The sequence below is a fragment of the Mustela nivalis genome (assembly GCF_964662115.1).
Source record: "Mustela nivalis genome assembly, chromosome: 2".
NCBI lineage: Eukaryota > Metazoa > Chordata > Mammalia > Carnivora > Mustelidae > Mustela > Mustela nivalis.
Window position 1 is genome coordinate 132235989 of NC_139021.1, and position 121896 is coordinate 132357884.

Below are 121896 nucleotides of genomic sequence, written 5' to 3' on the forward strand. Positions count from 1 at the left end.
GGGGGCGGGCCTACCCCCCCCCGCCGGGGTCACAACTTTCCTAGGCCAAGTGGATATCTGTTGAGCCCAGAGGAAGAGCTGTCCCCCAGTTGGAACTGCCTCATTCGTGCCTGGGCCATTGATAAGTGAAAGGTTGGGACCATCCGTCCCCATCCCCAGCCACGAAAGGCTCCCATTTCTATTGTCAGTGATAGAGAGGCAGCGGCCGGGCCAGCCCCTCCACCCAGCCCTGTGCGCTCCCTCTGTGGTACTCTCCCAGAGGGAGGTGTGAGGGACAGCCGTGACCGGCACTGGAGTCAGCCTGGTGGTCTTTCTGCCCAACCCAGTGGCGGACAGGACCAGAGATTTAGATACACAGAGGCCCTGATCTGCTGGTAGGGCTGTATGCTCTGAGAAGACAGGTTCCTGTGTCACCTGATGGCTCGTGGTGAGAGCCCGTCTCAGACAGAACAGCTCCCAAGGTAGGGAGCCCCCTGCCTGTGGGAGAGTTGGAGAACAGGCTGGAAAGAGTCTTCAGTGGGTTCCATTCATTCATTTATCTGTTACCCCTCTAATCACTCATCCAGCATCTATCTTTCTTTCTTTCTTTCAAGATTTTATTTATTTATCTGAGAGAAAGAGAAAGACAGAGAAATAGAGCACAAGCAGGTGGAGGGTCAGAGGGAGAAGGAGAAGCAAACTCCCCATTGACCAGGGAGCCGGATGACATGGGACTTGATTCCAGGACCCTGGGACCATGACCCGAGCTGAAGGCAGGTGCTCAATCGACTGAGCCACCCTGCTGCCCCTCATCCAATATTTTTCAAGCAGCAAACTTATGCCAGGGACTGGACTACTGATTCCACTCTGACTAAGATAGAAGTGGCCCTTGGCCTGACAGTGGGTTGTGAGCTCGACTGGGAAACCAGGGAAAGCTTCCTGGAGGAAGCTGTCTTAGAAACTGAGGCCTGAAGGCTGAGGAGGACTTAGAGTGGTGGAGAAAAGTTGCAGAAAGAGGAGGCGACATCCGGGAAGAGCAAGAGAGACTGTGACCAGCAGAGGAGCCAGTAGGCTCGGTGAGGCAGGATTTGGTGAGGTGCAGAGCTGAGTGCAAGGTCAGCACGTGGGTCACATTAGGGTGTCTGAGCATTATCCCAGAAGCCACAAGAAACCAGTAAGAGTTTTAAGCAATGACATAGTCAGTTGTGTGTCTTAGCTGATTTCTCCAGAAGTAAAGCTTGAGACAGGGGTTCACAAGCAGGTAGTTTTTGTGGGGGTTGATTCCAGAAAACACCAGTAGGGGCATGAGGGAATGAGACCAGAAAGGAGGCCAGCCAAGAGAGCACGTGTGGTCAAGGAAGTCACACCTATGGGCAGGCGAACCTCACCCTGCTGGGGAACCCTGGGTGTCAGGGTTGAATATGTCTGTTCGAGTTATTCCCCTGACGGGAGGGACCTGGAGGGTTTATGCGCCACCCGCCTCCCTTCGGCTATTGGGTGAAGGTGGTCCGGGATGGGTGGGGCATGGACACTAGGGCCTGGCTCTCCTGGCTTCCCGTGGGAGCAGGCAGAGCAGGCCTAGCTCAGGCCCCCGGGCAGTGATGTGGGGGCCGGCTCGGAGTGGGCCAAGGGAAGGTGGGCTGGAGAAGCACAGAGAAGCAGACAGGTGCCCAGGGATCCAAGAAGAGCCCACGGTAAGACATGTCTGGGAGATGTTGCTGTTCCAGGGAGGCTGTGGTTATGAGCAGAAGGGGACAGATTTGGGGTACGGAAATGGCCGGCTTGGACAGATGCAGGGGAATCAGGAGCACTGTGGAGAGCATGCAGAGCTCCCCGAAAGCTACAAGGATCTCTGTGCTCCCCAGAGGGCTCTCCCCGCTCCCACACTGCCTGTTCTTCAGCAGGCCCCCCTCTGCAGCCTCTGGGACAGCAGGGCCACACCCCAGGGATCGCTCAGTGTGTTTGAAGGCAGATGAAGGTGCGTGAAAAGGAACTGTGCAGTGCTGGCGCCAGGTCTGAGGGGAGAGCATTTGGACCTAGGACAGTGGATGAGAGAAAGGCAATGCAGCCGAGACTCCCCCATCCTGAATGTCCGCCCCCCCACCTTATTCCCGGGGGAGGCTGCCAGAGGGCAGGTGCTTATAACCATCTGGTGTATAGCAGGTGCTTATAACCATCTGTTCAAGGATGGAAGCTGTGAATGGTCCCAGTCATTCTGTGCTCCGTGCACCTGGGAAAGGGGGGTGGGCTGCTGGGGATAAGTGAGCAGTGCTTCTAAGGACAGATGGGGGTGGGAGGTGGTTGGGAAAGGGGACAGAGTGTTGACGTAGGGAGGGAGATGGTGGGACAGTGTCATCAAGCCAGGGTTTTTATTTGCCAGAAAGAGAAGGCAAGTCTGGATCAAATCAGTCGAAAGAGAATGTAGCTCTAACCAGGGACCAATTGGAGGGGCCATACTGGCACCCAGCTCCCTCCAGGCTGAGCTGGGGTCACTCTGAGGTACCAGTACTGTGTTCTTTGCTGGCTCTGGGGACCCCCCCCCCCATGGCGACTTGCTGAATGGCGGGCCACTGTCCCTTCCCTGTCTCACTCGTCCTCTCCCCTGATGGGCTTTCTGGGATTGCCTCTCACATAGATCACCTGCCCTTGAAACTTGGCTTCACCTCTGCTCTGAAACAGACCCCATACTGGGGGCAGGTGCCTCCCGTGGATAGAGCCCGGCACATGTCCTTTCCTAGTCTCAGGGAAGGGCGGGGAAGCAAGAGTCGGGGCATTTTCAGCTGCTGGGGTGGGGGTGGGGGATGGGGGTGTGTGGCTCTGCTTTCCACTGGGACCCAGGTGGTGTTGTCATGGGACCCCATCGTTCCTTTGGGGCTGTTATAACAAAATACCACAGACTGGGTGGCTTACACACTGGAGAAATACATTCCTCTCAGTTTTGGAGGCAGGAAGTCCCAGGTCAAGGTGTCGGTGGATTCAGGGGCCTGTTTTCTATCTGTAGAGCGCACCTTCCCGTGGGTCCTCCTGTGGTGGAAGGGGCCTGGGATCTGTCTGGGGCCTCTTGCATGACGGCGCTAATCCCGCTCACGTGCCCTCCCACAGCACCCCCTCCTGAGGTGATCGCCTTGGGGCTTATGATTCCTTCCTGTGAATTTTGAGGGGACACAAACATCCAGGCCATATCAGAAACCAATGGCGTATACAAATTGTAATAGTTTGGGGAAGGGTTGTTTATAAAGGGCCTGTGTGCAAAGGTGTGTGTGGGGCTATGGAGAAACACAGGGGGGACACAGTAACTCGGGATCAGTACAGTGAAGCTGCTACCGTCCACGGGTCTGAAGGGGTGAGAGAGGGGGCAGTTGCAGGGGTGAGAGACAGGCCGAGGCCCCCTGGGGAGGAGTGGTGACCCAGCTAGACATGGCCACCTCACTGAGAGACCAGAGGGGAGCAAATGCTCTATCTCTGAAACTGTCTCCCATCTCCTGCCCATCTCCTGCCCCCTGACAGAGGGGGGCAGACAGGTCAGCCTCCCAGGCCGGAGCAGGGTGAAGATGGAACCCGAAGAGGGTCACTGGAGGTGATCTTGCCCAGGAGGGAGCTCCCCGAGCAAACAAGGGGCCTCCGGCTGACAGCCTTCCAATGTCTGTGTGGGGTGGAAGGGAAAATGTCACACTGGTTCTCAACTTCGGGCTGAGGGCGAGCTGCCCCCAGCAGCTTCGGCCCATTCCTCCTCCTCCTTGACCATCCCACGCCTTTTCATCCAAGGGCCCTTTTCTCTAGCATCCTGTTGGTCTCTCCAGCTCCAGGGCTTAGAGTGGCGTGTTCAGGACTCAGAGACCTGGCTCTGCCAGAAACTTCTGCAACCACAGTTACATCCTCTGGGTCCCGGCTTCCCTAGGTGGAGCACCAGGTGGGGTAGCAAGATGACCTTTCAGTACCTTTTATGGAGCACTGACCTTCTAGAAAGCCTTGTGGCCCCCCTCCAAACAGTACCGAGAAGGGAGAAAAATGAAGAGTATCCTTTTGAGGAAGCCAAGGCCCAGGGAACAAGACGGTTGCTGGAGGTCACTGATTGTGTGGGCCCTTAAACAAGGCTCCCCTCTTTGGTCAGAGTGGCCCCCTGAGCCAGGCCTGCTTTCCCAGAGGAGTATGGCCCACACCCATGTTTATTTTCAATTAGTGTAGCAGCCAGTGTGACCTTTCAAGAATTTTCTTGTGCTCGTGTTTGTGCGCGTGGCTGTGAAGGGAAAGGTGTAAGAACATTGGTTTCAACTGGCCTTTTAGGGCCAGCCAGTCCCTCCTGTCCCCCCCTCCCACCTTGGGGATTTGGGGTCAGTAATATGACTCCTGGGCTTTGAGAGTATGGGTCCACACAAACCTCCAAGGCCTTAATTTGCAGGGCCTTTCAAAGGGAGTCAGGAATCCAGGCCAGCAACTCTGAGCCCCTCTGACTTGGCAACCCGGCACCAATCCTGCCAGTTGGAGGAGGCTGCTTGGATCTTGCCGCCTGCCCCGTGGGCCTGTGTCCCAAACATACGAAACAAGGACCATTTCATTTGACCACAGAACCCAAAGCCAGGAAGCCTCAGACACCCCCTTGTTGGAGCCACTGACTTCCCTCCTCCCACTGTGGGGGACAGGGGAGAGCCCTTCAGCCAGTCACATGGGTTTTGTTGAAATGACAGCTTCCCAGATGGCTGTGGATCAATCAATTATGGCCTGTGCACACCTTCTCTTTGACTTGTACATAGGTTTATTTTTATAAAGTGAACTGCCTTGCCAACAATTAGAGAAGTTAATTTGGGGTTTCTAGCTACTTCCAGAAATTCTGAGCCCCACCAGCCCTCCTGCCTGGGAATGCTTGGCAGAGGCAGAGCTGCAGCCCTCGCTCCTCCCCATCTAGGTAAATCATGCGCCCTTCAGCTCCCCATAGTCCTCATCATTCCTTGTGGCCGCACGGCTGGGAGCTGAAAGTCTGTTTGTTGCCTTTGGTTCCTGCGTTGGTGCTGCTGGGTTTTGAATCAAGAGTTACAAGGGAAGTAAAATATTTTGGGTCCCCATGTTTCCAACGAAAGTAGAAAGCCAATTTGTTGATTCCTGGCCCGCTCCGGGATGAGTCGCAGGTCCTACTGGGTAGGGTTGCTGATACAGATGTCGGTCTCTAGGGCTGCGTTTGGTCCCGGCCCTCTCCCCGGCCACAACCACCACCATGACGGTCACCATGCACATGTATCAGTCCTCTGTCAGGCTGGGCACCCATGAGGCCGATCCAGATGGTCCCTGATTTGGCTGAGGGGCAAAGCTGGGCAAAGAAGAGAGAGCAGGCAGAGCAGCTGGGACAGGCAGGGTTGGACCCAATGGGGTGAAGAAGTCCCCGTGCTGGTAAAGGCTGCAAGGAAAGCCGCTTGTTTCCAGGGCTCGAGAGTATCAGAGAGCTGCAGCAGTTTGGACAGCAGACCCAGGGCTGGCCTATAAATTCAGCTACTTCATTGAAAAAAGAAAAAAAAAGTAAGTCTCAGTTTTCCATCTGTCTAATGGGGATATGAGGATAGGCCCTGGGTGCCTCTGTGAGAACCCCATTCATTCCGGGTTCCCTAGTCCTCTTGAGCAAGGCCCACCGTGCTTACCACACTGGCCCGCTCCGGTTCCCCGGAGGTGCCCCCAGAAGGCCGTGGGGGGCGTACTGCAGGCAGGTGGCCCCCTCCAGGTGAGGCAAGCATTTGGCATGGTAGGAGAAACTCAGGTGGCCGTGGTTCAGGTTGCACTTCACCTTGTGTGAACCAGACTGCGTTTTCTGGTCACAGGTGCCGAGGAGGTCGTCATCCCAGCCATAGTCTTCGTCCCACACCTGCACCCTCAGGGGCCCTCCGGTAGACAGGATCACGTCCCCGAAGTCCAGCCGCACTGCCCACTTGGGGTGGTTGCTGTTCCACACCGTGCTGGTTCTCAGCTCCTGGTTTCCAAAGAAGACCTTCAGGTAGGCGTCCGTGGCTGTGATGTAGTCTCCCCACAGGCCTGCCGCCTGGAAGTTCATCACCTCCAAGTGGGCCAGGCCCCTCTGACGGGGACAGCAGTCCTGGTTGACGACTGCTGAACTGTGGCACACACACTGGCATGGGTTGTGGGGACTCTTGTACTGCCCCGGGGGGCAGGGCCTGCCGCAGTCCTTCCACCGGGCCTTGTCCATCACGTACTTGCTCACGGCCTGCCTCAGCGCCTCCCGCCGCGGGTCCCGGCTCTCCACCAGCACGTGCAGAGGCTCCAAGGTGTAGTCCACCAGGCCGGGCCTGTCCAGCAGGGAGTTCATCCAGGCGGAGAACTGCTCCGGCTTGGCCCCGTCCCCAAACAGCAGGTCGCTCACCGTGGTGTGGTGACCGCCGACTATCTGGGAAGAGCGTTCCCGGTAGGACTGGTGGAAGGAGGACTCCATCTTGTGCTGCTTCTTCTTCTCCTCACACGCCTTGAATTTTGAGGAAAGTCTGGCTTGGCTGTTGATGCTGACCTGGGCCTCGACGTTCAGGCAGTCCTCTACCTCCTTGGCCGTGAGCCCGTTCAGGGCCAGCTCACAGGTGCGCAGGGCAGTGAGGGCCGAGACCCGGCCGCCGAGCTCCATGGACCGGATGAAGTGGGTGCCGTAGTTGGAGATGAGCCTGACGTACTCGGCCTCCGTAGAGGTGTTGAAGTCGGGGGGCAGGTCGCTGAGGGCCTTCTGGAAGTTGGGGTGGAGTGGGGGAGAGTGTACCACGTGAAAACTGAAAGGGGAGAGAAACATCAGGTGGGCCAGCCGTGGTTGGTTTTCCCCATTCAGCCCATCCCTCAGGGTTGACCAAGGTCACATGTAAGTGATAGAGAACTTGAACCCAGGTGGCCTGGCTCCAAGCCCAAAGCTCTGACCTGTTGGGGAAACCCATTCTGTCTGTTGCTTCTTGGTGAACTAACCATGATGAATTTCTGCTTTTCCTTTGCAAAGTATTTTTTCTTCCTCCCTCCCTCCTTCCTTCCCTCCTCTCTCTCTCTTTCTTTCTTTCTTTTAAAGATTTTATTTATTTATTTGACACAGAGAGAGAGACAGTGAGAGAGGGAACACAAGCAGGGGGAATAGGAGAGGGAGAAGCAGGCTTTCTACTTAGCCGTGACCCTGATGCAGGGCTCGATCAGAAGGCAGACACTTAATGACTGGGCCACCCAGGGACCCCTCCTTTTTATTTTCTAATGATAAAATTGATGATATGGTATAGATAGTGACTGTCTCGCTTTGGAACCCAGTCCCGTGGTCTTGTCTGTCTGTCCCCTAGATTGGGCTCCTGACAGCTCTGGTCACAAGGCAGGAAGCGCCCTGTCTCACTGTCGGGATGTCAGGGTGGGTGACTTGGGTGGAGACCATGTGTTTCTGGGGTGTGGGACCCAGGTCCCTGAGGAGAGGGGTGTGGCTGCTGCTGTCTAGCCCTTAGCCCTAATTCCCAGCACAGAGCCTGCTACATGATGGACATGATCGTGGTCGGATGTGTGAATGAGGCCCAGTGATGGGAAGTCTCCTGCTCACAGGACAGGGGGCTGGGCACTCAGTAGATCGACATGGCACCATGTTGGGGTTCTTAGCACAGCCTTGCTCATTTCTCCTTCACCTATTCTCTCCTGGGGCTCTTCCTTTTAAGGGGCCCCGGGGAGGAGGCCTGAGGGCACCATATCACCCAGACTGAGAGAACCAGGGTTGTGTATCCTCCTGGTGGACTTAGCCTCCAAGTCCCCGCACTGCCATCTCAGCGCTCCTGACCATGCCAAGTTTCCCAGCCCTTTTTCCCAGCTCCTCCACTCCGACCCGCGGTGCTCACCTGTAGAAGCGACACTCCACCAAGTCAGTGCTGAAGCTGAACTGATCCTGGTGGGTTTTTTGGGCAGCGAAGTTGGCCATCTTGGAGTGTGAGCCAGCCATGGTCACATGTACCTGGGCGCTGGGTTTGGGAGACACATCCAGTCCCACCTGCCAGTCGTTGCGGATGTGGCTGGCGGCCTCCCTGGCCACGCCCTCAGTGGAGGTGGCCTTGGCCCTGACCACTTGGCGCTGGCAGCCTGAGCCCTGGGCGCGCCAGTGGGTCAGTGCCAGGGGCAGACGCTGGAGGGCGCCTGCCTGCAGGGCGTTCTGGCAGAGGGTGCAGGTGCGGTCCGGCCGCAGGTAGCTCTCTACGTCCACAGGGAAGGAGCCCGAGCGCTGGAGGCTGGTCACATCCACGCCCTCCCCCGCTAGTGCTGCGCCAGGCACGAACTCTTGGTTGTGCCGGCACTCATTGCGGGTGCCTGTGCGGCAGGGGGCTGGGGTGGGCGTGGGCAGCAGCAGCAGGAGGAGGCCCAGGAGGAACAGGTGGGCACCCATGGAGCTGCGGAGGCACAGGAGCGTTTGGACTCTGGAAGCTGTGGGCAGAGGTACAGAGGATGAACCATTGTGGCATACGGAATAGAGAGGCAATGAGATGTGCCGTCAGTCTCTGAAAGAGAGGCAGTGGCCTTTACAAATCCGGCCCATCCCCCCACCTGTACAAATGGGCTCAAGGATGGGAAGTCACTCGCCCAGGGGCACAGAGCCAGGAGGAGCCCCTTGTTAGGATTTTACTATTTGTTTTTTGTTTGTTTATTTGTTTATTTTTACTTATTTTACTTATTTTTAAAAAGATTTTATTTATTTATTTGACAGAGAGAAAAACAGCGAGAGAGGGAACACAAGCAGGGGGAGTGGGAGAGGGAGAAGCAGGCTTCCCGCTGAGCAAGGAGCCCAGTGCAGGGCTTGATCCCAGGACCTTGGGATCATGACCTGAGCTGAAGGCAGATGCTTAATGACTGAGTCACCAGGTGCCCCTAAGATTTCATTATTTAAGGCCTAATGGGGATCCAGACTGATGGCTTTGAACCCAGGGCCATGGCTGCTACTGGTGGGGAAGGGGCTCTGCATACAGAAGAGGAGACAGAGTGTGCATAGAGCAAATTTGGGGAGGGGGTCTGGGACTCTAGAGAAGCCTGGATTCTAGGGAATTATCATTTTGGGCCTCAGAACAAGCCAGGCTTTTCCCACTCCACCTCTCTCATTCTGTGTCTGTCTGCCTGTCTCCCGTGAAGCCCTTAACAGAATTGGGAAAGAAATAACATACTGCCCTTATGGTCCCCTACCTTCCCTTTGGGCCCACTCTCTGAGCCTCATGGGAGAACAGCCCGCATTCCAAACTCGAAGCTTCGCACTTGCCTCTGCCCTTACACCCTGCGTGGGGAGGGCTTTATGGGCCCAGCACGCTTCCGCTGCGCGACTCTGCTTGGGGAGGGCTTTAGATCCCTTCTCCAGATTTCCCATGCCCACACCTGCTCTGCCATCCTCTGCCGTGCTCTGCAGAATTCCAGCAGTGCCATGAGCTACCTGTTGCCTACTGTTGGGCAGCCATGGGCTAGAAATTTCTTTACTATTTTGAGGTGGCTTCAAAACAGGGACCTGTTTAGAATCTGGAGTATCCACCTCTCCACCTATCCGAAGTGGACTTCTTGGAAGCTTGTCCTTTCCAGCATATGCCAGCGACCACAGCCTCTCTGGAGAAAAGCCCGTGGGTCCTCCTACTCGGGAGGCCAGCACAGCTGATAACATTAAGCCACAGAGCTCCATCTCTATCCTGGGCCTCGTTAGGCTCCCTGAGCTCCCAAGGAGCCCACTTCCAGTTTTCTTTTCTTTCTTTCTTTTTTTTTTAAAGATTTATTTATTTGACAGAGAGAAATCACAAGTAGACAGAGAGGCAGCCAGAGAGAGAGAGAGAGAAGCAGGCTCCCTGCTGAGCAGAGAGCCCGATGCGGGACTCGATCCCAGGACCCTGAGATCATGACCTGAGCCGAAGGCAGCGGCTTAACCCACTGAGCTACCCAGGCGCCCCCACTTCCAGTTTTCTTAAAGCTTTCCCTGTCAGCATCTGAAGGGGTCTTACAGACAATATCCTATAAGGTTTCCTCTTTCACTGTGAGGACGTTGAGGCGCAGAGCGGGCATGAGGCCACCCAGTGAGTCAGTGACAGAGCATTCTCACAGGTCACAGCACTTCCTGTTCCATCAGGCTCTTCCCTGGATGGAGCAGCCCCGCTCCCAGGCCTTCCTGTCCCCACCCGGGGGCTCACAGCATCCCCGACGCCCGCCTTCCCCCCTACCTGGAGTCTTGTGCGCAGACGCTCTACACAGACATTCTCTCCCCACAGGAGACGCTCCTGAAATGGTGCTGTCAGCCCCCAGCAGGCTCACCACACAGCTCATCATCCCGGCCACCGTTCACAGCACTTCTGCTTCCTGTCCCGCCCCTCCAGCTGTGGTCATGGGTCCCCTCGGCTCTCCCCCTCCCACCAGCACCCATCCTGTCCTCACCTCCTCATCCGGGCCTTCTGACAGCCCTCCAGGAAGCAAAGCTGTGAGGGCCAGCGTCTCATCCCCCAGCAGAGGTGAGACAGGCTGACAGGTGAGGCTTGGTGTGGAGCACACCCAGGGGCCTGGGGACTTTGGGATTCGACTCTGGGGTTGAGGAGCAGGCCAGCAAGGGGAATCCCCCTGCTTCTGATCTACAGCGTCACGTGTTTGAGACCTAAGAGGGGGCACAGCATAGGAGCTCACCACAGGGGCTCTGACTGTGTGACCTGGCAAGCTTCTTTAGCCTCTCTGGGCCTCAGTTTCCTCAGTTAAAAAGGGGGATAATAATAGTTGGACCCTACAGGTTGTGAAGAATGGGAGAGTCACTATGTGTGAAGTGCTTAGAGCAGTGTCTGGTTCTCAGCACATGTGAACTCCCTTGACCATTAACCCCGCCTCCCCAGGCAGTGGGGAGAAATCACCCTCCTGGCCCTCTCCCTATCCACACCTGCTTCCCAACCTGGTCCAGACTCTAGATCCCAAACGACATACCCCAGGACACACTTACCTGTTCCCCCTTTTGTGAGGAGAACCAGCAGCCACACTGGTCCCCAGCCCCTCCCCAACCCTGGCCTGAGGTTGCAGCCACGGAGTGGGTGGGTGGACAAAGTGGGAGAGAGATGTGGGTGGGACCAGAGGCCTAGGGTCTTCATCCTTTGTCTTACCTGAGGTCAGGGTGGGGTGAGGTTTCCATGGGTTGAGTGACTCATGGGGTGACTTCTGGGGGCCAAAATCACACTGGTTTGAGGTGAGGACAGCTGGGTAAGTGGGGGGCTGTTTTCAAGAGTTCACACTCCAACTGGTGTACGTGACGGGAACAAATAGCCACAGGCCCCAGACCACGTGTGACACCATGGGGTGGCTCATCCCTTGAGTCTGTGTCCCCCCCGTGAGGGCCTTGCTGTTATGGGAACAGGGGCTTAGGCTGCCTTCTGGGAAGCTGGATGCAATCTCCTCCCTGCGGTGCCCCCCCCGCCCCCCACTTCTATATGTCTGTGCCTAGTTTTGTCACATGGGCATAAACAAGGGTTGGGTCATTGGATGGTAGCATGATGATGTATATTAAGATCTTTGGAACTTTCCAGAGACTGTTACCAGGTAAGTGCTCTGTGTGCATTTGTATTTCTGGAGTGGCATTCAGAGAAATCTGTTTCATTTTTACAAGATTTACAAGGGAACCCAATTAAAATAGGTCGATACATCTCGACACCAGCTTTTCGAAATGAAATTCAGTTTAAACCGGGAGGAAAAGGCCCTACATGTCCAATAGTGTTGGTACCATCGCATGAATAAAATTATGTCTCTGCGTTTAAGGAGAGGGAAGGGACACGTCGTGTTCCTTCAGGAACAGAAAACATATTTAGAATCTAGTCTGATTCAAAACGTATCTGTTGAATGCCCATGTTACTGCTGCTGTCACCTTTAAACATAAAAATCATCTGTAAATAACTAAAAGGAGAAAAGAGGTCAGGTGGCTGAGGCTGTGAGTTTAGTTCTGGAGGAAGGGACAGGTGAGGGAGAGGGAACAGGCTGTAGACTCAGCTTGTGGGAAACTTACTGAGTTTGAGCCATTCCAGGCTAGTTTGCTTATTCCTAACATCCAAAAGAGGACTTTGGGTCTTCTAACAGTCCTTGGATTCTTTTTTTTTTTTTTTTAAAGATTTATTTATTTATTTATTTGACAGACAGAGATCACAAGTAGGCAGAGAGACAGGCGGAAGCAGGTTCCCTGCTGAGCAGAAAACCTGACGTGGGGCTCGATCCCAGGACTCTGGGATCATGACCTGAGCCAAAGGCAGAGGCTTTAACCCACTAAGCCACCCAGGCACCCCAGTCCTTGGATTCCTGAGGAAATGTGCATTTAACACTTTCCAAGTGTCATGTGAAGTTTCTACCGTCCAAGGGATCCTGGGGGTGGGGGTGTGACCCATTAAAGAGGGAGGATGACATCGAGGTCTACGACCACCTTTTTTGACCCTTGTGCCTGTGACAGCTGTTCTCTCCGGGTGACATTTAGCACTTCAGAAGAGAGTTAAACACACCTTTTCGTCTGAGATGTAAGTTTTCACAGTGTGTTCAATTGCCAGACGCCCCCTACATGGTTTATGAGTAGTCACTTTGTTGAAATAGAACTCACATATAATTCACGTATTGGAAGCATACAATTCAGGGGCGCCTGGGTGGCTCCGTCAGTTAAGCATCTGCCTTAGGCTCAGGTCAGGATCCTAGGGTCCTGGGATGGAGACCCTCATTGGGCTCCCTGCTCAGTGGGAGTCTGCTTCTTCCTCGGCCTCTCCCTCTGCTTGTAGTGTCTCTCTAGCTCACTCTCTCTCTCAAAAAAATTAGAGTGTACAGTTCAGTGGTTTTTAGTAAATTCACAGAGTTGCGTACCCACCACCATGATCAATTTTCAAATGTGTTCACTCTGAAAAAGAAAGCCCATATCCATCAATGGTCACTGTTCTTTTCACTAGACACTGATCTACTTTCTGACTCTATGGATGGAAGACAGAAAGTGGAGGACATTTCGTATCAATGGAGTCATGCAAGAGGTGACCTATGTGGCTGGCTTATTTCATGTAACATCATATTTTCAAGGTTTATCCAAGTTGTACCCTGTACCAGTCCTTTGTTCCTTTTCCTGGCTGGAGCACAGTCCCTTGTATGGAGTCACCACATTTTATTCATTCATTCATTGTGGCCATTGAGTTGTTTCCACTTTGGGGCTATTAAGAGTAATGCTGCTATGAACATTTGTGTACAAGTTTTTGTGTGGACCTGGGTTTTCATTTCTTTTGGATATATATCTAATCGTGGAATTGCTGGGTCATAGGGTAACTCTACACTTAACTTTCCAGGAATTGTTTTCCTATTGGGTAGCACCATTTTACTTTCCCACCAGCAGTGTAGGAGGGTTCTAACTTCTTCACATTGTTGCTATTGGATGTTTTAATTACAGCCATTCTCATGGATGTGAAGTGGTATCTCAGGGTGGTTTTGATTTGGATTTCCCCACTGGCTAAGGATGGTGAGCTTCTTCTCATTTGCTTATAGGTCATTTGTGTATGTTCCTTGGAGAAATGTCAGTTCAAGTCCTTTGCCAATTTTTGAATTGGGTTATTTGTCTTTTTGTTGTTGATTTGTAATAGTTCTTTATATATTTTGGATTTGATAGATATCAAATGACTTACAAACATTTTCTCCTATTCTGGGTTATCTTTTCACTTCTTTTTTTTTTTTTTAGATTTTTATTTATTTATTTGAGAGAGGGACAGTGAGAGAGAGAGCATGAGAGGGGGAAGGTCAGAGGGAGCGGCAGACTCCCCGTGGAGCTGGGAGCCTAATGAGGGACTTGATCCCAAAATCTTGGGATCATGACCTGAGCTAAAGGCAGTTGCTTAACCAACTGAGCCACCCAGGTGCCCATGTTTTCACTTCTTAAGGTTGTCCTTGGAAGCCCAAAACGTTTTAAACTTTAATGTAGTCCAAATTATTTGTTTGTCACTTTGTTGCTTATATATATTTTAATGTCATACTTGAGAGGTCTTTGCTTAACCCAAGATCATGAAGATTTACTCCTGTACTTTCTTCTAAGAGTCTCCTGGTTCTATCTCTTACATTTAGGTATGCTTCACCTAGAGTTAATTTTTGTGTTCGAAAGGGGTTCAACTTCATTCTTTGGCATGTGGATATGGTTTTGATGTCTTTTTTTCCCAAGGTTACTACGTATTTACCCTTGACAGAAAAGCTCCAAGGATACTCCACGCAGTACCCATGAAGAAACTCTGGGTCTTGATTTCATCTACTTACATAAACTCTCCCTACTCTACATGCTACACACCTGAACCATAATCAGAGAGGTGCTTCAACAAAACAGACCTGTAGATTGCAATTGTGTCTATTTTGAAAATACCTAAGACAGTCACAGTAGCATTCCTTTTATCCTGTGATTTTTCTTGGTTCCCTCTTCCTTTGGGGTTCTTCACAGGAAGACCCAGGGAGTCTTTCCGCTTTTTCCATTCTATGGGACACCGGCACCCAGTTTTTATACTCAGATTTTTAACACTGAGCCTATATCTTCAGCAGTGATGGCTCTATTCGGATTTTCTGGCTTTTCTTTTTTTCTGGTATCAGTTTTGGCAAGTTACATTTTTCTAGGAAAATTTCCAATCTGTTTGAAATTTCACTGTTGCGGCCATGAAGTTATGTATAGCAGTCTCTCTTTCTCTCTCTCCTGCTCTTAAAAAAATATCTTTCTGAATCCATTAGCAATGCCCTCTTTTGATCACAGGTTTTTAATCATTATTTCTCTCTCTTTTTTTTAAAGATCAGTCTTACTAAAGATTTTTCTATTTTTAATTTTTTTTCAAAGAACATGTTCTTGGCTTTATTAATCCTTTCTACTGAATTATTATTTCCTATTTGATCAATTTCATTCTTACCTTTTCATTTCCTTCCCTTTTCCCATATTCTTTGGGCTCCTATTTTACTTCTACTAACTTTTTATTTTTATTTTTTTTAATTTTTAAATTTTTAAAAAAGATTTTATTTATTTGTTTGACAGACAGATCACAAGTAGGAAGAGAGGCAGGCAGAGAGAGAGGAGGAAGCAGGTCCCTGCTGAGCAGAGAGCCCTATGTGGGGCTTGATCCCAGGACCTTGGGATCAAGACAGAGGCTTTAACCCACTGAGCCACCCAGGCACCCCTCTACTAACTTTTTAATAAAAGATTTTATTTATCTATTTTAGAGAGAGCGTGAGCAGGGGAAGGGGCAGGGGGAGAGAAAGTCTAATGCAGACTCCATGTTGAGCATGGAGGCCCACACAGGGCTCGATCCCAAGACCGTGAGATCATGACCTGAACGGAAGCCAAGGGCCACCCAGGTGCCCCTTGCTAACTTGTTAAATTAAGCGCTTAGCTCGTTAATTTTCATTTCCCTTCCTTTTTTTTTTTTTTTTTTAAGATTTTATTTATTTATTTATTTGTCAAAGAGAGAGAGAGAGAGTGCGCGCATGCACAAGCGAGCACAGGCAGAGGGAGAAGCAGGCTCCCTGCCGAGCAAGGAGCCTGATGTAGGACTCGATCCCAGGATGCTGGGGTCATGACCTGAGCTGAAGGCAGCCGTTTAACGAACCGAGGCACCCAGGTGTCCCTCCCTTCCTTTTTGACGTAAACACAAGGCTCTACATTGCCCTAAATATCTTTTAAACTGCCTCTCTATCGTTTTGGTAGGAAGTCTTTCTTTATTACTCCCTGGCTTCTTAACACTTCCCAAATGTCCTGATCATTTTTTCTTTAACATGTGAATTATTTAAAAGGATACTTTCTACATTTTCAAGAAAATGGGGTTTTAAATACCATCACTTGGCTAGTGATTTCTGATATAGTCACACTGTAGCAGGACATGTCTGGATGAAAGCCATTCTTCGATGCTAGTTGAAATTTTCTCTGTGGTTTACTAAATGGTTTCATAAATGTTCCTGTGTACGGGAGAAGAATACTTGTTGACTGATTTTTTTTTTTTTTTTTGGATGCAAGGTACTGTGTTCAAACCTATAGTCTTGAGATATATTAACTACTAAGGAAATCATGTTAAAGTCTCACACTGGGAAGACAGATTGTTCAAGACCTATAGATTTTCTCCTGCAATGACAATTCTGTCAACTTTGGCTTTGTATGTTTAAGGCTATTTTATTAAACAAGTTTAGCATCACTTTGTCTTCCGGGTGAATCAAATTCTTTAAATCTTCCCAAAGGATGCTTCTCCCCACAAAGATCAGTTTAGTCTGATATTAACCCCACAAAGATCAATTTGGTCTGATATTAATAGAGCTATTCCAATTTTATTTTTTAATATAATTATTTTTGATTGTGGTAAAATACATATAATGTGAGGTTTACCATCTAGACCATTGTCAGTCTGCCAACCTTGTTTTGATTAGTCCTCACGGGAGATCTTCCATCTTCCTTTTAAATTCCCTTTGTTTTTATGTTACAGGTGGGTCTCTGTTAAACATAGTGCATTGAGTTTTGTGATGTCTCCCAGTCTGGGTAGCTGACAGTGTATCCCCGCATTAGGTCCATTTACATTTACTGTTCTGTGAGAGTTTATTTCTACTGGGATGTGTGTGATCAGTTTCCTGCTGCCTTCTCCTCTCTTTTCCTGCCTTTTTCTTCTAAGATTTTATCTATGTATTGAGAGAGAGCACGCAAAAGCAGGGGGGAGTGGCAGAGGGAGAGGGCGAAGCAGGCTCCCTGCTGAACGGGGGGACCCAGGCGGGGCTTGATCCCAGGACTCTGGGATCATGACCTGAGCTGAAGGCAGACGTTGAACCAACTGAGCCACCCAGGCGCCCCTTCTCCTGACTTCTTTTAGATTGATCAAACTTTTAAAAAGTCACATTCTTTTCTCTGTGCTGGTTGACTCTGAGAGCCTTTCTGATTCTTCAGTGGTTGCCCATGAAAATGCTACCATGCGTTTGTAGCAAGGTCGAAGTTTTCTCGTCGTTCTCCCTTCTAGGGATTTTGTGACCTTAGAATGCCGTCCTCTAAAATCACCCTTTCTCATCCTCAGGGGTATTGTCATCTGGGACTTTTGTTCGCTCTTCCTTTTCCTGTATGGACTTAGTCACGGGTGCCATCTCTGGATGCTGTCAACATTTACTTATATTTATTCACACATTTGTCAATTTCTTTGCTCCTTAGTCTTTGATCTCCGAGCTTCCTGAGATTTTTTTTTTTCCTTTAAAAGTGCTACGCACTAGAAGTGCCTCTGGCAGCACCCGCTCTCAGTTTCTGTTTGCTTGAAACGTCTTTATTGGTTTTGAATCATAATTTTAGCGAGTTGACACTTTGAAGTCCCTGATGGTTGACACCTCTCGGCATTTTGAGGTCATTTTGCTGTTCCTGGCTTTCGTTGTGGTTGTTGTTTACCTGTTATTCTGTGTAGTGAATTCATCTATGGGGGGGGAGGCAGAGGAAGGACTGTTTCTAAGATCTTCTCATTTTTTATTTTTTGAAAGCTTACTACACAGTATAGATCTAGATATGACTTTCTTCTTAATTTATCCTCTTTGGGGTTTGTTCTTCCTGAATCTGAGGACTCACATCTTTCCTCATTCTGGGAAGCATCTTTCTAGATGCATATCCCGTCGCCTTGGCTCTCTCTAGTTTTGCCTTGTGGTCCGCCCAGCAGGAATGCCCAGCAGGAATGCAACAAGACCCCCTCACCCTCTCCTCCTTGTCTGTTACACTCTTTTTCTTGCTTCTTACTTTTTGTGTGTCTCTATGGTGTGCTCCTTGGTTTTTCTCCACTTCTTTGTTCCAATTCCTTAATGCTTGTTTTCTCTGTGTTGAATCTGTGATTTAATCCATCCATGGAGTTTTTATTTTTTATTGTTTATTATTATTTTTTTAAAGATTTTATTTATTTATTTGAGAGAGAGACAGTGAGAGAGAGCATGAGCGAGGAGAAGGTCAGAGAGTGAAGCAGACCCCCCATGGAGCTGGGAGCCTGATGCGCGACTCGATCGCGGGACTCCGGGATCATGACCTGAGCCGAAGGCAGTCGTCCAACCAACTGAGCCACGCAGGCGTCCCATCCATGGAGTTTTTAGATGAGCTCATGCATCTAACAAGATGCAAACATCCAAACAATGTAAAAATATATTTAGTAAGTAACTTCCTTCCTGGGGCATCTGGGTGGCTCAGTGGGTTAAGCTTCTGCCTTCGGCTCAGGTCATGATCTCAGGGTCCTGGGATCGAGCCCTGCCTTGGGCACTCTGCTCAGCAGGGAGCCTGCTTCCCTGCGCCCCCACCCCGCCTGTCTCTCTGCCTACTTGTGATCTTTCTCTCTGTCAAATAAATAAAGAAAATCTTAAAAAAAAAAAATAACCTCCCTCCTGCCCTCTTCCAACCTACCTCCACAGGTGCCACTTTTTTTCTTTTTCTTTTTTAGTTTCTTTGGTGTCTTCTCAGAGTTATTTCCCCCATAAAAATATAAGTAAATACTAGTAAAAATATTTTATTTTCTCCCTTCCTTATATAAAAGGAAGTATGTTCTATATCTTGCTTTGTGCTTTATTTTGTTTTAATATGGTATACCTTGGAGATCTTTCCTTATCAAAATTAGGGAGTTTCCTCATTCTCTTATTTTTTAGGTGGTTGCGTAGTACTTCTTTCTTTCTTTCTTTTTTTAAATTAACATATATTGTGTTATTTGTTTCAGGGGTACAGGTCTGTGATTCATCAGTTTCTAGTGTTTCTTTCACAGAAGAAACATAATGTATTTGACCAGTCTCCCACTGATGTCCCTTTGAGTTATTTATAGTCTTTTGCTCTTAAAAACAATGTTGCAGTTGAATAACTCATACATAAAGCATTTGCTGGATCAGGACATTATGGGTGTTCAATTTTGTTGTGCATAAGGCATATAAAAGTTCACACACACAGGGGCACTTGGGTGGCTCAGTTGGTTAAGCATCTGACTCTTGATCTCAGCTCAGGTCTTGATCTCAGGGTCATGAGTTCAAGCCCCACATTGAGCTGCATGCTGGTTGCGGAGTCTACATAAAAATATATATTCTCTCTCTCACACACACACAATTTACATATATATATATACACATATACACATATGTATCTATACATACTTTATACATACACATATATAGTGTAAATATACATGCATATCGAAGAGTGTCTCTGTCCATACACACACACAAAACATACACTCTCCATGGGGCTGGCATTCAGTTTCCACTCTACAAGCAGTTCACAAGTGAGTTGGTTTTCCCTCCATCTTACCTACAGAATGTGTGGTCTTCTAGATTCTTCTTCAGTTAATTTTGACTTACAGTGATGTATTTTTTATTCACAAGATCTCTGTTTCACTCAGTTCCACATTGGTGACTCTGTTTTCATTCTGTTCTCAATTCTGTGATTGTATGTCATGATTAGACTCTTTAAAAAGTTTTAAAACATTCAAATACACTTATTGAAAATTTTACATCTAGGCATGCCAATATCCAAAGACTTTGGTGCGTCTGATTTTTATTTTGTTGTATCAGTGGACTCCGCTTTCCTAGTGGATTGTATCCCTGTGTGTTTTGCCTGGAGTCTGGGCTTCGTGCTCCCGTGTGGCTGCTCCTTATCTGGGGCAATCCTGCAAAGCCTGGGCTAAGAATATTCTTCTAAAGCAGGTTTGGACTTTCTTTTTGAGACACCTCCCAGCTTTCCCCACCTACCTATTTATGTTTATTTGTTGGCGTGGCATAGTTTGTCCTAGACCAGCAGTGTAAATTTGAGCCACAAAAGTAGGGAAGGGAGGTCTGTGGGTTATTAGATTTTAAGAGAGTCTCTGTCCTTCTACTCAGATTTGCGACGGACACAAATAAATGTCTTTCTTGATTCCTTTTCCTAGTAAATAGATCTTTTTTTTTTTTTTTTCCTAGTCTACGCTTTCACTGACATTATTAGCCCATGGAGAATTTATTTAAGTTTTATGTGGGGTGATCTCAGCTCCCATTGCCCTCCCCCTTCCCCAAGACATTATTGCCTTTTCCTTCTGTGGTCATCATAACCCGGGATCTGGTTTCCCTGGGTTGGCGTGTGCCTCTGGATATCCACGGCTGGTCGGCCTGCTTTTCTCTCTAGTTCTTATTTCTTCAGTTTTTGACCTCTTGGGATAGTTCTTACTGATTTTCAATTTCATCTGTGCTTTTGGATACGTGTCATACTTAACTCAGCCTTTCTAGGTGTTTTTGCAGCAGGGTAGATTTTAGGAAGAATTATTCTCTAATATTTGATCTCACAAAATATTGTTTATTCAATAAATATTTTACTCAATAATTTTTTTTTAAAAAAATATTTTATTTATTTATTTGACAGAGAGAAATCACAAGTAGATGGAGAGGCAGGCAGAGAGAGAGGGAGGGAAGCAGGCTCTCTGCTGAGCAGAGAGCCCGATGCGGGACTTGATCCCAGGACTCTGAGATTTTGACCTGAGCCAAAGGCAGCGGCTTAACCCACTGAGCCACCCAGGCGCCCCTCATTCAATAATCTTGAATGAAATAAATGTTTATTAATCACCTACTATGTGCTAGACAAACTATTCTATTCTATTTCATTCCAAAAGATTCAGAACACTGGTAAGTATAGCAACTACCAGTAAATTCACACACCATTAGATGAAGGGGAAATTTCTTCCTGTTTTAACAAAGAAGCCTTTAACCCATGGTGGATGATGGCTATGATCCACGTGGTGGTTACATGCTGACATTAAAAAAAAAAAAAAAAAAGATTTATTTTTATTTGAGAGAGGGAGTGAAAGAGAATGCATGAGCAATTTTATATTTTATTTTATTTTATGGGGAGAAAGGCAGAGGAAGAGAATCTCAAGCAGATTCCCCACTGAGCGTGGAGCCCCATGCTGGGCTCCATCTCACAGTCCTGAGATCAATACCAGAGTCGAAAACAAAGGTTGGTCGCTTCACTGACTGTGCCACCCAGGCACCCCGACAACATTTTTATGTGAGATTGACCCTACTTAAGTGGCACTAAGAGGGCATTGGTCATACTCTTGGTTTGCAGGGTATCTCACCACATTAATCTCTATTGACTAATAGAACAAGACTCTAGATTACTAACGTACATGTTATGGAAATGAGCAGTAGGAGTCAAATCTCTTGCTTTTTAAAAATCCATTAAAATAACGAGGTTGCTATCAGGGGGAGCCTACTGTGGAAATCTCCCAGTGCCCGCATTCTGGGAAAGACATCAGGCTCCTCCCTCCTCCTGTCCCCTCTGCATTTCTCTTTCCGATGACATTACCTTCCTCTCCTTTTCTTTCTCTGCTCCATTCTTCCCTTTTACCAGGCTGCCTTCTTGGCTCACCCATCAGCTTCAACCGTCCCATCATGGCTGCTGAAAAATGCCAGCGCAGCCTTTCCAATGGCCTCCTATGGCTTACCCTCGTGACTTTGTATGGCACAGACTTTTTAGCTTACAAAGACCTCCACATGCATTGTTTTGTCTATGCCTAACAATGTTGTGATACGAGCAGAATGTTGTTACCCCTGACACACACCCCTGATTATTTTTTAAATGAAAAAAAAAAAAAAAAAAACAAAAAACAAAAAACCAGAGAACCCACAAGAAGGGGTACTTGCCCAACATTACATAGCTAACAAGGGGCAGAGCAGGGACCAAACCCTGGTTTTCTGGCTCAAGGCCAGTGCCTTCTAAGGAGCCCAGCTGTATGTGAGCTGCCTAGTAAATCCACATCCAAGTGAAATTCCAATGTCTGGAAAAATTGGGTTTCTAACTCATCAGCGAGCATTCAATTTTCTGATATTTCTATTAAAGAACAGTTGGTCTGGGATTTCTCTGTGAGAGTGGTGGCCTCAGATAATAGAGCTCAGAAAGCTGGTGTGACTTTTGTGAATGTTCTCAGCGCTGTGCCTGGCCATGTCTGGGAGTTTTGCGATGAGTTATTAGTGGCCAAGGGTTTGTGAAAACATAAACATCTCACTGAGTTCAAACCTGAATGGAAAAAAGGAAAAAAAAAATTCTGAGTAAGAGTCTGACTAATGACTTTTTGGAAGAAATTGAGCAGTGTCTGAGACTTTTCCATCTGCCTTTCAGCTAGAAAAGTTTTTTCCTAAAACCCCATGGCCCTGTACATTTACGTAGCACAATGTACAATGCACATTCACTTACTGTGGTTAACGATGAAGTCTTTGCTGAGCACCTACTGTGTGCCAGGTGCTTCTGGGAACTGATGATTTACAAAGGCATATAAGCCAGGACTCCATCCTTAATGGAGACTACAATCCATAAAGTTGTAACACCATGATCATCTTATCATCTTGGGCATCAGAAAGTCTGGTCAAAACATCTGCTTTAGCACAACCAACAATCAACCTTGGGATAAGTATCTAATCTCTTTCAACCCCTGTGTCCATATATGTAAAAAAAGGCCAATAATTTATCTACCCAATTAGGCCTATAATCAGGGTTTTGCTGTGGCGATTAAGAGGTATTATATGTGGCATCGAATGAAAAATCTAAATGTAAGTTAGGGAATTGGCATAAAATCTTAGACGAGGTTTGGGATGTGTGGCTTAGAAATGAGGAGCTGCTGTGGTCCAGAGTGGGGGCAGGGTCCAGATAACCCACACCTATAACCAGAATAGGATGCTCTGGAAGGATTGACAGGTGACTGGGATTGTGCAGAAGTTTTTCAGGGAAAGGAATAGCAAGAGCAGAGGCATGGAAGCGAGAAAGAGAGAGTGTTTAGGAGTAGGTGTGTTTAGGGGTAGGACTAGTATGTATGGTGCAAGGGGGGTAGGCATTAATAATTGTAACTACTATAAATATCCTATGTCTAATACCATCTGCCAGGCACCCTGGGGAGTGCTTTACAGTCATGATGTAAATTAGTCCTCCCAAGAGCACATGCCATGCCCCCTATGAAATGTTGAAACTCATCAGCCAAATATCTCTTCTACAACAAAGCCCTACACTGAGGGGAAATGGCTGGAAATAAACAAGACAGGGCAGAGCCAAGTAGAGAGAAGATCCAGATAGAGTAGGAGACCCCAGTTTCTGTGAACATCTGCATGTACAATGCACACATACATACACACACACACACACACACACACACACACACACACACATACACAAACACAAACACACACACACAGTAGGGGAAAGTAAAGAAGGAAACAGTTCTCAAGCTCCTCTGAAGCCCCTATCAAAAACATTTTTCAGTACAACAGAAGATGGAGCCCTAGAGTCATGAATCTTGGCCAAGAAATCCTCTCCCTTTCTCCCCACTTAAGAGTACAAGGAAGCTTATCTCACTTAAACTTGAGTAACAGAACAGGATTGCAGAGAAGGAACCCAGCTCCATTCAGAGTTCTTATAAGAAAAGAGATGAATGAGCATAATAACAGGCCATCAGATCATGATGGCCCCTAGAAAGACTTGCTCACAAAACAAATGAAAATTTTAATTTAATATTTCAAAATGAGCTAAAATAATTTTTTTAATGATGGAAGCTATGAAATCAAAGCTTAACTCAGGATTATAAAAATTCATAAATGAGGTGATTGAACAAAAAGAAGACTTGAAAAGAGATCACATATAATTAAGAAAGACAATCTTTCTTTTCTAAAAAGAAAAACCATTTCAGAAATGAAAAAATTAGAGTAAATACAAGAGTGAAAAAATAACACAAATAATATCCTAAGAGAAGTAGATGAAAAGGAGGAAAATTAAAAAGCAATAAAAATAAACTGGGAAGTGAAAAAGAAAAGATATGGGAGAAAGTGATAGATATGGAAGACAGAGAAGATCTAACCTCCATGTAAAAGAGAACCTAAAGAAGAAAACTGAAGAAGCGGGACAGAGTAATAGTGAAAAACTTTACCCTCTGTCTCTCTGTGACTGATGAAGTAAGTAGACAATAAAATCGGTATTGATAAAGAAGATTTGAACAGCACGATTGCTAAGCATGACCTATTGAGGTGTATAGAGCATTGCATCCATGTGCTAAAGAAATATATCTTCTTTTCCAGTGCACATTAAGTATTTCTCTAAATTGGCCATATAATGGGCCATAAAATAAGTCTAGAAAATGAATTCAATTTCTAAAGGTTGAAATTTTATAATCAATATTCCATGACTCAGTGGATTAAGCTAGAATCAATTCTATGAACAAAAAACAAAATTCCCAAATGTTTGGGATTTAAATTCTTTTAAAATAACCCCAAGTCAAGGAATAAATTGAAAAATACTTTCAACAGGGGCGCCTGGGTGGCTCAGTGGTTTGGGCTGCTGCCTTTGGCTCGGGTCATGATCTCAGGGTCCTGGGATCGAGCCCCGCATCGGGCTCCCTGCTCCGCAGGAAGCCTGCTTCCCTCTCTCTCTCTCTCTGCCTGCCTCTCTGCCTACTTGTGATCTCCGTCTTTCAAATAAATAAATAAAATTAAAAAAAAAAAAAAAGAAAAAAAAAAAGAAAAATACTTTCAACAGGATGATAATAATAACAGGACATACCAAAATATATGGGATGCAGTTAACACCATGCTTAGAGGAAAATTTATAGCCATAAACGCATACATCAAAACAGGAGAGAAATATTTACTATCAATAATCAAAATAACCATTTCCAGGTGTTAAAAAGGACAACAGATTAAATCCAAACAGTGTGGGAAGGAAATAATGAAGAGAAGAAATTGATGAAACTGAGAGAAAATATACAATAAGAAAACCAATAGTTCATAGCTTGGTTTTTAAAATGATAAATAAAGTTTATGAACCCTTAGAAAGACTAATATAGACAAAGAAAGGGAAAAGGCACAACTCGATGACATCAGGAATGAAAAAGTGCTATTGGTACAGAGCCTACATACATTAAAACAATCACAAGTTATTATGAATAATTGTATACCAATAAATTTGCCAATATAAATAAAATCAATACATTTCCTTAAAGTAATAGCTTACCAAAATTAACATGGAAAGAAATAAAATGTCTGAATAATCCCAAACCTAGAAAAAAATGTTTTTCCTTTTATTGTTGTTGTTGTATAAAATACTGTCTTTATATAGAAATCAACTGTTTTATTCCGGGTCAATTGTCTCCGATGTTATGCCTTCCTGAGAGAATATAAAGAATAATTTGGATTATAAATCAATTTAATGCTACATAACAGTTGTAAGTCTGTTTTTGATTTTTTTTAAAATTAAGATATACAAACCATAAAAGTCACTTTTTTGAAGTGTAAAATTTAGTAGTCTCTTCACTACTATCTTGTGTCAGAACATTTTCATTACCCTAAAAAGAAACTTCATATCCATTAACAGTCACTCCCCATTCTCTCCTCCCTTCCCTGTGCCAGTCCCTGGCAACAACTGATCCACTTTCCCTCTCTACGGGTTTGCCTATTCTGGAAATTTCATGCAAATGGAATCATATGACAAGTATATGTATTCTTGTGTGTCCTGGGACATTTAATTAGCACAGGCTTTCAAAGTTTGTCCATATAGTAACACTTATTAGTACTATAATCTTTTTATGTCTAAATAATATTCCACTGTATAGTTATACAACATTTTGTTCATTTAATTATCAGTTGATCAAAATTGTTTCCACTTTTTGACTACTATGAACAATGGAGCTATCAGCATTCCTGTACAAGAATTTTGTGTGGATCTACATTTTCACTCCTTGTGGGTGTAGAATTGCTGGGTCATATGGTAACTCCAGGTTTAACTTTTTGAGGAATTGCCCAACCATTTTCCAAAGTAGATGCACCATTTTAGATTCCCACCAACACTACATGAATGTTCCAATTTCTCTACAACCTAGTCAACATTTGTAGTCATTTGTCATTTTGGTTATACCATCCTAGTGCATGTAAAATGGCCTCTCATCGTGGTTTTGATTTGCATTTTCCTAAGGTCTAATGATGTTGAAGATCTTTTCATGTGCTTATTGGTCATTGTGTATACTTTCTTTGGAAAAATGTCTATTCAAGTACTTTGCCTCTTTAAAAAGTAAGTTATTTTTCTTATTGTTGGGTTGTAAAAGTTGTTTATATATTCTGGATAATAGACCCATTTTAGGTATATGAAAAGCACTTCTTGCAATTTAATACCCATTCATGATAAAAACTCCTAATAATCTAAAAATAGACGAGATATACACCTATCATCATACTTAATGGTGACATAGTAAAAGCTTTTCCTTGGAAAATGGGAACAAGACAAGTGTGTTTCCTTTCACCAATTTTGTTCAGCATTATATTGGAGGTTGTAGTTAGTACAGTAAGCAAGAAAAGGAAATAAAGGCATATAGTTGGAAAGAAAGAAAAAATTATCACTTTATGAAAATGATGTATTGAGTACATTGAATATTGAAAAGAATCTAATAATAAAATATTGGATTAACAATAAATTAGCAATGTCCCTGGTCTCCAAGTCAGCGTACCTGCAATGATTATAAAATAAGTTTTTAAAAAATGATTCAATTTAACATAACATCATAGTACATGAAATTCCTAGGAAAAAGTTTAATGAAGTACAAAAATCTTCAGAAATGGTACTGAGGTAAATAATGTAATGGAGGGATATACCATGTTCATGAATTAGAAGAGTGAAGGTTGTAGAGGAGTCATTGCTTCCCAGTTTGATCTATAGATAAAATGCAATTCTACAAAATTCTGTTTTAATATGGAAATTTATGGGCCAATTCTAAAATCTATATGGAAATGCAAAATGCCAAGGATAGTCAACAATATATAGAGGAAGAACAAAGCTGGAATGGAAAACTTTTACCACCAAATATAAAGTCTTACTGTAAAGCTATAGCAATGGAGTCAATAAGGTGTTGTCAGACATACAGAAAAATAGACCAATGGATAGAACAGGGTCCAGAAACAGACACACATATATGATTACCAGTTTCTGAGAAATGTGTCACTGAAATACAGTGAACGAATGTTTTTCTCAATAAATGATATATGAAATTTGAATACCCATGTAGGAAAGACATACATGTTGAATCTTACTGTACCTCATGTAAAAATAAGTTCTAGATATAGGTAGAATTAAATGAAAAAAATAGTAAAGCTTCAAAAAGACAACATAAGATATTATCTGTAAGACCTTGGTGAGGGAAAGATTTATTAAATAGGATTTAAAAAGGTTTACTAAAGGAAAAATGGATAAATTAGAGTTTATGAAAATGAAAAATTTCTGTTCATGAAGAGATATGAAGAGAGTAAAGAGCAAGAGACAGTAAAGCATTAGAAATCCTTTTTTTTTTTTTTTTTAATTTTTTAAGTAGGCTCCAAGCCCAGCATGGAGTCCAACATGGGGCTTGAATTCACAACCCTGAGATCAAGACCTGAGCTGACATCAAGAGTCAGACACTCAACCAACTGAGCCACCCAAGTGCCACAGAAGAAACCTTTTTTTTTTTTTTTAAAGATTTTATTTATTTATTTGAGAGAGAGAACAAGAGAGAGAGAGAGAGAGCGCACGCACGAGCATGAGAAGAGGGAGGGTCAGAGGGAGAAGCAGCAGACTCCCCACCAAGCAGGGAGCCTGATGCCGGACTCATCCCAGGACTCCAGGATATGACCTGAGCTGAAGGCAGTTGCTTAACCAACTGAGCCACCCAGGCACCCCGGAAGAAACTGTTTTTAATAGACAGGTCCAACAAAGGATTAAAATTCAGAATATAAATAAGCTTCTACAAATCCATAAGAGAAAGGCAGATGACCCATGGTCCAACCATTTAGATGACTATTTAGAAGTATCTTTTAAAGATTAACATACATATATCCTATGGTGAGGTAATCCTGATCCTGGGAACATACCCCGTAGAAACGATTGCTCTGTCCAACCAAAGCTGCGTACAAGAATGGTCATAGCAATGCTATTTCTAACAGTCCAGATGGAAACCACTCCAGTGTCTACTAATAATAGGATGGCTGAATGAACGGTAGTATGTGGAATTCTACACAGCAACAAAATGCAGCCAACAACCAATACAGGAAACACTGATGGGTGACTCGTGCGTGTAAAATGTTGAGTGAAGGAAACCAGACACAGCAGAATATGAACTGTATGATACTATGTATATCAAGTTTAAAATAGGGAAAACTAATCTCCCGTGGCAGAGGTCAGAATGGTGGTGATTTTATGAAGGGTTAAGGAGGGGAAAACTACAGGGGAGGGTCATCTAGGGAGCTCGCGGTGCTTTATTGCTTGGTGCGGGAAGTACTTACATGAGGTAAGGGTATATATTTCTCTCTCTTTTAAAAAAGATTTTATTTATTTATTTGACAGACAGAGATCACAAGTAGACAGAGAGGCAAGCGGGGTGGTGAGGGGGAGAAGCAGGCTCCCTACTGAGCAGAGAGCCCTATGTGGGACTTGATCCCAGAACCCTGAGATCATGACCTGAGCCAAAGGCAGAGGCTTAACCCACTGAGCCACCCAGGCGCCCCAGGGGTATATATTTCTCATATTTCTTGAGCCTGTGCTCTTCGTGCACTTTTCAGTATACATATATTACCCTTCAAAAAGAAATTTACGTTCTTTAAAGAGATTTTATATTTTAGAGATACACACTGAACATTTTGTAATTTTCCTCAGTATAATCCAGTGAGGATGGAGCATGTGTGTGTGTGTGTGTGTGTGTGTGTGTAGGGGAGTGGGGAGTGTATAAATGAAGGAGATTAGCTACAAGTTAATTATTAAAGATGGTTTATGGGTACACGAAGGTTTATTATACTCTTTGCTTTTGTATATAATTGAAAATTTTCATGCCCCAAAGTTGAAAGATAAAAGCAAAGAGCCCCAAACACCAGGGTTTGGCAAGGGACAAGACGGAGATGAAATTTTCATATCCATCCACCTTGGAGAGGAGGGGAAGTCACTGGAAGTGCCCTTTACAGAAGGACTCAGGATCCTACTGGGAGAAAGTGTTTCGAGGATGAGTTAAGTCCCTGGCACACAGGAGCTGTGGAGTTACGTACAGAAGGGATTAAAAATCAATCCTGTTCAGTAAGACAGTCAGTGAATTGCCCAGGAGTGAGAAAACTCTCTCTGAGGACCTCAGCTGCTGGGAGTCCGTGTTGTTTTAATTTCACCAACGAGCCTCTCTTCCGACTGCGCTCGCCCCAAAGTCAGCCCAGCAACCCCCATGGCTTCCGCTGCCACCCAGAGACTGATGATTCTCAGATCTCTCGTTGCCCAGGAATGCCAGGCACGGGTACTCCCTGCGTGCCGGGCGTGGGCCACTTGGTTGTCTCAGAAACTTCAAACTCACTTTCGTGACTTTGTTCCAAAGGAGCCGTTCCTCCTCCCTCCTGATCTTTTCTTCTCCATTTCAGGGGATACTTCCCGCCCACCCCCAGTCACTGGGGTCGTCTTTATGTGCTCCTCCTTCTCTTCCTAGCCTCTCCCCTGACTGCTGGGGACTGCTAGCACATTCGCCCAGCTTCTTCTCAGAGAGGCTGCCCTTTCCTAACCTGTGGCCAGCATCTTGGGCCAGACCCGCCCCATCTCTCCCATGGCCTGCCACACTGCCCCTGTCCAACCACCATCCATGCCTAAGTGATAAATGTCCAATTTGGGAAGGGCGCCAATTAGGAGCTACGCATCTAGAAGGTACAGAATCATGGGGCCCAGGGAGCTGGGAGTGAGGGGAGCTGCCTACTGTAGATATTGGGGATGAAAGGTCAGATTAAAAACTACTGTCTTGAGCATCTAACAGGGACAGACATGGCATTAAGCACTCAGTCTGCCCCTGCCAGCCATCCATCAGGCCTCTCCCTTGTGCCTGACAGCCTATAGATGTGAGACACCACCAAGTTTGTGTTGAAGTTGTACTGGTCCTGTCATGTCTTCAGGGCCTCAAGGTTGGCTGCCTTGGAGTGGGGCCAGCTATGGCCATGGTCCCATGGGCACCTGGGCTTTGTCCAGCCGGACCTGGCAATCATTATGGATGCTTGCAGCCAAATCCTGGGCCACTTCCTCACGACAGCTGGCTGTGGCCCTGGTCAGGTAATGCTGGCAGCTGGGGAGGGCCAGGGGCAGGTGCTGAAGGGCACCTTGTCGCAAGGGGTTATGGCAGAGGATGCAGGGGACATTAGGGTGCTGGAAGCACCATGTGTTCCCCCGGAAGGAGCCCAAGCACTGGTGGCTGGTCGCATCCTTGCTCTCCCCCACCAGGGAGTAGGGCAGCCTGCAGGAGGCCAATGTCTAGAAGAAGCATGGATCTGCAGAGATGGGGTGCAGGGAGGGGGGAACACTAGCTCATGGAAAGCGGAGCCTGTAAAGGGAGTGGATGGGACAGGTCCCTATAGCTTCTTCCTCTCAACCTCCCCACTGCTGACTGGGCCACATGGGCCCTCCTAGTGCACGGGGAGGTCTCCTAGACAACTGTGGATCTAGGGTGGGGTGCAGAGCAGGAGTGGAGAATGGCTCCACTGAGGCCACCCAGGGGTGCTCTGGAAGGGAATGCACCCCATCTGAAGCCAGTGGGTCTGGGTCACAAGCGTGTGGCCCACCATCCCAGTGTGCCCAGGACAGGGAATGGCAGTGCCCAAACCGGAGAAGCTGGGTCAACCAGGACAAGCTGGTGACCCCTGCCATGCACCCAGCCCACGCTTACCCTGAGCTGTGAGCAGTGGGCCGGAGCCCCTCTAGGTGCTGCTGAGCCAGCGGGCTCTGGCCCCACGGTGGCCCCTGCCCCTGGGGGGACCTGGGGTGCTCTGCTGGCTGGGTTCCAGTTCCGGACCCATGGAACCATGTCCCAGAGGTGAGCCTTTTCTCACCTCTGTAAACAGGACTGACCCCTACCTGCCCAGCAGATCATATGGGGTCATGGTGAGTGTGATAGAGTGCAGTGGGGGCCTCCATCAGACAGCTGCGCATGTTGTGGTCATCTCACTCTGGTGATGGACCCCGGAGGGACCCCAGAGAGCTGAGTCCAGCTGGTGCTCGCCGTGTCCTTCCCTGGTTGTGGCACTAAGCACTCGCTCTGCTTCCAGGCCTTTCTGACAGAAACACATGGGTGAATCATTTCATCATGGTCAGCACCCCCCCCCCCAACCCCAGGTCTCATTTGGAGCACAGAATCCGCAAAGCTCCCAGATAGGGTGTCTTCTTTTAGGATAATAACCCTAAATGCAGTCAGAAGAACAGCTGACTTTGGCTGAGTCCTTACCATGTGCCAGGCACTGAGTACATGCGCACAGAGTATGTAAGTACTCTGCTTAGAGCAATCCTCATCACAGTCCCATAAACAGCTTGGTGATTTTCCCATTTTTGTAGATAGGGAAACTGAGGATCAAAGGGGGTTAAGAAATGTTCCACAAGTCACAAGCATTGTGGACTTTTCTGAAGCCCTTCTGGGCTGTGCATTTGATGGGATGAACTGAGGACAGTGTGTGTGGAATCCCCTTGGCGAGGTGTCGACCACCCAGGGTGGAGGGTGCCAGGCGGCTGAGGTGGGAGACAAGGGGTGGAAGGAGGGAGGTGGGGCTGGTGGATCGGGCAGCCCCAGTCGGTGTGGGAGACCTGGGAGGGAGGCTGGGGGACCTGGGTCGGAACACCACAGCTTATGTTCTCTTGCTGTGGGACCTTGGCTGGTCCATCTCCACTTTCTGCCTTTAATTTTCCCTCCAGAACAATTGCTGGGGGGACCAGTAGTCACCATTCATGGTGCTGCCACTCCGTGATAGCTTAGCACTTGCCATGGATTGGTGGGTTAATCTTTACAAGATCTCTCATGAGTAGGTACCTCTAGTCTTTCAATTTTACACAGAAGGAAAGCGAGGCACTTGGGAGGTGAGGTGTCTTGCTCTGGGTCTGCAGCAACACTGGCCTTGAACCTGGGGCTGGTCTGACACTTGGGCCCAAGGCTTTAACCTCTGGGCTAAATTTAGAGCTCTGGGCTTCCTACTGGCTGGATGAGCTCTGGATTCCCGGGAATCTTCTCTATTGCTAGGGTCAAGCAGTGAAGGAAGTCTCAAGGGTAGGGGTCCTTCGGGGGTGGACACAAACAGGTCACCTAAGTCACAAGCTGGGCTCCAGGGCTCCCCTTATTACTCTGATGTCCGTTCTGCAGACTCCTTCCCTCTCTTGGACCCCGGGCAACTTGTTCCCCCACCAGCCTTCCCCTGGGTGTCTCAGACCCAGCTTTTCGCTGTTCTGCAGGGCTCAGCCAAGGGAGAAAAGGATGTAGCTCTGTGCTGCCCTTGCACCTAAGGAGGCAGGTAGCCTCCTCCTGCTCAGCTCACACGTGTGCATCATCTCCACCATATCTGTTGGGATGTGATTCTAAGCAGTCTCTGTTCGTCTCCTGAATAGCTTTGGTTCTGGACCACATTTTTGAGGACTTTTGCAAAGCAGATGGCCCTGGAAGGTATTGACTGTACCTCTCTCCAGGAGGTGTTTGCTAACACCTCCCTTAGAAAACAGGCATTTCCTAAGCGTGGGGTTCCTCAGCTGCGACACCAACCCACCGTGGGCCCAGCAGTCCCCAGGGCCCGCCTCCAACTTGGCCCTGTGAGACTTGGCATGAGGGAATGAGAGGCTTGCTCAGCCCGCCACACCATGAACAACAGAATCTTTGGTTTCTGACCCGGGCATTTCAAGTCTTTCTCCAGCAAAGAGGGTGAGCCTACAAGGAGGGCAACATCTCAGACCTTTGTGACTCTTTACGGTTCTGGTGATGAGAGTGGGTGCTAGAGATGTGGCTTTCTGGGAGAGGGAAGAGCGAGAGCCCCGTGGGGACCATGACGAGGGATACAACACCCCATGGATACTGCTCCCCTCGGTGGCGGCGGAGGGCTGAGAAGAAAGGGTCCCTCCTTGTCCTTCTTGTTACTGAGGCTGTGGAGCTGGAGGTCAGAGGGGAGCAAGCAGCCTGAGTGTCTCCTTAGCTGTCGCTCACGCTCCTGTAGCGAGGTCGAGGAGGAAGGACCGAGGAGTCCCCGGAACTGGCAGCTGATGGCTCTGGGCGGATCCAGCCTGGCCCAGGCTGCCACAGGGTTGCTCGACCCCCAAGCTCATGAGGGGCAGCAACTCCTGACATGACTCCTGGTGACCGATAAACCCATGTAGACTTGGAGCTAATCTGTGGCTTGTGTTTGGCTTTCTGGGCCATTTCCCTTCTGATAGGGGTGTCCCTTCAAAAGCCACTCCCCAGGGATCGATGGAGGGCCCAGTCTTCTGAGTCCCCCTGGCACTCAGGGCTCAGTGGTGAGCTTTGAGGTCACAGGGTCTGTCTGCCTCCTGGAAGGGCTCATCTCTTAGCTGCTGTGCTCTCTGGGCCACGGGGCTGGAGATGTACATGGACCTCTTTGGAACATTCGGTGGAGGTCAGTTGTGGCCGGGTGGGAGGAAGCTTTCTCTGGGCCAGCTGGGGTGGACTTGGGAGAGCACCCAGCTTGTAACATGCAATCTATGGCCCTTTTTTTAGCCCGCTCCGGATCTGGGTCTTCACCCTGTGCTTTAATTGCCCCATGCACTTTGCTCTCTCCACGACCTGGTCTTCCCACAGCTCTTGGCAACCCCTCTGCCCAAGGCTGGGCTCCGCTGACCTGAAGTAGCTCTTTGGTGGCTGGGAGGGATTTCTGACCTGGTTCCCACCCCACAAACCTCCCAACTTCTCAGCCCTGGCTTAGCTAATTGATCTGGAGGCCTTGCCAAAAATCACCTCCGGGAGGCCTGTAGAGCATAAATGCGGGGGCAGGTGGAGGGCCTACTGGCCTCAGCTGTCTGCAGTTATAAAAAGAACAGAAGAGCCTGTGGCGGGTGGGTGAGTAATGGTGACCGCAAGGTCTCATCGTCAGCTGTTGGGTGAGATGACGTGTTTCAAGCCTCCTTCGGTTCCCAAGGCCTGAGTGTCTCTCGAGGCTTCTGCTGTTTTTCACCTTGCAGCTTTCATGAGGAGGGGTTCAAACCATCTGAAGTATAACAGCCCTCTGCAGAGTGTGCTCATCCAGTGTGGAGGACTAAGGGAGGGGACTTCGATGTTGTGCAATTCAGCACGCTTTTATTGAGCACCTACTGTGTGCCAAGTCTTGGCAAGAGGGCACCCAAGACCTGCCCTTAAGAAAATTGATAAGAGGGGTGCCTGGGGGCTCAGTCATTAAGGGTCTACCTTCGGCTAAGGTCATGGTCCCAGGATCCTGGGATGGGGCCCCACATTGGGCTCTCTGCTCACCGGGAAGCCTGCTTCTCCTTCTCCTACTCCCCCTGCTTGTGTTCCCTCTGTTACTGTGTCTCTCTCTGTCAAATAAATAAATAAAATCTTTAAAAAAATTTGATAAGAAATGCTTCACCAAGAAGTATGTGTTATAATGGGTTTAGGGAGGAGGTGTATGCTGACAAAGGATCTGGAGAAGGAGTCATAGCTTGCCAGGAGGAGGTGGGGGAAAAGGCACCCCAGCTCAGGAAAGAGCCTGTGTGCAAAGCCCTGGGGGCTGAGTCATGGCGGGGGTTGGGGGAGCTCAGAGGCTCATCCATGTGTTTACAGTACAGGGCTAGAAGGCACTGCCCAGAGCTCCCCAGCCCATTAACAGCAGAGTCGTGACCAGACCCTAACCTCCAGATTTCCCAGCTGAGGTTTTCCTCTTGCCAGCAAATACTAGTCATCGTCCAAAGGATCACTTTCAGCCCTGGAATCAAAAGCAGGCATACCTCCAGGTCACCTGAACTGAGTTCAGAGTTTATACACAGAGAGCAGAGCTGGAGGAGGGGATGTTTTCTGGGACCTGGGAAGTGCTTTCCACAGTACCCAGTACACAGTTGGTGCTCAATAAAGGCCTCTTCCTCTTTTGGGGGACACAGAGGACAACTATTGACTCATGACGATTTTGAAGCTAGGGCATGTGAAAGCTCCGTGCTGATGGAAGGTGGGAATTCCGCAGGCAAAGTGTGGGAGCCCGTGTGCCCCCTCCACCCTGTCCCCGTTTGAAAGAGGCGGGGTCATCCTGGAAATGAGCAAATGTACCTTCACCTCCAATCTTTGAGTGGCAGACGGTGATGCCTTTCCTCGTGAATGCTCAGAGCATTCAGTTTTAAGGGCTAAGGAGGAAACAAATTGCCAATAATACTTTGGCTCCTCTGCCCCAGCTCTTAATGGACTTCCAGATATATGGCTGGACTTCTCCATCCTTGATGGGAGACAGGTATTTCTAGTCTCCTTTTCCAGATTTATTTATTTATTTAATTTTCTTTTTGGAGATTTTATTTATTTATTTGACAGAGAGAAATCACAAGTAGATGGAGAGGCAGGCAGAGAGAGAGAGAGGGAAGCAGGCTCCCTGCTGAGCAGAGAGCCCGATGCGGGACTCGATCCCAGGACCCTGAGATCCTGACCTGAGCCGAAGGCAGCGGCTTAACCCACTGAGCCACCCAGGCGCCCCTCCTTTTCCAGATTTAAAAGCCAGCTCCAAGACAAGCCACAGCCCAGAGCCATCTATTGGAGCAAAGGTGGCTTTGGGTGAAGAGGAAAAAGGTGCTACCTGGTGGTGTCATTCCAGAAGCTCAGTTTCATGATCAGAATGCCTCCCTGCTGTGACACTGAGCTCACCCGTGACACTGAGAATACAGACATACAGGAGTATTCTGTCTCCCTGAAATCTGTCAGATGTATCCAGATAGAATAATCTTTCTATTTTAGAAAGATATCCATATAGATATCTATTTTACATTGATATATAATTTAATAACTCTATAATATATAAATTTTTATTAAACATGTAATAAATTATGTAGTTTATACATCATAAGTATATACTTTATAGTATGTAATATATAATGCATACATTATACATTGTTTTTTACTTTTAATTTTTTATTTAAATGCTAATTAACATACAATGGATTATTAGGTTCAGAGGTAGAGTTCAGTGATTCGTCAGTGGTATATAACACCCAGTGCCCGTTACATCCCGTGCCCTCCTTAATGCCGTCACTGAGTTACTCCATCCCACCACCCCCTCCGCTCCAGAAACCCTGTTTGTTCATAAATTGTACATTAAAATAGAGATTATGTAATACAAAATACAAAGATATTTCTATTAAACTATATGTACATTTGACATGTTTTGAAAAGACAAAATACTATTATAAGCACCCCTTATGCTATATCCTAACGCCTTCACCCCCTGGGCTCTAATCACCCCAGTGAACAGCCATGATTGACTCATGCCTCAGTGCGAATGGGGAATCTGGTAGCATTTTCTTTCTCAAGCCTAATGCTGATCCCAGCCCCTCAAAGAAGCTTCCAGGGGTTGCTGAGAGCCTTCTGGATGGACAAGATCCCTTAACAGGGCTTTTCAGCCCCTGAGAGGTAGGATCCTGCCCCACTTTCCCCACCAGCCCTTGGGCACCTACCCCGACTGCGCAAATGTGGGTCTGGCATCGCTTCTCCCGGCCCTCACAGCACCTGTGCCTCCTCCCTTCCCAGGCACACCCCCGGTGGCTGCTGAGCTCAGGGGGTGTGCTGTAGCCTCCTCTGGATCACTGGTATTGGGCACAGTGAACAAGGAGGGGGGCTGTGCCAAGGGTTTGTTAGATGTTGACTGGGAGTTGCTCTGTTGACAGAGCAAGGAGAATCTGTGTCCTGGGGGCGTAGGGGCACCCTGACTGGTTAAAACCAGCTGAGGGAAACTCACACCACTCTGGCATTTTGCCGAGTTGGCCCATTTTGGAAGGTTGGGCTCATCATCCTTGGTTTCCGTCCTAACATTTACTCCCCTCCCTCCTTTCTGATTAGAAACCCAATTTCTTTCATCCCGTGAGCAGCCATGTGCTTCCAAGGAGGGCCTCAGGCCTCATGAGGGACTGGCTCTGGGGAATTTTGGGTATTGGGACTTGAGAGGCTACAGTGCTATAGGCAGGCTCTGGAAGCTTCTACCTGACTCCTCAAAGGGGACACCAGAAAATGCGGAATTCTGTGGGAGAAAACCCAAAAAATGGAGAGGAGAAAAAGAAAGACAAGGGAAATTGTTTAGATTCAGGGTCATCAAACCTTTTCTGTAAAGGCCAAGTAATAAATATTTTAGTCTTGGTGGCTCATACTGGCACTGTGGAAATGACTCCACTCTGCTTTGCAGCATGAGATGAAGCCAAGAAAGTGTAAACAAGTGAAGGTGGTAGACCGTGTGTACAGAAGCAGGCGGTGGGCTGGGTTTGGCCCCACGTGTCCGCCCACCCATGGTCTAGATTAAAGGAGTCTTCTGAGACACACCAGCCAAACGCATTGTGTGGACGTTGTTTGGACTCCGATTTGAACAAACCAAGTCTTCAAAACAAAACTAAAGAAAACAAATTTCTGTGACCAAGAAATTCAAATTATGAGCGGATATAAGATGACTTTAAGGAACTGTGAATAATTTTGTTAGATGGAACAAAGAAATGTCTTTTGGTTGTTGATGTTGTTTTGTTTTTTTCTTTGAAGAAGAGAGAGTCTTTATCTATCAGCTACTGATACGAAATGGGAGATGATGTCTGAGATTTGCTTTAAAATAACCCAGGATGTATGGAGGGGAGGGGCAATGATGAAGGAAGACCCATCTTGGGCTAATAATGATAGAAGTTGGGTTGTGGAAAAATGCAGAAGGTGTTGGGTGGGTAGTGGCTTCACACTACTCTGTCTTCTTTTGTGTATGTTTGAAAATTTGTGTAATAGAATTTTTAAAAAGAGGGGACAAGAAAGAACTCCCTTTTCCATTGCCTTGGTCACCATTGCATTTGGTGAACATGTGCTTTAGGCTGGCACTAATGCAGCCATTTTGTGACTAAGAGGGGACAAGCCTGAGGACTAGACTAACCACAAACATGGCAGAGTGGAAGAAGGAAAGAAATGGGTTGCTGGATACTTCTGCTGGGCTGCCAAATTAACCAGGCAGGTGGAGGCGTGTTTCAGTATTCCATTTTACATGGAGTAATACAAGAAGTCATATTTATTTATTTATTTGGTTACGTGTAACCCACCTCACTGGAGAGAGGACCAGAATGGGGAGGCCTGGCCCATCTTTGCTGCAGGATGTCACCATGATTTGAAGAAAGGCTTGTGAGCAGTAAGTCCTTGCCAAATCTCTCCGAGACCTTCTATCACAACCAAGGGACTCCCGGAAATAGGAGAGGGTCTCTGCCTTCTGCCTGCCTCTCTTGAGCCCTAGGGGGCCAATGTCAGGACCTGCACTGGACTTTGGTTTGCAATTATAAACCTACAGTTTCTGGAAAGGAAATGGCAGACACGGAATTCCTGAAGGACAGCTGGCCTTTCTGGCATCCCTCCTTACAAGGACATGAAGACCTCCTCTCCCTGAACCCCTCAACATGCAGTAACCACAACCATATAGTGTCTATATACAGGGCACAAACAGCATTGTTTCTAACTGATCTCATGGTTCAGCCGGTCTCGGGGGTGTCAGCTGTTCCATAATGTATGACAAATCACTGTGGTTAACTTAACCCGTCCGGGTCTCCTAGATACAGTCACTAGACAATTGCCAAGAAATGTGCAAAGGGAATGCTGGGGGGAGGGGCGGGGGATGGAGAAGGGTGATGTGGAGAAGGACCATGAGGCATGGTCTCTGGTTGCTCTAGATGCGTCTGGAACTCTGTGCAGACCCAGACTTCAGATATAGCTCGAGGCTAGGCTTGAGGGACTGGCCTAGGAGGTGAGCGTGGTAACCCTGAATGAGAAGCGGGTCACAGATCCTCAGTGAGCTTGTTCTCATCCTAATTTGGCCCTCGTTTATAAGGCTTTGCTTAGAATAGTGATTCTTACATTTGAGCATGGTTAGAATCTCCGAAAGGTTTGCTAAAGCCTGGTTGCTGGGCCCTGCCCCCCTGAGATTCTTGTTGAACAGGTCTGGGGCGGGGCCTGAGAATTCAAATTGATAGCAAATACCTAAGTGATACTGCTTCTGCTGGTCCACGGGACCCTGATTAAAAACTACTGACCTGGAACTTCTCAGTGGGACCATGGGTCTCAGATATCAGGAAGAAGAGCTCCAAACCTTTCTTCTTCCCTTAGGAATGAGATTAAAACCAATGATGAGTAGCCAAAGGGCCAAGGTCCTGGGCGGGAGGGACGAACGGGGTGATGCTCTAGGATCATCTGACCAGGAGCTGGGAGTCTTGGGTTGTTATCCTGGCCCTGAACCAGCCCACTGTGTGGCCTTGGGGAAGTGGCCTCGGTTTTCTGGGCCTCAGTTTACCCTGTGTAGAAAACGAGCAGAGAGCACTCTTCTGGGTCCCTCCTAGTTTTCACAACAGAAAGAGTTTTAAAAAAGAAAAAAGGCAGACAAGCTGACCCACATGACCTCTCAGGGAAGCCTATGGGCTTTGGCTTGGACCCAGGTCTTCTACTAAACTTGTCAGGAACCCCTTCCTTTCTGGAATCCCTGTAGCCCTCACTGGTGACTCTGCTTCAAGGTGGGTTTTGCCCACTTTGGCCTGTGGAGGAGTTTCTGGTGCCAGAAGTGGAGGATATTTTATTGAACACCTACTATCTCTTCTGCATCTTACTTGGTTTTCAGGCGTTCTCATTCACCTGTCGTGTCTTCCAATTGGCTGCTGACTGCACGCCGTGCCAGCTGTTTGCATTCCCCCCTCCTCTGCCGGGGTCTTGGAGAGAAGGAGCGTTGGATAAAAGCTGGAGCGCTGTCAGCAGGAGAAACATCCAAGCCATACTCTACTGGGCAAGGATCCCAAGGTAAGAGACAGGGAACCCAGAACTTGCCTTCCTAGGAGTGTCCCCAGCTGATGCCTATAGATTTTTTTGCTTTGGCCCTGTGGACCTCTAGAAATGGGGCCTGCCCCTCAGCCATTTCCTCTACCTTCCGCCCAGACTCTGAATTATGCTCTCCTGTCCTCTCTTCCTAACAAAGGCTTCCTCAGTAGAAAAGAGCTTGGACACACAATACTTGCCAACAAAAGCAACCGTTGTAGCCCCAGGGAAGGGGGTGGGGGTAGAGAACCGGGGTGAGGTTTTGCTCTCTGCTTGCCAGGACGGACTCCGGGGAAGGCCCCAGCCCATTGCTCATGAGTCAGGCTGCTGGGGTCCCTCTTGACTTCCCACGTTTAAGGCATGAAGAATGGGGTGGGGTTCAGGGAGGGGGCTAGGCGAGCTTTTGGGATGGCAAGGGGGAAAATCAGTGATCACTTTTCCGTCTCCACAGGGCCCCCACTCTTCAGCTGGGAAAACTGAGACCCCGAGAAGGGAGGTCATTTTATCCTGAGGTCATTTGGTGGATTTGTGGAGGGCCAGATGGAGACAGTTCCAGCCTGATCATCTCACAGCCTCTTCTCCAAGTTCCCACTGACACACACACACACACACACATTCTTGCTCCATCTGCCCTCACACACAAAACCACAGTCTGGCTCTTGACTTCACAGCTTTTAAAGAGCCAGAAAGAGGAGAAAAAGGAACTCTCTTTTGCCTGAACTTCATATAGATTAGTTTGGTGGTGCCATTTTCAAATAACTAGATGGTCTTGGTGTTGCTTGGAACAGAATACGCTCTGCATTTTCATAGGACCTCAGAGTTCACCTGCGAGCCCTGTGAGGCTCCTGGTTTCTTCCCTTTGACGGATGAGGTACTGCAGCCCAAAAAGAAAGAAACTTGCCCTTGGTCACACAGACTATACTTGGCAAAGCTCAGCCTAAGGTAGTCTACTGACCCCTGGTCTTGTCTCTTTTTCCGGCTCAGTACCAGACTCTGGATTCTGATCCCAGCTCTGCGGCAGACACGCTGTGTGACGGGACACTGCTTCAGCTCTCTGAACCTGCCTTCATGAATGCGCCGCCCCTGCAAAGCCTCCTCACTCTAGAAGCACTTCCTCTCAGGAGGGCCTGGGCCAAGACCTGGGGCCACAGGGAGGAGGAATCCAGCTCTCTGCCCATAGGGCAGGAGCCTATTTGGAACCTAGCAAGGGTGCAGACTGGAAGGCCTCACATAGTCATAGGCGGAAGAGTGCAGGAAGCCAAGGCCTCTCTCTCAGGGGATCCAGAGTTTCCCAAGAGAAGTCTGGTTAGGGAATTTCCACCCACAAGCTGGTCGCCTTTTAAGAAGGCCCCACAACAAAATTTCTGGCCTCAAAAGTGGAAAGATTAGGGGTCTTTATACTCTTTATACAAAGATTCTTTATTCCACAGTTCCTTAAACACACACACACACACACACAACTCCTTTCTCCAATTCCCACCTCTGGCTTGCTTGAAATACAGTTCATTCGCAAACTGTTAGGAACACCTTTATACAGTCAAGCAGCCTCTGGGCTATTTGCCCTGACACTGCAAAACCAGCAATCCACTCTCAACCCTGACTCTTGGTTTTGCCCACCTTGGCCTGTGGAGGGGGTTACTGGTGCTGGAAGTGGAGCATATTTTATTGAACACCTACTATGTGCTACAGTTCACACTCCAAGGGAGGCTCAATGCTGGGACTTCTATCAGGGCCGTCTGAGCATAAAGCCTGGGCTCTCTCTCTTCCCCTTTTCAGCCCCTTTTCTTGACTAGGATACAAGCTGCTCACTGCAACTGTGGGTACAGAGAGCTGTAATCTGCGAAATGGGTAGATCCAAGGCATCAAAGGTTAGTGTTGGGCGTCAAGGTCATGAAGAGAGAAAGGAGACACCCTCTCTTAGGGAGGAGAGGTGCTCACCGTCTCCCCACCCAAAGGTAGTTGGACATCCCTTCGACCCTGTGGCTCTGGAGAGTGGGCCCTGAGGTCAAGTTAGGGGAGCCGAGGGGACAAGGAAAGCGGCTACTCTGGGGGGAGCCCAGGCGCCTGGCTCCGCGTGGCATTTCCGATCCGGCTGGGCCGCACGCCGCTGCTCTCCCTGGCCCCGCGCTCCGCCCCGGCCGCGCAGCGCCCCCAGTCCGACCCGCGCCCGGCCCCGCCCCACCCCGCCAGCGTGCCCACCCCCGGCCCGGCCCGCCCCACCGCCCCCTTGGCCGGCTCCCGCCGCGTCCTGGAGCGTCACGGCGCGGGCGGACCGAGCGGCTCGCTGCAGTTTGGCACGGCGGGTACTGGCGCGTCGGCCGCTCCGCTCCCCCGCCGGCAGCCTCGGGCGCGTGGAGCCAGCGGTCCAGGCGGTGGCGCGGGGGGCCGGGAGCGGGCCGGCGGCGGCGGCGGCGGAGCAGGCAGAGGCCGGCTGGCCCGCGCTCGGCAGTCCGGGGCGCGCTCCAGCCTCGCCGGCAGCCGGGAGCTGGGGGCTCGGGCGCCCTCCGGCCCGCGTCCGCGCGCGGCCACATGGCTCGGCTCCGCGCGCTGCTCTCCTGCCTGCTGCCCCTACACTACGCGCTCTGCGCCGCCGCGGGCAGCCGGACCCCAGGTGCGTGCAGGTCGGGCGCGCGGGGGCGCGAAGGGTCCTGGTGCCTGGGGGCCGGAGGAGCCCGGCAGCATTCGAGTGAGTGGGAGGCGGTGCGCGCCCGGGGCTTGAGCTCATTTCTTCCCCTAGGTCCCCAGCGCTGACACGCGATGGCTCTTCTTTTCTGGCACAAGAGGCAGAGAGAGACCCTGGGAGAGGTTTTGGGAATTTGGAGTCTCTTCTTCGGGGGTGTATATTGGTCTTCGTCTCTGTATTTCGCACTGTATTTCTCTAGTTTTCATCCTCTCTCTCTCTCTCTCTCTCTCTCTCACACACACACACACACACAACACACACAATCGGTCTGTGTCTGTCCTGTGTGTCTTTTACTTTCAGTGTCTTCTCCCTCTCCAACTTGTGTGCGTGTGTCTGTCTCATCCTTATGGAATTAGGCTGGCAGGTGGTCGCCCCACCCGCCAGGGAGCACCTGGCACTCACACTCCTGCTTGGAAACACACACCCAGCCCTCTCCTCCAGCATTCTCGAGCTCTGTGCAGACACCCTCCTTCTCTCACACAGACCAGACACCCTGCACTCTCACCTGCTGTGACTCTGAACGTGGGGAAGGGGCTCTGGTCATTTCCAGACAGGCTCCCTGCTTGTCTGTGAACTGAAGTGGGTTCTCTCTAGCAGAAATCTTGGGGGTCTTAATGGGTAAAACCAGAAGAGACTTCCCCCACTGGAAGTGCCTTAGGCATGGGAGGTTTCAGGAGACCTCGTTTTCTAGGCTTCATCAGTAGTGTGAAGGGGCCCAGGGAGGCAAGAGATAGAGAACCATGTGGAAATGAAAATCCCTCCAAACTCCAGTCCTGAATCACCAAGCCTGGAAGCCAGCGAGCTGTCATTCCTGCTGGGCCTGGCTGGGCTCGGGGAGAGCTGTGCGAGGACCTCGCTGCTGGCATGCAGCCTAGAGCATGGGGCCATGACCTCACACTTAATTCAGTCCGAGTGGGCAAGTCACCCTGTGCGTCTCCTTTTATTTTTGAAGATCTATATTTACCGGGCTTGGTGCTGGGCCATGTAGAAATCTCAGCAGCCTCTGTTGACTTTAAAAAGTTTCCTTTCTAAACTTGGAAAAATATAGAACCTGTATTGCCTCCCTCCCCTCTCCAGCTCCTCCTTTCCCCCTGACACGTGCCCAGGATCCCCTGAGTTTCTAGGTGTGTTTGTTTTGCCAGCTGTGTTCAGAGAGCTTGGCGAGGAGGAGGGGCCTACCCCAGGCTGGGCGGGTGACTTCAGCACAGGGGGTGGGGGGAGTTGGGGCAGATCCTGCCATCCCTCACTTTGCCCTGGGGGCTTTCGGGGAATCTCAGCCCATTCCTAGGCAGTGCCCCAAATTGGAAGGCTCGTTGCTAGAGTGACAGACAAGACTCTGGCATCATTCTTTTCTTCTGTTAAGTTTAACAGGGCCTTGGGGACTACAGGAGCAAGTTAAGTCCGCAGAGTACTTGAACGCTGCTCAATACAAGTGCAGAGATCCAGAGGCTCAGGATGCCCTGGATGAGTCTTGGATGAACTTGGACTAAGGGGTCCCTCCAAGTGACGCTCAGGGTTGCAGTGGGATTGCCGGTCTCCCTTTACCTTTGCACAGACTACGTTTATATAACTCTGTTTGTTCCAGCAGAATTGCTTCTCTCTGGAAAGCTCCGTGACTATGGTGTGACAGTGCCATGCAGCACAGATTTTCAGGGACGCTTCCTCTCCCACGTGCTGTCTGGGCCGGCAGCAGCCTCCGCAGGGAGCACCGTAGCGGAGGGGCCCCCTGCACCGCAGTCACACTCGGGTCCCCTCCGGGTGGCCCGCAGCCTCCCGCGCCCAGAAGGAGACACCCTGCACCCTGGCCGGGCGGGGCGCCCCTCCCTCTACTTCAATGTCACGGTTTTTGGGGAGGAACTGCATCTGCGCCTGCGGCCCAACCGACGGCTGGTGGTGCCCGGAGCCTCGGTGGAGTGGCAGGAGGATTTTCGGGAGCTCTTCCGACAGCCCCTGCGGCGGGAGTGTGTCTACACTGGGGATGTCATGGGCATGCCTGGGGCCGCTGTTGCCATCAGCAACTGCGATGGATTGGTAAGGACAAGCCTTTCATCAAGCCACTTTTTGCCCTGACCCCAGGCCATCTGAGCCTGTCTGACACCGTTTCCTCCTTGGCTCTTCTATGTTTGGGACTCCTGTGGGCACAGTGTATGGTTTGGGCCGTGTCCCGGCTTCCCTGCCTTCAGAGATCTCTGCATTTGCCCCGCTGGCCGCCAGGTTGCCGCTCTAGTAGGTGTGCAAGGCCCGTTGTGGATGGTGTCTTGTTCATTCCCTCATGGTCCGTGGACACACGGGATGCCAACTTGCCTAGCTCAGACACGTGCAGGGGTGAGGAAGGCAGGCTTGGCTGGGACTGAGTCCTGGCTGGGCCACTCACCTTCTCTGTGCTGCTTTCCCTTATGCGTGAAGTGAGGCTTTATTCATAATGCACATATTTACCCTGTGTGTCCCTTGTGCCCAGCACCGTTCAGGCTCTGGGGGGTACGTCAGGGCCTGGGGCACATGTGGTCTTTACCCTCACGGAGTGGACGTAGTAGTGATGATGATGGGACCTCCCTTACCGGGCAGCATGGTTGGGGGTCAGCACCCACCTGGCATGGAGTCAAGGCTCTGGAGACATTAAGGGCTGTTAGGATTCTTACTGTTAGGTCCTCACTCATGCCCTGATGTCTTTGGTCCTAAAGTCTGTCTGCTCTTTCCCAGGGCCCTGCTCTGGAAGCTCCCTTTCTCAGGACCTATTCCCTCCTCCCAAGCTTGGAAGACCCTGCTAGTTGGCTCACTATGGCAAACGCGAAAGCCATGGGTGGTTCCTGTCTGAGGCTTGATTCGTGCTGAGGTTAAAGTCCATCCTTGGACTTGGGGGTCAGGCCTTTGTGAGCCTGTGTGGTGGGCCCAGGGCTCTGGTGGAGGTTCTTTCTGTGGCCTCTGCGTTGTCAGGTAGGAGCTGATGTGTCCCAGGAAAGGACCCCCTTGCTTTACCCTTTCACTTGAAGTGAGGGATGAGTCAGATTTGGGGGGATGGGAAAGGGGGTGTTTCTTCCCTAGCAGGGCTGGGAGCACCCCTCACTCTCCTTCCCTTGCGAAGCGTCATCCTGCAGGTTGTCACATGACTTGTGTTTGGGCTAGTGCGTCTCGATCTTTCTTTTTCATTATCAGCCCCCTTCAAGTGTCTTTTTAGCCATTTTTTCCTCCAGCTCCCCTCTTGAAATTTTAAGACCACAGATGGACTGCACATCTGTTTGTAAATTGTGTGTGTATCTGTGCTTCATATATATATATATAAAGAATACATTTTTTGCCTTCCAAAGAATGAGTTTTTGTCCACATTGGAGGTGATGGTGCCCTCCCCGCCCCACGCCGGAGAGGCATGGTCTGGGCAGTCGTTGGCTCTCAAGGTTGAGCGTATGCTGGAATCACCTTGCATGCAAGTGTTCTGTGAGTCCGACTTTAAGAAGCCCGGGTTGTGAGCACGGCTGCAGAAGGCTGAGGCCTTGTCCTGGGCGAACCTTGGCTGCCACCCACCCTGGACCAGCAGGTTTATGCAGCAGAAGCCCGTTGGCCAGAGCTGTGCTGTGGCCACAGTTTGGCTTGAAAATCCGAAGGGATGCTTGCGGTCGCCCAGGGACACAGTGTCTTTGCAAATGGAGAGACGGAACGTGCTAGAGCAGACCGGCGGCTTGACTTCATTGCACGAACCCCTACAGTCCTCAGCTGCAGAGGCTGCTGGCCATCTCAGGACTGGGACTGTGTCTCCCACTTCTTTTGCTACCCCCGTTCAAGTACCCTGGGCCCAACAGAGGTTTCAGTCGGTGATTAACACTGTTCCTGAGTAACTGTCCATGGTCTTTGCTTGCCACTGGGGCACCGCTTCTGCTGTTGGCTGTCTCTTTAGCCAGTCCCCGGCCACAGCCCAGCACAGAGTCCTCCCCAGGGCAGGGATTTCCGTGTTTCCAGCCTATTCCAGAAAGCTACCCTGTGTTGCCTAAGAGCAAGGGGCTCTTTGTAGTGACTCAGCTGAACCACCTTTGGATGCCAAGGCCACAGGGCAGCATCTCTGATAAGATTTAACTCTGCATCTATATGTGGTCTTTGGCTCTTAATTCCATCCTCCTTGGCATTACATGCCCCGAAATCATTCCTTCCAAAAAATTATGCACACATAGAATGTCTCTATGCACAAATAGAGACACATAGAATAGTAGCAGTCGGGAGTCCTTCCTGCAACCCAGACCCAGCCCAGACGAGATCCCCATGTTTGTTAACTTTGCTCATTGTGTAGCCGAGGAAACTGAGCCTCAGCGGGGAGAGCTGACGATAATGCAGACAGCTTCTGTTCGCACAGGACCAAAGAGTTGATAGAGCCCTTCAGTCGTGTGTGGTGTGTATGCGGACATTGTCATCACCCTGCTTTGCAGAGAGTCCCATCCCTGCCCTCAAGGAACTTGGGTGCCAAGCAGGAGAAACCCCTCTAGTGGTTTTAGCATTCTTTTGTTGGTTTTCTGGAGCCCAGAGGGGTGGTACTCAGTCGGTGGGAATGACTGCTCTCTTTGGTGCTGGAGAAGGTGATATCGGAACTGGGCCTTGAAGGATGAGTAGAAGTTTGCTGGGGCCAGAGGAGGGTGGGAGGGCGTTCTGGGCAGAGGGAAGAGTGAGTGATGGCACTGGATGGATCTGGGGAGGGGTTGCCAGGAGACACAGTGGGAAGGTGGGCTTTGGCCCAACCTTGAAGGAAGGCAGGATAGGAGAGAGGGCCCGCAGTGGGGATGGGGCAGCCTAGTATCTGGGAATTGGAGGCACAGGCTGTGTGACCCTGAGCAAGCTGCCTTCCTTCTCTGGGCTCCACTTGCCTCTTGGGTACATCTCCCAGGCTATAATGGGAGGGCTCAGAGCTTCTTCCAGCTTCAGCATTGGCACTTTGTGACATGGAGCAGGCCTTGCTGAAGGAGTTTGAAGCCAGAGCTCTCTAAACCTATAGTTAATGCCTCCCTCCCTAGCTGGTCCTAGGATCTGCTTTGTGCCAGATGGGGCTGCTTTGGAGGTATAGGGAGGAGAGACTCTAGCCCTGAGCTTGACCCTCATGGCCAAGCAAAACTTCCAATTGTGAGAAGGTCTTGAACAAAGACCCCTTTGTGTGGACAGACTGCAGCCATTCGGATCTTAGCTGCTCTGGTGAGAGGCACCATGTCTAAACTGGTGGCCTGACCCTCATTTCCAACTGGGCCCTGTAGTGGGGGACAGCGGGCATCACTGCCTTTCTGTCTCCCACCATCCCATAGAGTGCTATGGGATGGAAACTGGAAGCGTTCTGTGCGCTGTGGTTAATTCCTGCTAAAACTGAGGAATGAGTGCTTCCCCACACATCCCACCTGCTCTTCTGGAGAGTTTGGTGTAGTACAGTAGTGCAGAGGGGTCAGGAAAGACCTAGGAATGAGGAAGCCAGGACCTCTACCCTGGATGAGTTTGCAGGGTAACAGGGACCCAGACATAAAAGCAGACAAATGACAGTCTTGTGTGATGCAGCAGCAGAAGGACCAATTTTTGGTTAGGGAATCTAGGAAGGCTCCCTGAAGGAGGTGGCATTGGCTCAAGACTGATCGAACATTATAAAGATGAGAGACAGTGCTGGGCCTCTGGCCAGCAGAGAGAATGACTGACCCAGGGCAGGCTTGAGAATGTTTGGCAGAAGGGAAGAAGGGATATGGGAGGCCACGTTCTATCTGCAGAGAGTTTCCTCTGGGGCCAGGGGCAGCTGTCAGACCCTGGGGTCCCTGCCCGGGAACGTACCCAGGCAGCAGCTGCAACCTGATAGACCACTGTCCAGGGCCTTTTTCGGGGAACCCAGCCAGTCAATGCAATGGTTCTCCTGACACTCCTGTGACCCCTAGCCTCTGAGGGCCTCTGGGCTGGGAGGGCCTGTGTCACCTCAGGATCCCTCCAGCTAGAGGCCAAGTGCAGAACAGACCCCCTATTAGCGATTATGGCTCTGAATTCCTGGGAGGAACATGGAGGCCTGGGTTCAGAGCCAGTTTTTGGTGGGTCCAGGAGGGATTGTGGGGTATAGGAATAGGGTCAGCAGAGTGGGGGATCCTACATATCATCTAGTACCCAGACCAAAAGTACCCCCCACCCCACCACCACCACTGCCATCTCTGCCTCTCTGGTCCTGGGCCTCGCTGCCCCTGCCCGGACGAGGACTTGGTTGTACTGTTCATCCCCCCGTTTGCCTCCAGGACTCTGTGAGTCACCGGCCTGGTGTGGAAGCAAGGCACGTGTAAGCTTTGTCACCATCTGGTTCCATTTACCATCCTCTGCAGCTCATGCATATTCATTGGCTTACAGAGCAGACCCCTGGCAGGCGGTGGGAGGAGGAGTGCAGGGAGGGTGAGTCCCAGCCCTGCTTCTTGCCCCCGCCCCTCCCCGCCTGCTGTACAAATCCCAGCAGCTTCAGAGCCTCAGTCCTTCATCTGTAGAATGGGATTACAGAGGGAGAGGGGGCGGGTGCGGATGGATAGTGACAAGGTCCAGGGTTTTGGGGTTTCATTAGGCGGTGATGATGAAATGTTCCAAAACAGACCACGGTGGTGATTGCATGACTCGGTGCGTACACCAAATACCATTAAATTCTACACTTTAAATGGGGGAACTGTTTGGTATATGAATTACATTTCAATAAAGCAGTTAGAAAATATGGCTAGCCAGCAGTAAGGCCTGAGAGAGGCGGTGTTCATAATTATGGGGGACAGTCTAGGGTGGTGGAAAGTGTGGGGTCTCTTTGCTCGCGTCCAGACTAGCTGTGTGACCTTGGGTAAGTTTCTGAATTCTTCTGTGCTTAGACTCCTCATCTTTAAGGAGTGGGGGTGGGGAGGTGAAGTGGGGGTGGGGGGGGCGGGGCGGGGAGCAACCACCTGTAGGATTGTTCAGAGGATTATGTAAAAAAAAAAAAAGTGCCTTCTCTAGTATAGGCTGGAGTCTTAAAAGGGGAGCTTATTTCAGTGGTTCTTGGTAGTCACGCTTCTTACTTCTCTGTAATTGCTACTGTCACTATAGTTACTAGGAATAACGGGAAACACTGTAAATATGGTTAGAGTCCATTGTATTGCAACAATATATAGATTAGTGGGGTTCTCTGGGGCGTGTCTGAGGCTATCTCTAGTCCCTGGGGCCGGCCAAGCCCTGCCTTCCCTCTGCTTTGGCAATCTTCTCTGTCCAATCAGCCGATTGGCGCTTGCTCGAGGCGTGGAAGTGTGAGCCTCACGGCCCATCTGCGATAACCCCACATGCCCTCCAGGACAGGAATACTGAGAAGCTCAGAGGAGCACTGTGCTGACAATCCTTGGGCCCCTGGCCAGAACCCAGCCCTTGACTAGGTCCTGGGGGTGCAGGGATGAAACTCGACCCTGGCTCTCTCCCCAGAAGCCCACAGCTGAAAGAGAAGGCAGATGTGTGCCGTGGACAGTGTGAAACAAGAGAGACCGTCCTGAACTTGACCTTGTGGGAATGCAAGAAAGCAGAATGCCCTCGGTGGGTTGCCAAGGAGAGGTGCTCAAGGAGGGCTTCCCAGGGAAGAGGACATTTGGGCCACATTTTAAAGCCACGGTAGGAGTTCTCAGAGCTGAGAGGTAGCAACAGTAGGCATTCTGCAGGGAAGGAAATCTTGTGTCTTCCCAGGATTCAGGAAATGGTGAGTCATCCCAGCTCTCCATGGGAGAGGGAGAGCAGTGAAAATGTGGGCTGGAAAATCTTTGCCTCCCCTTGGAGCTTAGACTTGTCCCTCTGGCCATAGGGAGCCACAGAAGGTTTGTAAGCTAGAGTTACACTTGTGCTGGGGTAAGAGGCTGATGCAACGCTGGAGATTTGCCTGTGGCTCACTGGTGCTCCTGTCCGCACCTGTTCTTGCCCTGGGGACTGCTTCTTGCTGGCTGGGGAGTGGGCTGACCTAGCAGCTCCTTGCGAAGCCTCCTTCTCTGCCCTGCCATCCACCCCTGCCCTGGGGATGTGGAATGTGAGGCCTAGAGTTCCAGAGGGACCCTCATCCTGCCACCCAGCTGGTGTGTCTCTGCACATCGTGGTCTGTGGGTCCCCTGCCCTCTCCCCCATGTGCTGACAACCCTGGGAGGAATGGAAGGGGTCTGGCCTCATCTTCTTGCTCCCTGTGCCTCCCCAGCCTGGAGAGTGGCTTCTGCCCTGCAGACCCCCACCCCCACCCCAACTGAGCTGATGTATTCACACCTTGCTCTGCAGCCCCCCACCTTTGCTCATGCCGTTCCTACCTCCCACAGTGCCTTTCCCTTCCCTCCGCTCAGTCACCCGGTTTTTAGGAACCGGAGACTGGCTTACACCATTTATCTCAGGATGGAGCATAGGCTGGGCTCACGCAGACCAGGAGGCCGTGGAGCAGGGAGGCACAGGAGAAAGAGAGAGAGGGCCAGGTATAGTAGGGGAGGTGGGACTATGCCCTGTTTAAAGGGAGTGCGGTCTGGCTTTGTGAGACCTTTGAGTATTTGAAGGAGAAATGAGCAATAACGGTTTTTAAGCAAAGTGTTCTATTTGGTAAGATGGTGTGTGGGCCCAGCACAACAGGACAAGTAGCTAGAGGCCTCGGATCGCCAGCAGGGCAGCTCGTGAGGCAACGGGAGCATGACCCCTGCAACCGGATCACCTGGGTTGACATCCCAGCTCCGGCTTTTACGTGCTGTGTGGCCTTAGACCATTCCTGAGCCTCTCTGTGCCTTGGCGGCCTTGTCTGTGAAGTGGGGATTATGATAGAAGTCACTTAGTCAAGTTGTCCTGCATGCAAGGGGGCTATGAGCGTGGTACCCGTTAGCTGTTGGCTGTTGCTGTGGAAGGGTGTGAGCTTACGAGGTGAGTCTGCTGGGTTGGAGGGGCTGGGTGGTGGGAAAGAAAAGTCAAGAGCATCTCATTAGTCTGCTTGACAACCCCGTGCCCCAGCCCAGAGGTCTCCAGGCTTTCAGCTGGGCAGCCAGAGCCCATCCCCTTCCTGACCCCACCAGGCCTGTTAGTTTTTCTCAGGCCGCACCCTGCTCCTGGCCCAGTTTGCCTTCTCACCGGAACAGTCCCACTGGGTTCGCAAAGGGTGGGGTCTGAGCTTAGTCACTGGTGTGTCCTGAGGACGCTGGTGCCCAGCCTGCCTTGAGGTGGGTTCTTGGTGGCCGCCAGCTGAGCTGACCCCAGGAGGGAAGGTGGCGGATTCGCTCCAAGGGGGCATAAAGCTTATGTTTGCATCTCCTCAGCCTGTGAGTTGAGGAAGGACAGCGCGTCTGTCACTCTCTCCGTGGCTGACTGTCCATCTGTCCCAGGTGGGCGGTGACAGATGTGGCACATGCGCCATCATTTGTCATTTGTCCTCCTGCACCCCTGGCCGACATACCGGTCTGCTGGGGCACTCTGTCCCCCAAGCCCGTGTCCCCAGCATGTGGGCCTCACAGCCACTCCCGGGGTGGGGGCCTGAGTGGGTGTGTGAGCTGAGACCTGTCTGCTGCCCTGCTCTCCGCAGCCCCCTCCTCTTTTGTCTCCAGAGCTCATGCCCCTCCCGAGGGTACCACCTGCTTTACTGTGCGTGCTCTTCTGGGGAGAACCCTGGGTCTGCTCCTCAGAACTGAGGTCTGCAGAATGAAAGCAGGACGTGGTCTCTCGGGTGGGAGAGGGCTCTCCTCATGACGCCCCTCACCACGCCGACCACGGGTCACCACTGGGGAATTTGCCCTGCGTGGACCTCAGCCACATCTCAGGAGGCAGGCAGCCCAGGTGTTGCTGGGGAAACCGAGGGGCTGGACCAGTTACCCACGACTGTGTGACAAGCCGGCCTAGAACGGACGTACTCACAGTGACCACACGTTCTTTCTCGCTGCTCCAGTTGGCTGGGCTCCTCTTCTGCGGCTTGCTCCGGGCTCCCCTGTGGCTGCTTGCAGCTGGAGGGTGGGCTGACCTGGAAGGCCCAAGCAGACCTCATTTCCACATCCAGCGTCAGCGCTGGCCGGGCAGTGCTGCTCCCTCTACCCGGTGGGCACGACAGGCCTCCTGCACGCTGTGTTAGGGGACACTCTGGGACAGCGCGGTCACAAGCTACAGGGCCTCTCCGGGCCTAGTCTGCCAAGTTGCCTGACGTGGCTTTGGTGTGTTCTGTGGGTCAAAGTGAGCCACCAGGCCAGACTAGATTTTGCAATGGGGGGGAATGGATGCTGCCTCTGGAGGGCAGGGGCAGCAGAGTCTCACTGCAAACAGGCATGTGAACAGGGCCAGGAGGACGGCAGCCATCTTTGCAGGCGTTCTCGCATACTGTGGGCAAGTCACTTGACCCCTCTGAGCCTCAGTTTCCACATCTGTAAAGTGGGTGTCCTACCTTGTAGTTTTATTTATTAGAAATCCAGCATGCCGCCATAGTTTTCAGAATCATAAATGGTAGCTTTATCATGATCATCGATCTCCTGGGATAAATACGGAGACTGAAGCAGGATCCACAGCAGGTTTGTTTCCGGACCTCTGGTCACCCGTTCCAGTGCTCTTCCTGCCTCCCAGAAGGCCCTGTCCCATCAGGGCCTCTGTCTGTCTGAGCGGATGTGCAGGGTCTGGGTCCTGGGTAGTTTTCTTGTCTGGAAGGTGGTCTGGTCTTGCAGAATTTCACCTCCCTAGTCTCCCCATGGCTGGGCTGTGCTGTCTGCCCTGGATTAATAACTTATTTATGATATGGACTAAAAGCCAGACATCACCTCACTGCTGCTTCTCCTGAGCGGAGCCAGTGAGGGCTGGACTGGGGGCTGGTTTTACTTGCCTTCCCCGGCGTCTTCAGGCTGGCTGGTGGGAGGGCAGTCTCGGGGCCACTGAGTGTGGTGGGGGCTGTGCTTGCCTTCCCTCTGCCTCCCATGCTCCGTGGCTTAGAGGCCGGGGAGTGGGCTTTTGGAGGGGACCCAGGGCATTTGTGCCGCGGGACGTTTCCAAGCCATCTGCCAGGCCTGGCATTCTGTTTTCAGCAGGTGGGCCTAGCCCTGCCTTCAGAGCCTGCGAAACAACAACAATGACCCGGACCACAACAATAACAGTAATCTTTGCAGGCTGCCTCCGCTCTGGCAGCCGAGTTTCCTGTTAGCACAGATAATCCTTGTGTTATGAAAACCTCCAGTGAGGAGTTCAGCTCAGCCTCGTTTGCCCAGATGACCTTGACTTTAGCCCAAGTGCAGACAGCTGTGGCTGAAGGAGGCTTTCAGGGCCTCTTGGTCCCCTCTTAGTTTTCTAGATGAGGAAGCTGAGGCTCAGGGAGGGGAAAAGACTCACCCAGGATCACACAGCAACTGTCAGGACCTCTGGCTCCCTGTCCAGTGCTTCCCCACAATCCCACTCTTGGCCTCTCCTGAGTCCGTGGGCAAGGACCGAGTACATGTTGACAGTGATTCAGGTCGTCAGCCCCGTGTGGGCCAGAGATGCACCAGCCATGGCCACGGCTTTAGACCCAAATGCTAAAGCAATGGGCCCGGTGGTTGCTCTCTGGGGTGCGTCCCGGCAGTCCTTGGGCCTGGTTCCCACCGCGAGGGCAGGACGCTGAACTTCTGCATGTCCTTGTTTCCCCGAAAACTGGGAGGCCAACTAAGAAAACACAGTGTCACCTGCCCGATTAGCAGGATCTGAAGGCCTAATAGAACCTTCGGTGTTTCTTGGCCCTAAGTCAGTATTGCCACTGTTTTAGCCATTTTAGAAATACAGGGCAGTGGGCTGCTAGTTCGCACACTTCACTTGTCAGAGAATATCAGACAGCCTGCAGTCTCCTTTTCTTCTGCTTTCCCTAACATGACTGAGGGGTGGGTAGAACAGGCTCCTTTCAGAAAAATGTTTGATTTGAAGGTGGGAGTGTTTGTGGGGACACAGTTGGTCTGAATGCAAACCCTGTTCCCAGCGGGTTGTCTGAAGCCTTTTGTCAGCCTTTGCTTTTAAGCTGACCAAATATTTATAACTTGGATCTGTCCAGAAAATGCCCATACCCCCCAACCCCTCCCACTGCCCCCCCCCCCCCCCCCGTAGAGGTTCATTCTGCTCCTGGAGGCCAGCAGGAACTTGAACTCTGAATGAGCAACTCTAGCCCAAAGAGGCCTTGTGTTCTGTAGCCCGACAGGCCGCTGGCCTGGGTGCGTTGAAAGCTTGGTGCTTTGTCACCTCATAATTCATCGCCCCTCGTGGGGAGACTCTAGGTAAAATATGTTGTCCCCTCAGCTGTGTCGACATTGTATGGGGAGCGGGTCCCTCATGAGGGCCCATATGCCCGAGGGAGTTTGTTAAGGGGACTTGGCCCGAAGGATGCTTATTGAAGGAGGTTTGGTCTCAAAGTCGGGCCCCTGGTGTGTCTCAGTATTTGTCCTTCTGAAGCTCACATTTCGAAGAGCAATAGAGAGGAATATCCCCGGGGTGGGGACAGAGCATGGCCACGAGCCATGTCCCCCTCCGGGGACACGGAGGAAGGCATGATGATGGGGTGACATCTGAGCTGGGCTGGAGGGGCAGTCCTGGCAGAGCTCACAGCAGCCACGAAGGTATGGAGGCCCACGTGTGAGCGTGTGTGGTTCCAGGTGTGGAACAGGGCCTGTGTGGCTGCCGTGGGAGGGGAGATTTTTGTTGCCAATAATTCCCAAAGGGAAACAAATGCCTTGACAGGAAAAACAAGTTGGGGGGGGGAGGTCCAGATGCCACCCCTCTCTGGGGCGCCCATTGTGGCCTCCCTAACCGATTTCCTTGCCTCTATCCCTGCCCCGGTCTTCCATCACCACCAGCAGCCAGAGCCGTCTTGCTCAAGCCCAGCGCTCCCGTGACGCTCCTGTGGGGGGACCCAAGTAGGCTGGGGCTGTGGTCCCCCCTCCTCGTCCTCCTGGGACCCCTCCTCCCGTAGTGCTCCCCTGACTGCCCTCGTCTGGAGCCCTCCTCCTCCTCCCCTCATCTCCCTCAGGCATTTGCTCAAATGTCATCTTCTGCATAACCTCTTTCCTGGCTCCATTCCTGATTCCATTTCTCTCCTCTGCTTAAGTACCCCCCCCCCCGGCTCCTTTCATCTGGTATGCGGTGGTTTTACTGATTGCCTGTCTCACCGAGTAGAATGTGAGCTTGAGGTGAGGAAGGGGTTTGGGGCTGTGATCCCAGCATCTAGAATGGGGCCTGCTCAGTACGCAGCTCAGGAATGACAGGGGAACCGTACCAGACAGAGGTTTAGGTTAAGGGCAAATGCAGAGACGTACAGGACTCGGGTGCCTGGCGAGTGGCCCGCGCGGCTGGGGTGTGAGCACTTGCGTTGCTAGTGACTGACAGGGCTTCGCACAGACAAGGTTTGGTGACCTGTCAGAGTTCTGAGAATTCTAGAGAACATGTTCATGGTGCCAGGCATAGGTCAGGAGCAAGGGCAGTAACGTGCCCCAGCTAATCAGGCTTCCTCCCCATGGAGGGCAGTGAGGGCATGTATGGTCAGGCGCAGCTCGTGGCTGGAGCTCGACCCTGCACGGGAAACCCCATGACTGAGTTCACTCCTGCTTCCATCCTGCCATGCCTACCCGCCTTGCGTAGGGAACCTTCCCTGCCACCACCCCATCCCTCATTTATCACCCGCTGCGGCCCTGCTGTGTATCGGTCTCAGTGGTAAACATTTTACATGCGTGACCTCATTGTGGGGAGCATGGCTGAAAACCAGGTCGGCGTCCCTCTGGGCCAGGGTGTTGTCAGATGGACCAGAGGGGAGGTCTGGCTGGGACAAGTGAGCTGAGGGGGGCTGGCCCTCAGCTCTTGGCAGGGGTGTACTGGCTCACCTCTTCCGGGAGCCACCCTGCGGTCAGCTGCCTTGCTTCTGAGCTGTGGGGCTCCGACTGCAGGGTCCTCAGTGCAGGGAGGCCCTCCTCGGCTCAGGGCCTGGCAGCCACACTCCCTCCTGACAGCTCTCCCACTGCTTCCTGTCTTCTTGTCCCAAAGCTGCTGCCACCGCCAGGACACAGGGCCAAGCAAGGGGCGGCCAGGTAGAGCTCCCAGCCCGAGCTTGGTGTGCTATGGTAGTGATGGGGGGACACTTTGGAGCCACATGGCTTCTGGGCACAGGGAATGGAAAGTGGGGGTGGCTACCAGCCTGGCAAGGGTTGCCTTGAACTCTGGCTGGGCTCCAGGGTGGGGGTTTGCTGCAGATGGGGACTCTGAGCACCTGTAGCTGTGAGGCCCTGTCCTGTCCCTGGGTCGGGACATCTACTGCTGGGGCTGGGGGCAGTGTCTTAAAAAGTGACACTGTTCCTTTAAGAATATTTACCAAGCTTTTGAAGGCCTAAGCAACTGCTGTCCACGGTGCCAGAGGACAGAATCAATCATCACCTTCGTCATCATCACAGAGGCCCTGCTACTAATTTTCTCACCCTCCTCACTGTGGACTCCCCAGCTTGGGTGGCCATGACATCATTGGCTTGCCACTGGCCACCCAGCAGATCACAGCCTCCCCCCCACCAGCTCAGGGCAAACTTGGTGAATTATCCTTCACTCCCAGTCACCCCTGGAGGGAAGGAGCTGGTTAGGTTCTCAGACCAGATAGATGCCATGTGGACCGCCCTTGGTCAGGCTCAGCCCAGGGACAGGCTCACGACCTGAGGCGTGCAGTAATGCAGCTGCCCTCACCCCCTGCCCAGCCCCCCTCTCGTTCACAGCCTGTTCTCATTGTCCTCCCCTTCCCTCTCTGTCTTGCCCATTTCCTGCATTACGGCAAATGGATTCTGGTTGGACGATGACAGTTGATAATACTCTGTGAAACTCCCATGATCCCTTAAACATTCCATTGTCTGGAAGCTTCCGGAGTCCAGATCAGTGGTTCCCAGCCCTGGCGGCACAGCACAGTCACCTGGGCAGCTCAGAGAACCTCCTGATGCCTGGGCTGCACCCGCTGAGATTTGATCTGTTGGCCTGGGGTGTGGTCTCAGCGCTGGAAATTCTGCAAATGCCCCTGGGGATTCAAATGGGCATCTGGCGGGGCTGCCCACTGCTATGTGCTTCTGGAAAAGTCTACTACTGTGTGTTTGGTGGAAAAGTCGGGGTCAGGTCGGGGGTTTTGGGAGGACCAGCCGAGAGAAGGACAGAACGGAAGAGGTTGTCCCCCCTGCCGTGGGCCACGCCTCAGAAGGACCTTGGCAAGTCGTGACTTCAGTCCATCCTGCTAGTAACCCTTTGGTTTTACATGGGGACTCTGAGGCTTGGGGAGGGCCTGACTCCCAGCTGCAGCCTCTACACCATTGGCAGGGAAGTTGGGGGACATAAATGGAGGGCTTCATGGGGTTGGTTTCCTTTTTTTAAACTGTGTTTTAAATACTTCTCATATAATGATGCCTCGTTTGTTGCAGCAGACCAACATTCCGTGCAGAACCAACGTCCCTTTTCAGATGGGCAATCATAGAAAAGTCAGAAAACACCTCAGAGTTTAAAGAGAAGGAAGTTGCTACAATTTTGCCACCCAGAGACAGGTCTCTAGCAGCTGGGTGTGTTCCAGCAACCTTGTACGTCCTTTGTCATCTTCCAAATTACCCTGCACTGGCGCAGCCACTTCTTGGGAAGGAAGTTTCCCCTCAAGGATGCTCAACCCATAGTATCTTTTTCCTCTGGTATTTCTTCCCGTGTGTGGACAGGGATCTGAGTTGGGGTAAAACCAGGTCACTGTGGGACCCAGAGTTCGAGGCTAACCATCCCATGGTTTCAGAATGCAGCTCCTGGAGCCATCTGCTCCCTTCCTGAGCCACAGGGACTCCCAGGCACACGGTGAATGAGGCAGATGATAATCCTGGCAGCCAGTGGGAACACGAGCATAGTCCTCGCTGTGCGCCTGGACCCTACTAGCCGCTCTGTGCACGTTCCTCAGCGCAAGCCCCCAGGATCGGTGCTGGTATAATCCGGAGACAGGGGGATGTGGGAGCAACTTGTCCAAGACAACAGGGCGTGAGAGTGGCAGCACCCAGGGATGCTGGGTGGCTCCCTGCATTGACCCACCACACCTACCACAGCCCTTCTCCCCCGAGAAGCATCCCGGCTGCAGATGGCCTGGGAAGCCTGTCCCCTAGCGCTTCCCAGGGTGTGGGGCCTGCAGAGATCCTGAGCTCAGCTGAAGACCTCCAGCTGGTGGAGGCGGTTGGCTTCTTGGTGTTTCTTCCGAGACCCTGACCTCTTCTGGGAGTTTTCCGGCTGTGCATGTGGGGCATGCAGGGCCGGGCACACCGGCTGAGGACGAGCCCTTCAGCTCTTACTCCGGCCTCCCAGGGCTCTTTCTTCCTGCCTGTCCCCAGAGTGGCAGCTCGGGAAGAATCAGCTTTCAGGCTTGCCTTGGCCAGGGTCCAGGCCTTGGCAGCAGAGCTCCCGCGGCCTGGAGCTCTCATAGCAGGTTTGAATTACCCAGGATCGCAGCCTCCTCGGGCCTTGGTCCCAGCCGCGCTGACTCACACTTCTGTGGCCCTGCGCGGCTCGTGTGCGAGTGTCCTTGGTGTGCATGCATGCGTGTGTGTCCGCCGGCACGCGGCTGGCGCCATCCCTTGAGTGGCCTCGCGGTGCGTGCGTGGCCCTGTGGTACGCCTGCGTGTGGTCTCTCATTTCCGTAAATATGCATCCTGTTTAATAGGTTTATTGAGATACAGGTCCCGCACTATAAAGTGTAAAGTGTACAGTGCAGTGAATTTTTATGATGTACATGGATTTGGGTAATTATTGCCACATTCAGTTTGAGACCGTTTTTACTATTCCAGAAAGAAGCCTTGTGCCCTTTTGTGGTCACCCTTTACCACCACCACCCCTATCCATGACCGCAGCTCTTGGCAACTGCTCATCTTTCCCTGTCTGTATCTGTCTATAGACTTTTCTCCATTCTGGATGGTTCCTATGGATGGAATCGTATACTGTGTGGCCTGTTGTGCCTGGCTTCTTTGACTCAGCAGGACGTGTTCAAGATTCATCTGTGTTTCGGCATGCATTTTTCCTTTTGTTTTTCTGTTCATCCATTCATCTGTTGGAGTGGAATTGTGGGGTCCTGTGGTCACTGTTTCCCATTTTGTGGGGCTGCTAGAGTGCTGTCCAGAGTGGCCGCATCACTGGCTGTGTCCGGTATGGAGGGGAGCAGAGACTCTGGCAGTAGCCGGCCAGAGCTAGTGAGGGGAGGGAGTTTCCCAGGTGGGGCATCCTCGAGGGCATGCGGGTGCCAGCAAGAATGTTCCAAGAGAGCCTGAGCATGGTGATGCCAGAAAGAGGGGTGCTAATTTCAGGAGCTAAGTTCTGGAGGGGGGGGGAGATGAGGAGGGGCACAGCTGGAGGAAGTTTGTAGGGTGGTGGCAGGGTAGGGAAGAGCCTGCCTGATGGTGCCTGTTTCTCTTTGAAAATAGGACAAGAAGAGCTGGGAACAGTGGTAGGAGTCTCAGCCATTGGGAGACCTGGGATGCAGACGTAGCAGGGAAATGCAGCCGCTGATTCCAAGTGAGATCAGTGGGCACTGTGTGCGTTTCTCCCTTGGTATGCAGACCTGGAGAGGGTGGTCGGGTGGGTCGAACCAGGGCAGTGGGAAGGAAGGAAAGGCATGGAGAGAGAGCTATGGGTGTTCACAGAAGTATCATGCATCTAGACTGAGAAGTCCAAGGTGGGGGGAAGGGAAGCGAGGACGTGGCAGGGGCGGGTGGTGATAGTGGAGGTATGGACAGTGATGGAGCAGTGAGGTCACGCCCTGGAGGTCTTGGTGATGCTTGGTGACAGCTGGAGCCAGAGTGCAGGGGTTGGGGGAGTAGGACGGTGGTGGAAGGGAAGTGGACACCTGCACTGGGGGCTTTTGAGTTCTGGCCGGTGATGTGGTCTAGGCCGGGGATAGAAGCAGGTTGCTGGGTTGGGGTGGGGAGTGGGGGGACTGGAGGGAAGCCATTTCAGGTTCTCTTACTGCTCCCAGCTATGTGCATCCCCCTCCCCACCCACCCCAGCATCCCCTTGCTAGGCTTCTTCCTTTCGTTTCCTACAGTGGAAGAGTTTTAAGCTGGGTTTGCTGGAAGCCTGGAACCTGAGGCAGCACAGCCAGCAGTAAAACCTTGGTAATGGAATTTCCAGAACACGTTTGGGCCCGAGAATGTGCTCTCCTTGGGAGGTGGTGGGATGGTTGGATGGGTTGGAGGCCTGCTCTGCTCCTTTATCCTCTGGGGAGGCCCTGCATGGGCCGACCTTGGAAGAAGCAGCAGGAGGGGACCTGGCTTACTCTTCACCTGGCTTCACTGGGGCTGTCATCTTGAAATAGGTCCTCCTGGGCATTCTGCAAAGGTTAGTGAATTCGAGGGCACAGCAAGGGGGCTGTGGATTACACTTTGCTAGAGAGAACGTGTATGGCTGTCCTCTCAGAGTTCCGCCACTTACCAGTGCCTGGACCCCAGGCCAAGTCCTTGCTCCCTGTCTCTGCACTTGACCTTGCACAGACGGAGCACTTTCCCTGTCTCCGCCCAGACCTTAGTACCTGCAGGGACACATATGTCAGTCTTTGAGGGTCTCTTCTAAGAGAAGTGTTGCCTTATTGTACCCTTGCCTCATAGTTTATGTGCAAATATGTGCAATGTCAGATTAAACACATTTATATATACACATATACACAGATGTCTAATTCTAAAATAACATGGCTTCAGTTACCTGCTGAAATATGTGGGACCTCATCCTGATGGTAGACAGCTACCAATGACCAGCTGAACTTGCTCAATTATGACCTGTAGCAGGAGACAAGGATAAGCCAGTGCCTGTGTCCTCCAACACCACATGACCCCGTCTCCTTCAGGTGCCCCAGACTTGCCCTCTGGACCTGGGGGCTTCCCCTGCAGGGAGGCTGGGCGGAGGCCTCTGGATGAAGACAGAGCAGAAGGCATTACCTTTGCAACTGACATGATGTCATGATGCCATATTGGAGATGTCAGACAGGTCCCCTTTGGCCACTCACCTCCCAAGAAAGGCCTCTCAGTAGCAGCCATAGGAAAGGGGTCCAGATCCTGGCTACTGGTGGCCAGGCCTATGCCTTGGAGAGTTTCTATTTGGAGAAATGGCCTGAGGGCCTGCCTAGTATGTGGCTTAGCAGGCTCCAAGCAGCGGTGTGTTGTTGCTGTCTGTGCTGCATGAAGACCCTTTCTCATGCATGTTTCCATGGAGTTACTATTTCCACGAGAAGAAGGTACCGGTGAAAACAGATAGGGTCGACCTTTATTTTCCAAAAACTTAAGTTCCCCCTTTTCTGGACATCTTATACAGAAATTTGATTTGATTTGAGTCCTTTAAAATTAGCTACCACTTTTCAGAAATATAAACATCTCGTAAATTGAGAGACGGGAGTAATTTGGCAGGGAGGCAGAGAGCCAGAATGTTGCCGTTGCCAGTCTGTCTGCCCCAAGTGGTGCCTGGTTTCCTGGCCAGGGCAGAGCAGGAGATGGTCCACCAAATCTCTTACGATGCAGATGGGGAAACTGAAGGCCATGGGGGAGGGACCTGCCCAGTCTACCCCCTGATCATGACCGAGCTGCCCACCCATCCCCTCTCTAGGACGAGGGTCTCAGAGGCTGAGGTCTGTCAAGGCCAGATGCAATGCCCCAAATGGACCAGGAACATTGCTGGCAAGTTCTGTCCTTGACCCCAGGGGTTTGGTGGGATCGATAGTCAAAGAGGTTTGAAACTTCTTTCCCAGGTTGTGTATTATAGGGCTTGGGTCTTTGCCCTCCCCAGTTAACCGGGATAGGGAAATAGGGGTTCACTAACTCTTCCCTGGGGAGAGGTTTGCGCTGTCACTTACTTACTGGGTGACTGGGCAGGTTTCTTAACCATTCCGATGGAGCCTGTTTCCTGATCTGTGAAATGGGTCTAATATTTGCATCTGTCTTCTAAGGCTGTGGTAAAGGTGAAATGAGATATGTAAACAAAGTGGCAGATACTATTGTTAGCATTAGTGATAAGAAGGCTATTTACAAAGCGTGGAGTGTAGGGAAGTGTGTTGCAGCTCAGTAAAACCTTACCAGTGTCCCTGCACTGAACAGGTTACATCTTGAAGGATGGAGTTCTGTGTTGCTGGAGGCATCCAAACAAAAGTGAAGAACTCCCCTGAGTAGGGAGGTGGTTGACGGATTGATTCAAGCTTCAGACTGGGGCACACATGGCGATCCTGAAAGGTCCATGATTGTGGGCAGAAGGGGTGAGCCGGACAGCAGTGCCTTGCAGCCCAGCCTGCTGCCGTGCGGATCATTCCAGAGCCTGCATCCCTCGTGGGAGGCCCTGAGATCTGGTGGCCACGTGGGGCAGGGGATGCCAGAATTTGAGGAGCTGCGGTAGCTGTGGCTGGAAGAGGACTGATGGCGGCCGATGCACGTGTTCAGGAGGTCCTAGAGGACGTCTCTCAGAACAGGCTGCGGTGGGGATATTGGTGGCATTTGGCTGTGTAAAGTCACAGCTGCTTTAAAAAGAGTCTCTTCAATTCAAGTGGAGAAGGTCTGATGGTTTGGTAAGAATAGTTTCTTCACACGCTGCCTGGTGTTCACAGCTGCATTCCCAGCATCTGGAGCGGTGCTGGTATACAGCAGGCACTTAATAGGTAGCTGTTGAATGAGTGAAGGAATTCGACAAATACATATTCTTTTAGAACTGCCTGTTGTTTTTCAGGCACTGTGGTGGGTGGGCTTGTCTGACTGCTTTCTAGAGCTGGCGAGGGTGGGAGGAGGGGGGAGATGACGGAGGGTGGGAGGTGGTGGAGGGGAGGGGGGGTGCGGGGAGGGCGGGAGCTTGTGCAACCCAACCCATGTCTTCACACACATCGCATTACAAGTCTCGTTGGCCCCCGTGATTATTGCCTTCATTGGGGGCTAATAACACGCTTGCCGGCCTTGGCCAAGGTTATGTTTTTAATGTTCTCATTTCCAAGGCCAACACCTGATTATTTTTACAGGCATATCTTGATGCAGGCGAAAAATTAGATTAAAAACAGGGCACACATTCCTGTGCCCTACCCTGGCTCTTTCATTGTTGGCGAACATTAGCGGCTGTCCCGGGTGTAGACGCACACATGCTTTAAATCTGAAATAATAGCCCTTTGTATGGGAGTGGGGGAACAAGCACCCTTGTGAGGCATAATTAACCTTTACCAGTAGGACTCTCCCCTCCCCCCCGTCTGCCCTGTAGGTAAAGGCAGATCTTCAGGATGGCACTTTGGGGTTGGAATTCTGCACACTCATGGGGTTCCACAGCACAGAAAAAGTGGATCCGCTCTGCTCGATATGGGCATGCCCCCCCCACCCCTTGCTCGGCATCTTCCCACCCACTTGCCCCTCCCCGCCCTCGAGGAGGGGTCTGCACGCGGGGGAGTCACACATGCGTGTGTTCCCAAATGCTCGCCTGTTGTGTGCGGTGTATTCACACTCCTTCTCTCTCCCCCTTTGCTCCTCCGGCTCGCCGCGGGCCTGGTTCAGGCGGGCCTCATCCGCACGGACAGCAGCGACTACTTCATAGAGCCCCTGGAGTGGGGGCAGCAGGAGCAGGAGGCCAGCGGGAGGACGCACGTGGTGTACCGCCGGGAGGTCCACCAGCAGGAGTGGGCTGAGCCTGGCGGGGACCTTCACAATGAAGGTAGGCACTGGGCAGGTCCCTGAGCTCCACCTCGGCCTGGACCTACGGTATTTCTAGGTCACTTTGGACCTTAACCTCTGGAGCCTTGGCCTCAGTCTTCTCATCTGTAAAGTGGGACTGGAACATGTATACTGGCAGAGAAACCCAGGGGGTTTTACAGGCTACTACAGCTGGCTGGAGTTGGGGGCCAGGTCAGTGACTCGGGTCCCCTGAACTGAGGCCCTGGAGACTCCAGAGGCCTCTGCGCAGCCCTACATTGCTTCGGAAGGTGATTTCCTGGACTTGCAGAAGGTGCAGTGGTTCCAGTTAGCTCTTTCCCCCCTTAAAAATCAGCTCAACCCTTGGGAATCAGAGGAAGGAAGGTCTTAGGGCACTCATAGGGAGAACTGCCAGGTATCAGGGCATCGGGGTCCACTTTGGGTCCAACAGACCATTTTTAAATCCTGTGTCCAACACTGTCGGCTGTGAGACCCTAACCAAGTTACTTAACATCTCTGAACCTCGTTTTCTAATCTGTAAGGTGGGGGCAACTGTGGCAGTCTCCAGCTGCGTGTATTAGTTAGTGATAGTCCATATAAAACTTGGGGCGCCTGGGTGGCTCAGTGGGTTAAGCCGCTGCCTTCGGCTCAGGTCATGATCTCAGGGTCCTGGGATCGAGTCCCATATCGGGCTCTCTGCTCAGCAGGGAGCCTGCTTCCCTCTCTTTCTCTCTGCCTGCCTCTCTACCTACTTGTGATCTCTCTCTGTCAAATAAATAAAATCTTAAAAATAAAATAAAATAAAAAATAAAACTCCTAGTGTGGGGCTTGGCATGTAGCAGGTATTTGATAATGATTTGCTCTTACTCCAGTATTGTTATTAAGGTAAGTACTGAGCAGTTAGGCGAGAGCCCCCAGGGAGCAGGGGTAGCCTTTCAGTCTGGGAATGAGCACAGGAGCCCGCACACCAGCAGCCCTTAGGACCCATGCTCGTGGGAGTGAAGCGGCGAGGCAGCGTGTGCTGGTCCCAGGCCCATGGCCAGACATGTTGTCTAACTTAGCTTTGCCATGAAGCCCCTTGGGCCAAGAGGACACGAGGAGGCCTTGGGTAGAATCTGGCCTTGAATGGACCGCACCCTCCTGCCAGGGCCCTGGTGAGAAGAAATGCTTGGAAACCAATTGTCCCCACACACAGAGGCCTCCTTTGAGGCTCCCCCTGCTGTCCCAGTGTTGCTTATAGGAGAAGCTGAGCTGGATGGTGGAGGGCTCTGCAGGCCTGGGATAAGGGGTGGGGGTCAAGGACTCGTGGAGCCTCAGGGGGTGTTGGGGGGAGCTGGGGTGGATTTCAGGGGCAGCCTGGGACAGGGCCATGCCTTCCACTGTGGCTGGGAAGAAGAACGTGTCTCCCTGGGCTCCTTTTTATCTGAGGCCAGTTCTGAACAAAAGACCATCAATATCCCTTTTGGGATAGACCCTGGGGAAGTTCTGCTCCACGGTGGTGAGCCTGGAACCAACCACATTGCTTGCCGTCACAGTCAGTGGCTAGCTAGGAAGCCACTGAGCTCACAGAGTTGGCACTCAGGCTGGGGAAGGCTGGTGGGGCTCCCCATCATTGGGGGAGCCCTGGGCCTGTGGGGGATGCCATGCTCTGGGCCCACCTGTGTCTCTCCTTAGAAAGACAAGCTGTGGTGGAGGGCTTCCTTGGAAACCTGTCGACATTCACTGTTACTTTAAGACCACTGGTGGGTCTGGGCCCAGGGAGTATATTAGCATTTCTGGGTGTACCTGTCTCTATTTATCATTCTTGATAAAGTCAAAAGGTTTCACCTCTTGTCTGTGGGTATATCTCTTAGCCCTCTGAGAAATGCCTCACAGGCCTAGGCTAGAGTTTGCTGAGTTGCCAATAAATGGGCTTTTGAGAAATCTGCCTCAGCCTGAGCTCCTTTCTCCATCTCTGTCTGCCCCCATGGCCCATGCTGCCCAAGTGTCAGCCCAGCTCAAGGGTCCCCTTTCCTGGATCACAGAGCCCTCTGGATTTCGCCTGGGACCGTCTTCTTGTCCCAGATAGGCTGGGGCGTTCCTAGAGTACAGATACTGTGTCTTCATGATCTTTCTTCCTTACATGCCTCTACCACCCCACAGGGTCTGGCTTTCCTCGAGGAAGGAGAGGAGGCATCAGAAGACCCATCGGATTGATTTTCTAGCTGAGCTATGGCCTGTGAAGGGGCCCCAGCCCCCTGGGCACCACTGTAGGAGTATCTGACATGCACCGATGAACTTGGGGACAGGGGACTCTTCCTAGCACTCAGGGTGTGGTCTTGATGGCTGCTTCCGGAAGAGCCTGCGTGTCCCCACAGACTCACCCACTCATACAGAGCACACATTCATGCGTGCACACTCACACACACTCATCTACTCATACGTAACACACTACATTTGGAGTCTGGAGGTAGAAATTCCCCTGGCCAGACTGCCACAGGGACTGCCCTGTGGACGGTGCTTGGCCTCAGGGTCTGTGTCCCAGATACAACCATGCTCCTAAGGCTGCGCTTTCCCTCCTCACCCCACAGCCCCGCTCTCATGAATTAATGACCAGTCCCCTTTGCCCCCTCCCCAGCCCCTGGGCAGCCACCTATCTACCTCCTCTCTCCATGGATTACTGTTCTGGGCGTCGTATGTAAAGGGAATCAGGCAACATGTGGCCTTTTGTGATTGGCTTCTGTCACTCAGCCTGTGCAATCCATCCATGTAGCGTGTGTCAGCCCTTCCCTGCGTGTGGCTGGTGATATTCCAATTGCATGAACAGACCACGTTTTCTTGATCTCACCATCTGTGGATGGACATTTGGGTTGTTTCTGTTTGTTGGTTATGACGATAACACCTCTACGAGCGTTCTCGTACAGGTGTTTGTGTGGACGTATGTTTTCAATTCTTTTGGGTATAGAGCTTGGAGTGGAATTGCTGCGTCCTGTGGTAACACTGTATTTAACTTCTGGGGCAACTGCCAGGCTGTTTTTCAGAGTAGCCGCACCATTTCACTCTCTCGGGGGGCTTCTTGGGTGGGCTCCTGGAAAGCTTCCCAGGGGCCCTGCTCCCCCCACCCTCCCCACTTGGAAGGTTACCTAGGTCTGGCCCAAAGAACGAGAGACGGAAGAGGGTGTGGGTGGCACCTCCCCAGGGCCTGTGGTGACGTCAGCAGGTCCTCCCCACAGCCCCTTGCTATCTTTGCTGTGAGGGAAGTCTGGGTGGGCCCTGAGAGGGTGTGACCACGGGAGAGCTGGAGCCCTGGGTTTGCTTTTGTACTGGGCTTTGGCCGTTAAGCTGCTGTGTGACCTGGGAGGCATCCGGCAGCCTCTCTGAGCCTTCCTTTGACAGACCTGACTGGGAGAACTGTCAAGGTTCCAGCTGCACATTGAACTCGCAGTTGGTAAATCTACGGGCCCTGCTCATGTGTTGTGTTGGGAGTGACTGTCGTTTAGTGTCCCCACTCCAGGGGGAGAATGCCTACCCCCTCTCCTCCCCTCCTCTCTCCTAGACATTTGTCTCTGGGCTGCTATACTCACCCTGGGCTCAGGTGCCAGGTCGAGTGAGGGCGACCACAGCCGGAGCCCCACTCTCCAGCCTGAGCGTCACTCAGTGAGCTGGTCGCATGCTTCTGCTTTCCCCATGGGCCAGTGGGCACGTTTTTCCAATGCTTTAGTCCAGTGCTTTCCTTCCTTTGCGCTTGCAGGCTGCTAACCGGAGGGAAGAGAAAGAGAAACAGTAGAGTCCCATGGTTCCCTCTGTTGTCCTGTCCTCAGATTTCAGGTCCTCAAGTGCCCGTGTCTCGGCAGAGACGCGAGTCCTGCCTCTCAGCTTCTATGGACATGGGCACCCTCACTGTGGCCGGCGTCACCCCATACTTGCTCACAGTGGATTTTGCCAGTGTCCTTCCCTCTGCTCGGGATCCTCCGTGCCCTAAACTCCAGCAGGTTTCTTTTATTCCCGGTCTGGCCCAGCTTAGATGTCCTCTCTTCCAGAAGCTTCTGTCAGTTCCCCAGTTCTGGTTTGGGTCTCCAGTGTGGCAACCTTCCCTAGTCAGTCCTCCTGTAGGCCTTGAATTTATAATACTACCTTCTGGTTCCTTCTCTGTCACCTGGGGCAGGCAGTGGGGCTCGAGGGGAGGGGACCCTGCCTTTCTCACCTACCCAGCATCCACCCACCTCCTAAATTCGGGCCCCTCCTGCAGCCACACCCCTTGATACATGCTGGGCGTGCTCTGGTGGCATTTTTCTATCCTTAGCCTCTGTTCTACTCTTTGGGAGATTCTCACATAAGTGGATATTCATAGAAATCAGTGGTACAAGAGTCAGAACTTCAGGGTAGGATGGTGGGGGAAATCATGAAATGTTAAGGCTTTGGAGCCTTCTCAAGAGACCCCAGGCTCCTATCTTGCTTCCTTAGTGTGGGGGAGGAGAAATAAATTTCCCTTTACCCTTCTAGGTTCTTGGCTGAGGCATCCTGTAATAAAAGATACACAAGAATAAAGCAAACAGAGGTTTAACTACATGGATACCTCCTGTAGACATGGGAGAGCCCCAGGGAGACTGAGTAACCCCCTAAACGGTCCAGGCCACCACCTTAACCTCTCCAGCTAAAGACAACAGAAGATGTTGGTGGGTGGAGAGGAGGAGCGGGTTATGGGACGTTACCAAGGAAAGCTCAGTAAACAAGGGGAAGGTTATGTGGATTTAGGTCATTTCCTTTCTTTATTGATAAGAGTTTCCCGAGATTTAAAGTCATCCTCCTTTTCCTGGTAGAGACAGGGAGACACACTTACAAATGGGGATTTTCCTTCTACATGAAAAGGAAAAGGCTCACTTCTACACAATTTCCAGAGCTTTCCCTGTGTCTGCTGTTGCGTAAAAATAATCCGTCTAAAATAACCCTCACACACAGAGAGGTGGTGCCCCCTTTCATTAGTTTTTCCCACAGCATCCTCAGGAACCCTTAACTTGACTGCCCCAACCAATGTTGCTCTGGTCTATTCAGACTAGGATGTAGATGACTGATACCTGCTTTGGGTGCTACCTTTCTTGGTAGTAGCCCCCATGGTGATGTTTCCAGGTCTGCTCTCTTGATTGGGACAGACCAGGACAGGCTTCTCTGGACCTCAGTATGTTGACCTGTATATTGGAGCAGTGACCAGAGAGTTGTAAGGATTGGATTGGACTCAGTTAGGCTGGGGGTTTGCAAACTAAGACCCACCACGTATTTCTGGAATTTTAGTTTTATTGGGACAGACATACTTGTCTGCTTATATATTGTTTATGGGCACTTGTATGCCAGATTGAATTGCTGAGACAGAGACGGTATGACTCACAAAGCCAGAAATACTTACTATCTGGTCCTCTACAGAAAATGTTTGACAACTCCTAGATGACATCATACAAGTTCATAATCCTAGTTAAAGAAATATTTTTGCTTTTTGCCAAAAAGGCAAAGCGGTGGTGATGACATTTTGGGTTGCTAGCAGTGACCTGGAGGGAGGGATCTGGGTGGGGAGGATACCTCAGGGGTTTTTGCATAGGCTTGCGGTAGCACCACGATTTATTCTCTTTATTGAGACGTTTCTATCCACTGCCATTTTTTTATTTTTATAGCCAGGTCCTGGGTAAGAGATCAAGGATGGTTCATCCCCACGTCACAGGATGGGAAGGGGGGGCTTGGATGGGTGAATGGGCCAGGCTAGGGCACACAGGGAGATAGCGCTGTGTGAGAACTGGGGACCTAGGCTCAGGATTCCCAGCCAGATCCCCCTTCTCTGCTGTTCATCGCCTCAAAGACGGAGCCGTGGCTTGGTGCTCGGCAAAGGGCTTGTGCCCCAGAATTCCGCCGTGTGGAAGGAACCCTCATGCTAAGCTGGCTTCCAGAGGCAGGAAGAGGGCCCACGCGATGGGGCTGGGTGGGTCGGTGGGCGGCGTCTGAGCCACAGCCACTCCCGTGGGTCTGACCTCTGTCCCTCTTCCCATCCTGGTTGGCAGCCTTCGGCCTGGGCGACCTCCCCAACCTGCTGGGCCTGGTGGGGCAGCCGCTGGGCGACGGGGAGCGGAAGCGGCGGCACGCGAAGGCGGGCAGCTACAGCATCGAGGTGCTGCTGGTGGTCGATGACTCGGTGGTGCGTTTCCACGGCAAGGAGCACGTGCAGAACTACGTCCTCACCCTCATGAACATTGTGAGTTCCCCGCATCCCGGGGTGTCGGGGTAGGGGGTGCCACCGGTCTTGGTTCTAGCAGCCCATTTCTCTCGGGCACGGTGTTTCCCGGTGGTTTTCCCAGCAGTGAGACAGGCCTGAGCAGGTGTGCTGTCCACTCCAGACCAAGGCTGGTCTCCACTGTGCACGTCTGTGCCGAGGGGTCCCTTGGCCATCAGCGCCAGCCCCTGGCAAGCTGGCATCCTGGGGACAGTGGCTTGAGGGCGGGGACACATTCAGAGCCCCAGGCAGGGGTAGTGGTGGTGGTGAGAGCAGTTCACGAGGCTTGGAGTTGCGGATGTCGCTGAGACGCCCACCTGCAGAAAATGCCCAATCCCAAGAGGGAAGGCTGGCTAGCTAGTTGTGAGTCGGCCCTGGTGTGGTGGATGGGGACGGATCCCAGGCCAGGAAGGTGGGCCTTTGATGTTCACTGAGAACAGAAAAGCTCTTTTTCAGATTTAGGTCTTTGGCTCCATTGGTAAGAGTTTCCAGAGCTTGAAACACCCCCCTTCTGGTACCGCTAGGGAGACACCCTTACAAATACAGTTCCCTTACACCTGTCAATGTCTCCTACAAAAGGGTAGCTTCCACTGGGGTTGGCAGGGCTTCTCATATGTCCGGAATTTCTTAAAAATAACCAGCTTAAAACAATCAGTATGCCAAAGAGGCATCTCTTGGGGGTGACAAAACCTTCCATCCTTCCTTGTTCTGACAGCTCTGTTGTCTGTGTGCGTATATAAGTACTCCCTTGTCTAAGCCCCTGAAGCAGGGGTCCTGAGGTGGGGGCTTTGTCTTATACTTTTTTTGATGCCCCAAGTGCACGGTGCACAGTACCAAAACTTCCACTGATCTGGAAGCCAGTGGCGTCTATGGGAGAGGCAGGGGGCCAGCATCCACTGAGAGGGAGCAGGAAGGCAGCAGATTTGTGTCTGCAACACAGGTGTAAGGAAAAGTGGGGCTAGAAATCCGATCCAATTACAAGGAGCCTCAGGGGAGAGAGGGGTGCCTGAAAGTATAGCCCCCCTCCCTGCCTCTTTGTTTAGATATTAATTCTTCCATCCCTTAAGGAACCTGTGGTTTGGGGCTCTAGGAGCAAAAGCTACCAATTGGGGCTGTTCATGAGGGAGGGGGGATAACTATGAATATGGACCACCCACCCCGGCTCTAGAGATTGCTAGCCTAACCTCAGGCACACAGCCCAGTACTAATCCCATCAGTGCGAGAGCAGGGTTAGCCGCCGGAGCCCGCAGGCAGGTGGAGAGTGGGAGTGGTAGGGTGGGGACAGGGGCCCTCAGATGCTGGGAGCCTGGGTCCTGGGTCCAGACCAAGGGCTGCAGACCCCAGGAGTGTGACACGGTGAGCCAGGCCCTATTCAGTCCCAGAGTCCTTCAGTTTGTTAAAGGATAATTTTCAGGGAAAGGTAAAATCAGGGCTCTCGTGGAGAAATAAAAGCAGCCAAGTGTTACAGGTTTTGTTTCACTACTAATCAATGAGAGGACCAGGCAAATGTGATAAAGCTTTCAAAAGAGAACTCTAAGAAGGGAAACATTTATAATCAGGCATTTTGAAATAAAGGTGCAAACAGAGAACAGAATTGGCTGTCTCCCAGGGCAGAGGACAAGACCGAATTTGTGCTCCCATGGACAAGAACTGTGCGTTGTTGTCAGGCGTCGAGCTCTCAGTCGTAAAGCAGCTTCCGTGGAATCGGGTTCAGATGAGTCTGAAAGGTGTGCTGTGGACAAGGCCATTTCCATCAAAGCGCCTGTTACAATTATTCTCCTAGTTTGAGGCCTGATCAGGGTCTCTGGTAGAGAGCCTGTCCCAGGGACGGCAGGGAGTCTGGTGGCCCGTCTGATGTACCGACTGCGTCCCTGTCCCTGGAGTTGGGAGGGCAGCAGCCTTGTTTAGGACACACCCCCGGGTGCTGGCTGTGTGACCATCCAAGTGACTGAATGGTCGAGGTCTTTGATGAATCGTATAAGGAAATACTGTTTTCTGCAGAGCAAAGTATACTTTTGGAACTGTTTTCCAAAGGCTTGCCGGGACGGAGATGGGATTCCTTCAGAAGGGTCTTGTTAAATCTCTGGGATCTGAAGATGTGTGGAGGGCGGAGGCCAGTGCATGGGAAGTGCCACCAAGGTCTTGGCGTTCCCGACGTGGAGGCCAGTCGCCTAGCAGTCCTCCTTCCCTGGCGTCCCTCCCCATGTCCTCTAACTTTATTGGGGACCTTTATTGGAGAAAAGTAAGCCTGTGTCCTGCTCAGGCTCTCTTGACCATGACTCAGCCTTGGCCAGGGAACACCTCTGCTTCGCCCTCACCGAACACTGTGCCCCTGGGGCTTGCCTTGGAGACTATTATTTCCAGAGGCTTGGTTCCACGTTCCTTCTCCTTACAGCCTACCGGAAAGTGGGTGGGGAGAGTAAATGTCTTCCAGAGGTTCCCGAAAGGCTGCTTAAGTCTGATTCTTCTGCTTACTGCTGGCTTGCCCTATGGGATGTGGAAACAGAAGGGGAAGTTGAGGCAGAGCTTCTCCACCCTGCGAGGGGCCTGTTCCTCTGGGGGAGGAAGGCTCGCCATGCAGAGGAGATGTTGTGTGTGGACCTAAAGCTGCCTCAGGGGGTCTGTGAGCGGTGGGCTCCTGACTTCCTAGCTGCAGAGTTCTGGCCACCTTTCCTCCCAAGGGACCCACAGCTCAGCCCGAGCATTGTGTGGGGAGTTTATCTGGCTGGGATGCTGGAAACACTAATTTCCTGTGGGATTTCATGAAGCCGGTAAGAAGGGTGTCCCTGTGCTGTCCGCTTGGAGCACCTGCCTGCCTGCCTGTGACCATTTCTGATTTGCGGGGCCAGGCCTGTCCTGGTAAGATCAGGGAGGGATCCTGTTCCCGGGATGTATGGTCCCTTTGTGCTAACCCTGGAGGAGGGGCCAAAGCCATCAGTGAAACCCTCCAAACCATCTGATCAGGCCCAGCTCTCAGGCTGAGCTCAGGGCATCCTGCCTCTCACTTTCCTCTTGCATTACCCTGGGGATGTGCTGTACGTATTCATGAAGCTGCAGCTGGTGGCCCAACTCCCTCCTCTCTCCTTCTGACATGCTGCATGGGCCCCTGATGGACTTCATTTGCCTGTGCCTCATTTTACCCATCCGAACCAGGCCACTTTCCTTAAAGCATCTTCAAATCTTAGGACTGGGGAACCATTTTGAGAGCTTTGAAATGGAAGGAGCAGTTGTGTACAGCAGGTAGTGAGTGCCTGGTGTATGCCTAGGATGAGGGACAGGCTCACATTCTAGAAGTTTCGGTCTGGCTGCAAAGATAAGCCTCAGCCCATGGAATGATTTGGGGGCGGTGCTGAAGGAGCTTAGAGGAGGCAGCCCTCCCTGTGGACTGCAGGAAGAGGATTTCTGGAGTGGTTTGGAGCTGAGGCTGCCTCAGGCTGGGGGTGGAGGGGTTTGGTGATATGGAGCGTGCAGGCCCGAAGAGCACACCACCGTGCACAACGGGGTTGTGGATGCAGGAATGAGGGGACAGCCATGCTGGCAGAGGTCCCCGAGGCAGTAGCTGGGCCCTGGCACAGACAGGAGTGCCGAACAGTGCCTGACAGGGGCACCAGCATAGATTTGAAGGAGGAGAGAATGGGCCCCAGAGCCAGCTGAGGCTGGGGCCCACAGGAAGACTCTGAGGACAGGGACTCTGCACTTTCTCAAATACCACAGTATCATTCCAGTACCTACCACATGTCGGGCACAGGGCTGAGAACCTCGGAGACAGGCGCCATGAATCCTTACTGTGGCCTCAGGCCAGCGGCATTCCTTTGACAGCTGTGGCTCTGAGAAGCCAAGTGACTTGGCTCAGACTAATAAGTGGCTGAGTTAGGATTCAAACCCAGATCTGTCTGATCCCGAAGTTCGTGCTTTCCCCCCACTGCTGCTGTGGTAGAACATGGCGGGGAGCAGCTCTGAGGAGGAGGCGGGGGTGGATCCCAGCCCCCCCGCCTGGGAGGTAGACGGTGCTGCCTGCCCCCCCCCCCAGATGGATCTCTGTATCTGAGTCAGGATTCTGAGGCTTCCCCCCTGGCCTGGCTTCCTCCTCTTGGCTCCTAGCCGTGGCCAGATGTGCCGGCCAGGGCCCCGGAGAGAGGCAGGCACTGTCAGGGGCCCTTTCCTTGCCTGGGGCGACACACCCAACCTCTGGGGCGAGGACTTCCTTGGACAGGGGGTTCCTCCGAGGGCAGAGCAGAGGGAAGATGAGGAGATACAGAAGCCCTTCTGTTGGTCCTCACCGAGCTGGTCTACAGCGGGATGCTTCTCGGCAGCCCACTCTGGGGGTGGCAGGCCCGTTGCCCACCATGCTTTCTACCCTGCCAGGCCAGGCTGCCACCACAGAGGTGTTGGACGTGGTTGCTGGAGAGACATTGCCTGGTGTCTCTGAGTGAGTTCCCCTGCCCTGATCTGCTTTGGGGCCCCTTCCTGAGGCTTCCCAGAGGCCCTTCTGGGAAAGTGGGGTCCAGATGGCTGTCAGACCAGGGCCTTGGTAGCCTCAGCCCGGGAGGGTGGCATTCTCTTGGCACATCATTGGGTTAAATATTCATCATAAAGGCCGGTTTGGAACACCACGGAAACACCGTTTTCGTGCCGAGAGAGCGTTGCTTTGCCAGCGCTCCTCCATTTGGGGATATGCCAGCCTCCGGAGCAGTCGCCCTCCCTGCTCACTGGAAGGACACGAATCCTCCCCCTCCCTCTCTTGTGGATTCTTTCTCTTCTCTCGTCTCTCTCTCCAAAAAGCTTTCCACTCCTTCTTCAGGGCACGCAGAGACCCCCCCCCAAAACAGAGAAAGCAAAAATCTTCCTACTTTAAGGTCATGGTTCTCCGGGGGGGCAGTGTTGCCTCCCAGGGGACGCTTGGGAGGGTTTGGAGATATTTTTTGGTTATCCCAGCGAGAGGGAATAGGAGGCGTCTGACATCCCCAAGGAGCCCCTGCTGGCTGTTTAACATCCTAAAATGCATGGGACACCCCCAGCCTGAGTGGCCCTGGGGTCCCAGGGGGCCAGCCCAGAGGTGTTAGCACCAGTTCCCACTTGCTGGCATTCGCTTTTCCAGAGTAGGCCCCACCCCGGGCAGAGAACGGTGCTTCACACAGAAGCACCAATGCTGGGGTTTTGAGTCCTAATGACCATGAGCATCCCTGATGGTGGGGAGAGCTTTGTGGTTGACAGCCTGGCATCTCAGCTGCTGGAGGGGAGGTCACACGCCTGAAATCCCCTTCCTGGGCTGGCCTGATGGACCTGTCCTCTCCTCCCAAAGCGGGAAGTGGAGGTTCTAAACCGACCAAGAGATGCCACTGATTGACCACATCCAGGTTCTAGGCGCTATCCCAGATGCTTGACGTTGGCCTCACCATCTGTTCTCTGGGGCTTCTCTGCAAGGTTGGTTTGTCTACACTTGGGTGAGAGAGACGGGCTCAGCGGGGTGAGGTCATGGGCACTTTGGGTCTTTCCAGGTCTCCATGGTGCCTCTCTTCACTCTCCAAGAGGCTGACCTGGGACAGAGAGGCTGCTGGGTTTTGTAGTTAAGAAACAGAAAAAGTGGGGTGCCTGGGTGGCTCGGTTGCTTAAGCATCTGCCTTCGGCTCAGGACATGAACTCGGGGTCCTGGGATTGAGTCCTGTGTCGGACTCTGTGCTTGGCATGGCATCTGCTTCCGGATTGTCTCTCCCTCTACCCCTCCCCCTGCTCACATGCACTCACTCCCTCTCTCTCTAAAATAAATAAATTAAAAAAAAAGTACTACCTATTAAACTCTGATAAAGATGTTTCCTTATCGCTTAGAATGTTTATTTGCACATTTTGGAAGAGCCCTTTTAACTTGATCGAGACTTAGGTGTTTATCACGTATTACTTGTGTACACACATAGACGTGACATGTGGGAGAGTAAGGTGTTCCCTTCGCTTCCCCTGGTTGGATCATTCCTTGTCCAAATCCCTTTCCGCACGGAGCCATCCAAGTGTGTGCTTCCCCGCACAGCATCTCCCCGTGCCATCTGGAGTGTTGGCAAGGCTGCAGGCGCGCCCCACACTTTGGGATTTTCTCCAAGCCGGAACCTGTTCCAAACCCCTGTTTGAAATGGGGATGCCTTCTTGATTTTACTAGAAGGTGGCAATGGAGGTTTTCAGTCAACCAGGACCCCTATTCCTTCCTCAAATCGCCCCTAAATGGTCCACTGCCGGCAATGGCAAGGGGTCACGGTGTCCAGGGAAGCCCCCGGGAACAACATGGGTTTCTTGCTCATGGGGGCAGTGCCAACACGGTCTAAGTGCCTCTGACCCGCCGTGATGGGGAATGGGGGAAGAAGAGCGTCTGAGACACGTGCGGTGGACAGAGTTGCTGCATCCTCTCTTGTTGGAAGGGTCGGGACTGGGGGATGGAGGGCCGGTCCTGGGGCCTGAGACTGAGGAAAGGGCGGGACAGGTGACTGTGGCCAGCCTGTCTTCCCAGCAGGGCTGCGCCCACTCCGTTCGGGTTCACAGCCATAAGTGACCCAGGAAGGCATGTGAGCAGAGGCTGGACGTGAATTCTGACGGCAGCGGCTGTGCTCGTGTGGGCTCCGCCGTCGCTACAGGCCTGCTCTTCTCTGGTCAGAGGGGGGTAACGGGCCATGCTCCTTGGAGCTCCTGCGAGGAATGGCTGACCCTTAGAACCGGAGTGGAGAGTGTCCAAGATGAGCACCCCATAGTCCCAGAAAGGAAGTGCTCAGCAAACACCACCCAGACACCCCAGAACTGACAGCGGGGGTGTGTTAAAGAGACACAGGAGCCAACCGAGAGAGCTCCCGAGGGCCAAAGCTGGGACAATTGGTGCAACAAAATCAATAATGTAGCATTGAATTATAACCCACAGCATGAAATCCATATTTGCGGGTCCATACTGAAATCCATATTTGCGGGTCCATACTGATAAAAGACAGAATAAATAGACAGATGGGAGGAGAAGAATTCCAAGTAATGGGTGGAGATACTCTGTCCCCAGGAAGGTGGATTTGAACTCCCACTCCTGCAGCAGGGGCCGTGTACAGTGACTTTGTCCTGAAGAGCACAGCACGGGGGTGGCCGCTGTCCCAGCAGGCGGTGGAGGTCAGCCTCGCCAGGGACGGGTCCTGCCGGCACCAGGGGCCCTGACATCACGTGGGGAAGGGGGCCCTTCAGCTCTGTGGCCTTCCTCTCCTCGGCCCGTGCCCCCCAACTAACTGTGAGACAGACATCAGATGTGCCCCCGTCGACGGACCATGTGTTCAACACCTCACCGGAATTCCTTGGAGCCGTTGGGGTCATCAGAACCCTGGGAAGTCTGAGGAACGATCAGGAGGAACAGTCTGGAGCAGCCCACGACGGTGTGGTGACAAAATGTAACCTGGGGTCCTACATGTGGTCTCGGAGCAGAAACAAAGGACATTAGGGGGAAACCAGGGAAATCGGAAACAAACATGGGCTTTTGTTACCAATAACGTGTCCTGTCGGTTCAGTCGTTGTGGCAAAGGTACTGTGGTCAAGGCTGACGTTAATCACAGGGGAGTCAGGGCCTGGGGCCCTCGGAAGCTCTCTGGAGTCTGCTGGCAGCTTTTCTGGAAATCTAAAGCTGTTCTAAAATCAAAAGTATACTAATTAGAAAGAAAAGAAGGGTTAGTGCTTCTTTCGGAGAAGGTGGCTGGGAGGAACCCGTGGGGTGGGCAGGGGCTGTGGCGGCATCAGCCCTTCCGTGGCAGTTCATGTCCTCTCCTGTCTGAGCAGGGAGTGGGTTTGGGACCTCGGGGTTGCTCTGTCCCAGCACGGCCGCTCCTGCACCTGGCTGACATGCCTCCCCAGAGCTCCTTGGGAACTGTATTCCCTAGCAATGTGGGTACTCAGGGCTGGTCAGGGACCATTCTGCCCTGGACCCCATCTCTGCACAGACAAGGAGAAGCCCATCTTGGCCTGGTCCAGAAGGGAAGGCTGCCAGCTGCCCTTCCGTGGGCTCCCTGGGGGCCTAGCTCTCCCTTCCAGCCCTAGACAGAAGCCCAGGCATTTCTGCTGGAGCCACCCTGAGTCTGTCCCTCCCTTTGGACAGGAAAACAGATGCAGCGCTCCCACCCCAATTAGACCCTCTTTTGCTTCTTCTTGCTCCCTGGGCTTGACCACAAAGCTCCTCCCTACCCCCCACTCCGGGAGGCCTGCCCATGCTTACAGGAGAACAGGGAAGGGGCTCTTGCTGCCACTCCCTGCCTAACTGTGTTGCTGTTGACTGGGTGTGGAAACCCACTTTCCCATCTTCTCTCCCAGGCCAGAGAAAGCCCACTCCAGCCAGCCTCCACAGGGACTGGTTCTGGAAAGCAGCTGGGTTTTAGGGGCAAGAGTCACAAAGATCTGAGCGTAAATCTGAGCCTTCCCAGCTGGGTGGAGTTACTCAGTTGGAGTTACTGGGTTACTGGAGTACTGGAGTTACTGGAGTTACTCAGTTACTCTGGAGTTTCTGGGTGGAGCCATGGGCGAGTTACTCAGCCTCTCTGAGCCCCGGCTTTATCACCTGTGAAGAGGGAACAATTCCTCTCTCCATGAGGTTGGTATGAGGTTGTATGCAAGCCCTCAGCATGGCGCCCCACACATAGTAGGTGTTCAATGAACAGCAGCTCTTCCTGCAAGCCTAGTGGTTTCTGGCTTCTGCTATGTTATCACATAGCTTCTCCCTTCTTCTCTTTTGTCTCCCCTTGGCCACAGAGAGTCCTGACCTTTGCCTGTTTTTCTAGTATATACCCAGGCACTGTCCTAAGCCAGTACATGAAGTGGAACCCTAACCCGGGGCTCTTGGCAGATGACGATGAACTTGGCTGAGGTAGGGAAGCAAGGAGATCAGACACAGGGTTCTTTTTTGCCCGGTGGGTGTGTCTGGCTGCTGTCACACTGGGGCCCACCACCAGGGGAAGCGATTCCTGGTCTCCCCAGAGCTGGCACGCTGGTCTGACCGCTGGCATTTGGGAGGCAGCTGTCCGTGGAGGGCAGAGGCTGACAGAGCCAGTTCTTGATCGCCCAGCCAGACCAGAGCCTGTCAGGAAGCCGCCTGTGGGTGTGAGCCAGCGGTCCTAGGCCTCTCAGGTAGCTGTGCCTCCCCTGGCTGTGGTCCCAGCATCCACTGGCTCACGGCTGTGGCTGGGACCCTCATGCCAGGCGGCTTCTGTGGTTCTGGGGGGACATGGCAGCCCCGTCCAGCCGCCTCCTCGGCCCTGTGCAAGCGGTCAGGACAGCTTCAGCTAAATCCAAGCCCTAAGGTCCTGCTCAAGGGCTGGGGCCGATCAGGGTGTGTGCAAATGAGTGTGCCAGGGCCCCAGAGACGGACCAGACCAGGGGATGTGGAATGGCAGGGCTAACCCCATCTTTTTTTTTTTTTTTTTTTTTGTAAAATAGAATGACTTTATTTTCAGCACCCTTATGTAGTGTGAGAAAAGACTAGACTGTCGTTCACGGCTGAACTGTGCTTCTTTACCCTCTTCAGAGCTATTTGTCCATTCTTGTGCCTTAGGCCATTTTTTGGAGATCGCTTTCCATCTTCCTTTGCTGCAGACCCCTCAATGGGGTCTGTGTAACTGTCTCGGCTTCTGTTTCCTTCATAATGTCTTCTTTCATCACGGTTCGTGAAAGCTGGTTTCCGGTGCCAAGGACCACGGGCGGGGGGGTTCTTTTATTTTGGTGCTTTGATGGTATTACTTCAGCGTCTCTCCTTGTCGTTGTTGAAAACCTACTCCTAACCAGATGGCCCTTTCTTGGCAAGTGGCCCGTCCTCTCTCTTCTTGGCGCCCGGAAGGTTTTGTCTGTGACTGATGTGAGCACGGGGGGGGGTTGGCCCCCAAAGACCATGGCCACCCTCTCGCCCCAGGAAGAGACCGGGTATGGTCAGTGGGACTTCAAAGAGAGACTTGAGGCCAGTGGGGGAGGCTGAATGGGGCCCATGGCACCCAGAATTTTCCAAAGGGCTAGCGCATGCATTGCCGAAAGTGTGCCAGCATGAGCTGGGAAGAAATTCTCCATCCCAGGTGGGGCTGGCCTCAGCTTTCTTGATCACCACTGGCCTCAGGGCTCTCTTGCTGGCTCCATAGGATTCCTGCTTTTCTCTCTCCTGCACCAAACCTCGGCCCATCTTCTCCAAAGGGCCACAGCCTTCTTGGGCGAGGCCCTTTCTGGGTTCTCCAGCAAGCCCTCCCCGCCCCTCCAGCCCGTGTATACCCCATCTCCTTTTCTCCCAACTCCTGGGATCTGAGTCCACCCGTCCCCTGAAACATTTGGTTGCTAGATTATTTCAGAGTGCTGTGCTGTGCCGAGCAAGGTCCTTCTGGATGGAGAGACCTTGTCTCTGTCCCTTTCTGCTCGCTCTGTATTGCATTTAGGCCAGTTACCCCAGAGTGGGAGGTGGCATCACGAGGCCCCACTCAGTCTCCACCAGTGTTGGACACTCGGGCTCTGATTCTACCTCCCTTTCAGAGAGGTGGCAGCCTCCTCCCCATTTGCACGTGAGGGGACCTCCCTGTGTCCTGCGCTGGAGATGCCAGTCACAGGAGCAGAAGTCACTGGAGGCTTTGATAGGTGGGTTTGCCCTGTCAAGTATGGGGACAGCTGTGAAGGATATGGCCAGATCCTGGCAGGGATCTGCCTGGCCCACTTTGGAGCCAGACGGAGCAGGAAGACAATGGCCCTGAGAATTTCCAAATGCCCAGAGGCCTTACAGATGCCTCCACCCAAGCATTCCAGGGACTGCTCTCTTTTCCGGCCCGGGGGCAACCGTGGGTTTACATGTGTCCATGTGGGGCGCAGATGCGTCTTTGGTGTGCGTGCTCACAGGGCATGTCAGGGGGTCTGAGACGCTGACTGCACCCCATGTAGGAGAAAAGCCATTTTTCTGAGTTGGAGGGGCTGAGATGTGAAGGTTCAGGTAAGAGTTATCCTGCGGCAGGTTGAGGATGATTTCAGCAGAAGACCAAATAATTCTTAGGTTGGAATTCTGTTAGGGAGAAACTGTATGTGTGGCCAATGGCCCCTCCCCCCCCATAGATTCCCCCTCCACCACACAGTTCTCCTAGGGTAAGTCAGGGGCACGTAGTTTGAGAAGGACGTCGTCTCTTTCTGCATTTGGACACTCTGCCCCAGAGATGTGTGCTGGGGAGTGGAGGAGGGTGGAAGGGAACGCTGCTGCCCAGCATAGGGAATGAGAGTGGGTATGGTCAGTGGGGTGGGTGGGGGCTATGTTCCACGGCAGGCACTGGTGTTTGTTCTCAGTTGGGTCCAGACATGGGTGCCAGCTAGGCCCCGGTGGAAGGAAGCTGGACACAGCCTGCTCTGAGGTCCGCATGCTCCCGAGTTGGGGCAGCTTCCCGTTCTGGGGGAGCAGTGGGGGTGCTGTGTGGCACACCTGGCTTCGGCTGCCAGAGACCTGCTCTCTTTGGCTGGCCCTGGAACAGGCCTCCCATCGCCTCCTGGCTTTCCCCTCCCTGTGGGACTCTCACATACAGGCTTGGCAGCGCCGTTCCTCTCCATTGGGCAGACAACAGTCCCTTTGTGGGTTGTAGGCTGGTTCCTTTGCTCATGGGCGGAAGTGGGGAGAACAGGGCCACGTATGAAATGCCCTCCAGCTCCTGGGAAGACGTGCAGGCAGGAGTCAAAGGCTGGGACCCACTTCTGCCTCTTCTGTGTGTGGCCCACTCAATTGTTCCCAGATGTGTTGTTGGCATGAGAGGTCCATGTGCCAGCCCTAGGTCGGCCATTAGGATCCCCACTCCAGAAACAGAAACAAGTCCTAAGAAGTTGCCTGATGTGCCCTGAGCCTCCCAGCATCCAAGGCAGAGGTAGGATTTGAACCCAGGACTCCGGTCCCAGTAGCTGCATTGCTTTACCAGTGCTGTGTGCCGACACTGACTTTATGAGCGAGTCATTCCTCCCCCTGGGGTTGTGTCTAACGAGGCGATCAGTTTCATAAGTCGTGGCCCATCATACACAGACATCGGGGATGATGCTTTTAGATATGCGGAATAATGTTTCATGAAAGAAGTGACATATAAGCAGTATATTCAGGATGATTACGATTTTGTAAAATGAGCCCACGCGTGCGCACGTACATATGCGCACAAACACACACACATGTGCACATGGCGGGAAGCGCGATAACTGTGGTTATCCTCAATCTATCTGGCCGATGGTTGATTTTCTTTGACCATTTTTGTACTTTTCAAAGTTCATAGGGCAAAGTGTCTTCAGAAAAAAATGTTAAAACAAAATAGCTGGAATTGTTCAAGGGGCATCCTCAGGAGATGGACCTTCAGGAGAGAGGGGGCTTCCTGTCCTTGGGGTGGACAGGCTGAGGCTTGTCCATCTGTCGTGGACACTGTACCGGGGGTGTCCTGATTAGGGGAGTGGGAGGGATGGCACTCTTTGGTAGACGGTGCCTGGCATGGCCCCACGGCTCCTTGGGGCTGTGGGAGAAGGGAGCTTCCCGATGCCGTGCTCCTCGACTTGAACGTGGCCGAGAATCCCGGGGGATTGTGGTTGAATCACAGGCTCTGACTTGGGAGGCGGGCCTGAGACTCTGCGTTTCCAAGAGTTTCCCTTGGATCTGCTCTGGAAAAGTTCCCCGGGCCCTGCAGAACAGACGATTCCAGTGGCGACTAGAGGGGTACACTGGGCTGTGAGGATGAGCAACCTGGCCCAGGTGACATTTGTGGAAGGACCCTCCCCAGCTGTGGAAAGATAAGTGTTTTTCAGAGGGCTGAGTGAGACCTGGGGCCCCCTCACACTGGCTTCACGGAGAGAGTGCTCAGGTGGAACCAGGAGGGCCGGGATCTGAATCCCAGCTGCTGCTCCTTAGCTGTGTGTCCTGGGGAAGGCCATTTTGCCTCTCTGCCTCAGTTTCTCCATCGGTACAGTAGGGCTGAGAATGCTGCTGCGAAGGCCGTGGTGAGGATGGGTTGGGATGGCGTGGGTCAGGTACCCGGCTCAGGACCCGCTCTGTGGTCGGCTCTTAACCCACGCTTGCTTCCCCTCAAATTACCCGCTCATTTCTTCTGACAGGTGGATGAGATTTACCACGATGAGTCTCTGGGGGCCCACATAAACATCGCGCTGGTCCGCTTGATCATGGTTGGCTACCGACAGGTAAGCCCCCCTGCCAACAGTCAGGGTCTTGGGGGAGAAGGGGGGTGGGACCGGTGCATCGGCCTGGCTGTGGGGTGGGGTGGCGTCTAGGAAGCATTTTGTTTTCAGAATCAGAACCCTGAGACCATTAGAACTGAGGCTTCGGAAACAGGGGCATTTGGGGGTGTTACACAGGGATTGAGGGATTCCCCCCAAACTCCTAAATGGACAGTCCTACAGCCTCACAGCTGGAGAGCCCTCTCCCGGAGAAATCGATGCAGAGATGGGCTCAGAGTGGGGCAGTGACCAAGACAGGGTCTGCTCTGGTTGATCGCTGGGGCCCTGGGCTCTGCAGTCTTAGACTCTCTCATTCTCCCCCGGACAGGGGGTAGCAACAGAACTTTCCTCCAGGGGGCTGTGGTGAGGATAAAATGAGACCGTGAACGTAAAGTCTGGAAGAAGTGCTCAGCCCAACACCTGCCTTGCGAGCCGGTTGAGGGATGAGAGAGCATGTGTGTTGAGTTCTTGGTGGACAGGTGGCCCAGCGCAGGGCCTGAAGTGGGAGGGCTGTGCGCCAGCGGCTGGAGTTGGGGCTCCTGGTGACCAGGAACCCACTCTGCGGTCCTCTGGGCCTCAGTGTCCTCTACCGGTGGGAGGGGAGCGACGGGTGCCCCCTGCATTCTGGGGGCTACGGCGATCGCCCCTCTGCTGCCGCTCTTGGCCCCTGCAGTCTCTGAGCCTGATTGAGCGTGGGAACCCATCTCGCAGCCTGGAGCAGGTGTGTCGCTGGGCGCACTCTCAGCAGCGCCAGGACCCCAGCCACTCAGAGCACCACGACCACGTGGTCTTCCTCACCCGGCAGGACTTCGGGCCCTCAGGTACGTAGGTGCGGTATTAGCTGTGGCCGGGTGTGCGCAGCCGTAGGGCTGAGGCCTGGGGCCGGGCTCTCTGGAGCCACCCCAAGGTGGTTCGAGGGGCCAGGCTCCCTGTTGACCGAGAGAGTCCTGGGGCTCTGGGGATAGGACCTGACCGGACAGGTGGCTAAGCTTGGAGTGGTTTCCTGGAGATCAGAGAAGTGAATGGGTCCCCATTCTGGTCCCTGCGGTTTTGGCTGAGCCTGCTGATGGCTCAGCCGCATGTGTTTGTTGACTGACCAACTGACTGGCCTCAGTGCCTAGGGCTCTGGGCTAGACTGGAAGCGTGGAAGTCGGGTGTGTGCAGGCTTGGGGAATCTGGAAATCTCACTGCCTTGATCAGAGGAGGGGATGACAGAGGCCTGGAAGCTGCAGGGAAGCTGTAGATCTTCATGATGTGGGAGCATTATGATGTGGGGGGAGGGGATGGACTTTGCAAAGATCTTTCATCCTCTAGGCACTCTTTGGCAGCGACCACGTCACATGTCCCTATAGTGGCTGGCTGGGCCCAGACCTCGCTGAGTCCTGCCTCGCTTTCCTGTGACTTCCCTCTGCCCCTTCTCCCTCTCCCCGGCAGGGTATGCTCCTGTCACCGGCATGTGCCACCCCCTGAGAAGCTGTACCCTTAACCACGAGGACGGCTTCTCCTCAGCCTTCGTGGTGGCCCATGAGACTGGCCACGTGTAAGTGTGCGTAAGCGGCACCGGGAAGGCGGGCTGCGCCGTGAGCACCGAGGAGTTCTGTGGGGGTGGGTGGCTTAATCTCAGATGGGGCTCCCGTCGCAGGGTCTTGGGAGAGGCCAGGGAAGGTGCCCATGTATTGAGGCCCAGCCGTGATGGCCGGGGACCTGGGGGCCCAGAGGGTGATTCTGGGCCTGCCTTGGGACTGGCCCTCAAATCCCAGGGCCATGGAAAACCAGATGTGGCCCCACCTTTGGCCCCACCATGCCATCCTAGGCAGCGGTCTGTTCTCTGGATGGTCTCTATCATTCTCCCATCCATATCTCGAGGCCCTTCGGACAGCTGTCCCGGCCCACACTGCAGGGCTCGCCTGAGCCCGTCATAAACAGGCACTCAGAGCCTCGGGCCCTGGGCCAGGCTGGCAGCTGGCACTCTTGGTCTTTGGACCTGGCTTTTGTTTAGAGCATAGCCATTCATGCCTTCAACCAGTATTTCTCGAGCACGCACTGTGCACCAGGCCCTGTGGTAGGACTGGATTGCCGCGGAGAATAGGACAGAGAAGCTTCATTCTGGGAGAAAGCAAATCCACCACTGTCATCCAGGTTTTCCTTTGGTAACGTGCACCTGCGTAGTCGTGCCTTCTGGCCTCGTCTGCTCGCTGGGCAGAACTGTGGGATGCACCCCTGGGCTCTTCTGTAGCGCACGCATGTGGAGTGAGGGCTCCTTCCTGCCAGGGGAAGGACCTGGGCAGGAGGGGGGTGCTGGGCCATCCCGGAGAGGGTCTGCCCCCTGCTGTCTCCCACCCCCCTCTCCATGCCAACCCTGTCAGCTCAGGAGGCCAGTGGGGACTCCATGCCAGCTCCGCCCCTCACTGAGGCCCCAGCTTCCTCCTCTCCCGTGTGGAGGTTGACACACAGGAATCCTCAGGGTCCCCTTATGCCCTGGAAGCCCATGGGTCCACATATTTTAGAGCTGGGAGATTGTCCTCCTGTGTGTGGGAGGTGTGGGGGTGGTCCACTCTTCATGGAGCAGAGCCTCTCCCTGTGGAGAGACAAGGACAGCCTTAGTAGCCCACGTGTCTCTCTGGTGGTCAAGGCCAGACGCCACCACCTGGGAGTATTTGAGAATTTAGAGCCTCTGGCCTTTGGCATTTAATAGCAGTGATAAAAAAACAGACTTTACAATTTAAACTATCACTATGGTAGGTGCGTACCATGTATAAAGCTCTATGCTCTATACTCTGGGGTCTTGGAGAAGCTTAAGAGACGGTGTGGAGACGCTCAGGAAATGAGGTTGAACTGAACCAAATGAGTGAGACCTGGTCTTTGCACCTTGCAGGCCTTGGGTCTGTTGGGGAGATGTGGAGGGCATGCGAGTTGCTAGTGGCAAGACAGCTGGCTTCTGCTGTGGGAGGTCGACCCTTGGGCAGGGTGGCCAGGGAGCATGTCCTCGGTAGGAGTGGGGCTTGAGCTGGCCTCGGAAACCATGAGGATATGGCTGGAGTTTGAGGAGAATGCAGGAAGGCAAAATGAGCCCAGCCCCATTGGGAAGCAGGGTGGGGCTTCAGCTTCCATCCAGGGGGGTGGTCCTCGCCCCTGCACGGTGGGGAAACTGAGGCCAGGAGGAACAGTCTGAAGCCTGGCCAGGGCATGCTGTCCTATTGCTGGCCCGCCTGCCTGTCTTCACAGGTGTGAAGGGCCCTGGTATGACTCGGGGCTCCCTTCTGTACCCCCCCCTCGCCCTCCAGGCTCGGCATGGAGCATGACGGCCAGGGGAACGGCTGTGCCGACGAGACCAGCCTGGGCAGCGTCATGGCACCCCTGGTGCAGGCTGCCTTCCACCGCTTCCACTGGTCCCGCTGCAGCAAAGTGGAACTCAGCCGCTACCTCCCGTAGGTCACCGCCACCTCCTGGCTGGGGACGGGAGCTTGCAGCCTGCCACCTCACCTCCCCCTGCCCCCAGCATCTCTGTCTCCGTACCACCCTGACCCTGACACCTGTGCTGCATTTCCAGCCTTACTGCTCAGCTTCTGGGCCTCCAGGGACGTTGAGGCCAAGGACAAGCTTTAGATCCAGGAGCTCAAGGCCAGGCGGGGCCAGTGTGGGCCGGGATGCTGTCACTAACCTCGTGCGGCAGCTGGCCAGGGTCCTGAGTAATGTGGGAAGGGCTGCCTTTCCTTCCCTCCATGCAGTGAGCCCTCTGATTGCCCAGGAACAGGCCCTTCCTCCCAGGAAGACACAGTGCCTAGCATAGGGCAGCAGGGGCCGGTTCCTGCAGGCCATCTTTGCTCCTTAAAGCCCTCACCTCCTTGTCTCCACTGGCAGCTCCTACGACTGCCTCCTCGATGACCCGTTTGTGCCCACCTGGCCCCGGCCCCAGGAGCTGCCAGGTGTCGACTACTCAATGGACGAGCAATGCCGCTTTGACTTTGGCTCTGGATACCACACCTGTTCTGCGGTGAGTTCCTGCCGGCCTCTGCCTGCTGAAGTGCCCAGGCTGTGTCCTCCAGTGACCCTGACTGGGCCTCCACAGGGCACCTTCCTCCCAACTGGCCAGGTGGCCTAGTGATGGGCCCATAGGCTTGGTATTACCTGCAACGGTGGGGGGGGGGTGGTGCAGGGGGATCAGGGCCCAGTTCTGCCTTCTTCTGCCACATACCTGCCCCACCCAGTCCTACCTTTGGAGGTGGGTATGTGCTGTTGCTAGAGGATGCTTTAGTCCTGGGAAAAATGGAACAGGGTAGAACAGAGAGAGCAGGTGGCTAATGGGGTCCTGGCTGGACGGGTTCCTGGGGAGCACATCTGCAGGACAGTCCCTCTGTCAGATCAGGCGCTGGGCTCTGGCCTGCTGGAAGACTAGCTGCCTCCATCTACCTTCTAGGGATTTGATAGGATGTTTTGGGCCAATTTGTCATCCTAGTGCAAATCTCCTGTGTCCCCACATAATCTCTCTCCAGAGGGTCAGTTGCATGCTCCCCCTCCCCACCTCATGCTTAGGAGATTGATACAAGGGAGCATACCCTTTCCTTAACCTGCAGGACAGGGCAGGAGGAACCTGTCCCTGGGGAGCCCCCTGGGGAGAATCAAACAGCCACTGACCAGGACCCGGGCAGAGGCTCACATCCTGCAGGACCCGGAGTCATAGAGTATGGTCACCTTCCTATTGCTCAGGCCACATGGGGACATAGGGTCTCTGAGCTGGGTGGGGAGAAAGCCTGGGATGTGAGATTTCAGGGCTTGGAAGAGCTGTATCTGTAGGACACTGCTCTGGCTGGCCAGAGACCCAGGGGGTCTCCTGGATAGCATGAAACAGAAGATCACCAACATCTGGCACAGCCTGGTGAGACCAGACCGGAGTGGGTGGGAGTCTTGGCTGTGCCTGGGTGCCTAAGCCTCTGGGCTAGACCAGAAGCCCCGTGAAACCCCAACGTGCACTGGGTTCATGGGGCTCGGCAGGCCCAAGCGTTCCAGAGCCTCAAACCCTAGTCCCTGCCCAGTGGCACGGTGGCTTCTGCAAAAGCAGGGAGGGAGGCCCGGGGAGGCAACCAGGGAATTATGGGCTGTGGCCTGCCCCGTTTTGGCACTACGGCGGAGAGAGGAGGGGTCTCTGGAGGCCATGGGAGTGGGGTCCAGTTCGGGGGTGTGGACCCTCTTGCTTCCCTGACCATATTTTGGTCCCAGTGTCCACCACAGCCCTCCCCTCTCTGTTACTCCCCTTGGCCGCCTGCCGGACAGCTTGAAGCCTAAGTGCCGGTGTGGCGGGTGGCCACTCTCCCCCTCCATGCAGTTCCAGACCTTCGAGCCCTGTAAGCAGCTATGGTGCAGCCGCCCTGACAACCCGTACTTCTGCAAGACAAAGAAGGGCCCCCCCCTGGACGGGACCGAGTGTGCGCCTGGCCAGGTACTTGGGGCCCGGGGCTGTGGCAGGACTGTGAGGGTCCCTGGGAGGCCCCACCCCCCTCCCCAGGCATGTGTGCTCAGGAGGTGTGCATGGAGCCCCCTCCCCTGGCCTGTAAACTCCTATGTTCACATTCTCCTTCCCATACTAGTCGCCTGCTTCCTCCGTGTGCAGGGCCTGCCATTCTCTTCCAGCCCTTCCAGCAGGAAGGCTTACTCCCATTTTACGGATGAGAAGAATGAGGGAGAGGCGGGCAGGCAAAGGAACTTGGGATGTCAAAGAAGGGGTGAAGGAAGATTCCAGGTGTCCTGCCTGCCCTCCCCTGCCCCAGAACACCCCTTTCACATACATGCTGGTGTGTTTCTCCCCTTGAGCATGTGTGCGTGTCAAGGCTTCATTTGTCCTGGAGGGCCTTGACCCTAGGTCAAGGGTCTGAAACCCACCTCTGCTCTCTCGCTGGCTCTGAGCCGGATCTCTGTGTTGCCCGTGGGCCATTTTTGGCACTTCTCTGGGTCCTGCTGACCCCAATCAAGTGACCTTCTCATGTCTCAGGTAGTTTTGAAGCCAGCGTGAGAGCCAAGGGCAGAAGCAGGGCGCTGAGAGAGGCTCCAGGCTATTCAGCATCGGCTGGGAGCCGAGCCACAGACCTGCTCCCTAGCCTGCCCTCTGCCCTCTGCCCTCTGCCCTGTGCCCTCGCCAGACTCCACCCATCCAGCACAGGTAGTGGTTGGGGTCCACCCTTCACAGATGGATGGGGCTTCCCATGGTCTTGCACAGGCCTAGCAGGCTCCATGTCTGCGGGCTCTTATCCTGGAGACTTGGTGGACCTGCTCCAGGGGTTTCCAGAATTCCAGGTCTTTCTGTCACCATTTCACATGACAGTTAATCCATGGCTCTCAGTTTGTGCTTCATATTGGAACCATCTGGGGAGCTTTCCAAGTCCCTACCCCCCAGGACAGGGAGAGACTGCAGATGGGCATGAGAGAGCTCTCTGGGTGATGGAAATGTTCTAGAACTGGATACGGTGACAGTTGTACAAGGCTGTAAGTTATGAAAACTTACTGACTTGTATCCTTGACCTGAGCGATTTTTATGACACATGAGGTATCTGCTGCATCTTTAAAAAAATACTGACCCCTTGGGGCACCTGGTGGTTCAGTCATTAAGTGTCTGCCTTCAGCTTAGGTCGTGATCTCAGGGTCCTGGGATCGAGCCCTGCATCGGGCCCCCTGCTCAGTGGGGAGCCTTCTTCTCCCCTCTCCTACTCCCCCTGCTTGCCTTCCCTCTCTTGCTGTTTCTCTCTCTGTCAAATAAATAAATAAAATCTTAAAAAAGAATCCCTACCCCTAGAGATCTTGATCAGTTGGTCTGGGATGGAGTTTTAGAAGTTGCCCAGGTGACTCTGAGGCTGAGAACCACTCCATTATCTCTTGAAAAAGATCCGGGGAGATTTGCTGTTTTCTCACATGTTGTCCTGTGGGAGAAGGGAAGGGAGTCACTTCGGTTGAGTACACCTTTGTGCCTGGCCCTGAGATAGGGCCTTTATAGGTGTTCTTGCTTTCAGTGGTTAGAATAGTCCCATTTAGCAGGTGAGCACACCAAGGCTCAGCAAGGGGGAAGTTATGCCAAAGCCCCACACAGCTAGTAATGGCTGAGCTGGGATTCAAACCTAGGCCCCTTGGACTCGATTCATATACTCCCTCCATTTGTGCGTTTATAGACCTCCCTGTGGGGCTGGCTTGCCTCCCACAAGCACGCCTGCCTGCAGTCCTTGCAAGGGGATTTCGAGATAGAGTCAAGATCAACTCTAGATGGCATGGAAAGATTGTGTCTTCTATCCCTGATCAGCTCTTTTTTTCCTCTAGGAGTGGTTATTTTCCTTGATAATATTGCTTGCCATTTTTGGAGGGCCATGTGTGCCAGGCATGGTCTCCTTGAAGGCTCCCGGCTGCCCTGTGGGTGGGTGTTGTTACCCATGCTGTACAGTGGAGGGATAGGCTCAGAAAGGGGAGCCCTTTGCTGAAGGTCACTCAGCTGATGGTAGAGGTGGGATTCTATGCAGTCCCGAGGCTTGTGCTTTCAATGTCCTTTTCTCTGGTCTCACCTGGGTGCCTCCCAGCTGTGCCATGTGCACCGTCGGGCACTCTTCGTCACGGGCTGGGCAGCCATGGCCCCAGGGTAACCTCGTTCCCTCTGCTCCCTCCCAGTGGTGCTTTAAAGGTCACTGCATCTGGAAGTCGCTGGAGCAGACTTACGGCCAGGATGGAGGCTGGAGCTCCTGGACCAAGTTCGGGTCATGTTCGCGGTCATGTGGGGGTGGGGTTCGATCCCGCAGCCGGAGCTGTAACAGTCCCCCGTGAGTACTCTTGGCTGAGGTGGGCAGGGCAGGGGACGCCCTCTCCCCCCAGGGCTGAGGGGCTGGGAGAAGGACATGGGGAGGGGCGGGGGCAGGACACTAGAGAGAAGGACCCCTGCAGGTGGTTTGTATTCTGTTGGGGGGGACCCCAAAAATGTTGGTGGGGGTGGGGCTGGATCCCTTCCACCCGGGCCTGGCATCTCCCATCAGGTGTGGCGTCTGAGAATTGATCTGAACCAGTGATTCTAAAACTACGGTGGGTGGAAGATTCTGAGTCGGGTCAGGACTCTTGATCCTCTGGCTAAGCTTTGAGAAGACACTGATCTAAATGCTCAGGAGCCATGTTTGCTTTCTTGCCTCGTGAAGCAGAACTTCCATGATTTTTTCTTAACTACGTCTTTCTGTCATCAAATCCTGCCTTGCACTACCCCAAGTTCCAGGAGTCTGGGGGAACAGTCGTGTGTCTCCCCCTTTTATTCTCTCTGCCGGGGACTCTTCTCATTGTTTTTGGAGCTTCTGAGTGCTAGCTGGCTCTGGCTTCCCTGTCCCAGGCTGAAGCCACCTGGTCAGAATGGCCTAGACGGGGGCCAGCTGGGGCCAGCATGTGGGTCAGCGGGCTCCAGGAACCAGGGGTATCCAGCCTCTGCAGAACAGCAGTGCCCTTGGATGCTGTGGCTTGGTAGTGGCCATCTTCCCTAGCATCCATCCTTCGTACTCTGCTGCTTACCTCCAGGGATGGGAGGCCTGGAGCAGCCTGTTCCCATGTCCGCTGGCTGCGCTCTCCTTTTACAAATATGAGCCCAAACAAACGGCCCTGTAACTTCCACCTGTTGGGGGTGTGAAAGTCCGGGTTGTCAGAGCAGGACCCAGCAGGACCCAGTGGGGCCCACTCTGAGTAAACCACCTTCCTGTGAAGACGGACGGTTATCCCCTGGATCAAAGCTGCCATCTAGCGAACTCCCCTGTAATCGTAACTCTTTCTATTGTCTGAGGCTTAAGTGACAGAACATGGGTGTCTCAGCACTGTGCCCAGCCCAGATGAAGCGCTAACAAACGGCAGCTGGGATGCTGAGCACTTCCGTGCACACAGCCGTGTGATGCCCCCAGCTCTGTGAGCACTGTACCAGGAGCCTATGCTTGGAGGCTTTGCATCGATTAATCCTACCCAATCTTCTTCATGTAACAGAGAAGAGAACACAGATCGCTTTAAATACCTTTTCTTATTTATTCTCCACAGACACACCAGGAGGTGGGCAAGAGAAGCTGTACCCCAGCCCCACCTTTAAAGAGGGTATTAAGGAGGCACATGTTGTGATGAGCACTGGGTGTTGTATGTCATTAATGAATCATTGAACATGACACCAAAAACCAATGATGTACTTATACAGTGGCTAACTGAACGTCATAAAAAATAAATAAAAAGAAAAAAAAGAGGAAATCGTGGCGCAGCAAGGCTGGGTGACTCGGCCGAGATTTGCATGGGTGGAACTGGGGGTTCGATCGAGCCGCAGCCTTCTGGTTCCAGACCCATGTCTCTCTCTACCGCTCCTTAGTTTATCATGAGGTGAAGCGGAAGCGGGTGTGAGCTGGAATTGTGGAGGCATGCTTTGAGTGCCGACTGTGTACCAGGCCCAGTGCAATGGTTGAAAGATGAGTACAAAGATGAGTACGACTGGTTTGTTTCCCAGCCAGTTGGCAAGTCAGTTTCTCCCTGTCCCCGCCCCGTTTCTCAGCTCACCATGCCCCACCCCCCAACAGTGGAACAGGGGCACGTGCTCTAGCGGTGAGGCAAAGGGAATCTGGGAGGGCTGTGAGCCCAGCAGCCCCCACCGTGGGGGTTCCTCTCTAGTTGCTAAGTTACCAGTGTTTCTCTCAAAGCCTGAGCCGCCAGCGGTGGCCATGTGGGAAGCCTGGCCCTCCCAGCCTTCCAGCAAGGTCACCCGGTCCTTCCGTGCCCTCTGCAGCCCAGCCTATGGAGGCCGCCTGTGTCCAGGGCCCGAGTTCCAGTACCAGATATGCAACAGCGAGGAGTGCCCTGGGCCCTATGAGGACTTCCGGGCCCAGCAGTGTGCCAAGCGCAACTCCTACTACATCCACCAGAACGCCAAGCACAGCTGGCTCCCCTACGAGCCTGAGGACGGTGAGTGAGCCTCTCCCCAAACCCCTCGTGTCCTTGGGTGTCTGCTGGGTCCCTGTCTTCCTGGAGGTGGGGGCCTCCCATGCCTGGGGCTGCCAGTGGAGGTGGAGGGACAGTTGGGGCACCATAAGGGACATGCAATAGGCAGGCCCTTGTGCTGTGTGCCTTGGGGCCAGCAGTCCTCATTAAAGCCATCCCTGATTTGTGCATTTATGCTGACTGTCCTCTGGCAGGGAAAACCCCCCGAACCATGGACCCTTCCCCCCGAGGTGCCATTGAGGCCGGCAGCAGTGTTGGCTGTTGGGTTGGTGCCCCTGATATGGGTCCGTATGTGTACAAGAAGGCACTCTACGGGTGCAGGTGCCCTGGCTTTGTGTGACCACTGTCCCTAGAGGATCTGCCCTAGTATCTACTGTGTTTCTAGGTTCTACTGACCGTGCTACTGTTCGAGCAGTTAGTGAAGAGGATTTGAAAGGCAGGCGGATCCTGATACTGACTCCCTGGATCCTGATACTGACTCCCTCCTGGCTGCTCTGGGATAGACACAGGCCCTAGGACTCATGCAGAGGAGTTGAATTTTGGGACCAAGTGCCAGGGCCAGGACCTTTCCATTGATGGCTCTCCTAGAGGCAGAGAGATGCCAGTGAAGGGCTGCGGTTCAAGGTATCTTAGAGCCTTCAGGCTGGAAGGACCCTTCATGGGCCTCTGTGTCCTCTCGGTCTGCCAGCCTCTCCATGGTCCTAGATAGACAACCCCTGCCATGCAGCTCTCGGCCTCAGATGGCACCTACTAGAATGGCCTTTCCTCTCCTGAGCCCCAGGCCACCTCTTTGTAGCCCTGGTTCTAAAGTAGTAATTACAAGACCCTTGATAGTTCAGCTCATAGTTAGAATGACAGTCTTCATGCTGGAAGGGAACTCAGAGGCCTGTCCATTGCACACCAGGGCACAGATTTCTCTGGAACATGATGATAGAGAGTATTTTCCCTCTGCTTTGAATTCTTCCCACTCTAGGGAGTTTGCCAGTCCTTTGACACTGTCGGTGGGCTTTCATGGCTGCTGGCCTGGGTCGCACTGGTCAGGGTCCCTAACCCTTCAGGAAGGTTAGGGTCTCCTATGCCTCTCCCCCTGGCTCAGATCCCACCAGGAATCTGGCTCTTGTGCATGAAATCTGAAGTGTTATTGGAAGCTATGGTTCTGGATTGAGCCCTGTGTACTGGGGCAAGATGTATCCTGGGAGCTCAGGGACCAGGAGGAGGGAGCCAGATGGTTCCTTAAAAACTGAGCTGAGGGGCTGGCTTGCTTTGAAAGCCTTGCAGATCCATTCAGATCCAAACAAGCTTCCTTCGAGGCCCCTGGGGCAGCTGGACTTTGGGTTTCCCAGGACTTTTCACAAATTCCAGAAAGTTAGTTAAGCCCCAGCCTCCCTTTTTCTAAGAAACCAAGCAAATGTTTATATGTTCTTTGGAACCTTCTTTTAAGGACATCAATGGCCCAGAGAGAGAAGAGAACAACCAGTTGTTAGTATTAGAAAGGACCTCCTTTCCTCTCTCACTGCAGCTTCATTTGGCAAATGCAAACCCAGATCACTGTTCTGCCTTACTTTCACACAACCTCCCAATGCTGACAAACATGTTAAGATACACCATCATACATGCGGCTGGGGAAGTGTAGGGAGAGGTCAGTTTGGGACTCAAGCCCTACTACTTAGGTTAGAGTCCTGGCTCTTCTACTTAGCATGTGGCTGTGTGGCCTTGAGCAAATTTCTTAGCCTCTCTGGTCCTTGGTTTCCTCCTCTGTAATGCTAGAACTTTCTTCCTTGGGGTATTGAAAAACTTAAATGAGCTCATTCACAAATGACATTTGCATCTTAATATCCAGAGTGTGTAGGAGTACCTGGCTGGCTTGGTCAGTAGAGCACATGACTCTTGATCTCAGGATTGTGAGTTCAATCCCCACCTTGGGCATGGAGCCTACTTACAAAGAAAAAAAACAAAAAAGAAAATAGTGTGTGGAGGTTTTGGAAGCATCTGGCATATAGTAAGCATTCACTAAGTATTGGTTTATTATTATTACTATTATTTTATCACTTGATTTTCTTTAACGTCCTGTGTGGCATTTTACTGATCAGGGGTAAGAAACTGAGGCTCAGAGAGGTCTGATAATTTGCCCAGGGTCACTACGCAGGGATTTTAAGTCCCAGCTCCACCCACAGGGCTCCCCCCAGTGCCCCGGAGCTGGCTAGGGAGCTTCATGCTTGGGACAGGTGCTGGCGTCCTCCTGGGCCAGCCTGCTTTCTCTGAGCATGACTGGGAACTTGGCATGGTCTCTGTCCACAGATGCCCAGAAGTGTGAGCTGATCTGCCGGTCAGAAGACACAGGGGATGTGGTCTTCATGAACCAGGTGGTCCACGATGGGACACGCTGCAGCTACCGGGACCCATATAGCGTCTGTGCCCGTGGCGAGTGTGTGGTAGGTGTCCTGTTCTGGGCCCCCCACCTTCTGGCTTCCCTGGGGAGACTGGAGGGCTGCACTACCTGCCCCTCTTCCTGCTCCCTGGGGAGACCAGCCTCTCCTCGCCTGCCCCACTCATGACACACTTGGTCCTTAGCATAATCCCGGATGCTGAAAAGGGATTATGTCCCCAGCCCCATTCAAGGGAATAAGATCTGTGCCTGTCACATGGCGAGTTTGTGGCAGAGACCTGTCCAGGAGTGCCTCTGGGTCCCTGGTCAACTTGTGGGGCCTCGGGACCGGGGAGGGAGTCAGATGCTGCTAGCATGGGGACGGTAGCAGGGGGAATGGGAACCTTCCCCTGCTGACCCACCTCTGGCCTCAGCCCGTCGGCTGTGACAAGGAGGTGGGATCCATGAAGGCAGATGACAAGTGTGGGGTCTGTGGCGGCGACAACTCTCACTGCAGGACTGTGAAGGGGACACTGGGCAAGGCCTCCAAGCAGGCAGGTGAGCAGCCTGGGGCTGGGGAGATGACCAGGAGTGGCTGGGGTTCTGGCCTGGCCATGTGGGCCCTCCTTCCTCTGCTCAGGGAAGGGCAGTTCAGGCTCGGGGGTGGGGGGGTGGAGTGGGGGAGGCACCTAGAGCCTGCCTCGGGCTTCCCAAGCTGCCCCCGGCTGCTGAGCTCGGAGCTACACCTGGGCGCCCCCTCTTCCAGGGCATGCTGCCTGCATTTAGGCCCAGGAGCTCAGAAGCATTTTTCTGCATCTAGTGTGGGATGATAGGAGCTCAGCCATCTCTTTGACCCCAGGACTGCTGGGGGGAGTGAGAGCTCAGATAGGTCTGAAGAGGTAGCCCAGACTGGACTGGAATGCTTTTTCTCTTCCTCCCTCCCTTTTTTGGTAACCTTGTGGCACCTCCTGCTTTGAACTCCTGGTACCTTGAGTTCCTTGACTTCCCTCCCCATCTTCAGTCTGGCCACACGTGGCTGATGAAGAGGGCCAGGTATTAGTCCTTTACACTTGAGGATGAATTAGTTCCATCTCCCCTTTGAGAGTGTCACAGCTTTGCCTCTCCTCTCCTTGTGGGGGCAAGAGTGACAGCTTCGTGAGAGGTTTGTTTCCAGGGCTGGGATTGGGAGTAGAGAAGCTGCGCTGGATCTTCATCTAAATCCCTTAAGGTGTGAGAAGAAAGGGGGAGGGACATCAGGAGAGAAAAGGAGGCTCAGGAAAGTGAGGAATAATAATACCTAACACGCGTGCGTGCTTACCCACACATCAACCCCACACACGCCGCCCTTGGACTTGATAAAGCATTTAAGCAATGGGATCTCATTTGACCCTCTCAGCACCTTGTGGACAAGGGCCCATTGCTCTTTTACAGTTGAAGAAACAGGTTCTTGGGTACTTGCTAGGGGCGGGGGGGGCAGACCACTGGGCAGAGAGGCCACCAGTTCGAGATGCCCACGGATCTTTCTCTGCGGCAGGAGCTCTCAAACTGGTACAGATCCCAGCGGGTGCCCGGCACATCCAGATTGAGGAGCTGGAGAAGGTCCCCCACCACATTGGTGAGTGCCGGGGAGCTGGGAGAGGGGCCGTCAGGCCCTGGGGTCTGAGCTGTGGAGAAGCTGGGAGGGCAGAGGAAAGCATTCTAAAACAGGGGAGATTTCACAAATTTGAATGATGGCAGGGAACCCTTAATTTTATTTTTTTAACTTATGTTGAATAGACAGCCTGTTCCATGATTCAAATTTCAGAAGGTGTGAGAGGGCATCCCCTGCCCTCCCGGAGCAGTTTGTTTTTCCCCAGGGGGAAGCCACTGTTAATTAACTGTACACCTCTTTCGAAGGAAAACCATTTTTGTACAATGTATCAGTCTCCTTTTACTGTGTAACATACCATCCCCAGACTTTGTGGTTTCAAACAAGTGTTTATATTCGCTTATGGTTCTGTGGACCTTCAGTCTGAGCTGGGCTCCTCTCATGTTGCTTCTGCTTCTCTGCCTGGACTCCCCCATACAAAGGCAGCATCAGGTCAGCCCATTAGATACTGGTTGGTATTGGCAGTTAACCAGTATGAGGGGCTGACAGGGCCATGTCCCCAGCTGGTTAGCCTGGGATTATTCACATGGTGTCTGTCACATGGTTCTCAGTGGGGGCAAGAGCAAGCAAGTACTTGCCAGGTCTCTGCTTGTGTCATGCTTGGTAATATCGTGTTGGCCCAGGCAGTCTCATGGCCAAGACTACCTCGGACTCAGGGGGTAGCAACAGACAATCTCTTGGTGGGAAGTATGGTAGAGTCATAGTGCAAGGAGGTGTGCACACTGACACAGGAGGAATTTGTAGCCGTTTTTACAGTCTGCCACATGGACCCTTAAATTATTCTTTGTTAAAAAAATATTTTATTTCTTTATTTGACAGATATCACAAGTAGGCAGAGAAGCAGGCAGAGAGAGAGGAGGAAGCAGGCTCCCTGCTGAGCAGAGAGCCTGATGTGGGGCTTGATCCCAGGACCCTGGGATCATGACCTGAGCTGAAGGCAGAGGCTTTAACCCCCTGAGCCACCCAGGTGCCCCAATTATTCTTATTATAATGACACTTAAACACAATCACTAAATCACTCCTTATAGTATTTATACAACTACAGAGCCAAGAGAGATAAATCAACAAAGTTCAAATTGAGAACATTAATTTAACGGGAGAGATTTTTGTGTTCATTTGTTTGCTGTGTTCCGTTTGTGCTGAAACCAAGTTGGTGGCCAAACAAATGGATGTGTCCAGAACAGGCAAATCCAGAGAGACAGGAGGGCAGACTTGTGGTACCCAGGGGCCAGTGGTGGGGGGCACAGAAGGGTCTGCAAATGGGGGTGATGACGTGTCTTCAGGAATCGGATAGTGGTCCAATAGTCCCTGAATTCCACACTTTATTTATTTATTTATTTATTTAAAGATTATTTATTTATTTGTCATAGAGAGAGAAGTGAGAGCAAGCACAGGCAGACAGAGTGGCAGGCAGAGGCAGAGGGAGAAGCAGGCTCCCTGCCAAGCAAGGAGCCCGATGTGGGACTTGATCCCAGGATGCTGGGATCATGACCTGAGCCAAAGGCAGCTGCTTAACCAACTGAGCCACCCAGGCGTCCCTGAATTCCACACTTTAAAAGGCCAAGTGTGTTGTAGGTGAATTAATATCAATTTAAACCACACAAGCATGGTTTGGAGCAGGGTCTCAATGAGCAAGCAGAGAAGGCTGCCGCCCCAACACTGGGTAGTGGCTGGGCTCTCCCACACTTCTCTGTGTTCAGACCCCTCACAGAGGGCATGCACGCCATGATGTCACTGGGCCTCAGCATATCCCAGAGGCCCCTCTTACCTCTTATGCCCACCTGGTCACCCTGGTCACACTGCTTGTCACCAGCTCTTCCTAAACATGAAAGCAAAACATAACGTCTCTGGGCAGGCTCATCTATTACAGAAATGCTGATACTCCTATTTTTAGGTTATCACCAAAATAATAGAAAATGTTTTAAAGCATCCTAAGGAAATTTCACCCCTCGGGGAATACACCTGCATTCACACAGCTGTAATAGAGCCAGGCTGCTCTGGAAGGCACCTGAAAGGGCGCAGTGCAAAAAGGCAAGAGGCACAAGGGGAAATCGAGGCCCACAGTGGGCCCTCTGTGTTCCCCGACTCACCCACGCAGTGAGCCAGTCTGGGCTGTCTGCCAGCCCAGTGCCCTTGCCTACCACGCCACTCTGCACTGGGAGTGAGAGTCTGGAGGGCTTGGCTTGGCTTGGCCAACTCCCTGCCCACCTGTCTGTCCAACTCTGGGGTATTTTGCGAGAACAGGGGCCAGGAGGGGGGAAGGGGGCAAGGAGGGAAGGCTCATTTACTCCAAGAAGAAGGTGGACCTTGCAGACACTCCTACTATCCCACCCCTCAGATGAGTCCATAATACCAGCAGCCCCTTGGGCCTCCTTGGCCTGCCTCTTCTGCCCGGCCACCCCCCACCCCCCACCCCCCACTGCTGCGCCGGCCCCCACCCCCGCCTGCAGAAGTCTACTCCTCCCTCCTCCAGAGGTGAGGAGTGCTCTATGAGGGAGGCTGCTCATAGAGTCCTGTAGGGGTCCAGACAGAAGCTTCTAGAACCCAGGGCAGGTTCAGCTTGGGCAGGCTTGCATGTGTGTTTACTGGATGAGTTCCCTGGAGGTCTAGAGTTCCACAGGAGCTGGGCAGGGAGGGGAGTGAACTGAGACCAGACGTTGCCACACACATCGTGTGATCACACACGGGTGAGGTCCACGTGCCCCCAGTGAACATGTGCAAGGTAGTGTATGCATGAGTGAGTGAGTGTGTGTGTGCGTGCCTGCCTGTCGGGGCACGCGCTCTCTGGAGAAGTCTGGGTCAGGTGGCAGTGTTGGCAGTGAAGGCCAAGGTCTTGCCCAAACTTGTTAGACTCTCCGAGAATCTGGGGACATGGACTCTTTGAAAGGAAACGAGGGGAGGAGAAGCCTGCAGTTACTGTCTCCCCTGTGCTCGCCTCGAGCTGGGACTTTTCCTCTGGCACCGCTCATCAGACTCGTGATGATCATGGAGGCTCCTCTCAAGCATGAAAGGCCTCGATGGCATCTTTCAGGAGGAGACTGTCTTCTTTTACACTGAAAAATCTCTTGTTGGGCTTAGCCACCTTCATGAGTGATCTCAGCCGGGTCTTCTGGATAACTCGCTGCAGCTTCTCCATCAGCACTCGCTGCCTTACCTTCTACTTCTTTGTTATGGGGTCCGGCTTCTTAAACCCCAAGAACTAACCTCTCCTAGCTTCCAGCTTTTCTTCTACAGCTTCTTCCCCTCTTTCAGCCTTCACAGAATTGAAGAGCATTAGGGCCTTGCTCTGGGGTAGGCTGTGGCTTAAGGGAATGTCATGGCTGATTTGATCTTGCATTCAGACCGCTTTCCCATTATTGGCAATAAGGCTGTTTCCCTTTCTTATCATTTGTGTGTTCACTGGAGAAACACATTCCTTCAAGAACCTTTCCTTTGCCTTCACAACTGGGCTGACTGTTTAGTACAACATGCCTGGCTTTTGGCCCATCTCGGCTTTGGACTTGCGTTCTGCACCAAGCTTCATCATTTCCAGCTTTTTTTTTTTTTTTAAGATTTTAAAAAAATTTTATTTATTTGACAGACAGAGATCGCAAATAGGCAGAGAGCAGGCAGAGAGAAAGGGGGAAGTAGGCTCCCTGCTGAGCAGAGAGCCTGATGCAGGGCTTGATCCTAGGACCCTGAGATCATGACCCGAGCCAAAGGCAGAGACTTTAACCCACTGAGCCACCCATGCACCCCCATTTCCAGCTTTTGATGTAAAGTGAGAGACAGTGACTGCTCCTTTCACTGGAATACTTAGTGGCCATTGAAAGGTTATTTGTTGACCTGATTTACTATTGTCTCAGGGCATAAGCAGGCTCTAGGACAGGGACAGAGACAGGGGACAGGCCCGTCGATGGAGTAGTCAGGACATGCATGACATTGATCCGTGAAGTTCCCTGCACTGTGTGGGCTCAATGGTTGGTGCCCCAAAACAATTCCAATAGGAACACCAGGTACCAATGATCACAGATCACCAGAACAAGTATCATACTGAAAATGTCTGAAATATTGCAAGAATTACCAAAATGGGACACAGATGTGAAGTAAGCAACTGCTGTTGGAAAAATGTCACTGATAGACTTGCTTGAGGCCCAGTTGCCACAGATGTTCAGTTTGTAGAAAATGCAGTATCTGAAAAGCACAATGAAGTGAAGGTCAGTCAAATGAGGGACGCCCGTGGTCGCTCAGGGTACAGCATGGGTCAGCGGTCGGGCCAGGACTCACAGGCAAGCGTGGGTGGTAACGTCCCCAAGGAGCCCAGCCCACCGCCCCTAGAATGAGGGGTGTACAGCCTGAGGAGGGGAGTGGCGACTGCCGAGAGGTGTTGGAGCAGACAGGGTGGTGGGAAGATTTGGGGCTGGGCCTGGCCCGAGGAGCTGCCCGGCCCCAGCCCCAGGTCTGGCAATTTCTGGGGGCTAAGAGAGATTGGGCAATGAGAAATGAGGGGTATCTCTTCTCCTCCTGCTTGCTAGGGAGGCTGGTGCCCTGGAGAGCTGGGCCACCAGCTCTCTGTGAGTCTGGGACAAGCCCTTGCCCCTCAGGGGCCTCTGACTCTCCATGTGGGCTCATGGTAGCACCAGCCTTGAGACATGTGTGAGGAGTCCACAGGGGCAGGTAGCAGAGTGACAGGTATGTGGTTAATGCTCTGATCGTTGGCTCTCGGGTTGCATAATTACACAGAATGGCTTTCTTCCTCACCAAGCAGGGACACGCCCAGGCTCTGGAGCCTTTGCTGTCCTACCTGCCTGAGAGGCTTGGGTCCCTGGCTGCAGCCCTACCCTGACCTGCTGCTTCCAGGGTGGCCAAGGCTGTGACACCAGGGCCTTACCCCGGGGGGGGTCTGCACCTGCATACCTCTCGTCCACCTGCCAGGCACTTTCAGGACCAAATTGCAAGTTACTCACTGACGGGACGTTAGAGGGTAGAAATATACAGATGTTTTTAAAACTCTTCCTCTAGGCCAGGCCCCAAGAACACCAAGATGAAGGTGACAGGCTGTGGGGGGGATGAGACATCTGTAAGGACAACAGTGCCAAGTATCAGGCCCTGTACTGATGATAATAATAACACTTATCATTTATTGAGTGCCAGCAGCATACCACGCATGCTGCCTAGTACTTTATGCATATGAACTCTTTTAACTGTTGCCAGAGCCCCATGGAGCATAGGTGGGAGTGCGGTACCACAGTTATCCTCGTGGGGCAACAGCCCTATGAGCAAGGTATAGTTAGGATTCTCATTTTATGGATGGTGAAACTGAGGCAACACAGGGAAACTAAGTAACTTCCCCAGATCTGTCTGACTCCAGAGCCTGTATTTTTAGCCTTAGGGTTCTCCAATAGAAGTCTTAGGGGGCGGGGAGGGGGGCAATTTCTTGAGGACGGAGCAATCAAAGAAGGCTTTCTGGAGGAGGGGAGAATTATGCTGAGCCTTCCATATGAGTGCAGATTAGTCAGGCAGGAGGAAGGGAAGGGAGGACAGGGTGGGGTGCACCAGGGTCCAGAAGCAGGGAAGCTGTCAGATGTGGTGACTCATCTGACTGCGGAGCCTCCAGTGGAAAGGAGTAACAGGTCACAGGGAGCCCCAAGGGGTTCACTAGGAAAGTCTTGGTGCCCCAGAGGAGGACTAGCTAGTGCTCCTGTGAAGGGGAATAGAAATCTGTGTGACCCTCTCCCCATGGCCAGCGGTGAAGAACCAGGTCACAGGCAGCTTCATCCTCAACCCCAAGGGCAAGGAAGCAATGAGCCGGACCTTTACTGCAATGGGCCTGGAGTGGGAGTACGTGGTGGAGGACACCAAGGAGAGCCTCAAGACCAGTGGGCCCCTGCCTGAAGCCATTGCTGTCCTGGTGAGCCCCCATCCTGCACGGTAGCCCCTGTCCACTCCCTTGGTGCCCCAGCCCAGCCTCCCCTAGCTCACTGTCTTCACTATTGAGCCAGCACCGACCTGTTGAAGTCCTCCTGTTGCAGTGTCTTCAGCAGCCTGGGCAAGGTCAAGGCCAAGGTGCCCTCTGTGCTTAAAGGCAGGCAGGATGGCAAATGATGAAGGAGAAAGAAGTGGTTGTCCTCCTGTCAGAGGGAGTCTCCTTAATGCAGTGTCAGAAATAGGGCCTAGGAATGAGCAGGAGGCCCCTGGGTTGGTTCCCCGTGTTGTGCTGGCATCATCTGGTGTCTGCTGGCATTATGGCCTTGCCAACAAGTGACCTGGGGTGCCGTCTCATGCTGCCAGCTTCCTGTGAAGGGGATGAGGTCACTGTCCTTGCTGGGGCCACCTCTGCCCACACCACCTCTTCCTAGACCATAGACCGGGGCTTATAGAGCAGGGACTGTTAATGCAGGGGATCAGACCAGGAGGGGCTTTGTCTGCAGGCCCTTGGCACTGGCTGGTGGCAGGGATACCAGGAACAGGTTTTGTTCCTGGTGTTGCCCTCACTAGTCAGAAGGTCCAAGAGGGAAGGGTCTGAAGCCTATTGGGGTCAGCATGTTAATTCAATCTATTTGAATCTGTATTTCTCGTCACCCTAATTTTCTGACTCCCCATACATCTATGGCCAGTGCTTTTCAGCGAGGGTACCAAGACCATTCAGTGGGCAAAGAATAATCTCTTCAACTAAAACAGTGCTGGGACAACAGGATTATCCACATGTAAAAGAATGAAGATGAATCCCTACCTCACCCCATATACACAAAGGAGCTCCAAATAGATCAAATACCCAAGTACAAGAGCTAAAAACCTAGAACTCTTAGAGAAAACAGAGGGCTCAATCCCATGACCTCGGATCATAGTTGTGATACCCAAAGCATGAGCAACAGAAGAAAAATAGGTTAATTGGTCTTCGTGGAAACTGAGAACTTTTGTGCATCAGAAGACATGAGGACAGCCGTGAGAAGACAAGCCAGACAGGATGGGAGAAACCATTGGCCATCCTATGTCCGATAAGAGTCTACCTTATAGACCATCTTCTGGAGTCAGGTAGCGTGTGGCTGCCCTGGTGAGGAGGACCAGCTGACAGACACGGTTTCTGCCCTCATTAGAACTTAGGTCTGTGGGAAGCAGGTGTGTAGCCCAAGTCTGCTGCACGGCTGCTGGTGTGAATGGCCTCCCAGGCCAGGCTGGGTGCTGAGCCCACATCCTTCCCTGCTCCCCCCCCCCCCACCCCATGCTGGCCTTGCCTCTCTGCTCTCTAGTCCTGTGCCACCTCCTCTGTCTCTCCTCAGGTGCTACCCCCCACCAAGGGGGGTCCCCGCAGCAGCCTGGCCTACAAGTACGTCATCCATGAGGACCTGCTGCCTCTTATCGGGAGCAACAACGTGCTTCTGGAGGAGACAGACACCTACGAGTGGGCACTCAAGAGCTGGGCCCCTTGCACCAAGTCCTGTGGAGGAGGTACTGGCCCGTCCGGCCGTCTGGTGGCCTCGTCAGGGCAGCCTAGGACTTTTCAGGGGAGGAGCAGGAGTGTCTGGGGGCCAGCATTGTCTCCACTTGATCTGTCCCTAGCTTGTGCCTCACTGTCTCCTCAAAGATGTCTTGGGTGTGACAACCTGTTTGGGCAGGGCCGCGGGGACGGGGCTGGGATGCTGGATTGGTGGTGAGGCTGGGCCTGCGCCCTGCGAGGGCTCCCCAGCTTGGCGGAGGGGCAGTCCTCCAGCCAGGTCCCCTCCTCCCTCACCCAGGGACATGGGAGATGGACGGATCAAGGCTTCTTCAGAAAGCGACTGGGGCGGGAGGGGTGCAAAGGCACAGAGGGAGGGTAGGCTTCGCCCTCCAGGCTCTCCAGATTTTGGCATCCCCGAGGCCCCGGCAGAGCTGTGGGGGCCTGGTGGGACCGGGCCCAAGTCAGCCTGCCCTCCCCACAGGGATCCAGTTTACCAAATATGGCTGCCGGCGCCGGCGTGACCACCACATGGTCCAGCGGCACCTGTGCGACCACAGGAAGAGGCCCAAGCCCATCCGCCGGCGCTGCAACCAGCACCCGTGTGCCCAGCCCACGTGAGTGTCCCAGAGGAGTGACTGCATTTCCAAGGGTGTTGCTGACCCTTCCTTGGCCAGGAGGGGGAGCTGCCAGGCCCACTTCCTCTGGGCCCAGAGTGTAGAGGCACACCGCCCTTTGTCTCGGGCTCCCCCCGGGGCAGAGCAACCCGCTTGGCAGACTCTGCCCTCCTTGCCCACCTGTCCCCTGTGGGGCTTCTGGGTTAACTTCCACTCCCGGAAGAAGGATGGTGCTCCCTTTGTTCTGCCCCTTCCAGCGTTCTTTAACAGATGGGGAAACCAAGGCCCACTTTGGAAATATCGCTTTCCCTCAATGAGGGGTCTGTGAGATGAGGTGGATTTCAGCACTTATGGGCTCCGGGCCATAGGCCGTAGCCGCAACCGTGTTCTAGCCCCCACTGGGGTTCCCTGATCTGAGGACACGGGTTCATTTGAGCACAAGGTCATATTCTTGGGGCTATTTGGAGGGGGATTTGTGGAGAGGAAGAGCTATGACTTGTCAGGGATTCAATGTCTGGCCTTGAGCCTGTCACAGAGGTAGCCCCAGCACCTCCTTGGCCCCCAGGCAGAGAGCCGAGGCCTTTCTCCAGCCTCCTCAGGAGTCCTTGGGGGTCTGAGCAGTCTGACTTGGCTTTGCTGACTCACAGCAGCTCTGCTCCCTCAGGCTGAGGGAGCCTCGGGGCTGGGGGAGGGGGAGCTGGTGACTGGCACGGAGCCCACAGTGGCCTCCCTGTGCCAGGCCTGGGCTGGGATACTCTGCTCCCCAACCATCTGCACATCCCTTTCATGCCTTATGCAGACCGTTTTTCCGCCAATGTCCATGGCCACAGATCACGTGGTGCTCACTCCACTGTGGTCATGGGCGGGTCACCCCACCTGGCTTCTCATCTATAAACCGCCAAGTGAAGTTTGGGGCCTTTTTGTTTTTTGTCTTTTAAAGGAAGGGGTTGGCTGAAAGAGCCCTCATTCACTAAAAGATGTCTCAGGAAACACGGAAGTAGGAGTTGGGGGCTGCCTCCCACCCCACTAACCCAACCCTTTTCTGGTCTTTGTCTAACTCAGCCAGCAGCGTTGTCTACTTCTCGTGTTCTTGGGGGCTGCTCTGGGCTGGAAGACATTGGAGACCAGCAGCTTAGCCGATCAGCACCAAAATTCCGCAGGTGCTGATGGTGATAATAATAGTACCTGCATTTATTATGCGCCTGCTGTGTGCACACACTCTGCCAAGTGCTCTAAGTATACAAGTCCTTTTAATTGTCCCAGGAGGCTCAGGGGAAAGGCTTCAATTCTACAAGCTGCCACTCTGTTTTGCGTCCCGCCGTAGCTCAGCACCTAGGACAGTACCTGCCCAGGCGAGACACTCTGCTAGTTACCAGGTGTTGAAGGTTACCAGGTGTTGAAGGAATCCTGATGTGAAGATGAGGCAGCTGAGTTCAGAGGCATTAATAGCTTGCCTGCAAACATGCAAAGTGCCAGATTTCAAGATGAATTATACCCATTTTTCAGATGAGGAAACAGAGGAGAGAGTAAGTGACCTCCATAAGGGCACACAGCCTGGCAGCTGCAGACCCAGGCAGGTGGTTGTCTTGGCTCCCAAGCCTTCTGAAACTCAAACCCACTCTCCAGCTCCTGCCTGCAGTGATTCAAGGGGTGGGCGTGACCCTGCGAGGAAGTGTCCCCCTAGCCCCTCCTCTCCTCCATCTTTTGCCTTGTCTTTCTCCAGGTGGGTGACGGAGGAGTGGGGTGCCTGCAGCCGGAGCTGTGGGAAGCTGGGGGTGCAGACCCGAGGTGTGCAGTGCCTGTTGCCCCTCTCCAACGGTACCCACAAGGCCATGCCAGCCAAGGCCTGCCCTGGGGACCGGCCCGAGGCCCGGCGGCCCTGCTTCCGCGTGCCCTGTCCAGCCCAGTGGCGCATGGGAGCCTGGTCCCAGGTGAGTTGTTCCCAGAGGGCGGGAGGGGCTGGACCAGTGGGTACCTTCTCTGGGGAGTCCTAGAAAAGGTGGCTCTGGGTGAGGCATTGCTAAAAGGTGTGACGCTCCCTGCAGGCAGAGAGTCTTTGACTGCATTTCTTTCCCCTATCTGATCTGATCCCATCTGATCTTTCTCAAAACAAAGTCCAACAGCTCCCACGTCTGCTGGGCCAGGTTTCTAGGCTAGGCCTTTCTATTCATTCACTCTCCGCTTTCACCTAGATTTGGGTCAGAATTAGGAGGCAAGAGCTAATATCCTCGTGATACAGGTGAGCAAACGGAAGCACTTTCTTGCACTCAAGAAATATTTACTGAGTGCCAACGACATGCCAGGCATACTATACTAGGAATGTCTGGAATCCATCGTTGACTAGATGTGATTCTTGGCCTTGTGTAGCATCTAGTCCAATAAGAGAGAAGGAAGAGATAAGTAATCCAATAACAAAAGCATTAACAGGTTGCAGCTGGAGCTGTGCAGAAGCGAATGGGGGTGATGTATCTGGGAGGGCTTCCTTGTGGAAGTGACATTTGAGCTGAGACCCGATGGATGAGCCCCAGAAGGACCATGTGGCAGGAACAACCTTGCCATGTTCCAGAAACCAAAAGGACAGTGGGACTGGAGCTGAATGGAAGGGATGGGGCCTACAGGATGATGGAGAGGCAGGCAGGGGTCAGTGCTATGGGGTCTTTGTGAGGAGTTAGAATGTATCCTAAGGCAGTGAGAAACTCTTGAGGGGTTTTCATGTGGGCATTCCAAGCTCTGGTTCCAAGTATAAAAGATCACCTAGCAGCTCTGAAGAAAGTTCGATGTTGGAAGGACAGGGTAGGAAAGGAGAGACCCTAAGAAGGAGTATTCAGTCCAAGTTCTCTTGGCTAAGCCCTCAAAGTGGCCATGGGGAAATTTTCTGCCTTGAGTTTTCTCTTAAAAGTTCATCTGATGCAAACCTTGAACGTGTTATGCTAAGGGAACCAGCCAGACATGAAGTGACAAATGCTGTGTGATTCCACTTACCCACATTCATAGAGAAGCGGAGTAGGAGGGTGGGTGCCCGGGGCTAGGGGAGGGGGCGGGGGAGTTTGTGTTTAGAGGGGACAGGGTCTCAGTTTAGGAGGAAGGAGAAAGTTCTGGGCGTGGTGGTAGAGATGGTCATACTACAATGAGAATGCCCTTGTCGCCACTGAACTGGACACTTACTAAGGGTTAAAATAGTAAATGGGATGGTATCTATGTTTTGCCGTAATTTTTAAGACCTCATTTGTTCATGAGGATAAGCACAACAGTGCTTATTGTAATCGCGGAATTTCAGGCAATACTCTAACTGCCCATCTGCAGGGGATTGGACCCCCAAATCAGGGTCTGATCATACAGTAAAATAGCCCAGACAGAGAAAAATAAATAAGCTTGAACTGTACTTACGCGAGATAGGTAAACCTCAGAACAGGCGTGAGAGGAAAGCGCAGGAGTACGGAGAACGATCACTTCCAATGGAACGGAGTGCATCTAAAGTTTAAGAAGGCGCCACACAGTATTTGAAAATGTGCCCGAATGCTGATTTATGAAAGCTGCTGTTGGTATTTCAACAGGCTCTCAGGACCGACTTTCTAATACTTTAACGTATGCTGGAAACATTACATAATAAAGGGTATTTTTAAATAATCCCAAATCCCTGCACGACTTATGCAGATTTTAGTTTCTTCTCCCTAACCTACAGCTTTATTTGTTTTAACAAATAAACAGACAGCTGTTCTACAGAAGACCCTTTTGAGAAAACTGACAGCAGGGGGACCGGCGGGTTGGGGAGGGGGCAGGGAGAGTGGAAGTTCATTGCCCTGGTAAGATTGACCCCTCAAGGGCTACTGTCATTCTGCATCCTGGGGGGTGGGAATGCGATATGTCATCCCACAGTCTGTGTGGCCCTCTGTGCTTGTGTTTCCCTCGGCCCCAGCAGGAGAAGTACGCGTCTGTAAGGTCTTCCCCATCCCACTAGGAGAGGCAGGGAGCAGTGCTGACCAAGCCATGTGACCCGGTCATCCCGGGTGGCCTTGCTCTTTGGGACCCACCGCCACCAGCCTCCATCTCTCAGAGGAGATGAGGCCCGGGAACTGAGGTGCACAGTGGCCCTTGGAGACTGTGCTCTTGTGCCTTGCCCTCTCTGGGAAGAAGACACTTTCGAGCCTGCCTCTGCTGGCTGAGTTTTGGTACACGGGGTCACAGAGCCTTTGAATGTCAGAGCTAGAGGGGTCTGGGGCGCCCGTGTCACCCAGCTCACTCAGCCAAGCAAGTGTCGCAACCCGGGTCTCTCCATCCTGTTACTAAGATACCATCGAGCGAGTGGACCTGCCCCAGGTCCCTCAGGCTGGTGGATTGCAACAAGGGGGTTGGCCAGAATGATACCCAAAGTATTTCAGGCCCCGGGAGCACAGACTAAACATGGTGGGACCAGGCAGAAGGGCTGGAATGGGGTCCCCGAGGTCCCCTGCTGAGCTGCTTAGGTGACACAAAGGGTCCGGGAGCTCCGAGTGGAAGAGTACTGACGTGAGCGTTCTGTCCTGGGGAAGTTCTTCACTGTCGTCTTCCCATGTCCCTTGGGCCACATAAAAACTCAGTGCCTTTGCACCTTTCTGTCCTGGGCATTGGCTGGACTCTGGAGCTCACCACCCCCTCCCTCTTGTCTCTCCACCTGTCCCCCTGCCCCCGGCTGCTGGGGCCTGGCCTGCCTTCCCGGCCCAGTGCTCTGCCACCTGTGGAGAGGGCATCCAGCAGCGGCAGGTGGTGTGTCGGACCAACGCCAACAGTCTCGGGCAGTGTGAGGGGGACAAGCCGGACACCGTTCAGGTCTGCAGCCTGCCTGCCTGTGCAGGTGAGCTGGATAGGATGGGGGGGGGCAGGCCAGGCTCCCCCAGCCGAGGCCTGAAACCCAGCCTGGCTGGCATCCAGGCCCCCTCGAAATCCCAAACCCTAGAGCTGCTTCTCCCCGCTCCCAGGAAACCTCCAGAACTCTACAGTGAGCACTGACATCCAGGAACCTGTGACCCCAGAAGAAGAGTGGGTGCCACAGTCTGGGCCCCTATATCCCATTAACAAGATATCATCAAGTAAGTGTATCTCGGGACTTCACTTCCTCCCCAGACCTTCCTGTGGTTGTAATGTCCCGAGCACGGACTGTGGGTGGGGGGTGGACAGCCCCAGCTTCCAGTCCACGTGACCTTAGCCTCCTGGAGCCTCTGATTCCTCAGCTGTGAGCTGCGGGTCTTGCCCATGCTGGTCCACAGACCCTTACCTGCACTGCCAAAATGTTGAGAGCTGCAAAGTGTTTCCCTAAATTTGGTGCAAACTCACCAGGCTAGAATCTGGCCTGATGCAAGAGATCACTATTCTTTTGCTATAGAAACATTGATGTAGTTACAAGGGGATGTCCCACTCCCCACTCGGGATTGTTCTGTAACATGAAGAATACTTCTCAAACTTCAGAAGTTCTGAATTATGAATCCAACTGGTTTCAAGATTTTGGATAAGCAGTTATAGATCTGAGCTGTCTTCATAGGGCTGTTGAGAGAATTAAGTGAGGCAGTCATGCACTCCTGCCTAGCTGTCAGCTAACATCAGAAATAGTAATAATAGTGCTTTCTCTCTGCCTCATGATCAGGAGCTCATTAGTCCACCATCCCATCTTTCCATCCATCCATCCATCCACCCACATATCTGCCCATCTACCCATCCATCCATCATCCATCCATCATCCATCGACCCATCGATCCATCCACCAATCCACCAATTAATATTGACTGGACACCTGCCAAGAACCAGGGCCTATGTTCTAAGCTTCCTTCCTAGAATTTTTTCCTTCACTTTTAGTTCCTCACCTTCTCAAGGACTGATAAGGGTCTGATAAGACAAGTAGCAGAAAAATAGACCTTAATTTCTAGTGGAGGACCAGTTGATGGTGTGACCCTATGCAAATCCCTAAACCTCTTTGAACTCAATGGTCTCATTTGTAAAAAAAAAAAAAAAAAAAAAAAAAAAAAAAGGAAAGAAAGAAAGTGGGGGACTCACTAGATGTGCTCAGAGTATCTTCTAGCTCCCTCTTTACTGCTGTTCCGCACCCCCTTCCAGGCTGCTCAAGCTGGGGGGGGGGGTGCGCAGTACAGATTGGGCTCCGGATTCTGGTCCTGGAATTCTGGCGCCATCTAGAGGCCACTGGCTTTCCATTTTTCCCCCCCAATCTATCATGTTCCCCCAAACCAGCCCCCAGCCTCTTCTCCATCCCACCCCTGCACCCTCCCCTTTATGCCCTGGGGCAAAAATTAGTAGAAAGCAGAGTTCCTGCCTTCACATGGTCTGGAGAGACCTACCTGGAATTATCACAGAAACACAAAAACATTTTTAGATGCTATTTGAACTGAAGCAAATGAAACTAGTGTAGAGGGCAGCCCTGTGTGTCAGGAACTTCATAAATGGTATTTGTCTTCATGAAGTTATTATTCACCGGCAGAGTCTAGCATTATTCCATTTTATAGGAGAAAAAACAGGGTTGGGGAGTTTAAATGCCTTGCTCAAGGGCTCATGCTTTTTAAGCAGCAGAGCCTCAGTTGGATCCCAGATCTGCTTCATTCTGGATTTATTGGTGGAGGTCTTCAGATGCCTGTTGACAGTAGCAGGATGTTTCATCTGCGTGTCCCACATGTGGGTTTGCCGGGCATCTGCCTGGCCCTGGCCTGAGGGGACCAATTCCTTTGGGTTGATAGAGAGGGGCAGAGGGTTCCCACTTCTTCGAGAGCAGAGTTCCCAAGCTTGGCTGCAGGTCACAGCCCCGCCAGTGCCCAGGCCACACTGACCATCTGGTCTCCCTGGGCATGGCTCTTTGTCAAGCCCCCTCCCCCACTGCGGGGGTTCCACTTCTCAACCAAGTCTAAGGACAGGTGATGTAGGGTTGTGATGCTCAGCTTTCTCCTTGCCTTGGAATCACCTCAAAGGTTTTGTTGAAATCTGGAGCTGGGCTCCATCCCCCGAATTTCTGATTCGGTCCGGCTGGATGGGGCCTGAGAATCAGCATTTCCAGCAAGCTTCCAGGTGATATTGATGGTTCGTGTGTGGGGACCCTCCTTGGAGAACTGCTGCTCTAGGGAGTTTTAATTCCTCTTCCATAGAATAAAGGCTCTTACTCTGGCCAGTGTCTCCCTCAGGCAGCACTGTGGCACGCTCCGGGAAAGAGCTTTAGAGTGGGTCCAGCGAGGGCAGGAGATGGAGGGCCTGCTGTTGCTGGGTGGAGTCGGGGGTGGAGGCCTCCTCCCGGCATCAGTCCTTGTGCTGTATGTGCAGCAGAGCCGTGCACGGGGGACCGGTCCATCTTCTGCCGGATGGAAGTTCTCGATCGCTACTGCTCCATCCCTGGCTACCACCGGCTCTGCTGTGAGTCCTGTACCAAAAGGGCCCTGGGCCCCGACGCCAGCCTGGACCCACGCCTGACCTCACCACCACCCTTCTCCACCCCCGGGAGCCCTCTGCCAGGATCCGAGGCCCCTCCAGATGCTGTGGAGCCCACCGTGGGGCCGACAGGAGCAGATGACCATCAGCATGGCCAGCCCACACAGCTCCCAAGGCCTCTGGGCACCAGCTCCCCAGTGACCCAGCACCACTCTCCTCCCCAGAATCTGAGCCCTCGGGTGTCCTGGGGCCCTTCCCCCAGCGCCCCCCGGGGACTGCCTTGGGGCTGGACCAGGGCACCTGTACCCATCTCCGAGGATAAAGGACAGCTCAGGGAAGCCCCGAAGCCCCCAGGCACCGGCCTCCCAACCACGTCCCTGGTCACATGAACCTCCCCTTGCCTCTCCCACCGGTCAAGTTTACAGTGTGTGCTGCCTCAGAGAGGGCCGGGCTCGGAGGACACACAGCGGGACAGGGCAAACACAGACTGCCTTTTAAATTATTTGCCTTCTTGTTGTTCTAGTTTAGGGCTATGGCACTTCACCCCATGATGTGGGTGTGCGAGGACGAAAAAGATCAGGGAAAGCCCCTAACTGGAGACCTGGGGGCGACACAGCCAAATTTCTCAGGGGCTCCTGTCTGTCTCCTGGCGGGACTGAGGGTCGTCTGGCCCCTCTTCCTCACGGCCACACTTTGGGCCCCAGGCTGGATCCTCCAGCTGCCTGCCTTTGCCAGCACGTGTGGGGACCACACCTAGTCTGTCTGGGCCCCCTGCCCAGAGAGGCAAAGTGGGGCAGGGAAGGTGAGGAGGAGAGTTCTCAGGGCAGTCCATGGGGAAAGGGGCGCGGGTGCGTGTGGTCAGGAGGCTCTGGCTGTGGGGCTTGGGGGAGGGTCGGTGGGGAGGCAGGTTCATCTCAGGCCCGGCTCTTCTTAGCAAGAGCTCCACATAGCTCCTCCTGCCAAGGCTAGGAGCAGAGTCCAGCTCACCTCTGCCAGCTGGAAGGCAGAGTTGGCCACTCTGCCCTTGCCGAGGAGGGCATTTCCTGTTCCTTCTGGTGCTTCCCAACTTCACTCAGCCCAGCCCAGAGAAGGAGGCTCTCAACTCTCTGAAATGTGTGTCCCCCCTCATCCAGGGCCAGCTGGTGCTAGTCTGCTCGCTGAAGCAGGAGTGTCAACCTTGGCCGTCACGCTGGGGCATGAAGGGAGGCAGACCTGGAAGGTCACTTTGTGGGACACAGAAACAGGAGTTCTCAGGTCGTGCCCCATTAAGCCTTGGTCTCCGCCAAAGACCGCTCCTCCTGGAGTCGGGGGTCTTCTCCCGCATGGCTCGAGCTGGGCCAGAGATTAGTGGTGCTAGGGCAAGGGGGTGTGGTCATGTCCCCAGGCTGGGGACCAGAGTCCCCCTCCAACAGGCCCAGTGACCCCCGGCAGGATATCAATGCTCCATGCTGGAGTGGAGAGTGGAGCAGGGCTGTGGGACCTCAGCTGCCCTCCATGTTACCTCCAAAGACAGGTAACTTCTCTAGACCTCTCAGGAAGCCTCCTGGGTTCCCAGGAATTCTCCCAAGGGTCCTTACTCTCAGTCATGCAAGGGTCTCCAGGACTCTGCAATGGGTGCTAGAGGCACTTACCAGGCTTCCTTCCTAGGGGCGGGGGTAGGGGGACTGTTCTGAGCAGGCTGGAGAACTAGGAGCAGTGGGTCCCTGTCTGCAACCCCTGGAGAATAACAGCCCTGGAGGGGGCCCCCTTGTGCCCTCTCCCCCCGCTGCTGCCCCTCCCTGGGATGCTGGGACGCACACTGAGTCATTCCTGTGAGCCCCAGCCTGCCCACGTTAGGACACACGTTCTTGTGCCTCTGAGATCCAGATATCTACATTTTTATGTATTTATTAACACTGTCCTTGGCGTTTTGTTTTGGACCCCAAAGTGTCGTGTTGTGTTTTTCTTGTTCTCTCTGTTCTAGAGGAAAAGGTCTGTGAAGCAACTTTCTTAAGTGCTCTGCTGGACAAGCTAAGTATAGGGAGGGGATGGAGTGGGGGCGGGCAGGGCCATAGACCCTTAGTCCCCTGCCTTGGCCTTACTCATTCTGGGGTACCTCTGAGTACCAGCTCGGCGTGGAGACGCAAGGACAGCGCCACGGGCTGGGGATTCTTCCATTCAGTAGTTCTGTGGCTTAGGAAGGTCACCATCCAGAATCTGATCCAAAGGATAGACATGCCTGGGAGGTGGTTTCGGGGTGTGCTTAGGGAAGAATGTTCTAATTAGCGGAGCTGTTCAGACATGCAAAGGGTGGCTTCTGTAGACAGTGGGTGGGGGGCTGAGGACTCTCCCCAGAAAAGTCCAGGCAGAATGAGAGTGCCAGACAGGAGGAAGAAGGAACGTGACCCGCCTGGGTGAGCAGGGAGAGCTGATGGAGCTTGTAGAGCTCAAAGCCGTCCCTCCGTGCCTCATACCTTGCTGCGTCACACATCGCTAATCCACCACCACACTTTTTTTTTTTTTTTTTTTTTTTTAAGAGCGAGAAAGCTGTGGGGAGGGGCAGAGGGAGAGAGAGAATCTTAAGCCAGCTCCACAGCCAGTGTGGAACCCAAAGCAGGGCTCGATCTTATGACCCTGAGATCATGACCTGAGCTGAAATCAAGAGTTGGACGCTTAACCGACAGAGCCACCCAGGCGCCGTACACCCTGTCCGCCCGACCATGGTCTTTTAATGAATATACCCCAGGCCCTTCCCTGCCAGTTGTGGGGCTCGTGATTGGGCACAGAGACTCCCTCCAGGCCTCACCTGCCTGCGTGTGGACAGTCTAGCCTGCAAGTCCGAAATCCCTTTATATCAAACAGCCTCCCCCTGGGAACCACCTATTCTAAACATACTGCTGGAGCCTAGGGGTGCACACACAGTGACCTGTCACTCCTTAGGGGGCCTAGGGAGATGCCAGCTCAGGCCCTACAGTTGCTCTCATGACTGTTCAGACAGGGAATTCTATGGGCCAAGGCACCCAGAGTGACATTCGGAAGAGCGGGATCCCTGGCCTGGATGGGCCTGTGTCTTTGGCTTGGGGGGCAGAGGAGAGCCCCCCTAAGAACCCCAGCACCCCAGCTCTCATAGTGGGCAGGTATCACACCTGGGCATGTGTGCAGAGATGCCCCACTTGTGTGCCATGGCAGACACTGCCAGGCAGTGGCTGCACTGAGCCTGGGCTGCTGTAGGAATCCTTCCTAAAGTTGCCATCATCAGGACAAGGATCAGTGCCATTGGGCTGAATGGGTAATTTGAACACCGTTGGGAACCCGTATTCAGCCATCTCAGGCAGAAGTGCCATATCTCAAAGCAGGTCTGCAGAGCTCCAGTCTGGGCAGAGGGAACCAGACGCCAGCCCCGAGGAAACTCCACTGGTCTTTAGGCTCCCCACAGAGCCTAGTGCAGGGTGAGATCGCTCTAGAGAGCATTTGGGCCCAAAGATTCTGGGGGACACGATTCCTCTGCTCATCTGAAAAATGGCAGTGCCCTGCCTACCAGTGAAAACAGTGGAAACGACCTGACCAGGAAATGCAAGGGACGATGGGGAGGTTGTCTCCCAGGGATGGCATTGACCCTGGCGAGTTCCTACAATGGAACTTAGGGGACCCGCTCCTCCTTGGGGATCAGATGAGCTGTTGGCTGTGCCATAGGAGTGGGCCAGAGTCAGAGTCCGGGTTCCTGAAAAGCGTCAGACGTCCACCTGAGGAGTCTTACCCCTTCTCCAGTCTCCCTATAGCCCTTCTGCCCATGAAAGTGTTGGCCAGGGCCTGGGGAGCCCAAGCCACGCTTTTTTTTTTTTCTTTTTAAGATTTTATTTATTTTAGAGGGGGGAAGAGCATAGGGAGAGGGAAAGAGAAACTCTAACAGACTCCATGCTGAGCGCCTGGCCAACAGGAGGCTAGATCTCAAGACCCTGAGATCATGACCTGAGCCAGAACCAAGAGTTGGATGCTTAACCGACTGAGCCCCCCAGGCGCCCCGTCAAAGTGGTACTTTCTTAGCTTCTCAGAGGGTTGAGCTTGCATGGCAAGCAGATGAACTAAATTCCAGAGTGACAACCCCCTATCAGCCGAGAGGGTGTAGAGAAGAAGTGGTCAACAGAGGGGCAAGTAAGAAAATACAAGTGAAATTTAACAGATCTGTAAATGTTAGTGTGACAATTTAGAATCACTGGGCGCCCTATGCACAAGGCAGCGGTTGGGGAGTGTAGCTCTATATGTCCTCATCAGCTCTTGTCCATAGGCCTCTGCTGGATGTATGGGAGAAAGATCTAGGGCTCCAGCCTCAGGGCTCCAGCCAAGTTGGAGAATGCAAATGGAGGAGGCAGTCAATACACATCAGAATGCCTCTCCACAGAAAACCATAAGAATATCTAACAATAGATTGTTTATGAATCACAAGACTCAGTGTTGGTAAGATGTCAATTACTGGTGATGGACAATTACAGTCCCATAGTGATCTACAAATTTAATGGTAATTCAAAAATTTCAGCAGACTGTTTTTTGTTTGTTTTAGAATTGGAAAAAGTCATTAAGTTTTTATGGAAATAAAGAGTGTCTAGAATAGAATAGCCAAAACAATTCTGAAAAAAGCACTTGGTGGTTGAACTTACACTAACTGATTTCACAACCGTGAAATCACAACCACACAACCATGGTGCTGAGATAATTCAATTAGGATAGGTGAGTCTTTTCGATAAATGATCCAAGAAATTGGAGACTCCAGATGAACAAAAATAAACCTCAACCCTCGTATCCTATAAAGAGATTGACTCAGTCCAAATGGGTAATCCACTTAAAGGTATGAACCGAAACAGTAACACTTCCAGAAGGAAACATAAAAAATACCTTTGTGACTTTGGGTGAGACAGAGATAACAAGGAAGGTACTCGCCACAGAAGAAAGAAGGGACACATTGGACAGGTCAAAACTAAGAGCTTCGATTCCTCAAAAAGCAGTGGCAAGAAAGACAAAACACCAGAAAGTCTTTCTACATGTATATCTGGAATTGGACCCACAGCCGAAATACATAATGAACTCTCCCACAATCCGATAAAAAATAGGCAAAGGGCTCGGCCATTTTGCCAGAGATGTACAATGACTAGTTAAGCCCATGAAGAGGGCGCTCCCCATCATGAGTCATTAGTGAAATAAAAGTTCAAACCACAGAGGGATACTGTCTCATACCTACGGGAAGCGTTAAAATGGAAAAGAAGGATCATATCCAGGGTTGGGACATCATTAGGCAAATGGAACTCTTTACTTGGGGGTGGGGACACAAAATGGTACAACCACTTCAGAAAATAGTTTGACAGATTTTTATGAGGTTAAACACACACTTATCCTCAACCTAGCAATGCCTCCCCTGTGTTGTATCCACACGAGGGAAAGGGAAACATCTGCCCACAAAAGGACCTGTGTGCAAATGTTCACGGCAACTTTATTTGACGTCTGCTCCACCTGGAAACAACCCAGATGTACCACGTCTACCAAACAGTGAATGGAGAGATGAATTGTGCCATATCTGTACAACAGAGTTGTACTCTGCAATAAAAAGGCATAAGCCACTCATATATACATGCATACGTTGACCTGGCTGGATCGTGCTTCGTGAAAAAAAGCCAGGCCTCAACGATTACACACTGGGCAGTTCCATTCATAGGATATTCCGATAAACTGTCAGGACAGAAAGCAGATCCCTCGTAGCCAGGCTGGGGGAGGGAGAGAGGGTTGGCTGGGAACTTCCTGGAGTGAGGGAGATGCTCTCACTCTTGATGGTGTTGGTGCCGCACATGACTGTCACACACTTTAAAAATGGACTTTCTTGTGTGCAAATCAAATCGCAGTTAGAAAAAAAAAATTGAAATCGAGGCACGTGGGTGGCTCAGTCCGTTAAGCATCCGACTCTTGGTTTTGGAGTTTTGGAGTCTGCTGGAGATTCCTTCTTCTCCCTCCTTCCTCCTCTGTGCCTCCCTCTGCTTGCACACACTCTCTCTTTCTTTCTCACTCTCTCGAAATAAATACATAAAATCTTTAAAAAACGTTTAAGTCACATAACCAAGGCAACGGGAGACACTCTGTCCGCCCCGGATCGCTGAGATCACGCTGCCCTGTGTTCCTGGTGGAAAACGTCTCCCCGTCCCCTCAGGGAACACGGATTCGTTTGATTCCCAGCCTCCTATCTGCGACCTGGATGGATTGGGAAAAGTCATTTTGCCTCTCTGAGACTTAGACCCTCTCCTCTGTAAAATGGGCACAATTCTTACCTATTGGATGGGTGATCATTATGGAAGGTGCTGAGTGCTGCGTCTGGCACAGAATTATTCCATTATAAGTAATAATTATTCCTTATCATTTTTAACACATTTGACTCAGCCTACCAAGGCTGCCAGCAGCCAGCTGGGAAGTTCTTTTTGTATTTCCTTTTTTTTTTTTTTTCCCCTCTCTGCCTCTTGACCCCGCAAAGACAGCAACAAGGACCCCAGGACTCCCTGCTTCTGTGGCCCTGGCTGGCATGGTGCAGGACTAACTTGTAAGGACAGCCCGAGATGCTCAGACTGAGCCTTTGACTCCCAGGAGAAGGGCCTGTTCCTGCTGCCACGGACAGGGTGACCGCCCAGGGCTGGCCATGCCTCATCTTCCGCAGAGGGACAGAGGCAGGAGTCACTGACTCCCGAAGCTCCGAGTCCCAGGACGAGTGTGAAGAGGCGGGAGGTGGCCACTCTGCCCTTGGCTCGGGGGCCCCCATGCAGCCCGCCCCACCACGCTCATCGCCCTTCCGGCCTCCGCTCCCTCATTTGCGAAACGGGGGTGTGGAGCGGTTCACAGGACTGATTTGGAGCAAAGGAAACCGCGTCTATGACTATGCTCAGTGGGTGAGGGGTTATTACTGTTCCTAAAAATGTGACGATGAAGAATAAAGCCAAAGAATGATGCCAAGACAAAGCGGGGGAGACTGGCTTGGGGCTCATTCAGTTCTGCCTCATGCGGGCCTGGCCAAAAGCCATTCGGCAGCTTCCATCCCCTTTGGGGAGAAGAGGCCCTGCTGGCCTTCCTTAGGCTGCTTTCCTCCCGCCGTGACTTCCGAGCACTCGGTGCGCTCGTGAGGTGATCTCCGGTCGCTGAAGAAGCCTGTCTGTCCCCCGGGCCACGCACTCCTTCAGGGTGGCTCTTGTCTCGTGAATGCAATATTTACAGGGTAGATAAACAGCAATGCCCAGAGATGGCGGGTTCTCTGCCTCCTTTCAAGGCCCCACAGGGCTCTCGCCCCCTCCCTAGGCCCTCCCTGGGGGCCAGGCCCTGGAAACCCAGAGGCAGCTGGAAGCCAGGGGAGGCGGGCCGCCCACTGGGTCTTGGAGCTGGTTTCAGTCCAGGAGAGAGTGTCTTCCTTGGAGGAGCCTGTCGCTGGCTGGATCTGTAAGAGGGCACTTGACGCCTTCTGTTCATACAAGATTAGCTGCAGGATAATGTGCGGACAGGTCCGATCTCCTTGTACAAGTAGGGAAACTGAGGCCCAAAGAAAACAAAAGATTCTTCCCAACCCAAATCTTGTGGTGGCAAGGTCCAGGCGGGAATTCAGGGCTCCATCTCCAGTTCATAGATGTTTCTGTGACTCTGGGAACTCCGTGTCACAGGGCTTGTGGGAGGGAGGGCCTCAGGCTGCATGGTGTGCCCCAGTGCTGGGGGTGGAGCTGACGGCCTTGTAGACAGGACCAGTGGAGCACCTTGTGGCCTTGTAGACACACGGTGGAGCACTGCCAGGATGATGTTGGGGACCTGTGAAGGAGAGCGAGGGAGAAGGTGGTCCAGCCTGCAGGAGGGGCCACATCCTGCCCCTGTGGGCAGAGAGAAGCCAGGCTTCAGGAACTGGCCTCCTAAGCTCTCTAAGGGAGGCCCCACTTCCCCAAGACCTCTGCCTCCCTCCCAGTCTTGGTCCACCAGCCTCTCACGAGGTCTACTGATTTCCTCGGCAGTGTCAGCCTCCAGCATGCTCTCCCTCCAACACACACCTGATTATCTCATCAGAAATGATTCTGATTTGGCCCGTCCTTCCTTCCTGCCCCTGGTCTGTCCCGGGCTGCTGCCAGGAGGAGCCTGGGAGAGCTGGCCAGCTTCTGCCCACCCCATTCTCACTCCCTGCAGTGCCATCCCTTCAGGGAGCCGTGCTAGTGGCAGGTAGAGTGAGGTTGTTGGAGCCACCGCAGGGGCCAGATCCCAGCCCACGACCTAGTTGCTGGAGCCCCTTCTCTGAGCCTCAGTCTCCCCCTTATAGAGCTGAGAGGGGCTCTGAATGAGCTCGGGCTTTGCAGGACTGGGAACAGTTAGCATTTCCCAGGCTTCTTCCTCTGTGAAGCCTTCAAGGCCCCTCCTGAGCACCCAGGAGGCCAGCCCGCCCTGTGTGCATTTCTCTCTCTCCCCCAGAGTCTGTACTTATCTTTCTGAGCCCAGCACGAGCCCAACATTAGAAGAGGGCAACAAGTTCTGCTAGATGTGTTTCTTCCCATCCCAGCGTTTCCTGGGAAAGAAGATAGAGGGTATTGTGGGCCAAAGTGAGGGCAGAAAGGCTACTCTTGCTCAAAGCCTGGTCTCCTTGTTAACTCTTCCAGCTCCCATCACAGCTGCCTCAGCTGTCCCTTCTGTGTGCTCCTACAGCACCGAGGGCATCCGTCTTGGGTGTGATGCATCGGTCTCCAGCACTAACCCGAGAAGCCCCGAGAACCAGGCTGGCAGCTCCGAGCCCAGCACTCAGCAAGCACATAGTAAACGCTTGTGGAATGGCGAGCGGATGTGTGAAGCACAGAGTGGGCCACTCTGGGAGTATTTCCATCATACCCTGGTGTGGACCAAAGCGTCCTGGGGTTCCCCCTCTTCCCTGAAGGATGTCTCCCCCTCCCGCAGTGGCAGACCCTGGTGTCTGGTGCACGGCGCTGGCCGATGCTGGCCATGTCCAAGGCCGTGGGTGACCATGTCCAGTTTGCTGTCAACTCAGCATCCCTGTGAAAGGCAGCCACAGAGAACAGGAAATATGTTTTGGGGCAACCCCAAAGGGGGACCTCTCTCATTTTGGGCCTCCTGCTCGCTCACATGGAATGATTAT

The 121896-nt window shown here is 52.6% G+C and overlaps 2 protein-coding genes across 7 annotated transcripts; one reads left to right on the forward strand and one right to left on the reverse strand.

Moving 5' to 3' along the window:
* Positions 1 to 4714: 4714 nt before the first annotated feature.
* PRF1 (perforin 1) lies at positions 4715 to 10286 on the reverse strand. The gene is made up of 3 exons (XM_082715403.1): positions 10149 to 10286; positions 7812 to 8388; positions 4715 to 6731 (listed from the first exon to the last, which is right to left on the reverse strand). The coding sequence occupies exons 1-3, from the start codon at positions 10252 to 10254 to the stop codon at positions 5603 to 5605; spliced, it is 1812 nt and encodes a 603-aa protein (XP_082571529.1). The 5' UTR covers positions 10255 to 10286; the 3' UTR covers positions 4715 to 5602.
* Positions 10287 to 42010: 31724 nt separating this feature from the next.
* ADAMTS14 (ADAM metallopeptidase with thrombospondin type 1 motif 14) lies at positions 42011 to 114704 on the forward strand. 6 transcript variants are annotated; one of them, XM_082715339.1, is made up of 22 exons: positions 42011 to 42294; positions 43952 to 44397; positions 63810 to 63966; positions 69968 to 70158; positions 83254 to 83337; positions 84047 to 84194; positions 84808 to 84913; positions 86658 to 86801; positions 87235 to 87367; positions 88697 to 88810; positions 91015 to 91163; positions 93128 to 93303; positions 95638 to 95771; positions 96139 to 96262; positions 97239 to 97319; positions 103079 to 103242; positions 104612 to 104780; positions 105251 to 105383; positions 107107 to 107314; positions 110085 to 110214; positions 110339 to 110449; positions 112677 to 114704. In XM_082715339.1, exons 1-22 carry the CDS (start codon positions 42213 to 42215, stop codon positions 113165 to 113167), a joined length of 3675 nt encoding a protein of 1224 aa, XP_082571465.1. In that variant the 5' UTR covers positions 42011 to 42212; the 3' UTR covers positions 113168 to 114704. The 6 variants fall into 6 exon arrangements, with proteins under 6 accessions (XP_082571465.1, XP_082571463.1, XP_082571464.1 ...); XM_082715337.1 differs by having other exon boundaries at positions 42012 to 42294; positions 112674 to 114704; XM_082715338.1 differs by having other exon boundaries at positions 42012 to 42294; positions 43955 to 44397; positions 112674 to 114704.
* The last annotated feature ends 7192 nt before the right edge of the window (positions 114705 to 121896 follow it).

Coding starts and splice junctions, on each gene's coding strand:
- PRF1 (XM_082715403.1), bottom strand. CDS start 10,254: ATGATGAGCTGTGTGGTGAGCCTGCTGGGGGCTGACAGCACCATTTCA. Junction 8,389..10,148: donor GTCTGCGCACAAGACTCCAG/GTAGGGGGGAAG, acceptor CTCTGCCCACAG/CTTCCAGAGTCCAAACGCTC. Junction 6,732..7,811: donor GTGGAGTGTCGCTTCTACAG/GTGAGCACCGCG, acceptor CTCCCCTTTCAG/TTTTCACGTGGTACACTCTC.
- ADAMTS14 (XM_082715337.1), top strand. CDS start 42,213: ATGGCTCGGCTCCGCGCGCTGCTCTCCTGCCTGCTGCCCCTACACTAC. Junction 97,320..103,078: donor GAAGGTCCCCCACCACATTG/GTGAGTGCCGGG, acceptor CCCCATGGCCAG/CGGTGAAGAACCAGGTCACA. Junction 104,781..105,250: donor CACCAAGTCCTGTGGAGGAG/GTACTGGCCCGT, acceptor CCCTCCCCACAG/GGATCCAGTTTACCAAATAT.